A 144179-nucleotide genomic window follows, 5' to 3' on the forward strand; every position below is an offset into this window, starting at 1 on the left:
TTTTTTTGAAGTGGTTATTGGCCGCACCAGAAGGGGTGGGGCCTTTAAATAGCAGAAGATGAAAGGGTTTGTGACTCCACTGTGGTCCCAGGCATCACGTTAGGGATGAGAGCTTTAAGCCCTTTCAATTCCTGCTATTTAGAAGGGCTCGCTGCTCCCAGACTCACTGCCAGGGATGCTAGAGTGTTTCGTCTAAGATTTTCCATCCTTGGGTGGATTGAAATTTCTTATTTACAACACCAATATTGAGGTAGTGTGTAGAAGTGCACCCACTAGTACAAAAAAAACCCTAGATATATATTTTAAGCAGTCCATAGTTGTGGAAGAAAATATATTAAAACAAGGGATAATTAACAAGGAACAGTGCTTATGATTATTTAATATGAAATCAAATAAAAAGAAAATTAACACTAACTGTGGCTGAAGAAGTGGACTGTGCCCAGGAAAGCTCATGATATTATTTATATATTTTTGTTAGTCTCTATGGTGCTACAGGACCATTGTTGTTTTTAAAGTTTTTTTAGTTACAGACTAACAGGGCTACCCCTCTGACACCTTGCAGTGTATGTTTCATAATTCTTTCTAATAGACAGATGCATGTTCCAAAGAGCTTGCAAATAAGGTTTCATCACACAAAACAGCATCAGTTGCTACTTCATAAGAGCCAAAAATCGACCATATAGCAAAGATCTGGCCTTAATGCAATACAATTTACCATGTATTAATTAGTAACACAGGATTTTTTTAAAAAATCATTAAGATCAGAGTTTTAAGATAACTGCAATAGTAAAATAATTCTGTTAAAAGAATCTTTTTTTTCTTATCTTAAGCTATTAACACCTCTTTAAACTTTTCTTGAACTGTCATCATGCAAATGTGACACACATACCACATAGCAGGAGAGTGTAACACAGGGGATCCCAGCCCACCCAATTCCCCAACAGGAGGACAAGGGAAGAAGCAGGAAGCGGGGGCGTGGGGTGGAGGACTGCTACATTGTTAGCAGTTCACAGGGCAGGGGAGAGTTTGGGCAAGCAGAGAGAAGTTGAGCCCATCTGGCAGTGCTTGTAACTTACCCAGCTTTTCCCACATGACCAGTAGCAAGCAATGAAGCAAAGTTCCCTCCTCCCCTTCAGCTGAAGCTTCCATGCCTGCCAGGGGAGCTCTGAACCTTTCTACAGGCTCAGAAAAGGGCTGGGCAGCCACGCCAGGGCATAGCTTATAGCAGTGGTTCCCAAACTTTTCAGCATCATGCCCCCTTTTTGATTTTTGAAAAACTTTCACACACCCCCAACAGCAAAACTTGTTGAGCAAAAAAAAAGGAACGGACTAGGGCAGCAAAACTTGATGGGGGCACGGGGGAGCGGGGCAGGGTTGCCTTGCGTCCCCCCCTCGAATTTCTTCACACCCCCCAGTTTGGAAACCCATGGCTTATAGGAAATCTTGCGCTAGAGCCCTTTCAACTGCTTCTATTTAAAGTGCTCACGCCTTCCCGTGGCTTTTGCCTGACAGGTGTGGGAAAGGTGCAAGCCCTTTAAATAAAATTAATTAAAAGGCCTTGTGAAGCTCCGGCTCCTAGGCAATGCGCTAGGGGATGGAGCCTGAAACAGCTGCATGGGCCAGATCAAAGCCCAATGTGGGCTGGATCTGGCCCATTGAGAGGCTTTTGCCCACTCCTGATTTAGCGCCATAATATTCTTCATTGAATGTAGCTCATCTAGGGTCCCCACGAGCTACACTGTCAACTGACATCAGATTCTGGAACCAACTCAGCTTTTACTGACAACAACAACAAAAGTTTGTAGCCTTCATGGTGCAGCAAAAAGCTTGAAAATATGAAGCCTGAAAGTTCAAAAGCCAGAAGGTAAATTGAAAAAAAAGTATTTCTTTTTAAATTTCATTATATTTAAGCTGAATGTTTGAAAGTGGCAATATACAACTAGAGTAATTGCGCTGCAATCAGTGAAGTGACACTGTTGCATAATGTATAAATGATCGTCCAAATTAGGCTCTGTATGTTTACAGCACTCTAGCCTGAAGTTGGCTTGTAAATAGCACTTATAAAATAGCAAGGAATAGTTAAACCCTCATAATGAATGACTTGTTATTCATGAGAGGCAAGGTCGATGAGGTAATGTCTTTTATTGGACCAACTTGTGTTGGTGAAAGAGACAAGTGTACCTAGAGCTCTTCTGTTGCTGAAGCAACAAGCTTTTGAGTTTACACAGAAGTTGGTCCAATAAAAGATGTTACCTCTCTCGCTCACTTTGTGTCTCGAACATTCTGGGACCAACATGACTATAACAATAATGCAAAGAAAAGTTATTTCATTTTTTCCCCTTAGTCCTCAGAGTCTATGTAAATTTCAAATTGTTTTCCTTTCCCCAATCCCAAAAAACAGGCACCATTGGTTGTCTGCATGGTGTGAGAAGAGGGAGCTAGAATGACCATGGGTTACATTTTTTTAAAATGGTTTCTAATGTCTCTTGGCAAAGGAAAAATCAATCCCTCTTCATCTGCTCAAAGACATCATGCAGCCTTTCCCTCTCATGCAGAAAGGCTCATCATAGATCTCACCATGACCAGTAATGAGGAGCCCAACAAGCAACTCAGAATTAGGAGCAATGCAAGGGACATCCTTTGTTTCCCCAGAGAGCTGAGCACACTGCATCTCCAGAGATCACAAACACGGAAGGCCAAGGAGATGGCAATCAAAGTCCTGATCCTCCGACTGAATCTCTGATTAAGCTTGTATTTTGTATAGAATATGTAAAGGAAAATCTTGAAAATTTACATATTTACCAAATGATTTGAGAAAAGTACATTGGTCCTCATAAAGTTAAGTGTCTCTCAATTCTAAATGCATTTTCCCTTACTGTTAATTTATTTTACATTTATTTTATTTTGCCTCAATGCAAATATTATACCCTTAAAGGCCTCATGGGACTTGGAAATATTGCTTACTGTGTCCATTTAGTGGTAAATACAGTAAAGCCCTTATCTCTATCTATTTTGGTTCTTCTTTTCCATTACTATACTGTGATATCTGAGTACCTTTAAGCAGATAAAATGCAAGTCAGTGATATTTAAGCATCTGGGGCTCTGACCTGCCTAATCTACACTGGGAGTTTAGGTTGAACTTAGTTACATTAGGTCGATTTTCTAAACAGTTAGTCCATACCACCAAGCTCATACCAATCACTTTAAGAGCCATTAAAGTTGATCTTAGTACTCCTGCTTTCATGAGAAGTAATGCTAAATTTGACCTCACATGGTCAACTTACTGTAGTGCAGTCCAATGCTGCACTGCTGCTTTGAAATGCAAAAGAGCTCCCGCTGGGGACATTTGTGCAGTTCAAAGCTGGCACCCACGTGCAGCCCGGAGTCAGCAGGACTTTCCACTGGCCCTGGGCTGCATGCGGAGTTCCACATTCCTCCTTTGAAATGTACAAGAGCCCCTAGTCAGTTAACCATTACTTAACATCCATAGCTCCTGCTGTATCGCCCACACCAAAGGTTGAATCCCTTGAGTGGTACTCTGTGATGCACTATGGGTAGGTGGCTAGGCAAAGTATCTTTGGGTATGTCTACACTACCCCGCTAGTTCGAACTAGCGGGGTAATGTAGGCATACCGCACTTGCAAATGAAGCCCGGGATTTGAATTTCCCGGGATTCATTTGCATAAGCCGGCCGGCGCCATTTTTAAATGCCGGCTTGTTCGAACCCCGTGCCGCGCGGCTACACGCGGCATGGGCTAGATAGTTCGAACTAGCAAGCCCGTGCCGCATGTAGCCGCGCGGCACGGGGTTCGAACAAGCCGGCATTTAAAAATGGCGCCAGCCGGCTTATGCAAATGAAGCCCGGGAAATTCAAATCCTGGGCTTCATTTGAATGTGCGATATGCCTACATTACCACCCTAGTTCGAACTAGCGGGGTAGTGTAGACATACCCTATGTTCCACAAAACCCTTCTGTGACGTAGTGGGGGTACTTGCTGGGCTGTGGTGACCTCTGCTGTCTGGAGCAAGACCCAGCAGGGAAAACCTCACTATGCAAAGGTGATGCCAAACTGGTTGAACCAGATACCCCCCCATGGAGAGGAACAAAGGAAGGTGGAGGCTGCCCTGGCTGGGGGGCAGGGCTGGAAGAGAGTGAGCTGAGTTGCGGGCTGGGAGCATGGAGGAGACAGCCTAGGGAAAGGGGCTGGAGTTTAGAGGCCCAGTCTCCCCCATCTCAAGGGGGCCTGAGGCATCCTAGCCCAGCTCTGTGACCAGATTCCATCTGTGCTGTGCTGTATCCTGGAGAGGCAATAAACTTCCTCTATTCCACCGGCTGGTGCAGTCTGTTTGTGCCATTTCGGGGTGCAGGAGACGGGGGACCCCCAACGCGCCGTCACACCTTCATACTCACCCTCTGCTTTGTGGGTGCCTGCTCCTCCAGTGCCAAGTGTATGGCAAATGGGGAAAGAATGGAAAGGAGAACAAGTGGCCAGGAGACATGCAATGATAAGGGGTTTCTGTCTTGTCCATAGATTCACTGTTTATACTAGCTTGTGCACTTCCTTTGTTTTTGGTGTGGTAATGGCAACTGGCCTGACTAATGTACTTTTCTAATGCATGTTTATAACTAACATTTATTGCTATTAATGGATCACAGCATAAAATGGTGTATTTAAATTAAAGTTAAACACATGATTATGGACAATTAGGAATTAATATGCAAACACTATTCTTCAATACAGTTATCTATATCAGTTCATACTTCCATTGCTTCTTTACATCAGTGCATATTGTGAATCATCCCTCTCCCCATTCCAGAAATCATCAGGCCATTCATAAGTATAATGCCTAGTACTCAACCCCCCACTTCCCCCCCCCCCCACACAAACAATGAGTCCTATCTCCATTGCCCCCAAGTATATTCTTTCGTGGGGTCATTCAGTCCATAATGTAGGATCACATAGCATCTCAGACTTCTCTTGCCCAGGTGCATCCAGTTAGGTGCACTTGCTGATTGAGGGTAGCAATTTAGTGGCCCATTTCTGGGAGGTCCAGTCAGGAGAAACAGCTCATCTCTGGGTTCACAAAGATGGTGCAGAGCACAGGAAGCCACAGACAATACTGATATCCAAATTGTGTAGCCTATTTTGAGGTAAAGGTGCAGTGTAGACACTCTTGGGATAATTATGACTCACCAACACTGGTTGGTAATAGATGTTAGTAGTGTGGAGTAGGCAGCATTCTGCTGGTTATAGCAACCCACTTCTGGATGGGTAAGGCTGACCTCTGTTGTGTCTCTTTACAATGGAGGATCAGGGCAAACTACATAAATCTCCAATGTAGTTTTCTTCATGCAAATTTGTAGACTCAAGGTCTGACAAGCACTGGCCTACATAAGGATTATCAGCGGCTGTTCTGAGTGTTCAGCAGCATTGTACAGTTTGAGTTGGCCATGTCTGTGTTCTCCTCCTTCAGCTCCATCCTAAACTGAGTCCTAACCTTTGGAAGGTCAGAACACGCTGCTGCTATCCACCAGCATCATATGGAAGTGCTGTTTCTTTCCTGACATAGGAGTGGAAGTGCAAGCAAAAGAAGTTCTTCAAAAGGTGCCTCCTCCATATTGCTGTCTCTAATAGCTGGGAGTGCACAGACCAGAATGAATGTGGGATGGGATATGTTAATAATTAGTAGGCTGTTGAAGCTGCCCGTCACATGCAGGGTGAACGATCAAAGGGATAGAGTGGTCATGCTTCAGGAGGGAGCTATGATGAAATATAGTGAGTTTTACTCAGGCGTGCATGCTGCCGTGTGGACACCAGAGCCCTAGGTTCAAACTTTTGTTAGAAAATTCCTAATGTAGGGTTAACACTTACCGTAATATAGATGCTCAAGCCCTGGGTTCTTAAATCCGGGGTCAGCTGACTCAAGTCCCACTAACTCTGGGTTTATATTGCAGTCTAGATATGTCCTCAGAATCACCAGTACCTCTGTTCATAGCAGTGATGTACTAACTTTTCACTGGATAAACCAAAGTCAATGTTAAAGTCCAACATTCAGAGGTTTATAAAAAACGAGAAAGCTGCGATACGATTTTTTCATATTTATTTCATATTTGTTTGAGTTGGTAGGATTTTTGCAGCTACTCCCTGAATGGCTTGCTAATCACTGAGACATAAGTGTCTGACTTGTTCTTGCATTCCTAGTAGGAGCCAGCTGCTTTTTACTTCCTGCCCTTAGAGTGGAATGGAATGTGGGGACAGAGCATTTCTAGCTTTAAATTAGCTCACATGACAAGTTAATTCTGTCACTTTACAGAGCTGGCCTTTGGGCCACATGCTCTTTAGGAATCTATAAAGAAAAGGCCCCTCTCACTTAAATGAAAGATGAATTTCATTTTGTTGCAAAGCTAACCTTCACATTGCAAGCCTATCACTGAGGGTTTTTTCTTGGTTCTCAAAATGGTTGTGTATGCCTGACCTTTGGAACAAAGTTTGTGGACTACCCAGGTTTTTGGAAGCTGTTGGACTGACTTGTAGGTGATTGTGTGGGTTAAATAGTCCCACCAATAGCACTAGGGAAGAGATGAGACAGAAACATAAATTTAAAAAAAAATCCACAAAGGAGAAAATTGGGTAGGAAATGGAAGGTAAGAAAAAGAGGCTAAAGACAGAAGAGAAAAAAGAAAATACATACAAAGCTTTCAGGTGAGTGATTTTAATATATTTATACTCCATTGTTATTTCACTGACAGCTCTCACTTCCAATGTAAGGTCTTGGAAAAATAGATAGAATGGGCTAGCAGCCCCTATGTCATCATCTGTTTCAAAAGTATCCCTTAATAAAACAAGTTGATAACAGTAGACAATCTGGCAGCAGTCTAAAGCACCCTCATGTTTATTTAAAATGAGCCTTTCATCTGGGAATCTAAAAAATAGTTTGGAAGGCTTTTAAAAATGTTAAAATCAGTATTACTGCTTAGAAGTTCCATTGCCAATTTCCAGTTGCTCATACTCAAGTTTTTCTAGCATCAGGTCTCTGCTCCTGGTCCTAGCAACTTCTGAATGAATTTATGAATAATGCTTCTCTTTTTAATGTATATTGTTATCTTCAGGTATATATAGCCTCTGATCCATGTCCCCTTTTGAGTTTCCTTTTCTTGACTATTAAAATTTATCTCCTGCTGTTGGTCATCACACATATTATATCTCAATCCTCATTATATTTGCTGGCCACCATAAACTTTCCTTATTTTTTCCAATAGCTTTCCTAAAATGTAGCAATTAGAGCACAAAGTATTGTATTGTACCCAGCAATATATTCTCCTTTTCTTGCATCTCCGAATCAATCTGATCCTGGTTGAATGTTCATATTTTTATATACTTAATATTAAATGTATTTTGGTTTTTTAAATGGATCCATCCATAGTTTGTTGGTTCAGGTATCTGTACCTATCTCTTTTGACCCTTCTTGCATTTTCAAATGTTATCAAGTATAGCTGTGAACTCCTCACCGATTCACAGTATTTCCTTACCACTCCCTGATCCTCTCCTTCAGGGAATGGAAAGTAAATAGGCTTTACAGTGAGATAGCAGATTCAGAGTCAAGGTTCCTCTGATGAAATTGCTCTACCAGTAACCCCCTCATGTTTAAACTCGAGGATTGTTAAATCAGCAACCACAGCTGATTTCATCTGGGAAGTCATTACAAAAGGAAAAAGATCATATTTCAGATAACTGAGCCAAAACCATCACTTGGATTTATATGTAGAAATTAGAGGATGACTGGTGCATATCAGATGTAATGTGACCGGTGCAGAAAATATTGGTTAGAACAGGAGTGGGCAATAATTGTTGCAGGTGGGCCATTTCAATGTTGGTAGTGATTGTGGGCTGTCCCTGGAAGAGGCAGGGCCTCGAGTGGACGGGGAGGTTCTCTGTAGGCACTGCATGCAGGGGAAGAGGAGACTTTATGTGCTCACCTGTGGGATGTGGAAGCACGGGAGCTCTACTCTTAGCCCTCACCCTGCCTTGCAGCGGCACACAGCACCCAGGGAACTGCCAACTGTTTTGAACAGCTGGGTTTTCTCTTGTGCTCTGTGCCCCTGTCAGGGGGAGGGTGCTTCCCACACCCCCAGGTCTCAATTGGCCTGGGGTGGGGGAGCAGCAGGGTAAACACAGGCTGGATCAAATGGCTTGGTGGGCTGAATCCGGCCTCCGTGGCCATATCTTGCCCACCCCTCGGTTAGAAAGTAGGTTTTTATATACACTACCTGAAGTTTCCAAATGACATTCTGGTGCACTGTGTACCAAGAGTTCATTATATTGCACTGTAAGAAGGCAATGTTGAAGCTGAATAAGTATTTGTAGCAAACAAGGTGGTTTTTTTTAAAATAAACGTGTTTGACAGCTTTCTTCTAAGTAGTCACATAGGCCCAGATATCCAAAGACATTTAGGGTATGTCTACACTACAGCGTTATTTCGAAATATCTTATTTCAAAATAGTTATTTTGAAATAGCTCATTTCGAAATAACGCATCTACACACAAAATTCATTTCAAAATAGCTTTTTGCTATTTCGACATAGTGCATCCACACTGAGTGGATGTTGAATCACATTTAAGGCCAGCTGGAACCAGGTCTGGCAGGGCATCAGGTCAGAAGTTACTTTGTGTGGCTGCTGCCTGAGGCTATCTGAAGCCTGTGCTTAAAGAGACCCCCCCCCCCCACCCCGGACAGCCAATTCTCAGGTTTCCCTGCTTCCTTGCCTACCTTGATGAGGGACAGCAAAGCATTTTGTCTCTATGTGCTCTGGTTGCCCTCACTCAGGACACCACAGCACTCTACAACATGGAGCCAGAGCTGCCCCTGGGCACTCTGGTGCTTCTCTTGGACGTGTTGCGGCGAGCCTGGCTGCACTTTCCTCAGGCTGCCATCTGGGAGGTCCATCGGGGGGGAGGGGGTTGTCAGTATCCAGGAGGCCCTGTGGGAAAGCTTCCACCCTGAGGAGCACTAAGAGCCTCCCCGGTCTGCCCCACTGGGGGCTTGTGCCTCATTCCTCCCTCACGTCCTTCCACTTACCCCTCCCTAGCCCTCCTTCCTGATGTCAAATAAAATACATGTATTTTCATGAACACAAACGCTCTTTATTTAACAAAACTGGGGAGGGGGATGAAACTCTGGTGAGACTAGGGAAAGGAGGCGGGAGAGGGGAGAAGAGAGGATGGGAAAGGGGAGGGGGGAACCTGGGACGAGGGAGCTGGAAGGGGGAAGCAAGGTGAAGAAGGGAGAGGGGACGCTCAGGGTTGGGGGGTCTCGCCGGACCGACTTGATTTTCATGTAAACCTGCTCCTAGGTTCGCATGTGGCCTTTGATGGCCAGGCTGGCAGCTATCCTGCCATAGATGGCTGCGTTCCTCCATCTAGTGCGGAGATCATGGACATTGGGGGCATCCCCCCCCAAACCTGAATAAGGTCCATGATCTCCACCCTGGACCAGGAAGACGCCTGCCTTCTCCGGGCCCTAGCAGGGTCCTGCGAGCTGGCAGACTGTTACTGGCGAGTGGTGGAGGGCTGGCTGCCAGTGGCTTGCTGGCTCATGTTTTGAGGCCACTGGATCAAGGGCAGTGACTGCTGGCTCTGGGCTGGCAGGCTTGGAGTTGGCACAGGCACTGGGGCCAGAGTCAACCCCTTTAAGGGCTTCAGGGAGAGGGGAGAGAGAGGAGTGTTCTTGGTTGAGGCTGGAGTGGCCACCAGAGCACCCTTGGAAGGCTGGAGGCTCCCTATTTCGATATAAATGTCTACATAGCACTTATTTCAAAATAGCTCTTTCGAATTTGGTGTTATTCCTCGTGGAATGAAGTTTACCAAATTCGAAATAAGCACTCCGCTATTTCAAATTAATTTCGAAATAGCAGTTTGGCTGTGTAGACACTAGTAAAGTTATTTTGAAATAACAGCTGTTATTTCGAAATAACTGCTGTGTAGACATCCCCTTAGATGCCTAGCTACCTAGCAATTGCTTATCGGATAGTCGACTAATCATTCACATCCATACTCCATACCCCATCAATTTTCATGTATCTTCATTTAATTTAAAGTGGTCAGCCAAATGGGTTTCTGGAGCACACAATTCAAATAGACAAAACAAAGTACATATTTATTATCTAGATATGACTTAGATTGCAAATAGACACTGTAACTAAAGCCATAACAGAATAATGTGTCATGTTAGTATAGGATTGTAAACTCCCTCCCCGCCCCCCCCCCATTTTATTAGACGTTAGCTTCATTCTGTATAAATTCAAGAAAATGATAGCAGATTTTAGTTTTGAGAATCAGAAGGGTAACTATTTGGTCATATTTGTATTTTTTTTAAACTGCGTATAAAAATCTGAAAGGCTCATAAATGTCTGTTTTGCTTTAACTGGGCATATTTTTTTACAGTATTTTCAGAATGCCTTTGCAGTTCTTCAATGTGTGAATTTAAAATCTCTTCAAACTCTTTTTCTCTTTTTTCTTCTTCTTGAAAGAACTTATCTGTTGCAGTTGTAGTTAAGGACATCTCTGGGGGAATCTGAGCAAAACAGAGCAGGCACAGATAGTATAGTATTGAAAGTACAGCAATCATTTAATATTATTGAAGAATCAAAATTTATCTTAAGTTTTATGGTAACATTGTATATTTTCTATCTTTTAGCAAAACATAGACTTAGTTCTTAGGTGTGTCACTACATACTTAGATGTACTACAGGACATAATTTGGTTCATCTGCCACCCTCAAGACCCCTGGTCCAGTCACAGGTCACCTCAATCCCTTGTGCAATTTAGGGTAGCCTCTGGGAAAATACTGAAATGGTGGGATATATTGAATAAAAATACTTTTTTCATCTGAAGATGTTAGATACAGGCAGTCCCCGGGTTACGTACAAGATAGGGACTGTAGGTTTGTTCTTAAGTTGAATCTGTATGTAAGTCGGAACTGGCGTCCAGTTTCAGCCTCTGCTGAAACTGATCAGTTTCAACAGTGGCTGAATCTGGACGCCAGTTCTGACTTACATACAGATTCAACTTAAGAACCCCAGGCATCCCCAAGTCAGCTGCTGCTGAAACTGATCAGCGGCTGATTCCAGGAAGCCCGGGGCAGGGGCTTCCTGTAGTCAGCCACTGGTCATTTTCAGCAGCTGCTGACTAGGGGACACCTGGGGCAGAGCAGCTGGGGTGCTGCTGGGTTGGTCCAGTGGCACCCAGAGCGGCGCTACGGGACCAACCGGCAGCGCCCCAGCTGCTGTACCACAGGCGTCCGGAGCAAAGCCGCGGAGCACGGGGGCAGCGGGACAGCCCAGACGCGCCGTGGCTATCCTGCTGCCCTTGGGCTCCGTGGCTTTGCTCTGCTTTGCTCCCCGTCCCCCTGGTCTGCAGACCAGGGGGACGGGGAGCAAAGCGGCGGAACACGCGGGCAGCGGAACAGCCCAGACGCGCCGTGGCTATCCTGCTGCCCTCGGGCTCCGCGGCTTTGCTCTGCTCTGCTCCCCGTCCCCCAGGTCTGCAGACCAGGGGGAGGGGGAGCAGAGTAGAGCAGAGCGGTGGAACGCGCGGCCAGCTGACAGCCCAGACGTGTCTGGGCTGTCAGCTGGCCGCGTGCTCCGCTCTGCTTCCCCCCCCCCCATGGTTTGCAGACCAGGGGAGGGGGAGCAGAGCGGAGCAGAGCAGAGCGGCAGAACGCGCGGCCAGCTGACAGCCCAGACGCATCTGGGCTGTCAGCTGGCCGCGTGCTCCGCTCTGCTCCCCCCCCCTGCAGATCAGGGGGAGGGGGAGCAGAGCGGAGCACAGCAGAGCGGCGGAACGCGCGGCCAGCTGACAGCCCAGACGCATCTGGGCTGTCAGCTGGCCGCGCGCTCCGCTCTGCCCCCCCCGCCCCCCGTCTGCAGACCAGGGGGAGGGGGAGCAGAGCGGAGCAGAGCAGAGCTGGCCGCGCGTTCTGCCGCTCTGCTCTGCTCCGCTCCGCTCTGCTCTGCTCTGCTCCCCCTCCCCCTGGTCTGCAGACGGGGGGGCGGGGGGGTAGCAGAGCGGAGCGCGCGGCCAGCTGACAGCCCAGATGCGTCTGGGCTGTCAGCTGGCCGCGCGTTCCGCCGCCGCTTTGCTTCCTCTCCCTGGTCTGCTCGAGACCAGGGACAGGAAGTGCCCCGTTCGTAACTGCGGATCCGACATAAGTCGGATCCGCGTAACTCGGGGACTGCCTGTACAATGTTAGATAAAAGATTAGATGTAATGTTAGAGACAAGGTTAGATACAAGGTCCTCTAAAAGAATGTTAATTCAGTAATACTAGCATCCAAGAAATTCAAACAAATCATTAGTATTAGCCTCAACATCGTGTAGATTACTTGTAGCAGTGAACTTTTATTTTCGGATCTCCATGTCAGATAGTCTTCACAGAGGGATGTTGCCCATATCCATGGCAACTGGAGCAGACCAGATCTTTGGTCTGAATCTGGACTTAGGGCTGCCTCTCAGGAAGAACTCCCCTGAAGAAACAGTTACAGGCTGGACCTCCCTGGTTCAGCACTCTTGGGACCTGACTGGTCCTGGATGAGGGACTTTGCTGGATCAGGGAAGGTCATTTCTGGCCTCCCTCCCAAAACTGGTCCCCCCAGCCAAGGCCTGTCTAACAGCCTCCCAGCCAGCCCCCTTCTGCCACCAGCCCCTCCACACACAGGACTTCTAGTCCCACTGTGGCAGCCCTCCTGCTGGGGGTCCAGCTGTGCTGCCAGATGGCAGCTCTGCTTGAACTTCAGCCTGGCTGGGCAACCCCACTGCCTCCCGGCCTCACCAGGCAGCTCTGCTGAGTGATAGTGGGGCTGTCGGGCTCTTTGCTGTGCCACCGGGCAGCCCAACTTCCATGTTCCTGACCCCACCACCAGGCAGCCCTCCAGTCAGGCTCCCAGCCCTATGGGGTAGTCCTGCTGCCTCCCAGTTCTGCCACACAGCTGGGAGCCCTGCATCCGTATATAGCAAATCAGTCAGGTGAAGCAACATTCCTGAAAAAGCTGCTAGGGAAGCCTAGTTTAAAGTAAATTTTATGTTTGTTTTTTTGTGCACACACACAGTGACCTCCCAGGTAAGCATAAACATCCCACATTAAGAGACTGCAGCCCATACTATCAATCCTGAGGCAGCAGTACCCAAGATTTGTTTGATTTTATTTTCCTGTCTGTATATTTGGCAGGAATGCTCCCTCAGTTAGTATAACTATGTCCTTTAATAAGGATGCAGCAGGTTTAATATGAGGCAGAATACTGCAATGAAGAAGTTGTAGTCCTTAGGTACGAGTAGGTCTCAAAAGAGAATTCTCACTCCACCTTAATCACACCTTTATAAGCCATCTGAGGAAGAATCACAAGCCTCTTCATTAACTTTCCAACTTTTATTTATCTATTTATTTAATTTTTTAATGTATTTAATTTTTTTAAAAAATAAGCACTTATGAAATTAAATTCCATTTGTGCTTAATTCTGGAAAACTTAAGTTGGGAGTCTGATGTACCTTGCTCAGAGCCTAAGTTTTAGAGATTTGTCTTCTTTATAAGATCTAAATGAGAGACTCTCTCTCAGTAGAGGATTTAAGATTTTATGCTGACCTTGTAAATGCTAAGATCCATCTCCAGTCCTTGGGCCAAAAATCTCTGAGAAAAGGAGGGAGGAATCCTGTGAAGGGAAGAGTGCTATTCCAGGGTAATTGTGAAGAAAGTCTACAAGCACGTATCCTGCATTTCTCCTTAAGGAAAATAATGACCATTTTCTGACCTCCTATAGAACTCTTGGAAGCTGGAAGGAGAGAGGAGGAAAACTAATCTACCAGGGTAGTGGATCTGAATCACTTCACTCCATGCTCCTGGCTGCTGGATGTGTGCTGACTTGGGACTGGCTGCATAAAATGAGGAATGAGCTGCAGCCATTGGAGACAAATTACTCCTTGGTATAAGAAAGGTCACAGGAACTGGCATAGAACTATAAGATTAGACAGGATCACAAGTGTCATTTAATCAAACTGTTCGAGGCAGTTGAGGCCTTACAGGTAAAATTGATTGTAGGAAGAGGGAATGTTTTGTGATCTTCTCAAGCACCTTGGAATAGATCTTTCTTATAGGTAGGCTGGGAGCAGAAATTATTTCTCCTGGTTACTGTGGGAACAACTTACCCTCCTACAAGATTTAGGAGGCTCCTTTCCTTCTATGACTGGGTGAGGATGGAAAGTGGAGCTGGGGTGGATTTGAAAAATTTACTTTAGGATCCATGCCACAGATACTGGCCTGATCTCAATGAAGGCAGCTTCCAAGCAGTCTGCTCAATTGTCACAACATGGACCTAGTGCTTACTGGAAGCTGGTTTTCCTTTAGACTGCTGTCTATGTCTGCTGTTTACTGGGAGAGGGGAAACAGGGAGGAGAGGTGCTGTACTTCAAACCCATTTCAGAGAGCCAAAAGAAGATATATTTTTTTCTGTTTTAACAATGTTGAGGACAAAAGCTAAAGCCAGTGAAAAAACCAACATGCGTGCATGTAGATGTGTGCGGCGCGCACACACAGTTAAAAATTCTGCCAAAGTTCTGCTACAAAGGGAACCCTGAATGTGCAGTTTGGAGACAGGGAATTCTGGGCAGTTCTTCTTGATTGGCAGTCCTAAAGCCAGGCTTGCAGCAAAGAAGTGGTCTGCCCCCAGTTGCTATGGAGATGGGTAACACCCCACTGTGAAAAGTGTCAAGGAGAGGACTGAGAATGCTATAATTTTATTCTTTTCCTTTAAGAAAAATAGAAATTACAACATTCAGGTTTTTCTCTTTCATGTTTGGATACAATAGTTTACACCTAGAATAATAGGTACACACATTCATTAAATTTTATCCATAAATCTACTTTTAAATAATTTTTTCTAACAGCACGTTAGGATACTTATTAGCATAGTTATGAGAGTTTTAAACTGTGAGAGTGTTAAAGCAGGACGCCCCAGCTGAAAGCCATATTAGCAACTTGCTAAAAGCCTGATGGTCACACCTTATTTTCATAACAACAGTCGACAGCCCCCATCTTCATTAACACTGAAGTATGGCCTAACATCAAATAAATCATAAAAGCAAGTGTAAACTATATTGTAGGAATCCATGAATCACATTTAACCTGTAGACTGAACTTCATTCACCTCTGTGTTGAAAGTAAAATAACTACTCACCACTGGGTTGACTTCAGCCACACTGTACACATGGCTCAGTAAAACATCACACCTGTGCTTTTCAGGAAATGGGCTCTTGTAGTGTGAAGGATGTAACATTGGTGGTGATGCAGATTTGCCATGCAGTTTCTGGTCATGATCTCTGCTAAGTCTCTGAGACGGTAAACTGTTGTCACTTTTAGTACCAATGATATCACCTTGACCATGTAGAGTAAGATTTTGGTTTCTGTAGTATTCAAAGATAGTGGGTTGCATCAATTTCATTTGCCATTCAATTTCATTTTGGAAAGTTCTAAAATAATAAAAAATAATGTTTTCAAAATATGAAGGCCAGTTAAAATTATGAAATAAGTCATGTGTTCTATTAATATAATTTTGTCCTTTTTGCTTCTTTATGTATGAGTCCCATCATGGATAATTTTAATCAATTTTAAACAGTAGTGAGTGTGGCACTTCCAGATTTTTCACTCTAATCTCTGAAATTTATTCCCCACCTTGATCTGACAGTCGAATGTAGCTGACCTGCGGGCCTGCTAACACATCTATTTCCTTATGCTTTCCTGAGCTACAATATGAGCCAGAAGGGGATACCTTATTTTTGATTAATTAGATTAAATCATTAGCATGTGGACTCCCTGATTCTGCACCATTAAACTCAATAGGAGCTTTGCCTTTGACTTCAATGAATGCAGGGTCAGAACAAGAATGAGAAAATTAGAAACATTAATTATGTATTTCAACAGAATAGGGCTATTTCTTTCTCTAACAATAACTGAAGAACTTCAGGCTGATTCAAGAATCTTTAAAGTACAATAATATGGTGCGCCATAATCTTTGGGCCCTATTGACAGTGTGAAATCATTTTTTTTATCCACCTGAAGCTCAGTCAAGTAAGAGCTCTTGTAATTAACTATTGAATGTGAAAAGAAATAAAATGCTTCCTAGTTCTCATAACTACTGTTCTTCAAGATGCATTGCTCATGTCCTTTCCAATAGGTGAGTGATGATGTTGTATGCACAATCTGTGGAAAGCTTTTCCTTAGCTGTACCCATTGGGTTGGCTGCGGGGCCCTTTACAGTGGTGCCTTCATGGCAGAGTATATAGAACACTGCTACCCTGCTGCCCCTTCAGTTCCTTCTTGTTGCAGTACTCTTGACAGACAGTAGGTGGATGGAATTAGGAAAGGACAAGAGCAACACGGAAGTCAGATACCGGGAAGAAACACAAGGAGGAATGAGCAACAAAGGAGATCCCCTGGTTCAAATGGAAAAGGTGGGGCCATCAACTGGTTATATAAGGTGTTTGTACACAAATGCAAGAAGCCTGGGAAACAAACAGGAAGAATTAGAAGCTCTGGCTCAGTCAAAGAATTATGATTTGATTGGAATAACGGAGACTTGGTGGGATGACTCACATGACTGGAGCACTGTTATGGAAGGGTATAAACTGTTCAGGAAGAACAGGCAGGGGAAAAAAGGAGAAGAAGTTGCACTTTATGTAAGAGAGCAGTATGATTGCTCAGAGCTCCAGTATATAGTGGGAGAAAAGCCTGTTGAGAGTCTATGGGTTAAGTTTAGAGGTGGAATCAACAGGGGTGATGTTGTGGTTGGGGTCTGCTACAGACCACCAGATCAGGTGGATGAGGTAGACAAGGCTTTCTTCAGACAACTGAGAGAAGTTTCCAGATCACAGGCCCTGGTTCTCATGGGGGACTTTAATCACCCTGACATCTGTTGGGAGACCAATACAGCAGTACACAGACAATCCAGGAAGTTTTTGGAGAATGTTGGGGATAACTTTTTGGTACAAGTACTGAAGGAACTGACCAGGGGCCTTCCGCACCTTGACCTGCTGCTTGACAGCAGTTGCAGCACCGGGGTGCCCAGGCCCGGTTCCGGCTGAGTCGCCAGCAATCGCGGCACCGGGGTGCCCAGGCCTGATGCCGGTTGAGATGCCAGCAGTTGCGGTACTGGGGTGCTGAGCCCCGGTGCCGGTTGAGTTGTCGCCAGCACTTGTGGCACTGGGGCACCGAGGCCCGGTGCTGGTTGAGATGCCAGCAGTTGTGGCACCGAGGTGCTTAGGCTCGGTGCTGGTTGAGTTGCTGCCATTGGCTGCGGCACCGGGTGCTCAGGCCCGGTGCCGGAAGAGACCACTACGTCGATGCCAGTACAGATGAAGGCACGGAGACGGACGCCGGCTCTTGGGTGTCCGCCATGGAGGAGAGAGGTGTCTGAGTGGACGTCACATGGCTACGGAGATACGGCACCGGTACTGCCAGGCGGGGGGCTGGCAAGGAGCTCAGCTGCAGCGAAGTTCGAGCACGGCTCGAAGCTACCTGAGACTGATGACTCGGCGTCGATAAGGGTGCCGTAGTAGCGATCAGTACTGACCCCACATGGGGTGGTCCCGACACATAAGCCACCTTAGCATGCCAACCTGGGCCATGCGGGGGCAAAGTCGTAGCCAGCTGAGCCTCCGACGAGGGTGACCTCGACCCTTCTGAGTCAACCGACGATGGAGGGGAGGTTGTGAGGCTAATAAGGTCCTGCACCACTTGAAACGTATCCGGCGTGGACAGGTGGTGTGAAGGCAAGCAACCAGAACTATCGAGGCCTCCTCGGCGCCAACGGTGCGCCGGAGGAGATACATGCACTGGTGAGCCCGCGCCGCGGTGCCCAACCGAAGTTGACTTCTTTGAAGGGGACCTTCCGCGGGACTTCTTCACCCTCTTGGATGGAGGAGAGTAAGACCGGTGCCGAGACCTCGACGCCAACGCACGGTGCCGGTGTGGAGCCTCCCGCGTGGAAGCCGGTGCGCTGCGCACCGCAGGTTGCTCCGGCGGCACTGGTTGAAGTGCTGTCTCCATGAGGAGAAGCTTCAGGCAGGAAACCCTTTCTTTTCTCGTACGGGGCTTGAAGGACTTACAGATCTTATAGGCAATTGCCAGATGGGCCTCACCCAAACAATTAAGGCAACTGTCGTGTGGGTCGCCCCTGGGCATAAACTTCCCGCAGTCAGCGCACGTCTTGAAGCCTTGTGGCCCTGGCATTCCTTACCCCCAAGGGGGAAGGAACAAAACAAAGAACCTAACTATCTAACTACAAGAACTATTTATAGACAAATGTGAGAACGGGAACCATTAACTAACTAAGAGACTAAGAGAAATAGAGACGCTCCAATGACCGTCACGGTGGTAAGAAGGAACTGAGGTGGGGCAGCGCCGTCAGGGGTACTTATGCACTCCAGGGGGTGCCCTGCCGGTGCTACGGGTACCGCTAGGGAAAACGCTCCGGAAGACGCGGTGCACGCAGTGCGCACACCTACTTCGAATGGACATGAGCAACCACTAGAAGAAGAAAAGCCTGTTGAGAGTCTATGGGTTAAGTTTAGAGGTGGAATCAACAGGGGTGATGTTGTGGTCGGAGTCTGCTATATCAGGTAGATGAGGTAGACGAGGCTTTCTTCAGACAACTGAGAGAAGCTTCCAGATCACAGGCCCTGGTTCTCATGGGGGACTTTAATCACCCTGACGTCTGTTGGGAGACCAATACAGCAGTACACAGACAATCCAGGAAGTTTTTGGAGAATGTTGAGGATAACTTTTTGGTACAAGTACTGAAGGAACTGACCAGGGGCCTTCCGTACCTTGACCTGCTGCTTACAAACAGGGAGGAACTAGTAGGGGAAATAGAGGTGGGTGACAACCTGGGAAGCAGTGATCATGAGATGGTAGATGATGGGCAGGATTCCCTGGGACGCTAACATGAAGGGGAAAGGAGTCCAGGTGAGCTGGCAGTATTTTAAAGAAGCCTTATTAAAGGCACAGGAAGAAACCATCCCGATATGCAGTAAGAAAAGCAAATATGGTAGGTGACCAGATTGGCTTACTGGGGAAATCCTTGATGAGCTTAAACAAAAAAAGGAAGCTTACAAGAAGTGGAAAGTTGGACAGATGACTAGGGAGGAGTATAAATATATTGCTCGAGAATTCAGGGGAGTTATCAGGAAGGTGAAAGCACAATTGGAATTGCAGCTAGTAAGAGATATGAAGGGTAACAAGAAAGGTTTCTACAGGCATGTTAGCAATAAGAGGGTGATCAGAGACAGTGTGGAGCCCTTACTGGATGAGGGATGTAACCTAGTGACAGATGATGTGTGAAAAGCTGAATTACTCAGTGCTTTCTTTGCCTTTGTCTTCACAGACAAAGTCAGCTCCCAGACTACTGCACTAGGCAACACACTATGGGAAAGAGGTGGGTGGAAAAAGATCAGGTTAGGAACTATTTTCAAAAGCTAGACATACACAAATCCATGGGTCCGGATTTAATGCAACCGAGGGTACTGAGGGAGTTGGCAAATGTCATTGCAGAGCCTTTGGCCATTATCTTTGAAAACTTGTGGAGATCGGGAGAGATCCTGGATGATTGGAAAAAGGCAAATACATTGCCCATCTTTAAAAAAGGGAAGAAGGACAATCCAGGGAACTACAGACCAGTCAGCCTTACCTCAGTCCCCAGAAAAATCATGGAGGGGATCCTCAAGGAATCCATTTTGAAGCTCTTGGAAGAGGGGAAAGTGATCAGGAATAATCAACATGGATTCACCAATGGCAAGTCGTGCCTGACCAATCTGATTAGCTTCCATAATAAGGTAACTGGCTTGAGGGACATGGGAAAGTCAGTGGATGTGATATATGTTGACTTTAGCAAAGCTTTTGATATGGTCTCCAACAATATTCTTGCCAGCAAGTTAAGGAACTATGGATTGGATAAATGGATTGTACAATGGATAGAAAGCTGGCTAGACTGTCAGGCCCAACGGGTAGCGATTAATGGCTCGATGTCAGGTTGGCAGTCGGTTTCTAGCGGAGTGTACCAAGAATCTGTTCTTGGACCGATTTTGTTCAACATCTTTATTAATGACCTGGATGAGGGGATGGATTGCACTCTCAGCAAGTTTGCAGATGACACTAAGCTAGGGGGAGAGGTAGATATGCTAGAGGGCAGGGATAGGGTCCAGAGTTACCTAGACAGATTAGAGGATTGGGCCAAAAGAAATCTGATGAGATTCAACAAGGACAAGTGTAGAGTCCTGCACTTGGGACGGAAGAATCCCAAGCATTGTTACAAGCTGGGGACTGAATGGCTAAGTAGCAGTTCTGCAGAATAGGACCTGTGGATTACAGTGGATGAGAAGGTGGATATGAGTCAACAGTGTGCCCTTGTAGCCAAGAAGGCGAATGGCATATTAGATTGCATTAGGAGGAGCATTGCCAGCAGATCTAGAGAAGTGATTATTCCCCTTTATTGGGCTCTGGTGAGGCCACATCTGGAGTATTGTGTCCAGTTCTGGGCCCCTCACTATAGAAAGGATGTGGACACATTGGAGAGGGTCCAGCGGAGGGCAACCAAAACGATTAGGGGGCTGGAGCACATTACCCATGAGGAGAGACTGAGGGATTTGGTTTTGTTTAGTCTGCAGAAGAGAAGAGTGAGGGGGGATTTGATAGCAGCCTTCAACTTCCTGAAGGGAGGTTCCAAAGGGGATAGAGAAAGGCTGTTCTCAGTAGGGACGGATGGCAGAACAAGTTGCAATGGGCCCAAGTTACAGTGGGGGAGGTCTAGGTTGGATATTAGGAAAAACTATTTTAGTAGGAGGGTGGTAAAGTACTGGAATGGGTTACCTAGGGAGGTGGTGGAATCTCCATCCCTAGAGGTTTTTAAGTCTCAGCTTGACAAAGCTCTGACTCGGTTGATTTAGTTGGGATTGGTCCTGCCTTGGGCAAGGGGCTGGACTTGATGACCTCCTGAGGTCTGTTCCAACTGTATGATTCTATAATACATCTTGAAGAAAACACTTATGTGAGTTAGATCACAGTCTTTTCTTCTTCGAGTTCATGTGCATTCCAATAGGTGAGTCACCAGCAGTTTCCTTAGAGGAGAGTTGGAGTTCACCTGGTTGCTGACTGCAGAACTGACCTATAGGATGCTGCATTGTCTGTGGCCTTCTGAGTTATGGTATAGTGAGATGTGAAGGTGTGAACTGATGATCATGTTGCACCCCTATATATGTGCTGCATAGAAACTTGCACAAGGAATGCTGCTGAGGAAGCCTGTGTTCTCATGGAGTGGGCCATCAAAGCCAGGGCTGGAATCTTGGCCAGGTCATAACATATCCTGATGCGGGATGTGATCCACAGTGACAGGCACTGGGCCAACATAGGGAGGCCCTTATTCTCTCCGTTATTGCAATAAAAAGCTGTGTTGATTGGTGAAATGGCTTTGTGCATTCAGTACAGAAAGCTAGGGTGTGCCTGATATCCAGGGAGTGGAGTACCCACTCCTTATTGTTGACATGAGGTTTTGGGAAGAAAACTGGCAAAAAGATATTTATATGGAAATGAGAGACCACCTTAGGATGGAATACAGGATGAAAGCGTAGTTGCACCGTGTCCCTATAGAAAATTGTGTTCAGAGGTGAGGGCTCAAAGCATGGAGACCAGTCCAGCCGAGATTATGGCTTCCAGGAAGGCTACCTTCCAGGAGAGGTGGGATAAGAAGCAAGTCACTAGGAGCTCAAATGCAAATCCCAAGAGCTTAAAGAAGGTCAGGTTCAAATTGCACTGAGGGACCTAGTCTTTCACCCGAGGGTATAGTCTGTCCAAGCCTTTAAGAAACACCCCACAATGAAGTTTCCAAATATGGACCTAACTCCCTTTCCCTTTGTGGAAGACTGAGATGGCTGCTAGGTGGAATCTGGTGGATGAAATGGCAAGACCTTGCTGTTTTACGTAAAGGAGATAGTTGAGGACAGTGAAAATGGGGGATTGCTGTGGGGGAATACCTTTTTGGTGGGACCAAAACAAAAAGTGCTTCCACTTCACCAGATATGTTGCTTGAGTGGAGGGTTTTAGGCTACTCAAAAGGACTTCCCAGATTGAGTCCAGGCACTATAGTTCAAGCTGAATTATTCACAGAGTTTCCACACCATGAAGTGGAAGGACTCCAGATTAGGGTGTTGCAACTGGCCATGAACATGAGCAAGGTTTCCTCTAAGCTGCATGGTAGCATGGCCCTGCAGCTACTTAATGAGCCCCGCCTAGCCAGGGGCTCAGAGCTCCACACACGGAGCTGCCTGGCTTGGGGAGAGGCACATGGGCAATCACCCGAAGAAAAACTACTTGCTACACATTAGTAACAAATTCTCCTCCTTGTAGCTGTATCAGCAAATGCTAAAACCATATTGAGAAATAGCATGCATTTCTGATTTCTTTTTACTTATACACACATGCTTTCTTAATTAGAAAAAATTCCAGTTTTCTATAAATTTCCATAAAATTCCATTCTTATTTCTAAAATGTACCAAAGTATGAAAAAGAGAAAAATCTGATAAACTCATTTTTTCTTATATAACAATTTTTCTGTTAGAATACTTTTTGTGGTGGTAAAAGTTTCCATTATATTAAAGTCTGACCTTATTACAAAGCAGGATTCTGCTTTTGTAGGTAAACTCAATACCTATTTTAAATAAAGACTTTATCAATCTTTAATTTGTATACCAACTTAAAGCCCAAAGGATCCCAAAGCATTTTACTAATATAATATACAAGTATAGAACATTTGACAATGATTATGTTATCTGTCACTGAAATACAAACACATTTTGTGGTAAAATCTGACAAGTGTTCAAAATATCTCAACAGTTTCCAGTACAAGGGAAATTGTCTTTAAAAATAATATGTAGGCATGGAGTGAAAGTGCCAGTTCCCATAACTATGTGCAGAAAGGAAAGAATTGAGACAGTTAAAAACCACATAGTCCTTGAATAATCTAATTTTTGTACTATGAAGGGATGTCTACACAGTAATACTAGACACTTTTAAAACAGAAGTTGACTGGTGCTGGAATAGAGAGGGTGGGGAGGATCCAATAAGTGGGAATATGTAGAGGTCACCTCAAAGAGGTAAAGATGAATATTTTCTTTAATTAAATGAAGCAGGGATTAAAATAAGCATAACATTATACTCAAGTCTAGAGCACCTGGGATGCTGTAATGTTATCCATTCCATGATGGGACATATTTGCAGAGCCATTTCATATTTACTCTTTCTTTAGCAGATTTTTCCACTTTACTCCATACCTCACATTGAATAGATACAATTTGCTCTTTTGGACACAGAATAAATCTTCCCCATCCCACCATTTTTAAACCCATTTAGTCCACTGTTAGATTAAGGCCACAGTGAAGAAGCTGCCATGGTAAACAGAGCTGGCATGAATAATAACAATATGGAATTGCTCATTTTGTGTTTTGACCTTTTTAAAAGTAATTTCCACTAAAAGCTCTCAGCAAAGGTCTCTTTGATATGTTTTTTTTCAAACCTGATTATTTATGTATTTAATAATAGTTATTACTGATTTATATTGAAATTGACTTCACAAAGGCCAACATTTTCAAACCTGCATGTCTGCAGTTATGATATTTTTAGAGAGTAAAAACAAAAAAACATTTATATACCTAAATATAGATGGCTAATTTGTCCAAAGATGCTTTGCAAACCCAGTCTCTACTGAAGTCAATCGACCTGTGCTGCTCATTATCTTTGAGAAACAGACCACCTAAATTTTTTAGGATTTTGTAGCTTAACTTTAGATTGGGGTCTCAAACTTCATTGCACTGTGACCCCCTTTGGACCACCATAATTACTACATGACCTTATGAGGAAGGACTAAAGTGTAAGACCACCCAACCCCAGCTGCTCTGAGGGAGGACAGGGTGAGTAAAGTCCAAGAGCTTCATACTCAGGCAGGAACCTGTAAGCTGAGCCTTGCCATGTATGAGTATAGCTCTCAAGCATTGGCCTTGGCTCCAGATAGTGGGGCTCGAGCTTTGGCTTCAGCCTCAGAGTTGGGACTCGGGCTTCATCTTCAGCCCAGACCCCAGAAAATCTAAGGCTATGTCTATACTGCCTGAAAAAATGAGGAAGAACAGCTCTTGCGCAAGAGGGGGTTTTTGTGCAAAAAGGACCTGTCTACACAACTCCTTTTTGTGCAAAAGCCTCTTGCGCAAAAACGGCCCCTAATTAATTATGTAAATAAAGCATGTCAATATGCTAATCTGTGCTTCATTTGCATAGGCTTTTGCGCAAGAAGGAAGCAGTATAGACATAGCCTAAGAGAGCCCTGGTGACCTCATTACAACAGGCTCATGATCCACTTGGGATCCTGACCCACAGTTTGAGAACCATTGCTTTACATATTCATGTTTGATCATTTTGAAGTTAAATTTCTGCCAAGTCAATCTATCATAAGATGTAAAAACAGAGTTATAATTTTAATACAAGATTAAATATATGAAAACATATGAAAATGTGTGAAAACATGACCATTTGTTTATATAGGCTAGTCAAATTCTCAAAAGATGCAGGTTAACCATGTATTAAATTGTTGCATTTTACTTTGTATTTTTATTACCATTTGGCCTAGGTTAGAATCATTAATATATAAACACTAGAAGATTTACCCAGCATTCCTTGGGTTCTTAAGTCAAGTAATTTTTGGCTTTTGGAAAATAAAATGAAAATGTACGAGCTTTATTTAAATCATTGCTCTGTAGTGGGGCTGAGAATGAGAGTTTCAGTGTGCAGGCTTCCCCAGGGAGAGAGAACTACCCCAAACCTCTCTCACTGCAGCAGCTTGTGAGAAGTGCCCCTCCATAACTGCTGTAGCTCCTACAGGCTCAGCTGAGGAAGAGGTATATGTCTCACAGCTGGGGAAGGTCTGCCCCTTACCTTCCCCAGCCAGAGTGAGGAAGGTAGCAAACTGTGCACTTTCCCCTCGTTTCCTCATGAAAGGGAACAGCCAGCAATGTTCTAGTATAAATTTTGGGGGTAGGAGGAGTAGAAGCTTCAGCCTGCCCTCCTCTCCTCCCCAGCTTCTTAAAGGGTGCCTAAGGAGTGGGAGGCTCAAGGTTGGGGCAGTCGCAAATAGGGAGAAGGGGTTGCCTGCCTGGTGATTCTGTATGGCTGTGTCTACATTGGCAAGATTTTGCGCAAAAGCGGCCGCTTTTGTGCAAAAACTTCTTGCCTGTCTATACTGGCCGCGAGTTCTTGTGCAAGAACACTGACGTTCTAATATATGAAATCAGTGCTTCTTGCGCAAATACTCTGACGTTCCCGCTCAGGAAGAAGCCGTCTTGCACAACTGTTCTTGCGCAAAAGGCCAGTGTAGACAGGCAGCCAAGACATTTTGCGCAAAAGCAGTCTAAACGGAAAAAAGACCTTGTGGCCACTTGGACGCTCCATACCTGCAGGCAGCTCCGGACTTCCTGGTAACCCAAGCCCCCTTAAAGGCAGACGCAACCTGCAGAGGCCACGAGGCAGAAGCAGCTTTACCACCTCTGCCTAGACCTCTGCCACGCGGCTCTGCTCCCTGCAACAGCCACCAGACCACCGAGGATGGCTGCTCCAGGGAGGGACAACCCGCACCCCCAGCGCAGGAGGCCCCAAGGGGCACAAAGCACTGTGCCCCTTCCTGGTCCGCAGGGGAGTTCGAGGCTCTTCTGGACCTCTGGGCCAAGGAAGAGGCCCTCCACGACCCATAGTCCCATTGGCGCAACGCAGACATTTTCTGCCGCATGGCCCAGGCACTCCCTGACCAGGGTCATCCAGCCCGGACCCTGGAACAGGTCAGGGCTAAGGTCAAAGAGCTGTGCCTGGGCTATGTCTGGGCCAGTGAGGGCCAGGGGGCAGGAGCCGACACCTGACCCCACTACCAACAGCTCCACGCCATCCTGGGCCAGGCGCCACCACCCCACGGACCCTCAGTGCTGGTGGACACCTGCAGGCGCCCCCTGTTACCAGGCCCAGTGAGGTGGAGGAGGAAGCACAGCTGCCTAGTGGGTCAGAGGACGAGGCGGAGCAGGAGAGCAGCGGAACACTCCAGCGGAACCCACCACTGATTAGCCCAAAGCCTCACAGCCTCCACTAGCAGGGAGTTCCACAGGTTAACACAACATGTGCCCTCCCACCCCCAAAGGGGCCAGGACACAGACTGGTGGTTACAATACATGGAGGAGATTCCTACTCCAGAGGCGTTCCTGTAAGCAAACATACAACACGGGAGAAGGGGGGTAACCGAGTGGGCCCAAGCCACACTACTGTGGTATCACTTGGGCTCAGGGGTGGAGGGCATGGGGTGTGGGGACAGTGGCCGGGCTGCCTGACTGATCCATCCTTTCTTCTGTTCCTTGCAGCAGGACCAAGCAGGAGCGGGGGACCAATTGATTCGGCGGCACGTGCAGGCCATTGAGCACGTGGAGGCAGCCATCACGTGCCGGGTGGAGGCGGAGCTGCAGAGGCGCCAGCAGGCCTGGGGCCCCTTCCAGGCCCATTGTGTGCTCATGGCAGATGCCATCTCTGCCCTCTCCGCACACATTGGCCATGCCATTCATTATGGCTTAGCATTGCCCCATGCACCTGCCATCCCTCCCATAGCAATGCCCGTGCCCCCTCCTGCTCCTATCCCTCCTGCTCCCGCAATGCCCACTCCTGCTCCTGTACCTCCTGCTCCCGCAATGCCCCCTCTTGCTCCTGCTCCTCCTGTCCACCTCCCCGTGCTGCCTGCCCCGACGCGGCCTGACCCCCATGTGCAGGTCCGCCCCCGCAGAAGCAGTTGCTGGGGCCACCCCTCTCAGCAGTAGCTCCCCCCTCCCAATTAAGAGCCTCCTCCCCCTCCCACCCTACATCTCCCCCATCCAAAATTGTAAATAAAAAGTTCCAAATGTAATGTTGTGTTCCCAAAAAAACTGTTGGTTGTTTATTGGGAAGAAAGGGGAGGGGAGGGTAGGGGAGGGTAGGGGAGGGGAGGGAGATGTAAAGGGAGACAGAGGTGACCCTACTGTGGGGCCTGGGAGACCATCTCTGTCAGGGCCTCCCGGATGCGCACACCATTACGGTGAGCCTGGCGGACGGCAGCTGTGCAGGGCTGTTGAAAGGCCTGGCCCTCGCCTGCCATCCATGCCGGGAGGAAGGCCTCCCCGCTCCGCTCCACGATGTTGTGGAGCACACAGCACGCGGCCACTACCTCGGGGACATTCCGCTCACCCATCTGTAGACGGGTGAGCAAACACTGAAACCGGGCTTTCAGATGGCTGAAAGCGCACTCGACTTGGTTGCGGGCCCGGTTGAGGCAGTTGTTGAACCGTGCCCGGTTGTGGTCTGTCAGTCCCGTGTAGGGCCACATTAACCAGGGCAGCAGGGGGTAGGCTGCGTCCCCCACAACACATGTGGGCATGGGCATGTCACCAACAGTAAATTCCCAAACAGGCTGGAGTTGCGTAGGATGTGGGAGTCATGTGCCCTGCCAGACCAACCCGCATAAATGTCCAGGAAGCGGCCACAGTGGTCCATGAGGGCCTGGAGTACGATTGAGAAATACCCCTTTCTGTTTATAAAATGGGCCGCTCGATGTTCCGGGGCACGGACAGGGATATGGGTTGCATCCAGGGCTCCCCCGCAGTTGGGGAACCCCAGGGCAGTGAAGCCGGCCACCATAGCCTCCACGTCCCACAGGCGGATGACTCGCTGGAGCAGGACGTTGTTGATGGCATGGACAACCTGCAGAAGGGTGCACAGAAACACAGGAGAACGCATCACATAAGGCAGGGTGAGTGCATGCTCCATGGAGGCTTCCCACCCCCCCGTGATGCCCTCTGCCCTCACACTCACACACACCCAGGGCCCCCTTCCCCCCACGGTTTCCCCTCCACTAGCAGGCCTGTGCAAGGGAGGGATGGCCCAAATCCCTGGGTGACAGGGCATTCCCCATTGGCCCAACCTGGAGTCTTGCCTGCCCCTGGGCATAGAGTGCAGCACCCGCCTCTGCCCCCCCCCCCCCCCCCGCCCCCTCCCAGGACTTACCTGCATGACGACGGCACCAACGGTCGATCTGCCAACCCCGAACTGGTGTGCCACGGATCGGTAGCTGTCCAGGGTGGCCAGCTTCCATACTGCAATGGTGACCCTCTTGTTGACAGGGATGGGTGCCCGCAGCCGGGTGATGGTTCTATGGAGCGCAGGGGCGAGCCAGGCACATAGCTCCAGAAACGTCTGCTTTCGCATCCGAAAGTTTCGGAGCCATTGCTGGTCGTCCCATTGCCCCAGGACCAGCCGGTCCCACCAGTCGGTACTGGTGTCCAGTCTCCACAAGGGCCTCTTTATGGTGGGGTGTGGATGCCACAGGTATGCCATGGCCTCCCTGGTGAGGGAGTCCAGAGTGACCTGTGCCTCGATGTCCAGGAGGAGGAGTGCAGCAGCCTGGAGCAGCAGCTGCAGGCACTCCAAAATGACCGGAAGGGTCCAGAGCAGTCACAAAGCTACCCCTGGCTCCGTGGCACAAAAAGAGAGCTGAGGTCCAAAAATCAGCTAATGGCACTAAGGCACAAGGCAGTGGTGTCCAACAAGGCAGAGGGCAACCACAAGTAGAACTGCTACGGCTGTCAGTCCGTGCAAGAGGTCCTAAAGCTTATAGCAGGAGAGAAACGGCTGTCCGGGGAGATCCCTTTAAGCACGTGTCTCAAAGGAGCTCCAGCCCCTATCTCTGGAAAGGGATGGTGCCCTTTTGCCCTCTTCAAAATGGTTCTGGACTTCTGCTTTTGTGCCAAAGCGTCCTGTCAATGTAGATGCGCTTTTGCGCAAAAGCGCATCGTTCTTACGATGAGTCCCGGACCAATATAGACGCTCTCTTACGCAAATACTCTAATGCAAAAACACTTGTGTTAAAGAGTATTTGCACAAAATCATGCCAATGTAGATTTAGCCTATGGGTTTTTTTTAGAAGCAATCCCATTCCACGCACACCCCATTTTCCTGGCACAAGCAAACCCTTACCTTGCTTTAAGTTATGATAAGAGGAAGCTGTATACAGAATTTAGTGACCCTAGCTCTTACTGTCTAGGAGAAGTTCTTGAACAAACATATAAACAAACAGACAGACACAAATACAGACAAACTATCTCAAATAAATAATAGATACAGCACAGGAATAATTTAATTATCATGGTGGACACAAAGTAACCCACATCCAACTGAAACTGCAAGGGAAATTTACACAAACAAAATGTAATAATTCAAACTGTAATTTGTAGCTTGATCCATTCCCACTAAAAGCAATTGCAAGATTCCTAGTAACTTCAATAATACAGGATCAAGCAGAGTTCTTCCATCCATTGGATGGCTTAGGGTGGTCATCCTGAGGCCCACACTTTGCGATACAGATGGCATGGGCCTTAGGGCACTGCAACTGGCTCCGCTTCCCCCACTTCACGGGCTCCTGGCATCAATCAGGAGAAGAGGAGTTTGGGGTTTTAGGGAAGGTGCAGAATGGGAACATGAAGAAATGGGGCAGAACAAGGGCCAGAGCTTGGAGGAAAGGGGGGAGAGAGGGTGGGTTGGGGATTGGGGTGGTGGTGGATTGGCTCAGGCTCCTCACCCCCTTAGGGATATCCCTGAGATCAAGCCCCTCCACAGTTTGTCAGGATTAATGTGTTGGGTACGTATACACTCCGCCACATACAGGAAATACATTTGCTCTTCTGCTTTTTTTTGCAGAAGTGCAAACACGCTCTTTTGGAAGCCCTGTCTTCCTCATTCCAGAAGGAAGCAGGGATCTTCTGAAAGAGGGAGATTTTCTGAAATTTGGCCCTGTGTAGATGGGCCAAATTTTGGAAAAGCCTCTTCCAAAAAAAATTGGAAAAAGGTACGCAAAATGCAGAACACATTTTGTGTAGCTTCCCCCTCTCTGCAAAAAGCTGTAGTGTAGACCTAGCAGACACTAAAGAAACAGAACTAAGGGATCTTTAATTCCCACAAATGGTCATACTTTGTTTTTATGTCTCAGTTGAAAGACAGTAGCATAATGCCCTTCACATTCCGAGACTAGTTAAAAGTTCACAGAGAAGAATGCCACTCCTAATTCATTAATATTACCTCTGTAATATCCTGGATTTCTTTGAGGGTTTCCCATTTAGCTACTGACCAAGCTCTTTCCTGGGGTTCTGGTGGAAATATAGAATATGGTGGAAAGTTTTAAAGAACACACTTGATTGAAGGCTCTTTTTTCCATTATGCAAACATTTCCAGAATATGAATGCAAATACTAAAAACAAACAAACCTCCCAAACCAAACCAAAAATACACAGCATGGCATCTGGAAATTACTACTTAAAAATAAGAATCTCACTAACAGGACCGCATGTTTCTATTTTTATTATATAAAAAATATCTTTTTGCCCTTTCCCCAATGCCATAATTACCATGGAAACAGAACAGCAAATTAAAAGAAAAATAACACAGTCATATGCACAATAAAATAAAACATGTCCTACCATCAAAATAAACCAGCAACAATTGTCTGATTTATCTGCATACATCTTAGACTGAAAATTTAACTGTAGATACCTGTGAAAATGTTGATGTAGTTCCTTCTTTGGGAATACAGAATTAGACGCATACAATGGACCTGATTTTCAAAAAGTCTGGTATGTTAATGTGCATACAAAATACATATGGTATTTGCATATTTGATCTGCATGGACAATTTGTAAACACAAATACGCAGATTTTACATGCATTTATGGCAACTGATTATGTAAATTAGACTTTAATCTGGAATATGTAGCTCCTTTACTTCTTGAAAACCAGATAAAATATTTATCAGATAAAAGCCTGCATATCCGAGTAGCTTCATGATCTAATCAGAAAATGTTCATCTGTCACAGAAGCCTGGCAGCTCTCAGCTCATGCAAATATGTTCTCTACTTTCATGTTCAACTACAAATTCCTGGCTCCTTTAACCTTGACAATGCACTGCTCCAACACAGAGGTATAAACAGGAGCTAATTCAGGATTCCCTCCTCCCCCTTTCTTGGAGTGCTACCTGAAGTGACCTCAGTTACAAACTTATCAGGCGGAAGTTGCTCATGTCACCCATTGGCCATTTCCTTTGCATTTTGAAATTCTAGTGAAAGTGAGGCACAAAGAATGATTCTGTTCTAAAACTATTCTATAATGTCAAAATTGATTATCCTTCTAAGTACTTAACATTGTTAATTAGAATTAGTTCTGTTTTATTCAGCACTATTTGTTCAGATTTCTGTTCTGAGATGGTAGGAGTATAAAAACCACAGGTCTATATGCCCACTGTGTTCTTCCATTGCTTCTAACACTTCTAAAGTGTCTAAAAGCCATATTTCAAAGGTGTGTTTGGCTCCTAAAGATGCAGATGTTTAGTGAGATTTTTAGAAGTGCTTAATGCCTCACTCCCATTGGGTGCCTAGGTATTAAAATATTATGAGTATGTCTACATTGCACGGCTATTTTGGGATACTGGAAGTATCCCGAAATAGCTACCCCACATCTACATAAGTCAAAGTTTAAGGGTTGGCTCGAAATATCACGTTATTGCAAAATTTGGTGCTGTGTAAACATGCCAAATTTCAAAATAAGCTATTTTAAAATAGATTCAAAATAAGATACGCAATTTGCATAGCACAAATTCCGTATCTTATTTTGAGTTTAGGGTGCTTTGAAGATGCACCCTATGTGACTATATACATTTATGGTGTGTGCACACCTTGAATACTCTGTGCAGGTCTTCTCATCTCAAAAAGAACATAGTGGAACTCGAAAGAGTTCAGAGAAGGGACACAAAATGATCAGGGCAATGGAATGGTTTCCATAAAAGGACAGACTAAAAAGATTAGTGCCGTTCAGCATAGAAAAGAGTTGATTGAGGGGAGCAAAGTCAATAAAATCATGAATTGTGTGTAAAAAGTGAATAGAAAAGTACTATTAATCCTTTCCCATTATAAGTGCTAGATTTAGAGGTATTAGAGGTGCCACCCACGCTCCCTGGCTTCAAATGGTTTCCATCATATATAAGGTTTAGTTGGTTCAGTGGCTCTTAGCACCTCTCTGTACAAATTACTCCAGTGCACCTGTTTCTCACAATACAAAAAAATCGGGTCTTCTGATGAAATTAAAAGACAGCAGGTTTAATACAAACAAGAGGAAATACTTTTTCATGCAATATCTGTGGGATTCTCTGCCAAAAGTGATGGCCAAAAAAGACTTAGATTCATTCATGGGGGATAGTTCCAGTATAAGTTCCTGTGCTGAAATAGAGACATTACCAGCTGGCACAGCAAAGATTAAAGAAAACTTTGGGTTCAGCTAGCCCTGCCACAGTAGCCCTGCTGCTGAGGGGAATTCCTATTCTTCAGAGCCAGTCCAGCAAGATCAGATTCTGTCCCAACTTGATAAGGGACCCAGGCAGACAACACAATAAGCTGAACATATACACCGAGGTGGGGACAATGAACAGGGTGTCTGTCGAACCCCATCATTTTGAGATTCAGGGTGACCATCTCAATTGCATAGACAGAGCCTGAGAAACTGAGACAGTTTGGAATCAGCTGTTGGTGCCCTGATTTTACTGGAAGGTAGGTATGTGAATGACTCACGATACCCTTTGCTGTGCACTTTGAAAGGGCTCTCGCCTGGATTCTGGCCTGGTATTTTTGGCTTGAGGGTCTACAAAGACATGGTGGATTTCTATGCTTTATGCCTGAAGTGTCAGCTCACTGTATCTTGAATGAGAAAGCCTTCTTTATTCACCTCTTGCTTATGGGTGTACCATTTGTGTGGACTGGAATCAACATAGTCAGCCATTGAAGAAGAGCACTACAGGATACTAGTTTATTTTAGTTGTGGTAGACTATGCAACCTGGTGCCTGGAATCAGTATTATTACACTCCATGAACACCAAAACAGTTGCCATAACATAACTTTTGAAAATCTTCACTTGAGTTGGGATGCTTCAGGAGATCTTAACAGATCAAGGGACAAACTTTGTCGCAGAAAATGAAGCAACTTTACTGTTTACTGAAAATCATGATCCTAAGGGTGTCCGTATACTATCTCCAAACAGACAGTTTGGTGGCGTGCTTTAGCAAAACACTAAAAGATACTTCAAAGGTTCATCCTTATAGATGTCTGAGATAGGAACCATTTACTTTCTCCTCTTTTGTTTGTAGTGTGAGAAGCTACCTAGCTTTCCTCTGGCTTCCCACCATTTGAGTTGTTATATGGATGGCAACCCTGAGGGGTTTTAGACCTCATTTGGTCAGAAGAACAGTCAGCTTGAGCTAACAATATAGTCCAATATATCTTGAAACTACAGAAGAAACTTGAAGCTCATTTGCCAGGGAGAATCTCCTATGTGCCAAAGGAACTAAGGAGAGTGTAATAAATAGGCTCATCTCGGGAAGTTTCAATCCAGTGATCAGGTACTTTTATTATTACCCAGCTTTGACTCTGCTCCTAGCCCTCTGGCAGGAGCTATATGAAGTGATCTGACACACAGGACAGGTGAACTAAAAAATCAGACAACCCAACAAGCAGAAGGTACAACAAATCTACTATGTGGACCTTTTAAAACCATGGAAAAGCCAGGAAAATCTACTAATAAATCCTTTCCCATCAGAACTCAAATTAGGCCTGCAGGCTGCCAAGGTCTGAGAGCTGGAAGTTGGTCAAGATTGAGAACAGTCTTATATCAGAATAGAGAATCCATGCTCAGAAATTGATTACTGCCTTCTCCTCAAAATTTGCTGCCCAACCAGAGAGAGCCCACCTGATAACCTTCAATATTCAGATTGAATCATGATGTAAAATCAAGGAAAATCCTCACACCTGTTCCCAGAAGTTAAGCGAAATGATGAAGTAAGAACTCAAATCAATGCTAGATTGGGAAGTGATAGAAGAATCATTTTTAACCAGAAAAGCCCTGCAGTGCTGGTCCCTATGTCTGATGATGCTGGTCCTTAAGCCTATTTTGCATCAGTTTCCAAAAAGTCAACACAGTATCAAAATCTGATGTGTACCTGATGCCGCATGTTGATGAACTGCTTGACTAGCTTAGGAAGGCAGAGTACATCACCATTCTGGATTTAACAAAAGAGTGTTGGCCAATCTCCCTCAAGCCTGACTTCAGATAAAAGACAGCTTTTTTTTTTATCACATTTGGGCTCTTCAGTTGCAGATAATGGCCTTCAGATTGTATGAGGCCCCAGCAACATTCCAAAGGCTAATGGAGGGAAGCCTCCAACTCTGTAGTCAGTATGCTGCCACATTGTAATGTGACAGTCAGGTCAGCCAGAGGGAATTAGAAGGCCCATATGCTAGTTGTAGAATGCTAAAGATCCATGAGAAGGAATTACGGCAGGTCAATTAGGATCAGCTGAATCCAATTAAGGTCTGAAACCTTCTTAAAGCAATTCCCTGTCGAGATAAGATTGAAGGGTGGGGGGTGGGGGAGAGGAGACAAGCTGCTACTAGACTAGTGGCAGCACAGGAATATGCATCTCTGGAAGGAGAGGCTGTGCTTCTTCCCAATAGGAGAAACAAAACAAGCCGGAGTGCATGTTAGAGGAAAAGCTTCAGAGGGGTAGCCGAGTTAGTCTGTAACAGGAAAAACTTAAAAAACAACAAATAGTCTAGAAGCACCTTAAAGACTAACAAAACATGTAGATGGTATCATGAGCTTTTGTGGACACAATTCACTTCTTCAGATGACCGGAGTGTAGGAAGTCCAGGTCCAAGAATAAATAAGGGAAGGGGGGAGAGGAGGCGGAGAAGGAAAAAAGTGTTCTCCAACAGGTTATTGTGTGTTGCCTTTTCCGATATCTGATTTGTGTCTATTAATTCTTTCCTATAGAGATTGTTCAGTTTGGCCAATATACATTCCAGTGGGGCATTGCTGGCATTTGATGGCATAGATCACACGGCTCCTACCTGTTGGAGAATACTTTAATCTTCCTGGACACTCATTAATGGATCTCCAAGTCACTGATTTGTTTCAGACCAATTCCACAAGCCAAACATACAGAGAAGGATTGAAACTTAACTTCGTTCACAAATTTAATTCTCATGCAAATGGTATGAATCATGATATCATATGGCTCGCACATTATCAACCAACCAAACAATGAAGATGGTAATGGTTCTTGATCTCTGTGTAGAATCTAGTATTGGTCATCTTCCTTTCCAAGTGCAATCTAACGGTTCTTATCAGCCTCTTGTAACTATTTAGTCTTTAAGGCGCTACTGGACTATTTGTTGTTTTTAAGTATTTCCTATTACAGACTAACTCGGCTATCCCTCTGAGGCTTATCTACACACTGTCTCCTTTTTCTTCCTCTCCTCCATTTTTTTTCCTTTCCCCTCCCCCCCCTTATTTATTCTTGGATCTGGACTTCCTACACTCCAGTCATCTGAAGAAGTGGGTTGTGCTCACGAAAGCTCATGATAGTATCTACATGTTTTTTTAGTCTTTAAGGTGCTACTATACTATTTGTTGTGGTTTAAGTTTTTCCTGTTAGAGAAAAGACTGACTGCCCAGTGTGGCAGATAGAAGTTGATTTCCCCAAGGCCTATCTTGCCAAAGGGTAAAGCACTCAAGCTAGTGAGGCAAAGAAGGAGCCTAGTCATGATAAACAACATTGTGATCTATAGTCAAGACTGGCAGACCATCTAAAACACATGACAACTGTGTTACTATCTGTCAAGCAGGTCAGTCTGAGGCTGAACACAGCTAAATGCCACCTCGGCAAAGATGAGATCACCTAGCTCAGGTTTACTTTGCAAAAAAGCACAGTATGACCTGAATTTTAGGACCCGTTGGAGGCTTGTCAAATCCCCAAAGCCCAGTTCTGCCAAGAACCTGTCTTTAACAGCCCTGACTTTTCCAAGGACTTCTTACTAGATGCCAATGCTTTAGTTATGGGCAGAGGAGCTGTTTTATCCTAAATAGTAGGTGTCAAATACCGCATTCTGTACATTATCTGGAAGCTGTTCCCAAGGGGCAAGACTTAATTTGTAATTGAAAAAGGTATTAGCAGTAAAGTGGACTATGAACTATCATCTTCTGGGTGCTCACTTCACTTTAGTCACTGTCCATGCGCCTCTCCAATGGCCATGAGGATATGATCCCCCAAATCATGAGGTAGTACTTCTCTCTCCAGCCCTTATCTTTCCACCTTAAACACTGGACTAGAAGAGCCCATCTGAATGTCAACTTCTTGTTGTGGGACGAAGGAGAGTATTGGAGTGGCCTGTAGGAATTATCCCAGGACAGCAGGTTCTGACTCTCACCAGAAGAGATATCAACTCCCTGACCCCACTTCAGGGGCTGATATACACAAGGCCCTAAGCTAGGAGAGGGAGGGAATGGATCCACCGATTCACCCTTAAGGATTAAGACTACTCAGCCCAACAGGGTGCTGAGAGCCTGGCAGTCTAACAACTAGGAAAACGGGCCACCCAAGCCCTGCTTGGACTGGAGTCCAGGTTCTAAGACCCTACCATCTTCCTCTGCTATTTTGAATTAATTTTGAAATAGTTTGGTTGTGTAGACGCTAGTAAAGTTATTTCAAAATAACGGCTGTTATTTTAAAATAACTTTGCTGTGTAGTCGTACCATTTGATTCTTATCTGCTTCATTTTAACTACCCAATCTTCAGATACTTACTGATTCCCTCTAGCTCACTGTCTCCTTCCCCCCCACATTTCCCCCTGCCCCTTCTCTCCTATTTATTTGGGTCTGCGCATCCTAAACTCAAAACTCTGGTCATCTGAAGAAGTTGGCTGTGCCCACAAAAGCTCATGATACCATCTACATGTTTTGTTAGTCTATAAAGTGCTACCAGACCATTTGTTGTTTTTTCTGTACAGACTAACTTGGCTACCCCCTGAAGCTGATATAGCAAATGTTATGCTTAAAAATAGCCACAACAATACATTCACTTTGCAAAGGAAATTTTCGGCTGAAGAATATCAGAAGATAATTAAATATGTTTATTATTAGATTGCACCAGAATAACTTTTAGAAAGGAGACATGGTAAAGGATTCAATATACAGGTTCTGAAAATCTAAACCTTATATAATATGTGGCTGCAAATTATTCAGATCTTTGCTTCATGGAATTTTGCTGTTGTACATGTTCTTCAAATTGGTGATCACAATTTTTATCTTTCCATTCATTTTTACTTTGATACAGTACATAAAATATGCTAATAAATAGCTTATTTATCTTTTAATTAAGTTAATGTTCTTTTAGTTTTTAATTTAATATTATACTTTTTATGTTCTTCACTGGCTAAAATGAGTTGAGAACTATACCTGTATCTACAATATGCTTTTTTCTGAGTCTGAATTCACAATATCCTTGCATTTCTCATTATTTTCCCTGAGCAAAGAGTTTAACTTGATAATAATTTATTCAGGTAATCTGAAATGCTCTTTCTTTTAAAATCAGGTCACTGAAGAGCACCTAAATCAGACACGTCATTAAAGTGCATTTAATGAAACTTACAATAAATGAAACTGGCAGGACACAAGGCTCTGCAGCAGGAGTTGTAGTTCTAACTGCTTATTAAGATAATCTCCTGTAGAGCAGTTTACCTCTCCTGTTGGTTAGTATATCACCACACTGTATTATCAGGCAATATTAATAAAACCTGTATTATTTTGAAAAATGAATAGCAAAATAATACAGCAGAATACCAAACAAGGTTTTAAAATAACCATTAAAATATGTTATATTCAACTTTTTCTGTAAATAATACAAAACACTATTAGGAAGTTTCTAGGACATTATTTCTTATCAAATTTTTCCAGTAATCAAGAAAGAGGTAACAATTTGACTCAGACGTATTGAATGGGGTAACTGATATTGAGAAATGAAAAAAGGTAAGATAAAAGGTAATTTCTGTGGATTTAATGGGAAACTATTAATATGACAATAAAGAAACTTATCCATGCATAACTAGAGTTTAATTCCATAACTGACATTGTGTAATGAAGGAAGTTATGCAGCAAAAAATTTCTGAGGCCTTTTGAGCTCTGCAGGCTGCAAAAGGCTATGGGTACTTCTGGTGATGTAACAGTAATAAAACCTGACATCCCACAAGAGTTATTATGTATGTGAAGGGAGCCAGATAGCTCATATAAATGTGCCTCTGGCTCAGGAACCCTCTGGTGCCCACTGATAAAGGGCACAGGGTTGCATAGGCTTACAGGGATTCCCTGGGTCTGGTTTCTAAATAAGAGTTTGTCAAAAGGTGTCATGTAATGTCTATATTGAAAGTCTGTGTCACACCTTGAAAAATCTATGTACGGATTATATGTAAGGAGTTATAGTATGTTTATACTGAAAATTATATTCTTAAAGTGATAAATATCCTTTAGGCAGGGAATATATAAACTGAGTATGAAGGAGTTAATCACTCTGTGCAGTAATGATGGTTTTTTGAGATGTGTGTCCCTGTGGGCGCTCCACTCAGTTGTCAGTACTTCCTTGCACCGGCGACGGGAGATTTTTAGCCTAGTAATGCCTTCCCGTGCCATGCATGCACAGCAGCCATCTCATGCTGTTTTTGTCCATTAGCTGCACGTGCAGCATGAATGTCCCTCTGTTCCTTTTCTACCAGAAATCCTGTAATGGACTCCAAAGTAGAGGGAACATAGTGGAGCACCCCCAGAGACACACATCTTGAAAAATCATCATTACTGCACAGGGCGAGTAACTTCTTTTCTCCTTTGAGTGATGTCCCTGTGGGTGCTCCACTCAGGTGAGTAAAAAGCAGGAACCACTGTTGTGGAGGTGGGACTTTGGAGTCTTACTCTGTGGGGCAGAGGCAAGGACTGTGTCACCCACGGAGAAGGTAGGTATTGGTCCTCACAGTAATGCATAATGTTGTACAAAAGTATGTGTGGAGGACCATGTAGCCACCCTGCAGATGTCAGCTAGCAGGGCATTATGTAGAAAGGTGGTAAATGCAGCCATCATTTGGGTGGAGTGTGCGGCAACCACTTGTGGTAGTTTCTTGTTTCTGAATCTAAAGCAAGTATTTATGCAACTTGCTATCCACCTGGATATGTGCTGTGCAGAATTGGCTGTTCCCTTGGCAGTACTGGACATGTTCTTCTTCCATTGAATGTATGCTGTGCTGCCTCCTTAGGGAGGCATGTGGCTTAAGGTAGTAGGTGGGCAGATAAATGGGCTAATTCAGGTGAAAATTGGAAATAATCTTTGGGAAAATCTTTGAATGGAATCTGAGAATAATGTTATCTGTAGAGAAGAGCATATATGGTGGGTCGGCCATCAGGGCAGTGATTTTGCTTATTCTTATTGCTGATGTGATTGCGACAAGGAAGGGAGATGGGTCAGAAATAGGAGGGAGCGTAGGCTATAATGGCAGAGAGAAAGGAGGGTCAGGGCAAAACTGGGAGGCAAGGTCAAATCAGTATCTTAGATGCCTATCTACAAATGCGAGAAGTATGGGTAATAAGCAGGAAGAACTGGAAATGCTAATAAATAACTACAATTATGACACTGTTAGCATCACAAAAACTTAGTGGGATAATACATGATTCGAATGTTTGTAAAGAAGGGTACAGCTTGCTCAGGAAGGATAGACAAGGAAAAAGGGAGGAGGTGTTGCCTTATACATTAAAAATGAATACACTTGGAGTGAGGTGGAGATGGACATAGGAGACGGAAGTGTTGAGAGTCTCTGGGTTGGGCTAAAAGGGGTTAAAAACAAGGGTGATGTCATGCTTGGAGTCTATTACAGGTCACCTACGCAGGTGGAAGAAGTGGATGAGGCTTTTTTTAAACAACTAACAATATCATCCAAAGCCCAAGATTTGGTTGTGATGGGGGACTTCAACTATCCAGATATATGTTGGGAAAATAACGCAGCGGGGCACAGACTATCCAATAAGTTCTTGGACTACATTGGAGAAAACTTTTTATTTCAGAAGGTTGAAAAAGCTACCATGGGGGAAGCTGTTCTAGATTTGATCCTAACAAATAGGGAGGAACTGGTTGAGAATTTGAAAGTGGAAGGCAGCTTGGGTGAAAGCGATCATGAAATCATAGAGTTCACAATTCTAAGGAAGGATAGAAGGGAGAACAGCAAAATAGACACAATGGATTTCAGGAAGGTGGATTTTGGTAAGCTCAGAGAGCTGATAGGTAAGGTCCCATGGGAATCAAGACTGAGGGGAAAAACAACTGAGGAGAGTTGGCAGTTTTTCAAAGGGACATTATTAAGGGCCCAAAAACAAGCTATTCCACTGCGTCAGAAAGATAGAAAATATGGCAAAAGACCGCCTTGGCTTAGGCACGAGATCTTACATGATCTAAAAATAAAAAAGGAGTCATATAAAAAATGGAAAGTAGGACAAATTACAAAGGATGAATATAGGCAAACAACACAGGAATGCAGGGACAAGATTAGAAAGGCAAAGGCACAAAATAAGCTCGTAGAGGGGGCGGGGGAGTGCCGACTCCTCGCAGAACCCCTACTTTCACTTTGCGGAACCCCAGGGTTCTGAGGAGCACCAATTGGGAAACACTCATCTACAGCCTCTCTTTCATGACCAGCTTCCCAGCCATGATGAGCAGACCAGACCCTCCCGAATCTACATGCCATGGCTCCTTCTGCAACCCATATGCCTGTGTAAGTGCCTGAGGGCAGGAATGAATGTGTGTGAATGAGTGAATGAATGGAGGGGTGTGTGTTCTTCTTTGTGTGTGTGTGAGAGAGATAGCTGGTTCCCTCTTTAGTTTAAACCTTTGGTGGCAGCTCTATTTTTGTTGTGCATACAGTGGAGTGCTAATTCCTCAAACAATAAACCCATACTAGTGTAACCCTGGGTGGTCTCCAGTGGGAATTTTTGGGGGTAACAGTTATTTTGAAATAATGTCAGTTATTCCAAAATAACAGTGCTGTGTAGAAATACCACAGTAACCTCCAAGTAACCCCTAAGTAGACACTCCACCACCATATGCATGGGTTTGGAGGTTTTGTTGTTGTTGTTGTTGTTGTGTTTGTTTTTGTCGTTTTTGTTGGGCAAACTGTTTGGTATAAAAGGTATGGGTCCCAAGTAGCCTGAACTCAATAATATTCAGGATATTCTGAAAAGCTTTTTTCACAGAAATTCAAAATTTGGGGGAAGAAATGTCACAGTGAGGAATTGTTAGAGGGAGATTTAAGCTTTTGAATTCCTTCATTTGCTAGTGGTGGGCCATACTAAATCATACTGTTGCACTTTAGCAATGTTTCAGTATTTTATATATATTTATAGATAGGTTAGAAGATTTACAGTGTTGCTTGGGTCCTTCAGGACAGAGGTCTGGGAATGTGGGGAGTACAGCAGCCAGGGCAGAGGCTTGGGGATGTGGGGCCTCAGAGCAGGGGGCTGGAGGTCTAGGGGATGTAGGAGTCAGGGTGAAGGGTGAGTAGGGACTCAGGGCAGAGGGTGGGGTGCAGGAGTTAGAGCAGGGGGTGGGGAATTCTGAGAAGATATGTGGGGGGTGTAGGAGTCACGGTAAGAGGTTGGGTGTGGGGACTCAGAAGAGGGTGAGGATGTGGGGGTACAGAAGTCAGGGATGGGGTTTGGGAGATATGGGGGGCTCAGGGCAGGGTGTGAGTGTGCAGGAATCAGGGCACAGAGTGTGGGGGGGTTCTGGGCAGGAGGTGGAAGTGACCAGGGTTGCTCCTGGGGTTGGTCATGGTGGTGGGGGCTGTGTGCCCAGCTGGTGGCTGCTCCCCAGGGCTGACGGGGGGTGGCAGAAGTCATACTGCCCAGCTGGCGGCTGCTCCCTGGGTCTGGGGTGCTTGCTGCCCTATGTATCTGGGGCATAACTGCCCCCTGAACTTGCTGCCCCCTTTGGTCATTCTGGAGTATAACTAGCCCTGGTATCAGACCCCCTCCCTTTCTGGATGATGAGGAACAATCGGATTCCAGGCACATCCCATGGTTTTGGCACAACCAAACCCTTATCTTGCTTTAAGTTATGATAAGAGGAAGCTGCATACTAGTTTTACTGTTTAGGACAGGGGTGGCCAACCCGTGACTTGCGAGCCACATGCGGCTTTTCTCCCCCAAAAGTGCGGCTTGTGAAGCCGCTCCTGCGCTCTCCCCAAATCACCCCCGCCCTCAGGATCCCTCGTGCTCACCAGGGCGGCGATTCAAAACAGTACCCAAGATGGCAGCTGTCAACAGGAGCCTTATAAGGCCAAAAAGCCTAAGCTTGTCTCTTAAAGGGGCAACGTCCTTTTTTTTTTTCTCCTCGACAATTCTCTTTGCATTTTTTCTGCCGCTGTTTCGGTTCTCTTTGTTAAATGGGTTGGCCACCCCTGGTTTAGGAGTTCTTGACTAAACGGACTCACAGACAGACAGACACACAAGCTTTCTAAAATACATAGTGGAAGATATAAATTTCAGTTATGATCGGGGTCCTCATAACAAATGGATAGTTGTTTAGTGTATATACATATCTAAACACATATATAACTAATGAAACCATAATTTCCCTCATATTTGAACAACCTAAGATGTACAGGTTATGCATCCCCTGGAGTCATAAAAATGTGTTCCTGACTAACCTATCTCTGTGACTTCAGGATGACAAAAAAGCTGATGAAATGCCAACTTTTATTGCTTAGAACAAACAAAATAGTTTCTACTATTATATTATCAAAGAAGATTGAAGTACAAACACAAGTTATGGTTGTGTAAATTTTGATAATAAAGTTCATATAAATGTCTAAGAAAATTAAGTTTAGTACTTAATTGGCTTGTAAATTGCCTCTGTTCTCTTCAGTTAGGTACCCTAGAACAGAATGAAGTTCCTGTGGACAAACAAAAATGACATTTTTTTGTATAAGAGCAGATATCCCAACCCTAACATTATAATTATAGTCCTGATTTATTGCTAAACTTATTGTACCAGATTTTTAATCTACTATATATTTGAGAGCATCTGCCAGTCTATCCTTCCATCTGTCTGTGAGTCTCTGTTCAAGAACTCCTAAACAGTAAGAGCTAGGGCCACCAAAGTTGGTATGCAGCTTCCTCTTATCATAATTTAAAGCAACATAATGATTTGTCAGGACAGGTGCAGGGACAATGGGATTTTCCTGGAATTCAATTGTTTCTCATAAAATGGAAAAGGAGGGCTCTGCTAAAAGGCACATTTATATTGCATAATAATCATAAGGGGGCAGCAAGGAGGCAGAGATAGGGACTGAGGCAGCTATAGCCCCATTGAGGCAGCAGAGGGTAGAGGACGGGGGTAACTATCTACTATATATTTGAGAGAGTTTGTCTGTGTGTTTGTCTGTCCTCCCAACCAGGGGACATGCACCCTCCCCCACCAGTGCCCATTGCAGCTGCAGCAGCCATGGACATGTGCTTCTCACATGGCCCCCAGGATGCTGCGGTGACAGAGGGTTGGGGTTGTCCTTTCTCCCCAGGGAAGCTTGCATACTGAACTCCTCAACCACAGCCACACCCCAGAGTAATGATTTAAATGAAGAAAAACAAAAATTACGTTAGTTAAGGACCTCAGCAACACCGGGCAAATACTCTACTGTTGTTATATTGTAATATTGGCTTCAAGTCATAAATGAGGGTTTATACCTGGGTACAATTCTGCAATATTAAATAGTTGCAGATTTCCATTGGCTTTCATGGCTTTCAGGTGCTAGTGTACTTTGTTTTCTTCAAAATTTTTACTGAATTGAGATAAAACAGCACAAAAATAATCTATAAATAATACACAGATATTTTAATCATTTAAATTCGGGCCTAATTATGCAGCCTTCCTTGCTTTCTAATTGGCTAAATATCTAATGAGGTAGTGGGAGTTTAAAATGAAAAATAATTGAGTAAGGACTTCAGGATTTGATTCTTTGAGAAGACTTACAAAATGCATATGGAAATAATAATGTATCTTTGTAGCTTATATTTTACCTGTCTTCTTTTTCTTGCATTTCTAATTGGGTTTCCTTAGTGTGCCTTTTTTCTTCATATGTACCCAGAGCATCCAGTATTGATGTTTCTGAATCACTCTGCAATTTATCAAGATCATTTTGTAACCTTTCATCCTCACACTCCAATTCATGAACAGAAGCTATGTAACACTCATGTTCTGTGTCCGATAAAGCTGTGGTCTGTGGAAGAAAATAAAATCACCATTGAATGGGCATTTTGTCCACTGTAACTAGAATTAATATTTTTAACATGAAACACAAGTCAACATTGTTTGCTAGATACTTAGTTACTGCATGTCAAAGGGTTCTCAAATGTCATTGCACTATGACCCTGCTTCTGACAACAAAAATTACTTCATGGTCCCAGAAGAGGGGACTGAAGTCTGAACCCAACCAAGCCCCACCTCTTCAGGTGCAGGAGAGCAAAGTCAAAGACTTCAGTGCCATGTGGGGAGCCTGTAACCTGAGCCCCCCAGGACTGATATAAGTTCTGGGTAAGGCTGTCAATTAGTGGGCGTTAATGCCTGTGATTAACGCAGAGCAGAATTAACGCGTTAAAAATATTAACGCACAAAAATCACAGAGGGCAGCAAAACAGCATTAGCTGCTCTCTCTGGTAAGGCGCAGTAATGCAAACTGCCACCAGAGGGTGCATGAAAAAAAGAAGCTGCCAGAAAGAAAAACAGCAACTATGAAGTCCCAACTCCAACAGAGAAATAAACAAGAAGCAAAGACCCGGACACCCTTCCCTCTCCCCTCCCAGGTGACCATATTTTTAAAAATAAAACAGGCGCCCAAGCCGACCTCCTTCCCCCGCAGGGCTCAATCTCCCTTCCCAAACTCTGCACTGCCCATGGCAGTGTCTACCCCCTCCTGCCCTGTGCCACCCGCAACTGAGGCTTAGCTAAAAAAGGACTCTTTTGAATGGGACGCAAATACATTGATTATACAGAAGAATTTAAGTTCAGCTTTCATGATAGAATTTGCACTACAATACTTAGTGAGGTGAACTGAAGTTTTTTTTACAATGTAAATGTTTTGTAATAAAAAATAAATATAAAGTGAGCACTATATACTTTGTATTCTGTGATATAATTGAAATCAATATATTAGAAGATGTAGAAAACATCCAAAATATTTAAATAGATAGTATTCTAATTATTGTTTTACGGTGTGATTAATTATGTGATTAATCATTATTATTATTTTTTAATCACTTGACAGCCCTAGTTCTGGGCTTTGGCTGGCTTAGACTTTGGTTTCTGCCCAGAATGGTGGGGTATGGGCTTGGGCTTTGGCACCAGAAAGCTAGCTTTGGGGAACCTATTAAAATAAGGTCATGACACATTTTGGGGTCCTGAGTCACAGTTAGAGAACTGCTGCCATATGTAATCACACAGCATTCATAGTTAAGGCTAGGATTGTGTCATGGAAGCCCTGATCTGCCCCTGAATTTTACTAAAAATATCTGGGACAAAATGGGGATCTGCGAGTCCCCACACTGCCTGCAATGGGGCAGCTGCGCAGGGGCTAGGATCTACCTGCAGCAGCTGGGGTCTGTGGGTTACCTCTGCTATCTGCAGATCTGGCAGTTCTCCAGCTGCCCATGGGGGACAGAAGCAGTTGGGTGCCCCCACCTCCTCTGTCAGCCAGGAGCTGTGAGATACTCCTGCCACCAAAACCTCCAGCAACCTACAGACACTGAGAGCTTAGGGGTTCCCCTAAGTCCACGGCATCAGAAGCTGTGGGAAATCTCTGTTATCTGCAGGGGTTGGGAGCTGCAAGGTAACCTTGCTTTCATAGCCGCAGAGGCCCATCTGGGACATTGGGGGTTCCCCCGCAACAGCCGGGAGTTTAGGGATTACCCAGCTGCCCGTGGCAGCTGCAGGTTTGGGGTTTACCATGCTGCCCTGGGCCTTTAGGAGCTTTAGGTGTCCTTTTTTATAGTTTTGAATATTTTCAACCTCCATTAACTTCCACAGACATTGAGGAAGCTCAGAATCCTACCAAAGGTGTTTAGTTCATCGAAGAATTGGACTCTTATTTAACACAAATGAAAATCCATGATGGAAACATTTCAAAATAAGCATCTTTTTATGCATAATTCATCATAATCATGGTAATTAAAGTTGCAAATAATGTTTGTTTTCTGCTAATGAATAAATTCATCTAGTTCTTAAAGGGGGTAAGGCCTATAAATACCACGGATAAATGTATAAAATAAGTGTGTGCATGAGAAACAAATTTATTACTAGAAGATTTACCTGGCATTGCTTGGGTTCTTAACTCAAATATTTTTTGTTTTTCCACATTTAAATCATTGCTCTGGGGTAGAGCTGTGGATGAGGGGTTCAGTATGCAGGCTACTCCGGAGAGAGATGACAACCCCACTGCAGCACCGCAGGCGCTTCGTGCCAAGTGAGGAGCAACTGTCCATGGCAGCTGCAGCTGGCACAGCCAAGAGAGGGTGCCTGTCCCCTGGCTGGGAGACAGACAAACACACAGACAGACAAAAACAGGCGCACACTCTCTAGTTCTTTTTTGAATCCTGTACTTGGCTTTCACATGATTCTCTGTCAAGGAGTCCTACAGGTTGACTATGCATTGTGTGAAGAATCACTTCCTTTTGTTTGTATTAAATTGCCTATTAATTTAATTTTGTGACCCCTTGATCTTGTGTTATGAGAAAGTGGGAATCACAGAATACTAGAACTGGAAGAGACCTCGAGAGATCAAGTCCAGTCCCCTGCCCACATGGCAAGACCAACCACCGTCTAGATCATCCCTGATAGATATCTATCCAAACTGCTCTTAAATATCTCCAGTGATGGAGATTCCACAACCTCCCTAGGCAACTTATTCCAATATTTAACCACCCTGACAATCAGGAAGATTTTCCTAATGTCCAGACTAAACCTCCCTTGCTGCAGTTTAAGCCCATATATTCTTGTTCTATCATTAGAGGCCAAGAACAATTTTTCCTCCCTCCTCCTTGTGACACCCTGAAAACTGCTATCATCAGGGCTCACCGAACCGCGGCGAGCCCCGCTCGCCAGCCGTGCTGTCCGGCGATCTGCGCATGTGCAGATAGTTCTGTGCATGTGCAGATTGCCTGAACCCGGCTCTTTCGGGTTGCAATCTACTCGCCCCGGGCGAGTAGATTGCATTATTTGTCAGGCCCTGACTATCATGTCCCCTCTCAGTCTTCTCTTTTCTAAACCAAACAAGCCCTATTTTTTTCAGCCTTCCCTCATAGCTCATGTTTTCTAGGGCTTCAATCATATCTGTTGCTCTTCTCTGGACCTTCTCCAATTTATCTACATCTTTCTTCAAATATGGTGCTCAGAACTGGACACAATACTCCAATTGAGGCCTAATCAGTACAGAGTAGAGTAGAAGAATGACTTCTCATGTCTTGCTCACCACACTCCTGTTAATGTATCCCAGAATCATGTTTGCTTCTTTTGCAATAGTGTCACACTGTTGATGCGTATTTAACTTGTCCACTCTGACCCCTAAATCCTTTTCAGCAGTACTCCTTCCTAGACAATCACTTCTCATTCTGTATGCGTGAAACTGACAGTTTCTTCGTAAGTGGAGTACTTTGCATTTGTCCTTATTAAACTTCATTCTGTTTACCTCAGACCATTTTTCTCGTTTGTCCAGACCTTTTTGAATTTTGATCCTATCCTCCAAAGCACTTGCAACCCATTCCATATTGGTATCACCTGCAAACTTAATAATCATACTCTCTATGCCATCATCTAAATCACTGATGAAGATATTGAATAGAACCGGCCCAAAGCAGATGCCTGCAGAACCCCACTTGTTCTGCCTTCTAGCAAGATTGTGAACTACTCTTTGAGAACAATTATCTAGCCATTTATGCACCCACCTTATAGTAGCCCCATCTAGATTATACTTCCCTAATTTATTGATAAGGTCAAGCGAGACCATATCAAATACTTTATTAAAGTCTAGGTATCCTATGTCCAGTACTTCTCCCTTATCCATAAGACTTGTTACTCTATCAAAGAAAGCTATCAGATTGGTTTGACATGATTTGTTCTTTACAAATCCATGCTGGCTATTACATATCGCCTTATTATCTTACAGCTGTTTACAGATGAATTCCTTAATTATTTGCTCCATTATCTTCCCTGGCACAAAAGTTAAACTGACTGGTTTGTAGTTTCCTGGGTTGTTCTTATTTCCCTTTTTATAGATGGGCACTATATTTGCTTTTTTCCAGACTTCTGGAATCTCTCCCAACTTCCATGACTTATCAAACATGATAGCTAAAGGCTCAGATACCTCCTCTATCAGCTCCTTGAGTATTCTAGGATGCATTTCATCAGGCCCTGGTGACGTGAAGACATCTAACTTTTCTAAGTAATTTTTAACTTGTTCTTTTTTTATGTTATCTTCTAAACCTACCCCATTTCCACTAGCATTCACTATGCTAGGCATCTCATCATCATCAATCTTCTTTGACCAAAAATCAAAACAAAGAAGTTGTACCTCTGCCATTTCCAAGTTTTCTGTTATTGTTTCTCTGACTTCATTGAGCAATGGGCCAACTCTGTTGTTGGTCTTCCTCTTGCTTCTAATATATTTGTAGAAAGTCTTCTTGTTACCGTTTATGTCTCAAGCTAGATTGAACTCGTTCTGTGCCTTCGTCTTTCTAATCTTGCCTCTGTATACTTGCATTATTTGTTTATATTCATCCTTTGTAATTTTACCTAGTTTCCATGTTTTAAACAACTCCTTTTTGATTTCTAGATCATGTAAGATCTCCTGGTTAAGCCAAAATTGTCTCTTGCCATAGCACTTCCCTATCTACTTTCTTTACATCAATCATGATTTTACAGAACTCAATCATATTTAGTTGTCTCTTTTCCAAGATGAAAAGTCCCAGTCTAATTAGTCTCTCCTCAAACAGAAGATGTTCCCCTAATCATTTTTTTTCCTATTTCTGAAAATTTTCCAATTCCAATATATCTTTTTTTCAGATGGAGCAACCACAGCTGCACACAGTATTCAATGTATGGGCATACGATGCATTTATATAGAGGCAATATGATATTTTCTGTTTTATAATCTATCCCTTTCTCAATGATTCACAACATTCTGTTCATTTTTTTGACTGTCACTGCACACTTAAGTTTATGTTTTCAGAGAACTATCCAAAAGGACTCCAAGACGTTTTTCTTAGGTGGTAACAGCAGTTTAACCACCATCATTTTATATGTATATTTGGGATTATTTTTTCCAATATGCATTACTTTGCATTTATCAAGATTAAATTTCATCTTCCATTTTGTTGCCCTGTCAGCCAGTTGTCTGAGATTCTTTTGTAGCTCTTTGTCGTTGGCCTTGGAATTAACTCCTGAATAGTTTTGTATCAACTGCAAATTTTTGCCACCTCACTGTTTACCCCTTTTGCTATATCATTTATAAATATGTTGAATAAGACTCTTCCCCAGACAGAATCCCAGGGGATTCTCCATTCTGAAAACTGACCTTCTATACCTACCCTTTGTTTCCTATATGTTAACAAATTTCCAGTCCATGAAAGGACTTCCCCCTTATCTCAAGACAACTTATTTTGGATAAGAGCTTTTGTGAGGGAGCTTGTCAAAGGCTTTCTGAAAATCTAAGGATCCTATATCCACTGAATCCGCCTAGTCCACATGCTTAATGACCTTTTTTTTTAATGAATTCTAGTAGATTAGTGAGGCATGATTTCCCTTTACAAAAACCATATTCACTCTTCCCCCTACAAATCACGTTCATCTATATGTTTAACAATATTGTTCTCTATGGTAGTTTCAACTGGTTTGCCTGGCACTGGAGTCATACTAACCAGCCTGCAATTGCTGGTATCACCTCTGGAGTGTTTTTTAAAATTGGCGTCACATTAGCTATCTTCCAGTCATTTGGTATAGAAGCTGATTTAAAGTGCAGGTTACAAACTAGGGTTGGGAGTTCTGCAATTTCATAACTGAGTTCCTTCAGAACTCTTGGATAAATACCATATGGTTCTGGTGACTTATTGCTGTTTAGTTTACCAATATGTTCCAAAAAACCTCATCTTATCACACCTCACAGTTGCTCAGATTTGTCACCTAAAAAGAATGGCTCAGGTTTGGAAATCTCCCTCACATTTTCAGCTAATGCAAAGAATTAATTTCATTTCTCTGCAGTGACTTTATCATCTTTGAGTGTTCCTTGAGCATCTTGATTGTCCAGTGGCCCAACTGTTTGTTTAGCAGGCTTTGTGCTTCTGATGTTCTTTAAAAAATTGCTATTACTTTGAGTTTTTGGCAATCTGTTCTTCAAATTCTTTTTATGGTCCTTGTAATTATATTTTTATACTCCATTTGTCAGAGTTTATGCTTCTTTCTATTTTCCTTACTAGGATTTAACTTTCACTTTTAAAAAGATGCCTTTTTGTCTCTAGTGGCTTCTTTTACTTTGTTGTTGAGCCACAGTGCCACTTTTTTGTTCTCTTTTTATGTTTTTAAATTTGGATTACACAGTTTAGTTGAGCCTCGAGTATGGTGTCTTTAAAAAGTTTCTATGAAGCTTGCAAATATTTCACTTTTGGCACAGTGCCTTTTAATTTCTGTTTAAATAACTTCCTAACTTTTGTATAGTTTCCTTTCCCAAATTAAATTTTACTGTGTTACCAGTGTCAAAATAAAAAATCTTTGTTATGCATTTTCTGAAAAATGCTTACAGTCTAAAATTAATAATAACTTGACATATTCTGGAGGATATGTTTTAATTGCTAAAAAGAGGGATTAACTGCTTGCTGTAAAGTCAAGAACCTTACTACTAACTACTGTCTCTTTATTCCTAAATTGATAATGGAAACAATCAAAATAGTGTCTTTCAAGTGCATAAAGATTTATAAAATTACCTGTGGCTCAAACCTTTGTAACTTCTAATCAGACAAGGTCCTAATCTATATTCATAACTGTAAAAATATATTTATGTAAGATGGGGTATGTCTACACTACAAAGTTAATTCGAACTAATAGCCGTTAGTTTGAATTAACTTTCATAGGCGCTACACATACAAACCGCTAGTTCAAACTTAATTTGAACTAGCGGAGCACTTAATTCGAACTAGGTAAACCTCATTCTAGGAGGACTAACGCCTAGTTCGAATTAAGTAGTTTGAATTAAGAGCTGAGTAGCCACTTAATTCGATCTAGTGGAAGGCTAGCTCTTCCCAGCTTGCCCTGGTGGCCACTCTGGGCCAATCCAGGGAAACTCTTCTGCCCCCCTCCCGGTCCCAGAGTCCTTAAAGGACCACGGTCTGGCTACGGTGCCCATGCCAGGTGCAAGCCTGCCAGCATCCAGCCAGCAGACCCTGAACCTGGCACGGCATGAGCCAGCCACCTGCTGCCACCCAGCCCTGTGCCTCTTCCCAGGACCAGGCTGACGGCTCCCAGGAGCTTGCCCAGGGCCATAAGAGGCGGGTGCCCGCCTGGTCTAGTGTGGAGATCGTGGACTTCATCCTGGTTTGTGGGGGAAGCCTCCAATATCCACAATCTCCGCACTAGGCACAGGAAAGTGGCCGTTTAGGGCAGGATAGCTGCCAGCCCGGCCACCAAAGGCCAACCCAGGAGCAGGATTGCATGAAAATCAAGTTGGTCCAGTGAGACCCCCGACCCTGAGCCCTGAGCTAGGAACATAAGAATATAAGAATGGCCGTACTGGGTCAGACCAAAGGTCCATCTAGCCCAGTAGCCTGTCTGCCGACAGCGGCCAACACCAGCTACCCTGGAGGGGATGGACTGAAGACAATGACCAAGCCATTTGTCTCGTGCCATCCATCTCCAGCCTTCCACAAACAGAGGCCAGGGACACCATTCCTACCCCCAGGCTAATAGCACTCCATGGACCCAACCTCCATAACTTTATCTAACTTCTTTTTAAACTCTGTTATAGTTCTAGCCTTCACAGCCTCATGTGGCTAGGAGTTCCACAGGTTGACTATTTGCTTTGTGAAGAAGAACTTTCGCTTATTAGTTTGAAGCCTGCTACCCATTGATTTCATTTAGTGTCCTCTAGTCCTTCTATTATGGGAACTAATGAAGAACTTTTCTGTATGTACCCTCTCCACACCACTCATGCTTTTATATACCTCTATCATGTCGCCCCTCAGTCTCCTCTTTTCTAAGCTGAAAAGTCCCAGTCTCTTTAGCCTCTCTTCATATGGGACCTGTTCCAAAGCCCTCATCATTTTAGTTGCCCTTTTCTGAACCCTTTCCAAGGCCAAAACAAAACATCTTTTTTGAGGTGAGGAGACCACATCTGTACACTGTACTGAAGATATGGCGTACCATAGTTTTATACTTCCCCTCCTCCTCCTTCCCCTGGCTTCCCCCTTCCAGCTCCCTCCTCCCAGTTTCCCCCTCCCCTCTCCCACACTTTCTCTTCCCCTCTCCCACCACCTTTTCCCAGTCACCCCAGACGTTAATGCCCCCCACCCCCAGTTTTGTTAAATAAAGAGAGTTTCTATTTTTGAACACACGTGTCCTTTATTTTTTACATCAGGAAGGGGGGCTAGGGAGAGGTAAATGGAAGGAGGTGAGGGAGAAATGGGGCATGAGCCCCCGATGGAGAGAACTGGGGTGGCTCCTCAGGGTGGAAGCTCTCCTGCAGGGCCTCCTGGATCCTGACAGCCCCCCCGACTGTTCCCCGCCCCCAGATGGCAGCCTGTGGCAAGTGCAGCCAGGCTGATGGCCGAGTGCTGTGATGTGCCGAGTGTGGGTACTCAGGGCACTCCGGGTATGTCCACACTACAAAGTTAATTCGAACTAACAGACGTTAGTTCGAAATAACTTTGGGTATGTCTACACTACAAAGTTAGTTTGAACTAACGGATGTTAGTTCGAACTAACTTTCATAGGCGCAACACTAGCGCTCCGTTAGTTTGAATTTAATTCGAACTAACGGAGCTCTTAGTTCGAACTAGGTAATCCTCATTCCACGAGGATTAAGCCTAGTTCGAACTAGCTAGTTTGAATTAAGGGGTGTGTAGCCCCTTAATTCGAACTAGTGGGAGGCTAGCCCTCCCCAGGTTTCCCTGGTGGCCACTCTGGCCAACACCAGGGAAATTCTTCTGCCCCCCTCCCGGCCCCGGACCCCTTAAAGGGGCATGGGCTGGCTACGGTGCCCGTGCCAGGTGCAAGCCTGCCAGCACCCAGCCAGCAGACCCTGCACCTGGCACGGATCGAGCCACCCACCCGATGCCCCCCAGCCCTCCTCTTCTTCCCGGGACCAGGCTAGCGACTCCCAGGAGCTTGCCCAGGACCGCAAGAGGCGGGCACCCGCCTGGGCTAGTGCGGACATCGTGGACCTCGTCCACGATCTCCGCACTAGGCACAGGAAAGTGGCTGGCTTGGGCAGGATAGCTGCCAGCCTGGCCACCCTGGGGCAGGTGTGCAAGAGAATCAAGGGGGTCCACTGAGACCTCTGACCCTGAAGCCTGAGCTTACAATGGCCGTCCTGGGTCAGACCAAAGGTCCATCTAGCCCAGTAGCCTGTCTGCCGACAGCGGCCAACCCTAGGTACCCTGGAGGGGATGGACCGAAGACAGTGAACAAGCCATTTGTCTCGTGCCATCCCTCTCCAGCCTTCCACAAACCTTGGGCAGGGACACCACTCCTACCCCCTGGCTAATACCACTCCATGGACCCAACCTCCATGACTTGATCTCACTTCCCTTTAAACTCTGTTCCAGTTCTAGCCTTCACAGCCTCCTGCAGCAAGGAGTTCCACAGGTTGACTCTTTGCTTTGTGAAGAACAACTTTCTGTTACTAGTTTGAAGCCTGCTACCCATTCCTTTCCTTTGGTGTCCTCTAGTCCTTCTTTATGGGAACTAATGAAGAACTTTTCTGTATGCACCGTCTCCACCCAACTCCTGCTTTTAGAGACCTCTATCCTGTCCCCCCTCCGTCTCCTCTTTTCTAAGCTGAAAAGTCCCAGTCTCTTTAGCCTCTCTTCATATGGGACCTGTTCCCAACCCCGGATCATTTTAGTTGCCCTCCCCTCTCCCAGCTAGGGAGGACTAGGGAAGGAGGTAGGGAAGGGTAAGTGGAAGGAGGTGAGAGAGGAATGGGGCACGAGCCGGCGATGGGGAGGACTGGGCTGGCTCTGCGGGCTTCTGGGGGTGGAAGCTCTCCTGCAGCCTCCCCAATTGCCCCCTCTCCCCAGATGGCAGCCTGCAGCAAGTGCAGCCGGGCTGATGGCCGAGTGCTGTGATGTGCCCAGTGTGGGTAGTCCGGGCACTCCAAGCCAGGACTGCTTTGCAAGCGGGGCACCCTGAGAACTGTCTGTCCGGGGTGGGGGTCGGGACCCTTTAAGCACAGCCCTCGGCTAGCCTGAGACAGCAGCTCCACGCTCTAAGTCCTCCTCTGATGCCCTGCCGGCACTGCTTCCGGCCATCCTTAACCCCGCTTCAGGGTCCACTCAGTGTGGACGCGCTAGTTCGAATTAGCAAAATGCTAATTTGAACTAGTTTTTAGTTCTAGATGCGTTAGTCCGAATTAGCTTAGTTCGAATGAACTAATTCGGACTAAGTTAGTTCGAATTAGCGCTGTAGTGTAGACGTACCCTTTGATAGGCGCTACACTAGCAAACTGCTAGTTCGAACTTAATTCGAACTAATGGAGCACTTAATTCGAACTAGGTAAACCTCATTCCACGAGGACTAACGCCTAGTTCGAATTAACTAGTTCGAATTAACGGCTGTGTAGCCATTTAATTCGAACTAGTGGGAGGCTAGCCCTCCCCAGCTTTCCCTGGTGGCCACTCTGGGCACCACCAAGGAAACTCATCTGCCCCCCTCCCAGCCCCGGAACCCCTAAAGGGGCACGGGCTGGCTACGGTGCCCGTGCCAGGTGCAAGCCTGCCAGCACCCAGCCAGCAGACCCTGCAACTGGCACGGCTCGAGCCAGCCACCCGCTGCCACCCAGCCCTCCGCCTCTTCCCGGGACCAGGCTGGTGGCTCCCGTGAGCCTGCCCGGATCCACAAGAGGCGGGCGCCCGCCTGCCTAATGCGGACATCGTGGCCCACAGGAAAGTGGCCATCTAGGGCAGGATAGCTGCCAGCCTGGCCACCCAGGAGCTGGTGTGCATGAAAATCAAGTTGGTCCAGTGAGATCCCCGACCCTGAGCCCTGAGCTTAGAATAGCCGTACTGGGTCAGACCAAAGGTCCATCTAGCCCAGTAGCCTGTCTGCCGACAGCGGTCAACACCAGCTACCCTGGAGGGGATGGACCGAAGACAATGACCAAGCCACTTGTCTCGTGCCATCCATCTCCAGCCTTCCACAAACAGAGGCCAGGGACACCATTCCTACCCCCTGGCTAATAGCACTCCATGGACCCAACCTCCATGACTTTATCTAACTTCTCTTTAAACTCTGTTATAGTTCTAGCCTTCACAGCCTCCTGCGGCAAGGAGTTCCACAGGTTGACTATTTGCTTTGTGAAGAAGAACTTTCGCTTATTAGTTTGAAGTCTGCTACCCATTCATTTCATTTGGTGTCCTCTAGTCCTTCTATTATTGGAACTAATGAAGAACTTTTCTTTATGCACCCTCTCCACACCACTCATGATTCTATAGATCTCTATCATATCCCCCCTCAGTCTCCTCTTTTCTAAGCTGAAAAGTCCCAGTCTCTTTAGCCTCCCTTTATATGGGACCTGTTCCAAACCCCTGATCATGTTAGTTGCCCTCCCCTTTCCCACCCTCTCTCTTCCCCTCTTCCACCTTCTTTTCCCAGTCTCCCCGAGTTTTGTTCAATAAAGAGAGTTTCTATTTTTGAACACACGTGTCCTTTATTTTGTACATCAGGAAGGGGGGCAAGGAAGGGGTAAGTGGAAGGAGGTGAGGGAGGAATGGGGTATGAGCCCCCAATGGGGAGGACTGGGGTGGTTCTGCGGGCTCCTCACGGTGGAAGCTGTCCTGCAGTCCTCCTATTGATACCCCCACCCCAGATGGCAGCCTGCGGCAAGTACAGCCAGGCTGATGGCCGAGTGCTGTGATGTGCAGAGTGTGGGCATTCAGGGCACTCCAAGCCAGGACTGCTTTGCTGTCCCTCATCGAATTAGACAAGTGAGTGGGGAACCCCTGAGAACTGTCTGTCCGGGGTGGGGGTCGGGTCCCTTTAAGCACAGCCCTCGGCTAGCCTGAGACAGCAGCTCCACACTCTAAGTCCTAATCTGATGCCCTGCCTGCACTGCTTCCGGCCAGCCTTAATCCCGGTTCAGGGTCCACTCAATGTGGACATGCTAGTTCGAATTAGCAAAATGCTAATTTGAATTAGTTTTTAGGTCTAGATGCACTAGTTCGAATTAGCTTAGTTTGAATTAACTAATTCGAATTAAGTTAGTTCGAATTAGTGCTGTAGTGTAGACATACCCATGTTTTTTGGAGATATTTCCTCATAATAGACTGTTCTGTGATAGACAGGGTAATTTTCAAGGTCAACAAGGTTGTAATTTCAATGAACCTCTGGAAAGACATGCTACTGAAGATCCATGAGGGCCATTTAGGAATTGAGAAATGCAAATGAGCACAAGAAATGCTGTTTTGGCTGTGGATAAATCACAACATTGGTAATGTAATAGGAAACTTCTTTTATGCTTGAAATATAGGTTGAACCTCTTTAGTCTGGCTCCCTTAGGACCTGACCGATGCCAAACCAGAGAATTTTCCAAACCACAGGAGGCCAATATTGTCTAGCAGCATTACTAGCACTTCCATTGCTTACTGAGCTCTTAGAATAGATTTAGGGGGTAAATTAGAGCTAAATAACAGTAAAGAACACCGAGAGCCAGGACTGTTGACTATAAACAAACTTTATGGGATCATGGGTAACTTTGCCAAATCCATGATAAGTGGACACCTGGCTAACGAAAATCATGGCGGCTCCTGGATGTTGCTGGACCAGAGAGTGCCGGACTAGAGAGGTTCAACTTATACAAGTCATGCCAACAGACAGAGCCACTCATCCAGTTCCACAAAGGCCTTATAAGATAAGTACTGACTTATTTACCTGGCAATCAGAGGATTATTTAGTAATTTTAGATTATTATTCCCTGTATCCATAAATTTGCACCCTCTACAGTACTAACTTAATGATAGCTGGCACAAAGATAATCTTTTCCAGATATGTAATGCCAGATGAAGTCTTTAGCAATAATGGCCTGCGATTTTCCAATGTAGATTTTAGGCAATTTGCCATAAATTGGGATTTTCATCATAAAATATCAAATCCAAATAACCCCCAATCAAATGGACTTGTGGAAAGGTCTATATGAACAGTAAATAATCGTATTAAAAAGACTTCTGACAATACAATGATTTGTATAAAGAGTTACTGGTTTACTGAACAACATCCCTGGAGAATGGCTTTGCTCCAGCTCAGCTGTTAAGAGGAAGAAGGATCAGCTATAATTTACCAATTACTGATAATCTGTTGAAATTTTATAACAATGAACTATATAGAAAATGAAAGAAAATCAGAAATAGAAGCAGATATATTTTTTACAGAAGTGCCCATCATCTTCCATCACTTAATCCGGGTGATAGAGTGTGTCTGAGGATCAACACTTCTAATATTTGGGGCTAAATGGATACTATTAAAGAACAGCAGGATCCAAGGTCTTGTGTAGCCCAGCAAGATCAAGAGGACAAGTTTTGATATAATCAAAAGGATCTATGAGTAATCACATTGACAACTGAGGTAGGCTATGGCATTTCTCATCTGGGTGATCCTTTACCATTAATGTACAAAGGAGAAACTGTTAAGGAACAAATGAACAGTTCAACAAATGAAGGTTGGGTGGTGTCTCAGGATAACATTGTCCTTGTTGAAGACAGTGTACAGAGGCGATGCCATCAGTGCAGAGATCTCGCTTTCTCGGCACGCCGATATGATGGCGATCGGGAAAACCAGCTTCTGGGTGAGGGTCTGGAGAGGTATGGTAGCCAGAGGTTCGAATGGTCGTGTAGTCAAGGTGGAGAGTACCAAGTCCAAATTCCACAACGGCATGGAGGAATGTACAGCAGGGTTGAGATTCATTAAACCTTTAAGAAATCGCTTTGTTAGAGGGTGAGCGAAGAGCGAGGTTCCCCCTATTGGCTGTCTAAATGCAGTTGGTGCCACGAGATGGACCCTTAAAGATGCTAAAGCCAGTCCGTTTTCTTGTAGATGCATCATATAGTCCCAGATGAGAGGGATTGGGACAATTTGAGGATCAAGGTTGCGGTCAGAACACCACGAAGTGAAGCAATGCCATTTTGACAGGTAAGTGACTCGTGTGTTTTGTTTTCTGCTACGTATAAGAACATTCTGAACACTATCAGAGCAGAGGGCTTCTGAAGCATTCAGACAGCTAGGTACCAGGCTGACAGATGCAGCGTGTGTGGTTGAGGATGAAGGAGGGAACCTCGCGTCTGTGTTAGGAGGTTGTCCATTAGTGGTAGCCGATATGGTTGATGTTGTGCCAGGTGCAACAGAATCGGGTACCAATGCTGGCGAGGCCATTAGGATGCTATGAGGATGACCGAGGCTTTGTCGGACTTGATCTTCTGAAGGACTCTGAAGATAAGTGAGATATGGGAAAAGCGTACATGAGGGGACCATTCCAGTCCAGTAGAAAGGCATCCCCTAGTGAGTGGTGCCCTAGGCCTGCCCTGGAACAGAAGCGGTGACACTTCCTGTTGGCGGCCATGGCGAAAAGGTCTATTTGAGGAAATTCCCAGTGGTGAAATACAGAGTGAAGTACACGGCGGTCGATCTCCCACTCATGTTGTGTAGCAAAATTCCTGCTGAGGGAATCGGCCATCGTGTTGTTGGCGCCAGGTAAGTAGGAGGCCATGAGTGTGATGCCTTTGGCAATGCACCAATTCCATAGTCGGGTTGCTTCCGCACAAAGAGAACGGGATCGCACACCCCCTTGGCGGTTGATACAGAACATGGTGGCTACATTGTCCATGAAAACGGCCATGGTGGAATTGCGGAAGTTTGTATGGAAGTGTCTGCAAGCATTGGCAACGGCCCTCAGATCAAGAAGGTTTATGTGTAAAAGCGATTCCTGAGGAGACCAGCGACCTTGCACGGCTAGGTTGCCCATGTGAGCACCCCAGCTGATGAGAGAGGCATCAGTGGTGATATGGACACGCGGTGACGGGTACCGGAAAGGTGTGCCAGAGAGTAGAATGTCATCTACGGTCCACCACTGGAGGGAAGACTTGATGGTGGTAGGAACGGATACCCATTTGCCCACATTGTGTGTTATAGGATCGTATATTGTGGTTAGCCAATGCTGTAGAGCACAAAAGTGGAGCCTGGCGTGAGGAACGACGTAAGTAGTGAAGGCCATGTAACCCATTAACTTGAGAACTGTTGCTACTTGCACTGAGCGACTGTAGAGAAGCTGATCCAGTAAGTTCTGCAGTGTTTGAATGCTGGGTAGAGGTAAGTATGCCCTTGCTGTGACTGAATCAAGGAGCGCACCTATGAACTCGACTCTCTGGGTAGGTACTACAGTGGATTTGTCCTTGTTGAAAAGAAGATCCAACAAGAGGAAAGTGTCAATCGTGATCCGTACCATGTGCGAGGCCTCCAAAGAGGAGCGTCCTTTTATCAGGCAATCGTTGAGGTAAGGATAGATGATGACCGACATGTGTCACAGTTAAGAGGCCACAACTATGAATGTTTTAATAAAAACTCATGGTGCGGTGACGAGACTGAATGGGAGTACTCGATATTGGTAGTGGTCCTCCCCTATTGTGAAACAAATAAATTTCCTGTGAGCAGGATGGATTGTCACGTGGAAATAGGTGTCCTTGAGGTCGAGAGCAGCAAACCAATCTCCGTGCTCTAGCGCAGGCAGAATCATGGTTAAAGTCACCATCTTGAAGCGTAGTTTCTGAATGTGTTTGTTTAACTGACGAAGATCCAATATGGGCCTCCATCCACCGGTCTTTTTCTCAACAAGGAAATAACGGGAATATAATCATTTCCCTTGAAACTGAGGTGGCACTTCCTCTATTGCTCCTGTGTGGAAGAGATGAGAGATTTCAACCCAAAGCAGATCCTTGTGAGAAGGGTTTCTGAAAAGGAACAGGGATGGGAGGGTTGTGGGGTGGGGAGAGTCTGGAATGGAATGACATAACCGGAGCAGATAATTTCCAAGACCCACGCGTCTGTGGTGATCTTTGCCCATTGGTTGTAAAGATCCAGCAGGAGGAGATTGCTGACTCTCGAACAACGCGACAAACATGTTGCTTATTGGTGGATTGAGCTTGCGCCCGGTTACTTTGGTTTTGGCGCCTTATGGGTCTCTGTCTCTGAAATTGGCGTGGTTGGTCAAACTGACTGTGTTGTGGTTGCCAGTGTTGTCTGGGATGGTAGTAGTTGTTACGCCTCTGAAAGGGGGAGTAACGTTTCCTCCTATAGGGAGGGATGTACATCCCCAGTGATCTCAGGGTTGTTCTCGTGTCCTTGTTGGAATGTAGGACTGAGTCCATTTTGTCGCCAAAGAGAGAATCTTTCTCAAATGGTAAGTCCTCTACTTTGGACTGAAGCTCTTTAGGTACTCCTGCGGACTGGAGGAGCGAGGCCCTGAGCATAACAACTGTGATGGCTGTGGTATGCGCTGCAGTATCTGCCATGTCCATAGCGATCTGGAGGCTAGTACGAGTGGCAGCATAGCCCTTCTGGACTATTGACTTAAGAAGGGGTCTCTTAGCCTCTGGGAGTACCTCCATAAGATCTGTAAGTTTCGCGTAATTATCAAAATTATGGTTTGACAAGTGCGCCAGATAATTTGAGATCCAGAAGAGTAAAGTTGAAGAGGTGTATACTTTCCTCCCAAATAAATCGAGCCTCTTTGAATCCTTGTCAGCGGTGGCAGACTTATATTGAGGTGTCTTTGTGTGCTGCTGGGCTGCATGGAGCACCAGATAATTTGAGTGTGAATGAGAAAACAAGAATTCAGAACTTTTTGGGGGCACAAAGTATTTCTTATCAGCCCACTTGTTAGTGGGGGTAACAGAGGCAGGAGTCTGCCAGAGCTCACTAGTCACCTCCAAGATCGCCTCATCCAGAGGTATGGCTAATTTAGTAGAGTGAGCAGACTGTAAATTCTTTAAGAGATGATGTTGTTTGTCCTTAACTTCTGTTAGTTGGATCTCCTGAGAGACTGCTACTCTCTTGAAAAGGTCTTGAAACTGCCTCAAGTTGTCTGGTGGTGAGGTGTCTCCAGGGATAACAGCATCGTCGGGAGAAGAGGATTGGTCTGTGGGAGAAACCTCGGGAGGTTGGGACTGAGTGGAAGGTTGTTCTTGGAGAAGAGGAGACAGACGAGTGGATGGCAAGGCTTGGCCGGCAGATGGAATAGAAGGAGAATATCTGGAAGGAGAGCAAACCGTTATCAAACATGGAGGCAATCCAGGTGAGTAATGACTCGTGCGGTAGTGAGGCGATGGATCTCTGTGATAACGGGAATGGTGGTTATGGTCCCGGTAGTAATGGGAGGAGTGGGATGGGGAGCGAGTATAACAACGATGAGCCATGTAGTCATAGTGCGAAGAAGACCTTCTCGATTGAATAGCTGGAGAAGCGGAGTATGATCTGTGCTGTAATGGTGAAGGCGAGGCTGAAAAATAATGGAAGGAACCTCGATGATGTCTAGGAGGCGTCAAAAAGGAAGGTGACAGTCTGTCTGGTGAGGAGAACCTCGTAGATCACCATGGTGATCTCCTGCTCGATGGAGAAGGAGGAGATGGAGATGGTGCAGGCAAGAATACAGGTACTGGAGAGGCCGGAGGGGGGCTACGGATGTGATGCGTCTTAGTACGTGCTTTGGTAGCTGTGCGTTCCAGTGCCGAGGCCGGTGCCGTATGCGTCGGTGCCGAGGCTGGTGCCGAGCGATGTTTCTTGGCACGGGAATCACATGCCGGGTGCGTGGAAAGTGGCGCCGATTGGATTTGAGTCGGTGCCGGCGTGTCCCGAGGCGATGCTATAGGTTGTCGGTCCTGAGAATGTGGGACCGGTGCCGGAGTCTAATCTCGAGCTCATGAAGGTAGAGAATGGTCCCCCACGGAGCTCAGTGCCGGTTGCTCCTGCACCGGAGTTATCAAGTCCCCTGAAGAGGACGATGAAGTAGATGTGGCGCGTAACGGTACCGAGGGTGGCCTCGGTGACAGTGAAATAGCCAGAGTCGACGGATTCGGTGCCGGGAGAGCTTTTCATGCCGGAAAAGTGTCAGTGGCATGACGGGGTGCTGAGGATACCGTTTCAGGACGAGCGCTTGAAACTGCCATATAAGACTTAGATCTCTGAGTAGCTCTGCCCTGAGACGTTAGAGGGAGAGATCTACTTGGCGACGGTCGGGGCCTCTTAGAGGGAGCCCTTGATGGAGAGGAGGTGCTTCGTTTCTGAGGCTGGTGCGTGTCCCAAGTTGGGGAGGCTGGCGCAGGTGGTTGAAGGGCCTTATCAAATAAAATCATACGGAGCTTCATTTCACGGTCTCAGCAGTCCCTTGCCGTGAGCTTGGAGCAATGTGCGCATTTTTGCGGAACTTGACTCTCGCTGAGACATCATATACACACCGCATGGCCGTCAGAGACAGGCATGGGGTCTTTGCACGAGGAGCGTTTTTTGAATCCGGGAGAGCCCGGCATCTTGAGGGTTCTAATACCCGCGGCTACGAAGTTTATGCCACTGGTCCGTGCTTTCTTATTTTGTTCTTTTATTTATCTCTTTCTTTTCTTTTCTCTCTTTTTTTTAAACTATGTACTTGGTAAAAGGAGAAGGGAGAACTTGGAGCTAACAACGAACAGTTTTTTTGGTTTTTTTTAGTAGTAACAAAGAACTTAATAAGGAACTTCGTATAACACTAAAAACTGAAAGTAAAGCTGAAATTTTTTTCTCACAAAGGTTGGACAAGAAGGAGAGATGATTCTTCCATCTGCAGCCTGAGGCAGTTGAAGAGGAAGTGCTTGAGACCGGATCGCGCAGTGCGGAAGAGCACGAATGCCGCGAGACGCCCCTCCCCGTGCATGCGCGTTCTAGCTGACTACGGCTTTAAAGATCTCCATCTTCCAGCGCCAGGGCAAGTCCAGCACCTAATGTGGAGCACCCACACGGACATCACTAGAAGAAGAACCTCTCTTCATTAGGTAGTTGAACATTGGATTTATGGAAATTTACTAATTGGGTAGAGAATGTATATGTATTATTAGAAGCTTCTGGGGGCAGCTGAGTTAGTCTATACAAGATAAACTTAAAAAACAAAAACTGGTCTGATAGCACTTTATAGACTAACAAAACACGTAGATGGTATCATGAGCTTTCGTGGGCACAGCCCACTTCTTCAGATGACTGGAGTTTTGAGTTTAGGATATGCGGACCGAAAATAAATAGGGGAGAAGGGAGTAGGGGGAAGAAAAAAAAAGAGGAGGGGCAGGAAACAAGTTTTTCCCTTTGATTTTTTCATAACATCTGCTCATTTCCCACCTCCCTTCCTTTTTTTTCCTTCCCTCCTCTCCCCTATTTATTTTGGGTCTGCACATCCAAAATTCAAAACTCAACCAGTTTTTGTTTTTTAAGTTTATGTATTATTAGATAGTTGCTAAATGTTTATATATAAAAGAGTTGATTAAAAAAAAGATATAGAAATATATGTATGAAAGATTGATTGTGATTTGGAGATATTACCACATAAGGGATAATGTTGTGAGTATAGGAATTTAGAGATATGTCTCAAAGGCCAGGATTGGAAACATTTCATGGCTGTGTGCAGCACCTCACTATAGAAGCTCTCCAGTTTCTTTTATTAATGTTTTATTTCTTTCTCATTCACTGGTTTGTTATTTAATGAACCCTGAGATCATTACAACAACCAAATATCAATAACTATTTAGATATTTCACAGCTACAAAAATTACCATGTATCTTCCAGACTCGAAATTTTCCATCATCTTCTTCAAATGCATGTTTTCTGATAAGATAGCTTCATATCTTATCTCTGACAACTGGGGAATTGGAGAAAAACTAAATTACTTGTTGAACTTAACAATATTAGCTACAAAATACTGAGTATAATTCTTTATAAGTTTAATTTATGCTTTACTGAAAACATTCATAAAGAACCATGACACTAGTATAATGGACATTTTTCTTTAACACAAGAAACTAATTTTTTCAATGTACAGGCAGTCCCCGACTTACACGGAGCTGACTTACGTCGGATCCGCAGTTACGAACGGGGCTTTTCTCGCCCCTGAGGACACGGACTGCGGGACCTCGCGGTCCCGCCGCCCGTGTACTCCGGGGCGAGAAAAGCTGCTCCGCGTCTCCCTGGTCTGCAGACCAGGAAGACACGGAGCAAAGCCGCGGAGGGGCTCGGGCAGCGGGGCAGCCCAGGCGCTCCCGGGCTGTCCCGCTGCCGGCTTCCCCCGATGCTTTGCAAAGCCTCGGGGGAAGCCAGCAGCGGGACAGCCCGGGTGCGCCTGGGCTGCCCCGCTGCCCGAGCCCCTCCGCGGCTTTGCAAAGTCTTGGGGGAAGCCGGCAGCGCGACAGCTCAGGCGCGCCTGGGCTGTCCCACTGTGGGCGTGCTCCAAGGCTTTGCTCCCCGTCTCCCTGCAGACCAGGGAGACGGGGAGCAAAGCCGCGGAACACGTCCGCAGGGGGACAGCTCAAGCGCGCCTGGGCTGTCCCGCTGCGGGCGTGCTACAAGGGTTTGCTCCCCGTTTCCCTGGTCTGACTTGTAGATCAGGGAGACGGGGAGCAAAGCCTCGGAGCACGCCAGCAGTGGGACAGCCGCGGCGTGCCTGGACTGTCCCGCTGCCCGCGTGCTCTGCGGCTTTGCTCCGCGTCTCCCAGGTCAGCAGACCAGGGAGACGGAGTAAAGCCGTGGAGGACTTGGGCGGTCCCGCCACCGCCGTCTCCCTGGTCTGCGGGGGGGAGGGGTGCAGCTAGTGCCCCTCCCCCAGCAGACCAGGCTTTTCTTGCCTACCCCTGGGGTAGAGCAGCTGGGGGCTGCCGGGTTGGTCCCGCAGCGCCACTCCGGACCAACCCGGCAGCACTCCAGCTGCTCCGCCCCAGGCGTCCTGATTCAGCCGCTGCTGGTCAGTTTCAGCAGCGGCTGAATCAGGATGCCTGGGGCAGAGCAGCTGGGGTGCTGCTGGGTTGCTCCAGTAGCTCTGGAGCCGCGCTACTGAAGCAACCCAGCAGCACCCCAGCTGCTCTGCCCCAGGCGTCCCCAAGTCAGCCGCTGCTGAAACTGACCAGCGGCTGACTACAGAAAGCCCCAGGCAGAGTTGCTCTGCCCCAGGCTTCCTGGAATCAGCCGCTGATCAGTTTCAGCAGCAGCTGACTTGGGAACGCCTGGGTTTCTTAAGTTGAATCTGTATGTAAGTCAGAACTGGCGTCCAGATTCAGCCGCGGTTGAAACTGATCAGTTTCAGCAGCGGCTGACGCCAGTTCCGACTTACATACAGATTCAATTTAAGAACAAACCTACAGTCCCTATCTTGTACGTAACCCGGGGACTGCCTGTATACAGAAAGGAGCATCTCTAAATTTCAAGGGTTTTGGTAAATTCTGTTTCCGCTCTCCAGACATTTTCAAATATATAAGGAAGGGATGGAGCTTTTTTGTTTTTAAAACTGAAGTTTACAATTATTTACAATTCTGCAAGATTAACAATCCATCTTTACAACTGACTGACTTCTTGACTTCTCCAAGCAGTTTCATAAAAGGTTAAAAGAAGCTGTCAAAATTAGATAAAGTTTCTAGATATAATGAATAATTTTAATTATGTAATAGGTATAATAAGATAACTCCTCACTTAACATTGTCCTGGTTAATGCTGTTTCATTGATACATCCCTGGTCTATTTGAATATGTTTACACTATGGGACAAAGTCAAACTAAAATATGGAACTTCAGCTACGTTAATTGCATAGTTGAAGTCAAAGTAGTTTAACTTGGCTTTTGGTGATGTCTACACTGCAGGAAGTCCAAAGAACAGCATTCTTCCTTCAAATTCCCCTACTCATTGTGAAAGCAGGGATACCAGCACTGACCGGAATGCCCCTCTCACTTCGAATCTTCGCTAGACCCGCTACTTCGAACCCTGGAAGATTGACAGCGGCAGCTTCAATCTTCCTCTGTTGTGTAGACATACCCTTAGAGAACATATTTGTTTAAAGCTTCACAACGTTTGCTTATAACATTGCTTGGCCTCCTGTTAGCATGTGGAGGCTTGAAACCAGGGTGGGCCAGTGGTCTCATCATCTCCTCACCCACAGCAATCAACTGTTTGGCAAGTGTTCAGGAAACTCTGGGGGAAGAGAGGGAGGAAGTGGCACACAGCCTCCTCCTCCCTCTCCAGAATGCCCTAAAAGAGCTGATTTCTGCAGATGGGAGGCATGGAAAGGAGGGATGTCTGAAAGCCTCATCCTTGTTACTCTCCCCTGCCTTCCCTGACTGCTGCAGGAGGGAAGCATGCAGCTTCTCTTTTATCTTTCAGCTCCTCCTACCCACAGCAATCAGCTGTTTTATCACATTCAGTCAGCTAAGAAGAGGGGAGGTACTGGATACTCTGGAGTGGAGGAGTGGGAGCAGGCCTGGGGCAGAGCTGGGGGTTTGAGTACCCACAGCACTTTAGCAAGTCAGCAACCATGTAGAAAGGCATGCCCTAGGAAATATCCCACTTGAAATAAACACCAATCCTCTGATTAGAAGTTGTTTTATACACATATACATATACATATACACAGGGCTCGACAAATTAGTCAATCTACTCACCCGGGGCAAGTAGATTTTAAGCTGGCACGGTGCCGCAGTGTGATCAGCGCATGAGCAGCACAGTCTGTGAATGCACAGTGTGCCAAACCGTGTGGCTGGCGAGCAAGGCTCACTGCCGCTTGTCAAGCCTTGCATATACATGTCAAGGGTTTTGGTAAACTGTGTTTCTGCTCTGTATACACACAGTATAATTTTTAATGTCTTTTGTCTGGTGAAAAAAATTCTCTTCAATTTAACATTATTTACATGAATTCTTTTGGGAAATTGCATTTGCTTAACATTAATACGCTTAAAGGAAATTTTTTCAAGAACATAACTACAACATGAACTGAGGAATTACTGTAAAAATAACCTTGAATTTTTATATGCTTAAATGAAACTACAGTACTGATGATCAGAATGGACTGTACGTTAAAGTTGGATGTTGCACAATTTACATTTACTGGTTCTTTATTGTTCTGATACAAAACTAAAGGCAAAATAAATGGTATTATTATTTCATTAAATATAATAGCAAGCTGATTACAAACAAAAGCACAAGATGCAATCCTTTTTTATTTTTAATCAGAGAATGTATGTCATTATCAGTATTGATCTAGAGAATGAGCTTGTCTTTTATTTCTTTTTTATTCATTTTTTTTGCTTGCATACCTGTTGTTTTGCTAACAATTTTTCTTTTATCTCCAACTCCATTTTTAACTTTCTTTCCAGAAGAGTAGCTTTCTCCATGATAGTTGCTATAGTGATCTCCTTCTGATGAAGCTCTTCTGTCAGGTCAGAGATTTCTGTCCTCATTCTTTCCTGCTCAGAGCTATGGGACTGCTCCTCGTGATAAAGATGATCCCTTATCTATAGCAAATGTGTTCCAAAAAGACAATGTTTATGAAGTATATTAGATCACATCACTTATCACCTACTAGTGGCTTTTCTCTCCCCTGTTCCATCCTACCAAACCTTCTAACCATATTAGTAATTTTAATGCAATTTTAAAATAAAATGTCTTTATGATTCAACACAATTAGCTTTTTTCTTTATTTAGTATTTTTCACAAATTATTATTCTTTAGTTAATTTTCTATTTAACTGGTGTCAAAGGAGGTAATAATATTTAGATTCACAACAACAAACCAACAATAAGAACAAGTTTTGTAATTATTAATTTTAATAATTATAACAAGACAAAATATATCTATTGAAAGGTGTTATTTACTAAGATGTATTTACCTTACCTCTAAATTAGTTTAGGCTGTCTTAAAAGCATTCATTTCACTTAAAATGAATTCACAGAAGCTCTTTGTTTGTGACTGTTTCTCATTAAAGAGCGTATACAGCATTATGGAACAAAGCTTTATTAGTACTAAGTATTACAGAATACAAAATATGCCATTAAATCACTTTATGACAGTAACTGCTGCTATAATACATAACATTTAAGGGCATATTTTCTGCAAAATCTTCCTTTCTCTGGTACTCCAGAAGTCTCACAATGCCAGTAACAAATAATGTAGCACCAGAGATCATCATATTACTTAAAAGCAAGAACAAAAGCCAGCCAAACTATGTCTGAATTTATTTTAATAAGTTTCCCATAAAAATGCACATGGTGGACAGCTAATGATATTTTCATTTTATTAGAAACTAGCAGATTAACCTGGCATTGGTTGAGTCTTTAACTCAGGTAAGAGGGGTTTTTTTTAAATAAAAGGAAAATATACATGATAGTATTTTTCAAAAACACAGTATTATTTTTATGAAGTTATTTTTTATTTCAGATTTCTTTAAAAAAGGGATTATTAACATTTTCCAATACATTTTTAGTCATTTTTAAAAAATGGGAATTCCATCAAGTGTATTTGTTTTACTTCAGCACTACAAACTCTTATAGTTTGCTATATTTTAACAAAGGGCTATAGTTAATGTGATTTGCAATAACATTTTCTTATAGTTTTCAAACTTAAAGCATGTATCTGAGCCAAAATAGGGCACTATTCCAAATTTCGTTTTTATCTCTTTTCTGTGAGGTTAACTGAGAAGCAATCCTATTTTGGGTCCATCCTATTTTTCTGGTTTATTGTGGTTCAGTCATTTGCTCAGTTATGTCAGTTTTGAAGACTGTACTTGATTTGGTGAGTGTGTCTCTTTTCTGTTGGGTTTTAAGAAAAGCAATCCTATTCCAGACATATCGTCTGTGTCTAGACTGCATCCCTTGTCCGTAAAAGGGATGCAAATTAGACACATCGCAATTGCAAATGAAGCGGGGATTTAAATCCCCCCGCTTCATTTGCATAAACATGGCTGCCGCTTTTTTCCGGTTTGGGGCTTTGCCGGAAAAAAGCACCAGTCTAGACAGGGATCTTTCGGAAAATAAAGCCTTTTCCGAAAGATCCCTTAGTCCTCTTAAAAAAAGGAATAAGGGATCTTTCGGAAAAGGGTTTATTTTCCAAAAGATCCCTGTCTAGACTGGCGCTTTTTTCCGGTAAAGCTCCAAGCCGGAAAAAAGCGGCAGCCATGTTTATGCAAATGAAGCGGGGGGGATTTAAATCCCTGCTTCATTTGCAATTGCGATGTGTCTAATTTGCATCCCTTTTACGGAAAAGGGATGCAGTCTAGACACAGCCATCCTGTTTGCCTTGCACAACCAAACCCTTACATTGCTTTAATTAATGATAAGAGGAAGCTGTGTACCAAATTTGGTGGTCCTAGTTATCATTTATGAGCAGTTTTCAGTCCATAAGCATTCATTTAGCAGTGCCAAAACAGAGCGCTATTCCAAATTTCTCTTTTATCTCTTTTCTGTAAGGTTTACTGAGAAGCAATCCTATTCCACATTCATCCTCTTTTTCTGGCTCATATTGTTTCAGTTCAAGAGTGAAAATAGTTTTCATTCCTTACACTGGGATGGAGGTTTTTTGGGGAGTGGGGACAGTTGTGATAAAACAGTACCTGTACGAAATTTAAGCATGAGATGGAGTGAAGGGGGCTCAAGGCAGGGGACTGGAGAGTGTTAGTCAGGCATGAGGGTGAGAGAGGGTTGTGGGGGATGCAGAAGTCAGGGCAGGGGCTTGGAGATAAGGAGGATGGTGGTGTGGGTGATGTAGGAGTAAGGTTCGGGGGGTGAAGATGGGCGCAGAACAGGAGGCTGGGGGTGTGCAGGAGTCAGGTTTAGGAATGAGGAGGGGCTCAGGGCAGGGGGCTGAAGGTAGGGGATGCAGAAGTCAGGGTTGGGGGATGAGAGGAGGTTCAGGGTATGGTGTGTGGGGGTACCAGAGTAAGAAATGGGGGTGAAGAGAAACTCAGGCTAGGGGATTGGTGTCGGGGGGGCATGCAGGATTCAGGGAGAGAAGGTGAGAAAGAGCTCAGGGCACAGGATTGGGGGGTGAGGTGCAGAGGTCAAGGTTGGGGGTGAGGAAAGGTTCAAGAGGTATAAGGGGTGCAGAAGTCAGGGTTGGGGGGATGAGTAGGGGTTTAGGGCAGGGTGCATGGGGATGCCAGAGTAAGGGTTGGAGGGCAGGGCATGTGGATGATGTGTATGTGTGTGTGGGGGGGTAGAAGTGTATGTTGGAAGGCGAGTGACTCAGGGCAGAGAACTGGGGGGAGGGGCTGCGTCTAGACTGGCGCTCTCTTGCTCAAATACTTTTAAAGCAAGAGTTCTTGCTTTAAAGTATTTGAGCAAGAGAGCAGCTATACTGGCCAATGTAGACACAGCCGGGGTGTGTTGGGTGCAGGAGTCAGAGTTGGGGGATGAGAAAGGGCTCAGAGCAGGCGGGTGGAGGATGTAGGAGTCAGGGTTGGGAGTGAGAAGCTTAGGGCAAGTGAGTAAGTGTGTGTATAGGAGGTAGGAGGGGGGTAAAGCCCCCTCCCCCTGAGATTTGTGCTAAGGTTGTTTGCTCTTCCCCTTCCTGTCCCTGTCAGGGAGCAAGAACAAAGTGCACAGCCCAACCAGAGTGAAGAATGCAGCAAACTGTGCACTTTCCCCTCGCTCCCTGACAAAGGGGAACAGCCAGTGGGACTCCCTGTACCAACTTGAGGAGAAACAGCTTCAGTCTCTCCACCCTCATTAAAGGGTGTCTGGAGGGTAGGAGGCTTGGGGTTGTGGCAATGCTGGTCAGCAGGGGAAGGGGGAGACAGGAGGATGATTCTGCCTGCCTAGTGATTCTGTTTCCTTTCTATATGATTTTATGAGAAGCAATCCCATTCCGGGCACATCCCATTTTTCTGGCACAACCAAACCCTTATGTTGCTTTAAGTAATGATTAGAAGAAGCTGTACACTGAATTTGGTGGTCCTACCTTTTACCATTTAGGAATAATCCTTGAACAGAGAAACAGATAGACAAAGAGACAAATATATACTGCATCTCAAATATATAGGAGATATAAACTAGGGCTGTCAAGCAATTAAAAAAAATTTAATCACACAATTCAACATGTAAACTGCCCCCTTTGAAATGCTGTGGCAGCGTTTCAAAGGGGCAACACTGTAGAAGCCTGGGATCAGCTGATCCCCAGCTCCTAATGCACTGCCCCTTTGAAGCTCCAGACTGGCACTTCAAAAGGGCAGTGTAACACGGAGCTGGGCACTCCAGCTGATCCCTGGCTCCACATTACACTGCCCCTTTGAAGCGTTGGACCGGCACTTAAAAGGGGAAGTTCTGCATGGAGCCCAGGGTCAGCTGGGGACTCTAGCTGATCCCAGCTTTCTAATGCGCTGCCCCATTGAAGCACCGGAGCGGTGCTTAAAAGGGGCAGTGCAGCGTAAACGCTTGCTATTAACATGTTTATAAAATTGTGTTAATCTTTCCCTGTGTTAATCACAGGCATTAACATCAATTGACACATAAACATTTGAAAGCAATTAAATTTAGATATAACCATTTAAGGGACAGGCCATGACCTCATGACAAAGTTAAATCTGCTTCAGCAACCTTTTAGGCTTCTCCCAGTTGCACATGATGCTGTTCACATGCCTGGTCAATAGTATAAGGTTTGTGTGTGGAGAAAGAGCTGGGCAGAACCTACACACCAAAAATAACATGGCCATATTTGATACCAAGTTATAGGTCACCTCATTCCACTGCTATATTGCCTTCACCAGGGGCCTATATGAGCAGTATGGCACACAGGTAACCCGAAGAACTTCCGCACTGAGCCATGCATTATATTCCAAGGTGCCCAGGATAACCTGTTCCAGTTGTTCATCCATCACAGGTTATGTCTTGTGTGTGTGTGTGTGTGTGTGTGTGTCAAGGGGGGGAGGTATTTTCATGACTATGCCCCTCGGCCTCTAGTTGCATGTTTCACCCAATTCTGTTTGCCCAGTTCACTTTAGTATTGAGTGTACAACTATCCTATTCTTTCTGGGAACACAGTATACAGATAAGCCTCCTTCCAACATGTAAAAATGCAGCTACTCTCTTATGTGCGTTTTTGCAGTTCTGTAAGTAAGGTCACGTTTTGCCTTAATTCCTTTTTCTTTAAAAAAAAATCTCTATTACAATTAAGATTTCAAAATATTTATAAATGTGAAATACCTTGTTTAGCTCTTTTTGCTGACTTTCCTGGTGTTGTTCCAACTTTAATAGTTCAGCATTTTTATTTTCGAGTTCCTCAACACATTGTGCATATGCTGATTGAAGCCTTTAAGTAAAAAATTATTAATAATAATAATAATTTCTGAGGATCAAATTGTTCCCTGCATGAGTAAAAAACAAACATGAATTGGGCAGAGAATGCCGTGAGCCACAGTTTATAGAATTTTCACCTCACCATTCAGTCAGGGAATTTTGCCTCACCATTCCACTTAGGAAGGAACAATCAGCTTCACACATACAGAATGGGAAACGACTGTCTAGGAAGGAGTACGGCAGAAAGGGATCTAGGGGTTATAGTGGCCACAAGCTGAATATGAGTCAGCAGTGTGATGCTGTTGCAAAAAAAGCAAACATGATTCTGGGATGCATTAACAGGTGTGTTGTGAGAAAGACATGAGAAGTCATTCTTCCGCTGGTTAGGCCTCAGTTGGAGTATTGTGTCCAGTACTGGGCACCGCATTTCAAGAAAGATGTGGAGAAATGGGCGAGGGTCCAGAGAAGAGCAACAAGAATGATTAAAGGTCTAGAGAACATGACCTATGAAAGAAGGCTGAAAGAATTGAGTTTGTTTAGTTTAGAAAAGAGAAGATTGAGAGGGGACATGATAGCAGTTTTCAGGTATCTAAAGGGTGTCATAAGGAGAAGGGAGAAAACTTGTTCATCTTGGCCTCTGAGGATAGAACAAGAAGCAATGGGCTTACACTGCAGCAAGGGAGGTTTAGGTTGGACATTAGGAAAAAGTTCCTAACTGTCAGGGTGGTGAAACACTGGAATAAGTTGCCTAGGGAGGTTCATCTCTGGAGATATTTAAGAGTAGGTTAGATAATATCAGGGATGGTCTAGACAGTATTTGGTCCTGCCATGAGCGCAGGGGACTGGACTTGATGACCTCTCGAGGTCCCTTCCAGTCCTAGTATTCTATGATTCTATGATTCATTCTTATGGAAAAGGTAGGAGCTTTGGTAACCTAAACCAAGGTGGAATTTGATTGATCTATGGATCATCTGTCTACATTAAGAATCCTGAGATCACTTGTGAAACCTTATGCCATATAACATCACATGGCTACAGCAAAACACATTTTACCAACGTAACTGTAAAAATTATACAACTTGTTGTCATGGGGTGTAGTGGTGTTAGAGCGGAGGTGTGCCATGGAGAACAGAGTTCAAAATGGCTGCCCTTAAAGGGGCAGGCGACTTTTTTTTTTCCTCAATAACTTTCCCCCCCGACCCTTTTTAGTTTTGGTCATTAACTTTTCCCCACCCCCTCCTCTTTTTTTTTTGCTCAACAAAAAATCCCTGGTGTTCCTCAAAAAAAATTTATTGTTTGGTGTTCCTTGGTTTAAAAAGTTTAATAAACACTGTGTTAGAGGCTTGTTTTTTAACCAGTGTATTTTTAAAATGTGTTAGAATACCTAGACCAAAGGAAAGGCATTCTTTTTATCAAATAAGCACGTAAAGTCAAATAAAATAAAATATTTTAAAAGAATTGGGCTTCATGAAAACTGTTTCATAGAATGTGTATCTAATGATTATAATCTTATAATATAAAATTACTAAAATATTAATTCAAACATGAATTTGATTTTTCTAAACTATATTATCTATTAAAAACAAACAATATAAACCAAAAGAAAAAGAAAAGTTATTCAGCTTGCAATTTTTTTACAATGTAAACGATGTCTTTCAAATACATACTTCATTTGATTTTCTTGGATGCTTTTACATTCTGCAGTTTTCAAGAATTCTTTACGCAGCTGCTGGAATTCAACTTCCATCCCTCTCCAGAGGGCATTATGTGACTGCAGTTCATTTTTCATCCCTGAAAGTTCTGCCTCCATGCTCTAAATAAATGAATAAATTAATTAAATAAAATGACTCAATAGTGCCTTAAATTCCATGGTTTTGTAGCATATATATTGTCATATCCTTTATTTTACATATTTAATATGAATTTAAGAGGCAATTTGTATTGTAAAAAATGCTTTTATTCTGAGGCCAGTTGCTACTTTGGAAAAGGTATTGCTTTTGTAAGGTTTTCTATAGTTAGTCTCTCCCAGGGTATGTCTACACTACAAAGTTAGTTTGAACTAACGGACGTTAGTTCGAACTAACTTTAATAGGCGCTACACTAGCGCTCCGCTAGTTTGAATTTGAATCGAACTAGCGGAGCGCTTAGTTCGAACTAGGGTAAACCTCATTTTACGAGGTTTAAGCCTAGTTCGAACTAGCTAGTTCGAACTAAGGGGTGTGTAGCCCCTTAATTCGAACTAGTGGGAGGCTAGCCCTCCCCAGGTTTCCCTGGTGGCCACTCTGGCCAACACCAGGGAAACTCTATGCCCCCTTCCCGGCCCCGGACCCTTTAAAGGGGCACGGGCTGGCTACGGTACCCGTGCCAGGTGCAAGCCTGCCAGCACCCAGCCAGCAGACCCTGCACCTGGCACGGCACAGAGCCACCCATCCGATGTCCCCCAGCCCTCCCCCTCTTCCCGGGACCAGGCTGGCGGCTCCCGGGAGCTTGCCCTGGACCGCAAGAGGCGGGCACCTTCCTGGGCTAGTGCGGACATCGTGGACCTCGTCCACGATCTCCGCACTAGGCACAGGAAAGTGGCCGTCTAGGGCAGGAGAGCTGCCAGGCTGGCCACCCAGGAGCAGGTGTGCATGAAAATCAAGGGGGTCCACTGAGACTCCCGACCCTGAGCCCTGAGCTTACAATGGCCGTCCTGGGTCAGACCAAAGGTCCATCTAGCCCAGTAGCCTGTCTGCCAACAGCGGCCAACCCTAGGGACCCTGGAGGGGATGGACCGACAACAGTGACCAAGTCATTGGTCTCGTGCCATCCCTCTCCAGCCTTCCACAAACTTTGGGCAGGGACACCACTCCTACCCCCTGGCTAATACCACACCATGGACCCAATCTCCATGACTTGATCTCACTTCCCTTTAAACTCTGTTCTAGTTGTAGCCTTCACAGCCTCCTGCAGCAAGGAGTTCTGCAGGTTAACTATTTGCTTTCTGAAGAACAACTGTCTCTTACTAGTTTGAAGCCTGCTACCCATTCCTTTCCTTTGGTGTCCTCTAGTCCTTCTTTATGGGAACTCAGGAAGAACTTTTATGAATGCACCCTCTTCACCCAACCCCTGCTTTTAGAGACCTCTATCCTGTCCCCCCTCCGTCTCCTCTTTTCTAAGTTGAACAGTCCCAGTTTCTGTAGTCTTTCTTCATCTGGGACCTGTTCCCAACCCCTGATCATGTTAGTTGCCCTCCCCTCTCCCAGCCTTTCTCTTCCCCTCTCCCACCTCCTTTTCCCAGTCTCCCCCAGTTTTGTTCAATAAAGACAGAGTCAATGTTGGAAGAAACGTTATCTTTATTTTGTACATCAATAAGAAGGGGGGCTAGGGAAGGATAAGTGGAAGGAGGTGAGGGAGGAATGGGGTACGAGCACCCGATGGGGAGGACTTGGCTGACTCTGCGGGCTTCTGGGGATGGAAGCTCTCCTGCAGCCCCCCGATTACCCTCTCTCCACAGATGGCAGCCTGCGGCAAGTGCAGCCGGGCTGATGGCCGAGTGGTGTGATGTGCCCAGTGTGGGTACTCCGGGCACTCCAAGCCAGAACTTCTTTGCAAGCGGGGCACCCCTTAGAACTGTCTGTCCGGGGTGGGGGTCAGGACCCTTTAAGCGCAGCCCTCGGCTAGCCTGAGACAGCATCTCCACGCTCTAAGTCCTCCTCTGATGCCCTGCCGGCACTGCTTCCGGCCATCCTTAAGCCCTGTTCAGAGTCCACTCCATGTGGACTTGCTAGTTCGAATTAGCAAAACGCTAATTCGAACTAGTTTTTAGTTCTAGACGCGTTAGTTCGAATTAGCTTAGTTCGAATTAACTAATTCGAACTAAGTTAGTTCGAATTAACGTTGTAGTGTAGACGTACCCCCTGTCTCTAGAAATGTTACTCAACTATAAGAGTACATCTATACTGCTACACTATTTCAGGATACCGGAGTATCCTGAAATAGCTAACACGCATCTTCACAGCAAGCCCATTAAATCAGGCTTGCTATTCCGATGTCCCTGTTTCTATGAGGAGTAAGGGACATTTTGGAATAGTGCTTTATTTAAAAAAATTGGCATTGTGTGGACACCGCCAAATGACAATATAAGCTATTTCAAACTAGGGGGGCAAAATCAAATCAGTTTCTTAGATGCCTATATACACATGCAAGAAGTATGGGGAATAAGCAAGAAGAACTTTAAGTGCTAGTAAATAAACACAACTATGACATAATTAGTATCAGAGACTTGGTGTGATAAAACACACAATGGGTATGTCTAGACTATATGCCTCTGCCGACAGAGGCATGTAAACTAGGCTACCCGACATAGTCAAAGAAGCCAGGATTTAAATATCCTCAGCTTCATTAAAATAAATATGGCTGCCGCGCTCTACTGGCTCATCTGATCATCGGCACAGTGTGCGAGTCAAGACGCGGATTGGTCGACAGGGAAGCCTTTGTCGACCGCTCCTGTAAACCTTGTTTCATAAGGCATAAGGGAGTGGTCGACAAAGGCGTCCCCTGTTGACCGATCTGCATCTTGACTCATGTGCTATGCCGATGATCAGCTGAACCGGCACAGCATGGCGGCCATGTTTATTTTAATGAAGCTGGGGATATTTAAATCCCGGCTTCTCTGACTATGTTGGGTAGCCTAGTTTACATGCCTCTGTCGGCAGAGGCATGTAGTCTAGACATACCCAACTGAAATACTGAATGTATAGAACAGTGTTTCTTAAACTATGTTCTGTGGAACACTGGTGTATTGTGAACAACTCGCAGGTGTGCCGCGACCTCTTCTTTGTTTTTGTTACTTCTTTGTTTTTGTCTTTTTTTGTCTGACGACAATTTTTGTTTTTGTTAAGAAAATTTTCATAGGTGTTCCACATCAAAAAATATTATTGTTTGGTGTACTGTGGTCTCAAAAAGTTTAAGAAACACTGGTATAGAAGGTGTGCCTATTGGAGTCCAGGAGGTGGGCAGGCATTAGCCTGTCCACACCTAAAGGAGCTCCCCCCAGCCTATGGGGAGGGTCCACTGAGCCTAGAAAACCAAGTAATTACTTAGGAAAAATAAAGATAAAACAGGGACGGGTGTGAGGGTCAAAGGGCTAAAACTAGGGAATCGGATGGGGACACCGAGCAGAGAACCCCGGACAGCATCCATTGCCCCTTGAAGGTCTTGAGAGAGAGCCAGTGGATGCCGCCAAGTGGAACTCTGCCCGGATGCATGAGCAGATGCAAGAACGGAAATAGGCCCCACAGTCGCAGGCCCCTCCCTCGGCCAATCTCTGCTCCCTGATCTTATAAATAGCTTGGCGATAGCTAGGAGGAGGTTGATCAGGAGGTCCGCAAATTTGTGGGGCCACGGATGGGGTGTGCATAGATTAGTAGGTGAGGGGAGAAGTGCAGCCAGAGCCTCCACAAGAGGTTCTGGAGGAGCTGAAAGCGGGGCTGTAACCTGGTGCACTTGTAGACGTGCACCAGGGTCTCCCTCTCGTCACTGAAAGGACAAGTGTCAGGAATGGGGGTGAACTGCACCAAGTACATGCTCGTGCTCACAGCTCTGTGCAGGATTCTCCAGCTAATGTCCCTGGTGGGCCGTGGAATCAAGGTGGAATAGAGACTGGCCCACCGGGGCTCCTCACCCTCTACTGGTGGTAGGTGGTCCCGCCGCTTGGTATCTGGGTGTGACACAAGGGTGGGGAAATGGAATGTGTGAAGCATGAGCGTGTACAGATGGCTCTTTGGCATGGTTCAGAAGGGGAGCAGCTACAATGTATGCAGCCAGTTCGGGAGACAAGGGAGAGGTGGTCGGGAAGGTATGTGAACCTTGGGGCTGATGGATAGATCAGGCATGCCAGGGGTGAAGGGTGGGCGGGGTGCACCCTCTCACAGGACCTTGTTAAGATAAACTTGAGCAGTAGGCAGCAAAGCGTCCTTCACCTCCTGAAGTATGTGCCGCAGAGTACATAGGGTGGAGAGTCCCATGCACTGGGCAAGAGCCCGAGGATCCGCCCAGTCTCCCTAGTCATAGTCCAGGAGGTCTCTGATCCTTGTGACTTCTACCAGGACCAGTCTTTGGCACACTGAGGGGGACTCTGCCACCTGCACACATAGATGGGGATTGTGTAGCAGGGGCTCTGTGAGGAGGTCTACCCCCACGGTGGCTCCTAAGGACCCGGTCACTGCAAGTAGCTTCCAGGCCCAGAGGAGGTCCCGGTAGAAGGCCAGCAGCTCGAAGAGGTCTTGCGGAAGACCTCTCAAAGGAGCTGCCGATCATATCGGAACCCTCAGAAACAGTGAAGGAAAGTGTGCGCCAGCATGCTCGACACCAGACTACCTGAATCATATAGGAGCCTCTGCAGGGCCTGGAGGCGGAGGACATGGACCTGTGTGCACAAACACGTCAGACCCTGCCCTCCCTCCTCAAGGGGAAGATGGAGAACCCCTGCAGAGACCAAATGCAGTCCTGGCTAGAAGAGCCACAGCATCAGCTGCTGGATCTGATCCAGAAAACCCAGGATTGGGACCAGGGTGCTGAGACGGTGCCAGAGCATGGACAGGACCAGTTGGTTAAGCACCAGTGCCCTCCCACGCAGGGAAAGGCACTGGAGCAGTCGCGTACATCTCCACAACCGCTCAGCCACCCTGGACTCTAAACCTTGCCAGTTTTCCAGTGGAGAGGTATGCGTGGCAGAGAGAAAAATGCCAAGATAGAGCAGTGGACCTGTGCTCCACCTAATGGCCTGAAGCACGGTTGGGAAGGAGCTCGCCTACCACCCGGCCCTACCACCAGGCCAGAGCTTTTTACCCAGTTGACCTGGGTTGAGGAGGCCACCAAGTAGACAGTTTGGCAGGCCTCCACCTGCACCAGGTCATCCGGGTCCTGGACCATGAGAAGCATGTCATCGGCGTACGCTGATGGGACCAGCTGCAACTCCGGCTCACAGAGCACTAACACCGTCAACCTCTTGAGAGGGAGATGGAGGAAGGGCTCAATGGCCAGAGTATACAACTGGCCCGACAGCAGGCAGCCTTGACGTACTTCCCGCCCGAAACTGACAGGTGCAGTCAGGGTCCAGCTGAGCTTGACCATACACTCTGAGGAAGCGTACAGCACCTGGAAAAACCCCACAAAGTGGGGCCCAAAGCCGAAGGTCTGCAGAGTGCCCAGGAGGTACCTGGTGTGAATAACACACCAACCCTATCCCCTAGCTCTAGGAGATCCTGGACCAAATAAAGGTTGTCGAAGATGGTATGGCCTGGGACAGTGTAGGTCTGGCCTGGATGGACCACATCCGCCAGCACAGACTTCAGTCTCAGGGAGATAGCTTTGGCGATGATTTTATAGTCCATGCTGAGGAGCGAGATGGGATGCCAATTCCTCAGATCACGGAGGTCTTCCTTCTTGGGCAGCAAGGTGAGCACAGTTCGCCTGCACAATAAAGGGAGGACCCCGCTCTCCAAGGACTCAGCCCAGACACTGGCAAGGTCTGGGCTGAGGACATCCCAGAACACATGGTAGAACTCCACGGTCAGCCCGTCCATGTCCGGGGACTTGTTGGTGGGCATGATATGGAGGGGTTCCAAGAACTTGGCCAGAGAGAGATGCAGCTCTAGCCGGTTCCAGTTGCCCGTGCTGACCGTCCATTCCAGAGAACTCTGCGGGCATCGGTCAGATCCAGCAAGAAAAGGGAGGCATAGAAGGCACAAGCCCTCTCGCGCATCTCCACCAGATCCGTGAGGGGGGTGCCATCCTCTGCCAGAAAGCAGACAATGTGCTTTTTAGCTCCCTTCTTTTTTTCCAGGATGTAGAAGACGCGGGAGCCATGATCCATCTCCCTGAGGAGGTGGATGCGAGAACAAACAAAGGTACCCCGGGCCCGAAGGTTGTTGAGGGCCCAGAGTTCCTCCCACTTCTCCCGGTATGTTCTGTAGAGGGGTGGATCTCTGAGGCCAGTGGCCAGCCGCCTCTCTAGCTCTAAAACCTCCCGTTCCAGCTGCTCTATCACTGCATCCCTCCGCCAGCTGGCCACCCGGGTGTAGTCGCGGCAGAAGAGCCACATGCGCATCTTCCCTACATCCCACCACCGCCGCACCAAGGGAAAGGCACACTGCCACCTGCACCAGGCTAGCCAGAACTCCTGGAAGGATGCTACAGAGCCCACTTTCTCCATCAAGCTATTGTTGAAATGCCAGGAGGTCGGCCCTGGCCTCTCCAAGGAGAGAGAGGCTGTCACAGCCACCAAGTGGTGATCTGAGAACAGAGCCGGACAAATGTTGGAGGAGTGGGCTCAAAAGAGATGATGACATGAGAGAGAAATGCAGTTCAATCGGGAGTGAAATGACGGTTGACCCTCCACCTGAACAAAGGTAAACGCTGCATCCTCGCCCGGGTGGAGGTCACACCAGACGTCCACCAGGGAGTGTTGGTCTATTATCTCCCTGAGGATGTCCGCGGCGGCTGGGCATCACTTGGTCCCCGTGTGGTCTCATTCCTCGAGGGTGCAGTTGAAATCCCTGCCCAGGACCAGGCATTCGTGACGATCCAAAGGGCCAAGGAAGGCAGACGCCTGCTGGTAGAAGTGAAGCCTCTCTGAGCCGGACATCGAGGCATAGATGTTAATAAGATTTAATGTCAGCCCCTCCACCCGGACCCTGAGATGCAGAAGGCAGCCCTGCACAACCTCGGCAGTCTCCAGCACCTCAGGCTGCAGGTTCAGGGAGAATAGGGTCGCCACCCTGGCTTGATTTGCCAAAAGGTGGCTGAACTACACCCTGTCCCCCCACTCCAGCTGCCAGCTAGCTTCCGTGGCCAGAGCAGTGTAGGTCTCCCACAGGAAGATGACAAAGTACCCCTTCTCCTGGAGGAAGGCGAGTACCTAACACCTACAAAGACCCAGCCTGCAGCCCCGGTGTTCAGAGTGGCAACGACAAATGGCAGCATTGAGAGGGCTGGGGAAGATCCTCGCTGGCAGGTGTGCTGGAAGTCCTCATTTGGCCCTGCAGAAAACTGAGACTGTACCCAAATATAAGCAAGGCATCATGGAAGCTGCAGGCCCACCAGTAGGCCACAGCCTCCTGCCACCCAGTCCCTTTACCCTCCCCCCAAAATGGCCCTTATGGTCTGGAGAATGAGATGGAAATCCCACCAGCGCTGAAGGGCGAGAGCCACTTGGTTCCTGGAGCCACAAATGTCCTCCAAGAAGTCATGCATCTCGCCCCTCAGCGTGTCGAGTGTCGGGGCTTCGGGCCAGACCCCTCCGTGTGCCCTGCGACCGATTGATGTGGGAAAGCAGAGACTCTGAAGTCCTTGCTGGGATGACAGCAGGGGTAGTGGCAGAAGAAGAACAGCCCCAGATGTGCTGGGAGCGGGAGAAACAAAAACCGCCTCCCAGGGCTTAACTTCTGAACTGAACGTGGCAGCCCCAGGGGCGGCAGTAACAGTATAAGGGGAGGAAAAGATGTCAGGGAAGGGATCAGGGAAAGGAGGAAAAGGAGGAAGAGGAGTAGGGGGAGGAAAGGATGGGGGATTAGGAAAAAGATAAGGAGGAGGGGGAGCAGAAAGAGGAGTGGGAAATTCAGTTGGGAGAGGGGCTGAACAAGGAACAGGAGTGGGGCAGAGGACAGGAGTAGAAGCAGGGTCAGAAGCCTCAGCGGAACAGGCACCAGGATGCGGTGTCTCCTCCGAGGGCTGGGGATCGGTGGCAGTGGTGGGGGAAGTTAATATCTCCCTATAGCCAGCCTCCAGCACTGCCGAGAGTGCAGCAACAGAGGCCCCAGCACCAAGGGGGATGGGGAATGATGGGAACTCCCGCCTGCTAAGATTCCCCCAGGGGTTTGGTGGCCAAAGTGTTGCTGATGGCTGGGCAGTTGGTCGCACCCTGGGGCTCCCCGCTTATGCAAATGAAGCCCGGGAAATTCAAATCCCGGGCTTCATTTGCAAGTGTGGTATGCCTACATTACCCTCCTAGTTCGAACTAGGAGGGTAGTGTAGACATACCCATAGTGACTATGAAATGCCAAGGGAGATTAGAGAGGCTATCAAAATAAAGAACTCAGTAATAGTGGGGGATTTCAACTATCCCCATATTGATTGGGTACATGTCACCTCAGGACAAGATGCAGACACAAAATTTCTTGATACCTTAAACAACTGCTTCTTGGAGCAGCTGGTACAGGAACCCACAAGGGGAAAGGAAATTCTTGATTTAGTCCTGAGTGGCGTGCAGGATCTGGTCCAAGAGGTAACTGTAACAGGACCGCTTGGAAATAGTGACCATAATATAATAACATTTAACATTCCTGTGGTGGGAAGAACACCTCAGCAGCCCAACACTGTGGCATGTAATTTCAAAAAGGGGAACTATGCAAAAATAAGGAGGTTAGTTAAACAGAAATTAAAAGGTATAGTAAAAGTATATATATAGGAAATAGTGACCATAATATAATAACATTTAACTTGCATTTCATTTGAAAGACGGCACATGTGTCAGCACATTATGGTTTGGTAAAGGATGTATTTTACATAAGTCATCCGCAAAAGCATTCCAAAGGAATTTTGAAAATGTATTCCTAAATAATTAATGCTTCAACATTTACTCCTTTAGCTTTATTCCAAATAACTACAGAGAAGAAATACTGTTACTAGTCATTACCTGGCATTGTTTTTGGTACACTTTTAGTTCCTGTTGGAGTTTTAGATTTTCCTCTTGTAACTTATTCCTGTTTGTTGCTATTTCATTCACAGTTGACTTTAGTTTTTCAATAATGTACTCATCCCTCTCAGTGCTGGATTGGCTGGAAGTAGCTGCAGCTTCCTGTTTCTGGTTCTTACTGCTGATTTGGAATTGATAATTCTGTGTCTGTTTCTATAGAACAAGGAAATCTTCAATAAAATTCAAGAACTATATTTCATCCTCTTGGATTAAATTCTCTACCATTACAATCAGTCGTGGTCTTTTCATTAACTACAATGGAATATGGACAGAGCACCACAGAGACGCTGGTGCACGCTTGATGATTTCCTTGCTGTTTCTCCAAAGGATATTTTACTTATTGGGCCTCAGATCCCTTGTCCTCAATAGAAAAATGTGGCAGAAACTCTGACAATTTAAGTTTGCAGAATTTCTCAATAAGTTTTCCCTTCTTGTGCCTATTTTCCTAGATATATGCTATAATGTGAGTAAACATGAACATGAATGTAATGACATATTTGGCCCACATAGCTATAAAAAATAGTTAATGGAGGGAAATTTCATCCTCCAATACAATGACCTCGATAAGAGCTGTGTAAATGCATTTCAGGGCAGAAATTTGCCCTTGAATTTTAAGCTAACACCACACAATCCATATATTAAAAAAAAAACCAAAACAGTTACATAATAACTGTACTTCTTTGAGATGATTGCTTACATGGATCCACTTGACTACGGGATAACTGCTAGAAAACACTATTATACAGGGATCTGAGTCAAGGGTATAAAAGGATTGGCCTCCAACCATCTTGTAGTTCCTTTTACTAATTAAGAAATCCTTGAACTGATTGTTGGTGAAGGTGGACAATATTTATTGGATCCATAGTCACCTTGGAAAATCAGTTACTACAGCAACCACTTTTACTGTTTCCAGAATTGCCCATGTGGATCCCCACTCCTGTGATATTAACAAGCAGCAGTCATTATCCAAAAGATGGTTCTAAATTAGCTGAAAAATGACAGCAGGACTGCTCTTTCAAATTAGACAGCAGGTCTAGAGCTCACTGGAAGGAGTAATGCTGCATTAAAAAGTATTCAAAGCTACAAGTAGCATATTTCATTGATGGATATAGTGAGAAGGCATGCTATGGATTATCTTAGGCTCTATTTTTAGAGCCCTGCAAATTTGCAGATATATGTTTTATATCCTCAGGTATCTGCATCCGTTGATATGGATGCAGGTATCTGGAAATCATTTTTGCAGACACAGGTGCAGATACCAATTTTATATTCACGCAGGGCTCTACCTATTTTGTATGTTTTCATATTTTTTGGTGGCTCAACATTGATCTAAGATGAGATAAACTGATCCATGGTTTTATCCCCATATTACACAAAGTGCTAGATCAACAAAAGTATTTAGGTACCTCATTGCCTGTTTTTATATGCCCTGAACAGCATGCCCACTTATAGAATTGATTGGTGCAGCACTGACTCTGCCTCTGTTTCTCTCAGGGTCTTCAGCTGATGTATCCAGCTTCCAATACCTTTCAGGTCATTTAACCCTCCAGTTAGGTCACATGACAGTTCCACCCCTTTGAACTCAAAGTTCAAAATAAACACAAAGAAATGTAAACTATTCCCTTCTCTTAGGGAGGCCCTGACAGCGAACAGTCCACTCTAGATCCTGGTCCCAGCAAGGCTTTTCCCCAGGACTTACAGAATGAAGCCTATCTCTAGGATGGCATAGAATCTCTCTTTAGGCAAGAAGCCTTTTACAGTTGGATAGGCTATCAAGGCTCCAAGAAATCTACCTTTTGTGCTGGGATTAAAGTGGATTAAAAACTAATAACTGATTGACCAAATAACTAACCAGGAACTCCCAACGCCAGTTAGGAGAATACAGAGGACAATGTTCACAGTCTTTGGTGGTCAAGGGGACCGGACAGTGTGTCAAACCACTTGAACTGTTATAATTCCAGAAATCAGTGCAACAGGAGAAGGATGAGTGGACACATCAGACATTACTTTCTAAAGGATTTTTGAGCTTTCATTCTGGGGGTGCACTGTTCTCATGAATGGGGCTCAATATAAACAATTATTGAATGAACACTAATAGTTTGCACAATTTACTTTGCAATTTTTCTTGCATTATGGATTATCCTAATGAATTATCATTAATAAATAAGGGTATGTCTACACTACAGCGCTAGTTCGAACTAACTTAGTTCGAATTAGTTAATTCAAACTAAGCTAATTCGAACTAACGCGTCTAGAACTAAAAACTAGTTCGAATTAGCGTTTTGCTAATTCGAACTAGCAAGTCCACATTGAGTGGACTCTGAACAGGGCTTAAGGATGGCCGGAAGCAGTGCCGGCAGAGTATCAGAGGAGGACTTAGAGCGTGGAGATGCTGTCTCAGGCTAGCCGAGGGCTGCGCTTAAAGGGTCCCAACCCCCACCCCGGACAGACAGTTCTAAGGGGTGCCCCGCTTGAAAACCAGTCCTGGCTTGGATTGCCCGGAGTACCCACACTGGGCACATCACACCACTCGGCCATCAGCCCGGCTGCACTTGCCGCAGGCTGCCATCTGGGAAGAGGGGGCAATCGGGGGGCTGCAGGAGAGCTTCCACCCCCAGAAGCCCGCAGAGCCAGCCCAGTCATCTCCATCGGGGGCTCGTACCCCATTCCTCCCTCACCTCCTTCCACTTATCCTTCCCTAGCCCCCCTTCTTATTGATGTACAAAATAAAGATAACGTTTCTTCCAACATTGACTCTGTCTTTATTGAACAAAACTGGGGGAGACTGGGAAAAGGAGGTGGGAGAGGGGAAGAGAAAGGCTGGGAGAGGGGAGGGCAACTAACATGATCAGGGGTTGGGAACAGGTCCCAGATGAAGAGAGGCTACAGAGACTGGGACTGTTCAGCTTAGAAAAGAGGAGACGGAGGGGGGACAGGATAGAGGTCTCTAAAAGCAGGGGTTGGGTGGAGAGGGTGCATTCATAAAAGTTCTTCCTGAGTTCCCATAAAGAAGGACTAGAGGACACCAAAGGAAAGGAATGGGTAGCAGGCTTCAAACTAGTAAGAGACAGGTGTTCTTCAGAAAGCAAATAGTTAACCTGTGGAACTCCTTGCTGCAGGAGGCTGTGAAGGCTAGAACTGGAACAAAGTTTAAAGAGAAGTGAGATCAAGCCATGGAGGTTGGGTCCATGGAGTAGTCTTAGCCAGGGGGTAGGAGTGGTGTCCCTGCCCAAAGTTTGTGGAAGGCTGGAGAGGGATGGCACGAGACAAATGGCCCAAGAGTCACTGTTTTTGGTCCATCCCCTCCAGGGTCCCTAGGGTTGGCCGCTGTCTGCAGACAGGCTACTGGGCTAGATGGACCTTTGGTCTGACCCAGGACGGCCATTGTAAGCTCAGGGCTCAGGGTCAGGGGTCTCAGTGGACCCCCTTGATTTTCATGCACACCTGCTCCTGGGTGGCCAGGCTGGCAGCTCTCCTGCCCTAGACAGCCACTTTCCTGTGCCTAGTGCAGAGATCGTGGACGAGGTCCACGATGTCCGCACTAGCCCAGGAAGGTGCCCACCTCTTGCGGTCCAGGGCAAGCTCCCGGGAGCCGCCAGCCTGGTCCTGGGAAGAGGGGGTGGGCTGGGGGACATCGGGTGGGTGGCTCTGTGCCGTGCCAGGTGCAGGGTCTGCTGGCTGAGTGCTGGCAGGCTTGCACCTGGCACGGGCACCGTAGCCAGCCCGTGCCCCTTTAAGGGGTCCGGGGCCGGGAGGGGGGCATAGAGTTTCCCTGGTGTTGGCCAGAGTGGCCACCAGGGAAACCTGGGAAGGGCTAGCCTCCCACTAGTTCGAATTAAGGGGCTACACACCCCTTAATTCGAACTAGCTAGTTCGAACTAGGCTTAAGCCTCGTAAAATGAGGTTTTCCTAGTTCGAACTAAGCGCTCCGCTAGTTCGATTCAAATTAGAACTAGCGGAGCGCTAGTGTAGCGGCTATGAATGTTAGTTCGAACTAACGTCCGTTAGTTCGAACTAACATTGTAGTGTAGACATACCCTGCCATAGAAGAGCTACTAGCTAAACTAGAACCTAAAGAATGCTCTATATGCATCACGGTTTTTTTCAAAGCTTTTATACTTATTGATACTATATGGGTACGTCTATACTACATGCCTCCGTCGATGGAGGCATGTAGATTAGACAGATCAGCAGAGGGAAATGAAGCCGCGATTAAAATAATCGCGGCTTCATTTAAATTTAAATGGCTGCCCCGCTCTGCTGATCAGCTGTTTGTCAGCAGATCGGGGCAGTCTGGACGCGCCGCGTCGATAATGAAGCCTTTCTTGATCGGCACAGGTATGCCTCGTGAAACCAGGTTTACCTGTGCCGATCAAGAAAGACTTCTTTGTCGACGCGGCACGTCCAGACTGCCCCGATCTGCCGACAAACAGCTGATCGGCAGAGCGGGGCAGCCATTTAAATTTAAATGAAGCCGCGATTATTTTAATCGCGGCTTCATTTCCCTCTGCCGATCTGTCTAATCTACATGCCTCCGTCGACGGAGGCATGTAGTTTAGACGTTCCCTATAGGAAAAACTTAAAATCCACTCCAAGTATCAAGTATTAGTTGTTTTAGAGAGGATTCTTCTCATGGATTAACAGAAATATGTGCATATTAATTCTTCTTTAGAGTTACTATAAATTTAGCAATGTTTTAGAGAAATAAGATGGGGAGGTAATATCTTTAATTGGACCAATTTCTGTTGGAGATGCAAACAAGCTTTTGAGCTTCCACTAAGTAAAGAGCTCTGAGAAGAGTTCACAGCTACATAGAAAGTGGTACAGATTGTTTAGTATAAAGAGTTCACCTTGAATTGTCTCTTACATGTTAAGAGGGCAATTAATATCTCTGCAGTCATTGAACAAAGGAGGTTAGTGGGTTATAGACTGTTGTAATGAGCCATATGGCCAATGTCTTTATTGAGTCTATGATATTTATGTCTAACAAAGTTATGAATTTAAGCTCTCAGGCTCATCTTTTTAAGATGATGAGGATTCTGCTGAGGACTTGCAAAGTATGGATTGATCATTTTCTGAAAAGTGGTCACCCAAGGGCAATATGATGCTTTTTTCTTTTAAAATTTTTTCTGTGTAAATTCGTTTGAGAGTATAGTCTTATTTCACCCACATAGTTTTATTAGTGCACTGGGATGACAGATACTGCATGTTGTGATAGGCATATGTAGGAACTTTTGACAAACAGAAATTAGTCCTATAAAAGATAACACATTACCTAGAGTGTCTCTGCAACACTCTGCGTATGTCTACACTACAGAGTTTTGTCGTAAAAACGGCCATTTTTCTTACAAAACTTGAGGAACATCCACACTGCAATTGTGTTCTTCTGAAAGAAAATTGAAAGAACAGAGGGTTTTTTCTGGCACTGGTAATCCTCATTCTACGAGGAAGAAGCTTTTTTGTAAAACAGCTCTTTCGCAAAAAGGTGTGTGTAGATGGGGGAGAGGGAGTTCTTTCGGAAGAAGAGGAAAGAAGAAAAAGCACAGGTGCCCTGGAGGCCATTCTGTCCATAGGAATCACAGCTTACATGAAAGAGAGGTCCATTCAGTCTGGATGCTCTCTTTCAAAAAAGCAGATCATTTTTTCAATGCACTTTTGTAGTGTGGATGTTCTCTTTTGGAAGAAGTTTTTTCAGAAGATCTTTTCCGAAAAAAGTTTATTCCGAAAGAAGTCTGTAGTCTAGATGTAGCCAACATGGTTACAACACCACTGCAAACAACAGGGTTTTAGAAACATTTTAGCATTAGTTAAACCAACTCTTTAGTTGAGCTTGTGCTTTATTTTTTTCTGAAACAGGAAGGTAGGAAATATACCTGAAACAAATTATACTTCTCAGATAGTAATTTTTGTTGAGCATCTAAAGAAACAAGATGGTTTTGGTATAGTATCTCCTTCTCATCCCATTCTCTTGATTTTTGTTCAAATTCCTGGGGGGGGGGGGGAGAAAGGAACACAAGGTCACTAAGACTTGAAATAGTTTTTCTCCACTTAGAACTAGTACACTCATAATAATGAATGCTTATTTGTTTATGTTTCTAAGAAAAATCATACGTGTAATTAATTATATTCATTATTAATAACAAGGGACAACCAAATCCGTGGAAAGAAAAGAATCAGCAAATATAAAACCAGATTTTTCATTTTTTCCAACAAAAGAAAATTCTTTCTTTTGGAAAAAGCTATTCTTCTGAGCAAGCTGAATAATGTGGACAATAACTGAAGTAAAATGTTTGAAATATTTTTAAAGTTTCATACTTCTTCAGTTGTAGATCTTAGTGGCCTGATTCACCACTGTGTTATTCTAGTTGTATACAGTGTAACTCTTTTGATTTCAATGAAGTTACACAGTTATAGTGCTGGAATTATATTTTTTCTTAAGAATGTGAGAGAGCAGCTACGCTGCATCTATGTCCTATGATTGATCATTTTTCTACATTTTTACTACTGTCTGTTTTTAAATTCTAAGCAAATATAAACTTTTATTTTCTTCTTTGCCACATCAGATAGACTGCTTATTCATCTGACTACCAAGTGAAGACTACAGATTCAAGGCCCTAGTAAAGTATTGCTGAACTTTAACAGATTTTCAATACAGTAGTTATTTTCTTAAAACTAAACTATGCTGAACACATTCCAAACATTCATTTTTCATATTGCATAATTTACCAACTGGTAGCACTGTGTTACATTATATTCATGTTCAAACCTTGGATAAGATTGTGTACAGATTAGCAGGTTCTGAGATTGTCCCGGAAAAGATATATTTAGCCCTAGGTGAATGCATAAATCATACATTACTGTAATAGTAACAATTGTTAGCTACTCTGGTGGGCTCCAAGGCTTGACGAATTTTATAACATTGTGGGCTTTTCCATGTGGAAGAGATAACCGCACGTCTACTGGAGAGTAGGTGTTTTGCCCTATCAAGCTGGAACAATCCTCTGTAGGTGGGAAGAGTTAATTCTATGCACTGTTATGCAAAAAGTCAAACGAGAGAATGAGAATGGTCCCATCTAGTCTTGAAATCCATTAAAACAAATTAATAGTGATCATGATATGAAAATCCTAGAACTTTCTCCTATATGCAAAAATTCTCCTAAATCACTGGCTTATTGAACAATGTGTCCCTCAGTGATTAGGATCAGAGTAATTGTCTCTTTCAAATTTAAATTTATGAACTGGCTGATCTGTATTAACAGATCTAAACAGCATTAATACAATTAATGCCTCTGAAGAACAGAAAACATTGTCAATACTCAGTTCTTTCTGTATTGTACTCAGAACACTGTACATGCTTATGGGATTTAAAGCCTGAAACTGTAAACCAGGTATGAATCCTGAAGATGTGCTAGGTGTACTATAATAGTAAAATATACTTACTTCCAATTTCTGGTTTAAATTGCTCAGTTCAAATGGAGCTTCCAGCTTTTCTGCACATATTTCTTTACTGTAAACCTTATCTTGTTTAATCTGGTATAATTGTAGTTTTTCATAACTATGTGTCAGTTTACAAAACTGGAAATGAAAGGAGATAGAATGTTAAGAATGTGTGATACTTTTCTATGTCAGGTAATTATTTATTTGAGTCATAATTGGCAAATGCATTGAAGCTTAAACATTTTAATTAGCATATCTCTGTAACAAATTACTAGTTACTAAAACTAAATTATTAAAGATGAACAGGACCAAGATTTCATATAACCCTGAGTGTTGCCCAGTTAAAAACAGATTTACTTTATGGTTGTTGGTTTTTTTCTGTTGAAAATTTGTATGGCACTTGAGTTTTTAACCATGTAAAGTAAATTTTTGTACCGTGTTTATATGAAATGTTTTACATTTGTTTAGTGCCATCTTGTGTTGACAATATTTAAAAGTACTTCAATAACAAGAATAACAGATTAACAGATGGAAACAGGTAAACCAGACTAACACGGCTACATTTCTATCACTAAGCAGTAGAAGGCATTGGTGACAGGGTAGAGGGAGGGAATCAGGCAATCGGAGGAGGATTCTTGGAGGTATTGAAGTGGAATGAACTGGACCATACTTAAAATGGCCATTGTCACCACATTTATCAACATTTCACAATTTTTACCAAGGACAATTCTCCAAATAATCTGGGAGTGTAGTATCTGCTAGTTCCTCTGACACTGTTTACATTCCAGTGAATTTTAGCCTTGAGTTACTGGTAATCTTAATTGGCAGGACCTCAAGACTAATACCTTATGGCCTGGTCTACACTAAAGGGGAAAGTCGACTTAATATATGCAACTTCAACTATGTTAATTATGTAGTTGGAGTCAAAGTACCTTAAATCTGGTGTCATCCAGACAGGAGGGGTTGATGGGAGCACATTCTCTTGTTGACTTCCCTTACTTCTCATAGGAGCAGGACAACCAGTGCTAATGGGTTTCAGTTTCAGGCTTCACTAGACTCACTAATTTGAACTACAGAAGATTGACGGCACCAGCTTCGATCTTCTTTGTAGTGTAAAAAAGCCCTATATTATTATATGTTATTTTTCAGTGCTCAAAAGTATGCTAGACCCCATGCAGAATAAAAATCATGTTTCAAACCTGAAGAATACACAGTATAGTTTAGGTATGAAACATAAGTGAGGGTAATAAACAAAGGAGAGAAGGGGAACAGATGAGGTAGGACAAAGATTACACTAATCAGACCATATGGTTTGGGCATGTGTAGAAAATGATACATCTGGGTAGAGAGTCTTTATACTCATCTACTTCAGACAGAACTGTGCTTTTAGGAGGGATCTGAATGAGCCAAGAGTGAGCAGAAACTTAGTCAAATAAGAATTTGAAGGATGTTCCATAGAAAAAGATGCACGAAAAAAGCAAAGAAGCAGAACGAGAATGTAATGAAGGGGGCATCAAAGCAGGCATGTATGGTAGAACAAAAGAGGTTTCAGGAAGCAAAAAGGGCAGGTGGCAAGTGAAGCCAGGAAAGAGTGATGCACAGCTTTACAAAACAGAACACAAAATTTGCACTCCATACATATAGAGCAGTAAGAAATCAACGAGGAGATTCAAAAAGGGGTTGAAATGGTCTGAGTACCAGGTAGCAAAGAGAATTTTGGCAAGGTGGGTCCCTAGACCAGACAGACTGAAATTATGGTATTCAGTGTGGAAGATGTGCAGAATGTAGACAAATGATGTAACTGTTAAGATGGATAGGTATGGTCAGATTTAAAAATATATATATATAATGAATGGAAAAGATATGATTTGCTCATGGCCTGGATATGCAGAAGAAAGAAAAACACTCACGAGCACTATTGTCATGAAAGATTGCATATCTTATTCTTATTTTCTTCTATGGCCTATTTTATATAGGAGGTCACACTAGATAATCACAACAGTCCCTTCTGGCCTTAGAATCTATGCATCTATGAACACCAAGTTGTGAGTTTCAGTAACAGTGAGGATGGTGAAGTTGTTAGCAGCAACAGAAAATGAAGGCAGCAGAGAATTTTGGAGAAAAAATTAGATCATGTTTAACTTGAGAAGACAGCAAGCCAGAATGATAACAGCAAATGTGAGAACGTAAGGCAGGATTTAGATCTGATTAAATGTATGAACTATTTAATTGTACAAAAATCCACCCCAAAACTAGGTTAAAACCATTTACTTACTGGTACAGTAACTATTGTTCTTCAAGATGTATTGTTCACATATATATTCTGTTGTAGATGTAAGTGCACCGAATGCAGTTGAGCCAAAGACTTTTGGCAGCACTCTCACCAGGAAGCATAACAGGCAGCATTTGCTCTTGTGCTCAGAACAATGGCATAAAAAGGGTATGATCACAGCTTCCTTTTCTGTTCCTTTACAGCATGGCCTATCTAATATATGAAAGAGTGGAGCAAGCAGGAGGGTTGTAGAATGTATATGTACACAAAACATCTTGAAGAACTACAGTTGCTGTACAAGTAAGTAACTTTTCTTCCTTCTGTGTGATTGTACACATATGCAATCCATTGTAGGTAGTAGCCATGTGGGGCAAATTTCAGGAAATGGGGTGTCTTTCAGAGATCATGGCCAAGGACTATTCTTTGTATTCTTCATCCAATTTTGTCCCCCAATTTAGAAACTATTCACCAATTAATAAACACATATTGTAACAATAGCACCTCTAGCACCTGATAATTCAACACCTTCCTTTGATAGGCTGATTGATAGTGCTGGAAAGGCACTCTGCTCTAGATCAAGTCTTTTAACCTCATCTTTTGGAGCAGCCTTAGGATGAGACTGTTTCAAACCCGCTCATTGGCTACCATAACCGCAAGGTTTTCTGGGACAGGATGGGTGAAGACATAATCAAATTCCTGCTAGGGAATCTAATATCACCTGTCCACAAGTTTAGGAATGAGGGGGACACAGGCCAACATCTGCCAGAGATTCTTCACAGGTTCCAGAAAGGTTTCATTAATGGGTTGGGTAACCCTTCTTGTGGCAGGTATTTGTAAGATATCAAAAAAATTGTGTGGGCCGTCTTGCACAAGCTCTATCTGCAATCCTAGAGGTGTGGCCATGAGGTCCTGAAACAGTTTAAAGCCTTTCACTGGGGATGGGGTAAGGAGGAAGGTGATGGCCTTATGCAGGGAAGGAGTTGAAATATGATGGTGACATCAAGGTGTTCTTCTCTTGCCTCTTCTTCTGTGGACTCCAGCAAAAGAGGGGACTACAAATGGTAGGGGGATCCTCCTTTGAAGTCTCCAGAAAGGGAGAAAGCAACTTTCTCCTGCACTGAGAATCCATAAGTGGTCTAGACACTCTTGGGGTAGCCTAAGATGCACAAGAAAGCCAAGGGGACTTCTACTCTTTTAACTGCCCATGAGGATGATGGGCATAATACAAAAGCTTCCTTGTAAGAATTCTAATCTTGCCCCTTGATTCTGGCATCACTGAAGTGTGACTTAAGAGAAGATGTGAAAGACTGTGGAAGAAATAAAGGCCGATCATGGCGCAAGTGTGAAGAAGAGGTATAACTCTCCTTATTGAATGAATGAGCATTCCAGTTGGCATTTGAGGGGTTTTTGATATCAGCAAAACTTGGTGCTGTCCTAAAAGTACTGACAGAAGTATCGAACAGAGCTGATAGAAGCAGGTAAAATGATCAGAAGACAAAAGAACCAATCAGTGCTAGGGATACTGACAGTGCCATCATTCAGAGTTGTGACGAAGAAACCAGTGGGAATGAGGAATCTCAGACTGTAAGGGTAAGTTTACACTGTACACTTATTTCAGAATAATCTATTCAGAAGAAATACTCCAAAATAGCTTAGGGTATGTCTACACTACCCCGCTAGTTCGAACTAGCGGGGTAATGTATGCATACCGCACTTGCTAATGAAGCCCGGGATTTGAATTTCCCGGGCTTCATTAGCATAAGCGGGGAGCCGCCATTTTTAAATCCCCGCTGCTTCGAACCCCGTGTAGCGCGGCTACACGGGGCTCGAACTAGGTAGTTCGGACTAGGGTCCTATTCCGAACTACCGTTACTCCTCGTGAAACGAGGTGTACCGGTAGTTCGGAATAGGCACCCTAGTCCGAACTACCTAGTTCGAGCCCCGTGTAGCCGCGCTACACGGGGTTCGAAGCAGCGGGGATTTAAAAATGGCGGCTCCCCGCTTATGCTAATGAAGCCCGGGAAATTCAAATCCCGGGCTTCATTAGCAAGTGCGGTATGCATACATTACCCCGCTAGTTCGAACTAGCGGGGTAGTGTAGACATACCCTTATTTCAAAATAGCATGTCTACATTACAGGGAAGCTTTGAAATTAGTCCGAGGCAGGCTCCCCTAATGTGGATATGCTACTGTGATTTAGAGCCCCGGGAAGCATTAGGGTGTAATTACTTTGAATGGCCCTGGGGAGGAGCTATTTCTAAATAGCAGCAGTGGAACATCCACATTACAGTTATTTTGAAATAGCAATTTCGGAACAGGCATTGCTTGTGGACTGAGGTTTACAGAAGTCGGAATAAGCTTTGCTGTGTAGATGCTTGCATTGTTATTTCAGAATAACAGCCGTTATTCTGAAATAATGTTTCTGTGTAGATACACCCTTAATGATGCTGGTGGCACTGACTTGCTGGAGACTGCTATTGGCGCACAACAGTAAAATTTCTGGATACCTTAAATCACAGCTTCTTGGGACAGCTAGTGCTGGAACCCACAAAAAGAGAAGCAATGCTTGATTTATTCCTAAGTGTAATACAAGATATGGTCCAAGAGGTGAATATAGCTTTGTAATTGTGACCATTATATAACTAAATTTAACATCCCTTTGCCAGGGAAAACCCCACAGCAGCTCAAAACCCCAGCTCCCACCCAGTCGTCCACTGTGCCTCTTTCTTCCCTGCTGAGATGATGCTGGGTGGAAACCGGCTTTTAATCTGGCTCCCCCCCAGCACCAGTTCCTGCTGCCCTCCACCCTTGCTGCCTCTCTCTGAAAGAGGCAGCAAGTGAGGGAGTGGGGAAGCAACTAGTTGACTAGTCACTTCCATCCCTAATACCTACTTACACTTACAGGCAGTCCCCGACTTACGCGGATCCGACTTACGTCGGATCCGCACTTACGAACGGGGCTTTCTCGCCCCGGAGGTCGAGGTAGCGGATTGCTACCTGCGAGCTCCGGGGCGAGAAAGCCCCGTTCGTAAGCTGCTCCGGTGCCCCTGGTCTGCTGGAGACCGTCTCCAGCAGACCAGGGGCACCGGGCAGGTTCCCGCGCTTCTGAGAAGCGCGGGAACCCGCCGCTGCTGCCGCTTCAGTCGGGGTGCCTGTGGCCTGCTGGGGACGGTCCCCAGCAGACCACAGGCACCGGGACTGAAGCCGCAGCCGCGGGGGGTCCCGCGCCTCTGAGGCTTTGCCAGAGCAAAGCCTCAGAGGCGCGGCACCCCGCTGCCGCTGCGGCTCTGCTCCCGTATTCCTGGTCTGCTGGGGGGGGGTGGCGCGGCTAGTGTGCCCCCCCCCCCCAGCAGACCAGGCTTTTGTTTTGGACCCTGGAGCAGAGCAGCTGGGGCGCTGCCGATTGGTCCTGCAGCGCCTTCTGGGCACTACTGGACCAACCTGGCAGCACCCCAGCTGCTCTGCCCCAGGTCCTGATTCAGCCGCTGCTGGTCAGTTTCAGCAGTGGCTGAATCAGGACGCCTGGGGCAGAGCAGCTGGGGTGCTGCTGGGTTGGTCCAGTAGCGCCAAGGAGCGGTGCTACTGGAGCAACCCAGCAGCACCCCAGCTGCTCTGCCCCAGGCGTCCCCAAGTCAGCCGCTGCTGAAACTGACCAGCGCTGACTACAGGAAGCCCGAGGCAGAGTTGCTCTGCCCCAGGCTTCCTGGAATCAGCTGCTGATCAGTTTCAGCAGCAGCTGACTTGGGGAAGCTTGGGGTTCTTAAATTGAATCTGTATGTAAGTCAGAACTGGCGGTCAGTTTCAGCAGCGGCTGAATCTGGACGCCAGTTCCGACTTACATACAGATTCAACTTAAGAACAAACCTACAGTCCCTATCTTGTACGTAACCCGGGGACTGCCTGTACATATCGCGGAATATATGTGTACAGAATCACTCAAAGGAAAACTAGAATTATTTATTCACTGTCAAATGCTTAACTTCTCAATTACAACAAGATGTCAATCTTCTAGCTATATTAGGGAAACACTGCAAGTTACAAAAACAGCTTCTATTTCATAATTGTTTTCTTAAATGAAAATGGTAAAGGGAGTAAGGGAAATGAAAGTTTAAAAAAGTTCATTTTATGAACTGGTGAGGAATGTTGTCACCAAAATTATAATTCTTTACTTAACCAGGCCAAATCTGAGGTCCAGATGAGGTATGACTAGAATTCTGATTTGGTGAAGAAGTCTGGTTGTTGGACAAACTATGTCTACATTACAGATCGTATATAGGCATAGATGAAGATGCATCTTGCACTGACAGTTTTTCTGCTGGTGTAGGAATACTACGTCCTCAAATTACATTATCTGTACTATCAGATAAACAAGAAAAGATTAAATCCAGGACTGTCCAGACTACTTTGTTAAAATCTGAGAAACATTATGGACTGAAGTTCAGAAAACCTGATACCCATTAGTTTTGTAGCTTGGAGTGGAAAACAGAGAAAAACTAAGAAAAAGGACAGACACAGAGCACAAACAAACAAACAAAAAACAGGTTGAACCTCTCTAATCTGGCACTTTCTGGTCTGGCAACATCCGTGGTCCAGTATGATTTTAGTTAGCTGGATGTCCACTTATCACTGGTGTGGCCAACTTTCCCACAGTCCCAAAAAAATTGTTTACACTCCCTGTCCTGGCTCTCAGTGCTCTATGCTGCTATTTAGCTCTAATTTACCCCTAAATGTCTTCTAAGAGCCCAGTAAGCAGCTGAAGTGGTAGACAATATTGACCTCTTGTGGTTTGGCAAACTCTATGGTTAGCACCGGTCAGGTACCGAGAGTGCTGGATTAGAGAGGTTCAACCTAGGGGTGTGAAAGTGTAAATGTTTACATGGTTAATCAATGAGCCTGGGTTCATCAGTTAACAGGCAGGGTTACACACAGGACTCCCCCCACTTCCTTCATGCTGTTGCCTCCATGCAGAATGCAGTGGGGTAGGAAGCAGCTTTATGGAAAATTTTCAATGGTTACAAATTTCCTACAGTTACACATTTACTTGAATAAACACATTTTAACAAATTCAGACTTCAACCTGTAGTCACAAAGCAAAAAATGAATCCAATCTGATGCCTCCTCCTTCCAGGTTCCTCTTGTTTTTATACCTCCTGTCTCATGGAAAATCATCAACCTATTCAGAGCTGGAACTATGAACGTAAAAACTATGAGACTGTTTCCAGAACTTTCCAGTAGTCTTCATAACACAAATAATCTTAACTTAAAAACAAGACAACCTTGAGCCATCTAAAACATGTCAACAGAAAGACAGTTCTTAAATCAATATTTCCTGTGTGCATCAGCTTCTAATTATCATGACTCTGATTAAGTGATTTTAGCCATTTATTGTACAATAAAACCTGTGTTATCCAGCCCGCTCAGGGATTAGGGTGTTCCGGTTATCTAAAAATTCTGGTTATCTGAGGGTCCCATCAACCTAGGAAAAACCAGAAAGGACAAGCACAGTGGTGCACAACCTTTTTGGATCTGCGACCCCTGTGCTGCAGGGGCTGCCAGCTGCCCGGCCCAGCCTCACGCAAGCTGGATCAAAGCATCACGCCGCATGGCCGTGCCCAGCCTCACACCAACAGGATCAAAGCGCCATGCAGCTGCACACAGCCCCTGGCTGGCTGGATCAAAAGCGCTGCGCTGCACTGCACGGCCATGCCCAGCCCCCGGCCGGCCGGCCGGCCAGATCAAAGTGCCGCGACATGTAGTCTCACCAAGCCCCTACGAAATTTGCCGGTTTCTAAAGTTTTCCGGATAGTTAAGTGCCAGATAGCGCGGGTTATACTGTACCTAGTCCATAACCCACAAGTCTGACAGAGGCTCTCTCCATGTCCTTTGGTCGCATTTTGTCACAATAAGTCCAATGCGGAGAAGTAGATTCAGAGTTCTCCTTATAGAAATAATAACTACACCCATGAAAGCAGATATAGTTACCAAAGTTTAAAAGTGTGACATAAATTACCATTCATAAATCCATAAAGACACATCTATTAAATTATACATTAGAAACATTTTTAGAAAATAGCTATGGAAAGATAAAATGATAAAGTAAGTTTGGAAAACAGTTCAAAATCTACTAAACTAACCTGAAAATACTGAACCAGTGTAAAATACGGAATCTGACTTTGTCCTTACTTGAGACTTCAGTGCTTGAAGTTGAGCTTCAAAATCCTGAGCCATCTCATATTTAGTCTTCTGCAAGGTGTCTAATTTCTGTCGAAGTATCCCTACCTACATTTAGAATAAATATTCATTTTTACAACAAATAGTCCTGTGGCATCTTAGAGACTAACAAAAATGTATAAGATCATGAGGATACGTCTATACTGCAACCTTTTTCCATAAAAGCTTACGCAAATGATGCGCGGAGTAGAATATCACCACACTTCATTTGCATAATTAATTAGGGGCCATTTTTGCACAAGAAGCTTTTGCGCAAAAAGGAGCTGTGTAGACGGTTCCTTTTTGCTCAAAAAACCCCCTCTTGCACAAGAACCATTCTTCCTCATTTTTTCAGCTGTGTAGATGCCTCATCAGCATCTACACAGCTCCTTTTTTGCGCAAAAGCCTCTTGCACAAAAATGGCTGCTAATTAATTATGCAAATGAAGCATGGTGATATTCTACTCCGCGCTTCATTTGCATAAGCTTTTGCGGAAAAAGGCTGCAGTCTAGACATAGCGGATGCAGAGGGATGCAGATTAGGCAGGTCGACATTGCAAATGAAGCGGGGATTTAAATATCCCATGCTTAATTTGCATAAAAAGGGCCGCCGTTTTTGCTGACTCAGCACTTTGTTGGCAAAAAGCGGCAGTCTAGAGGGGGATCTGTTAAGAAAGAAAGCCTTTTTCCACAGATCCCTTATGCCTCCTGCAAGGAGGTTTATAGGATCTGTGGAAAAAGGCTTTCTTTCTCAACAGATCCCCCTCTAGATTGCCACTTTTTGCTGACAAAGTGCTGAGTCGGCAAAAACAGCAGCCATTTTTATGCAAATTAAGCACAGGATATTTAAATCCCTGCTTCATTTGCAATGTCGACCTGCCTAATCTGCATCCCTCTGCCGACAGAGGGATGCACTCTAGACATACACTAAGTGTCCTATTCATAGCTTTTGATGTAAAAATGCAAATGTCAAAGACGGAGAAAATCGGCTTTGTATCCACCTTTATTCAAAGGTGATAGTGTCAAATTTGTAAATGAATTCTAGTTGAGCAGTCTCTCTCTGTAGTTGGGTAGTAAAATTCCTTTGTAGAATGGCTACTCTTAAATCCATGATTGAGTGTCCAAATAGGTAAAAATGTTCCCCTACAGATTTATGTGTATTACCATTCTTAATGTCTGATTTGTGCCCATTTGCTTGGCTGTAGACAATGAATTCTGTGATGTTCCCTGGATGGCAGCTAGAGGCATGTAGGTAAGAATAGTGGTCAGTTATTTTCTGGTATAGGGTGGTGTTTATCTGACTGTAGTGTCAAGGAAGTGGATCTCTTTTGTTGACTGGTCCGGGCTGAGATTGATAGTGGGGTGAAAATTGTTGCTGAGGTAGGTTGGTGTTATGTGACTGTAGAGTCAAGAAAGTGTATCTCTTGTGTGGATTGATTTATTTTTACTGTTTTCAATTAATTTCTACGTCCCTCTTACGTGCTTCCAGGTAAGGAAGGCAACCATTGTTATATTTCATGTTAATATTTTAGAAAGACAAAATTGTAAATAGGACTGTTGCAACTTAAGATATGTTTTATTGTAATTATTTTAACTAAGGTTGTGAATTAACTCACGTGATTAACTAAAAAAAAGAAACGTTATTAATCATAGTTTTAATCACACTGTTAAAATATATATAAAATTTTTTTTAAAGGACAATCTTTCTAAAAGCGCACCAAAAGAGTAAAAATAAAGTTTTCAGCTACCAATTTAGGAGAAAGATTAGATAGCTAACAGTTAGCAACTACCTTGAATCATACTTAGCCATCTAATCTTTCTCCTAAATTGGCAGCTGAAAACTTTATTTTTACTCTTTTGGTGCGCTTTTAGAAAGATGGTCTTTTAAAAACATTTTTATATATATATTTTTTTCTTTTTGGTCTTTCTCCTCCATACACACTGTGGGATTATTGGCTCCCCTCCCATACACACATACTCTGGGGATGCTGCCCTTCCCCCAACTCTGGGGCTTTTGCCCTCTTGGCTCTGGGGCTGCTGCCCCCCCTTGGTATTGGACTTCTGCCGGTGGGCTGGAAGCCGGAGCCGTCGGGTATGGCCCACCTTGTTGGCGGCCTGCCAGGGGGGCCGGGAGCCGAAGCTGCCAGCACAAAGGCACTTAGGCCGCCTGGAGGAGCTGGTGGGGGTGGCCTGGTGGGGGATCAGGGAGCCGGAGCTGTCGGGGGCAGCCTGCCGAGGGAGCTGGAGCTGGTGGGGACAGCCTGCCAGGGGGGTAGGGATGTGGAGCTGGTGGGGGCAACTTGCTGCGTCATCCACAGCTGAGCCAGGTGACAGAGCATGCCTGCGAGAGCTTGTGCGGGCAGCTGGTGTGTGCGAGGAGGGATAAATTGAAAATCCCATGACAGACAGACAAGAACGGTGATGGCTTAATAGAAAGATTGTCTAAAAAGATTGTCTAATAAAAATATAATATACAGGCAGTCCCCGGGTTACATGGATCCGACTTACATCGGATCCCTACTTACAAACGGGTTGAGGCAGCCCCGCACTAGCTGATTTCCCCCAGTAGACCACGGAGACGCGAAGCTAGCGCGCCCCCCAGCAGACCAGGGAGACGCGGAGCGGCTTTTCTCAGCAGACACCTCAGCTTGAGAATAAAGGACTGAGGGAAGTGAGGTGTGGGAGAATAAAACTGAGCTCTGGAGAAATGTTTGGCTAGAGTTTCCCCTACAAGATGTACCAGTTCCGACTTACATACAAATTCAACTTAAGAACAAACCTACAGTCCCTATCTTGTACGTAACCCGGGGACTGCCTGTACTTCGAAATTTATTAAATATTTTGGATGTTCTTCTAAATTTCCACATATATTGATTTAAATTATAACACAGAATACAAACTTTATAGTGTTCTGTGGCCAGGTCTCTGGCGGCTGAGTAGCCTCGTGACTAGGTTATTAAATAAGCAAGTGGAAGAGGGGGTGGATGCTGGCCCTCTGCACCCTATGATCCTGGCTTAGGAACACTGAGTCACTCCCTGTTCAAGTCCTTAAGTTTGGGGCATGGCACCAAGAGTCCAGATTCCTCTTAGTTGGGGCTTTTTAGTAGTTTCCCCCCTTTTCCCAGAAAGTAGGGTGGGGTCTTACTTGCTCCCATGGCTGCTGAGTGGACAGGCTCTGGTTCATGTCCTTAGACCACTGAACTGGGTTTCTGCCTTCTTGTTAGTTAGCTTCAAACTGAGTCAAGCTCCTCCCTTTTCTCCACCTATCCATGCCTGGCATTGGTTGCAGGTAAAGCAGGGTGAAAGTAGCTGAGCCCAGAGGCTTTCTTTAATCCTTTGGACACTAGGCCCTCCTTTCTCTGCTCTCCTACATGCTCACTTTATATTATTTTTATTACAAATATTTGCACTGTAAAATGATAAAACAAATAGTATGTTTCAATTCACTTCATACAAGCACTGTATTGCGATCTCTTTATCATGAAAGTGAAACTTAGAAATGCAGACTTCTTTACATAACTGCACTCAAAACAAAACAATATAAAACTTTAGCATCTACAAGTCCACTCAGTCCTACTTTTTGTAAGTTTGATTACATTTATGGGAAAGAATGCTTCTTGCTTCTTATTTACATTGTCACCTGAAAGTGAAAACAAATGTTCACAAGGCACGTTTGTAGCTGGCATTGCAAGGCATTTACATGCCAGATATGCTAAATATTCGTATGCCCCTTCATGCTTTAGCCATCATTCCAGAGGATATACTTCAATGCTGATGACACTCGTTAAAAGAAAAATTGCATTAATTAAATCTATGACTGAACTCCTTGGGGGAGAATTGTATGTCTCCTGCTTTTTTACCCACATCATCATCATCATCATTATCATCAACAACCATGGGCTCAATGCCTGTTGGGGTCCGATACCTCCCTCACTATTTCCTTTCATCTTTCCCTGTCCAGTGCACAGTAGCTTAGTTTCTGTAGACTAGCTCCGCACCAATCTACTATATCATCTACCCATTCTCTGTGGGGTCTGCCTCTCCTATTCGGACCATCCATTATGCCGAATACCTTTTCGCTCGTCATTCATTCTGCAGATATGCCTGAATAGCTGTAACTTCCATTGTATAACCTTCTGCAGTAGGTTCTCTTTCAGATGTTTCTTCCTATATAATTCCTCGTTGGTGACCTTCTGCATCCATCCTATTCTCAGGTTATTTCTATAACAACTCCTCTTGAATGCCAATATCCTTCTCTTTGAATTTTTTGTTATCACCCATGTCTCACATCCATGCAACATGCTGCTAAATACACACGTTTTCAAGATGCTCAGCTTCGTTCCTAGCTAATTGCTTTACTTACCCATCGCCTTCAAACTCACTCTTGCTTTCACTATTCTAGTCACTATTTCCTTCTTACAGTCTAGATCATATGTCATGCTGCTCCCCAAATACGTGAACTTCTCTATGTTCTCTGCATGCTGCCATATATTTCATGTTATAGCAGTTTTGGATAATGACCCCATTACGTTTGTTTAAAGAACACTTTCACTGCACATTTGACAAAACACAAAGAAGATGCCATTGTAAAATTTTTAAAGATAGCTCTAGCACTCAACTCAAGGTTTAAGAATCTGACATTACTTCCAAAATTGTAGAGAGATAAGTTCTCTCAGAAGGTTTAAAAGAGCAACACTCTAATGCAGAAATTACAGAACCTGGACCACCAGAAAAGAAAATCAGACTTCTGCTGGTGGCATCTGAATCAGATGATGAAAATGAACATGTGTTGATCTACACTGCTTTGGACCATTATCAAGTAGAACTCATCATCAAAATGGATGCATGTCTTCTGAAATGGCAATTGAAGCACTAAGGCACATATGAATCCTGACTGCGTCTGATACATAAATATGACAATGGCTACAACAATGCAATGTAAACACATGCTTTAACTTCCATGTGACATTATAAACAAAGGACAGACAGCATTATCTCCTACAAATGTAAACAAACTTGTTTGTCTGAGCAATTGGCTGAACAGGAAGTGTAGGACTGAGTAGTCTTGTAGGCTCAAAAGTTGCATATTGTGTTGTTTTTGAATGAAGTCATTTTTGTGTACATATTCTACATTTGTAGGTTGAACTTTCATGATAAAGAGATTGCACTACAGTACCTGAAATGAAGGAACTGAAAAATACTAAAAGCAAAGCAAAACAAAAGCAAACAAACAAAAATTCCAGTAAAATTAAACTCATAAACATTGTGGCAACAAAATGTAAGTAAGTAAGTATCCCACCCTGGGCCTGTCTAAATGACAGGCGGCATTTTAATTGTGGATAGTGAAAAAGGTAAAATTGCACCTTACTGCACAAATCATCTTTCATGTATGTATAGAAAAATCACATCTTTTCATTAGTGACAAAAATAATTTTTTGTTAATTTTTACTCCTATTAATTCTGCAGAGCTAACATAGCCAAGAGTTTGCGGGTTTGTATTCTGATGTGATAAACTGAACATTTGTAAAGCATGCTATTAACTAACTCATACCGTTAAATGCTTTCTTATAGGAGATGGTGTTATTACCTCTTGACCTTTCAGATCCAACTTGCTTTGGGCATTTGCTAATTCTTTATCCCGGATATCCATTCTTGCCTCTAAAGATTGCACCTTCCTTTCCCATTCAAGTTTCTTGTTGTTTACCATGATGTCAATTTGATGAATTAATTCCTGAAGCTCAGCTTCACATGGAGAAGCTCTAATAATATAAGCATACATATTTTTCAAATACAGATTTAGAGAGAAAAATATTTTTATTCCAATTACTGTAACTTGTTATTTAGTATCCTATAAAACATCAGGTCTTTAGGGTTAGGGGCAGGAGAGGAAGAGCCTTAAAGCTAAAGGGTTACTTCAAACAGACAGAAACCCAGTTTATGATTCTTGCCTTAGCTTCAAGTTAGAGTTGGAAGCCACAGTATTTTTTTTAAAAGCCCTAATGCATGGCAGTTCCAACATTTATTTTGGACCTCATTCCAAGTCCACCATCAATTTGGCATGTTATTTGAACATAGACATATGTTATTTGGACTACTGTCAAAAAATCAGTGCAACAATACTAGCCACACAATAGCTCTGCCGTATGAAAAAAATAGTTAAATTAAAATTGCAATTTTGTCAGTGTGATTAAAATTATTTTTGTCAGAGTGATATTTTACCCTGCATATCTGATAGTAGGTCAAAAAATAATATACTTTGGTAAATAGTAAACTTTCATTTCCACCGAATTCCAGCTCTCAAAATCCCAAATGTGGAGACTGCCAAACTAGATCCTATCAGTCCAGGCTTTGATTATACAACCATGATAGCGGTTTTCAAATATCTAAAAGGGTGTCACAAGGAGGAAGGAGAAAATTTGTTCCTCTTGGTTACTGAGGACAGGACAAGGAGTAATGGGCTTAAAGTGCAGCAGGGGAGGTTTAGATTGGACATTAGGAAAACGTTCCTAACTGTCAGGGTGGTCAAATATTGGAATAAATTGCCAAGGGAGGTGGTGGAATCTCCCTCTCTGGAGATATTTAAGAAGAGGTTAGATAGACATCTGTCAGGGATGGTGTAGACGGAGCTTGGTCCTGCCTTGAGGGCGGGGGGCTGGACTCGATGACCTCTCAAGGTCCCTTCCAGTCCTATTATTCTATTATTATTATTCTATTATTAACCTATAGCTAATATAATGGTTCCCAACCTTTATTTGCTGGAGCTCTGAGGACTCTGAGGGTATGTCTACACTACCCTCCTAATTCGAACTAGGAGGGTAATGTAGGCATACCGCACTTGCAAATGAAGCCCGGGATTTGAATTTTACAATCAATCTTACAATTTGAAATCCCTTCTCGTTCGAACCCTGTGCCGCGCTACACGCGGCACGGACTAGGTAGTTCGGACTAGGCTTCCTAGTCCGAACTACCGTTACTCCTCATTCCACGAGCCTAGTCCGAACTTCTGAACTACCGTTACTCCTCATTCCATGAGAAGTAATGGTAGTTCGGACTAGGAAGCCTAGTCCGAACTACCTAGTCCGTGCCACGTGTAGCCGCGCAGCACGGGGTTCAAACAAGCAGGGATTTAAAAATGGCGGCACCCAATTTATGCAAATGAAGCCCGGGAAATTCAAATCCCGGGCTTCATTTGCAAGTGCGGTATGCCTACATTACCCTCCTAGTTCGAATTAGGAGGGTAGTGTAGACATACCCTCAGATAGTGCTCCCTGCTGCTCCCATTGGCTGGCATTCCAGTCCTCCCCACCACTATCCCACCCTGGGGCTGGAGCACACAAAATCTACTAGCCTGGGGCCCCCAAAGCTTTGGTGTGCAAGGAGAATGTGGGGAGTGGCTTTGTCTTTCTCAGTCAGGGGCCACATCAGGGAGGGTTTGGTTTTTCTTTTTTGTTTCTCTCTTGTACACGGCTCCTAACTGATTTTTATGTGGGTCAGCGGCCCCAATCCAAAAAAAGGCCCCCATCCCTGTTCCAGAAGTTTGCAAATGGGGCCCTTAATTATTTGCTCCACTATCTTGCCAGGTACAGAGGTTAAGCTGACTGGTCTGTATTTTCCTGAGTTGTCCTTATTTCCCTTTTTTTAATAGATGGGCACTATATTTGCCCTTTTCCAGTCTTCTGGAATCTCTCCCTTCTCACTCATTGCGCTACAATTTCCCAGAAATTGAAAATCTAAATTGATTGTAAAATGCTTAAAACACATAAGTTTGTATAATCATGAAAATGTAAATAGATACAAATGAAATGTTTTAAAATAAACAACAGCATTATCTGTCAAACTATAAAAATCATGAATTCTCAAAAACCTAATTACATTAGTCAGAGCTCAGTTATTTAACAGTTACACTCCTTCCATTATCAATATACATATGTGAATAGGTGATTTGTGTATTTTGAGTGATTGTAGCAGTGAAATAATCTTCATTATTTTGCTAACTCTTATATAATTTGTCTTGCTAATGTTGAGGGAATATTTTTCCCTAAGATATTAATGGCTAAATGTATGCAGTGCTAGTCACAGTAACTATACATATTAAAATCTTTAAGAAAGAGTAGTATCTATTTATTAAACCAGCAATATTTTGGCTGACTGATTTTTTTTATTGCCAAAGGAATTAGTCTATCATATGGCTAAAAATTTACAAACTTCCAACTTTTAAATCAAAACTGCTTTTGATGCAATGTGAATAACTGCAAACATGTCTGAAATCTCATTCAAAGCTGTTAAACCACCAGTTGATAAAATAAAGTAAAAAATTACGGATATGAATGAGAACAAATTTGACCCTTAAAATATCCTTTCAATTAATTTTAAAATACAGTCTAAAACAATATATTTGATTTAAAAAAAGTTGAGGTTGTTGTGTGACATCACTATACTTGCCTATCAGATCATTTACAAAATCTAAGCATATATAAGCAAAGAACAATAATTCAAGATATATGGAACCACATATGTAACTTAACGGATTTTAAATATATTCTATAAAAACATAAATGTTATTCTTTTCAACCATAAACAATCACTTATTTCAATACAACAAAGCAATGTTTATTCTTATCTATGTCATTTTTAATGTGTAATATTTGTATATTTTTTTACATTTAAAATACTATCAATTATATTTGTAGATAGAATATTTTTATAAAATACCTATACATATTTGAGATTAACAATGCTATATATGTTGCTTTATGGGTAATCATATAGCTTTTTTATTTATAAATTATCAGCCAGATCATTAGTTTGTTCTCTAACCCATAATAAAGGAAAGTCAAAATCTCTTTCTTGGTTTTCCTGTTGCTTTGGAAGGGAGTAAACTATACCAGGTCTCTATATTTGTCATAATGTATTTTTCCTGATGCATCAACAATACTACTCCATGTTTGGAAACAAGTTTATATGCACTTTGAGGACAGGGACAGAGTAGTTTTGTGAAGCCTGCTTCCCTTGCATACAGAAAGCAGAGATAAATGGCACTGTAGAAAAGAGAGCAAGGATGCCTTACAACCCCTCTGCTCTCTTCTAGCAGTGAGCAGGATGAGGCATAATCTGACTGTATGTATGTAGATTTGTATTTGAATGTGATGAATATCTCATTAATGTGTACATATTCAAAGCCAGATTTTGCCAACCTTATGTTAAGTAGTACAGTGCTTTGCAACAAATCTTATTGTTTTAAATGGTACTATTTGTGTCAGTAACTAAGGGGCTCACGATCTAACACATTTATATTTCTTCTTTAGAAAGGTTGTGTACTGAGATTAGAGATGAAAGAATGCTATTTATTTTGTGTCAGAGGTAAGACTGTTCTATGTGATGAAAAGTGCATTTCTTAATACTTGATAAAAATGTGTTTATATTTATTAAGAGTTTGGATTTTGTGAGCAATTAATTGGATATCTATACTTTAAAAAGCAACTTTAACTGCTCTTTTAAAAACAAATTTCAGAAAATTTGTAGGTCTTCAAAAAAATAGCTCACACATCTCTCTTTTGTCCATATAAATTAAAACAGTTTTAAAAATCGAAATAAATGACAGACAGGAAGTAGATTATTAAATTACCATGGAGTGATCTGTGCTGCCCTACCTAATAGTGACTACTAAACCATAACAGACATCGAAAAAAAAAAAAAGAAAGGCACAGGAAAATAATCATCTTAAAACTTTACCACTGTAAGTTCTACATTCTTAAAAAAAAAAACCAATTCCAGTCAGTGCTTACCGAACCACAGATTGTTCCTGCAACACTTGCAATTTCTGTTCCATTTTTCCCTCTGTATTATTTTTTTTAATCTGCCAAAAACAAACATGAAATACAATAATTTAGGCTTGTATGTGTATAATTATACAGCCATTCACTTCATGTGGAGTCCTTCAACTTCTTTTAGATTTTGTAACTTTTAAGTTACAAATATCCCATGCACACTGAATTGTGGAGTAGCTCTGTGGAATAGCTCATATTGAACATGGCATTGGAATTTGAAGTAACACAAATTCAGTTGACAGCAGCTGTGGGAGTTGATGAAATATTGGGATTTAGAGGAGCACTGGCTCTGTTGGGTCAGGTGAGGAAACTGTAGGGATAGAGCAGTCACCTCTCTATGGAAGAGAGGGCATGTCAGTTGGGGTTGAAAGCTACTCAATCATGTGGTGGCAATAAGTGGAGAAAGTGTGAAATAGGGGCTTGGAGGAGTCCTAACTCTGTACTAATCAGTTGGAGAAATCCTGTCAATAGGGGTCAAAGCATCCATGGATTCACAGGACACCCAGGTTCACAGAGGTTCTGGATTGATGGTGAGGACATTAATGGGGGGACAGGCACCAGTCAGGGCGGGATGGCACTGCCATGGGAGGAAGCCCCAGGTCTATGGTGGCAAGGCCGAATAAAGGTGATGGAGGCACTGCCTGGCAAGCGGCCCTGGCTCTGTGGGAGCAGGGGCTCGTGGAGGGGAGTCTGGCGTGCACACAGGGGCAGCCTGGCTCTGTTGGGGCCAGGGCCGGTGGAGGTGAGGCTGGCACCGACGTGGGGGCGGATACCTGGACTGTGGCAGTATCGGGCGGGACATTCACGCCGGGCGGTTGAGTCACCTCCAGCCCCGCAGCCTTCCTGCGCTGCTTCCGACCCAGCGCGGACCAGCTCTCCGCTCTGCCTGATGCGCTCTGCTCCCGCGGGCGGGTAGGCGCCGGCCTCAGCCCAGCCCCAAAGCCCGGCGCTCCCCACCCACCCGCGCCGTCCCGCCCCGGCTCCCGCCACCCCGCACCCCGCGGCGGTTACAGGACAGGCCCGGCGGCTTCTCCCGTTACCAGGGAGACGCGGAAGGCGGCAAGAGGCGCGTGAGCGGGAAGGGGAGGGGGGGGCGGTCCAAAGGGGCGGGCGGCACTGGGCTGAGGAAAGAAGCTGCGACGGGATGGGGAGAGGGTCGGGCTCAAGGTCAGAGAGGCGGGGCCGGGGCCGGAGCCGGTTCAAAGAGTGAGGGCACCGGGCGGTGACAGACCGAGCACGCTGGGGATGAGACAGGCCCAGAGCATCCGTACCCGGCGTGGGGAGCAGCCGGCTTCATCAATGAACATCTAGGGGGCCACTTGACTCATTTAGAGGTGCACGTGCCCCCCTCATGCCACCCCTCCAACATGCCTCACCAATGAGCAGGGCTGTGAGAGGACGGGGAAGGGATGGGCTGAGTGTGAGGGGACGGGGCAGGCAATGGCAGGGTTGGGATGGGGAAGGGATGGGCTGAGTGTGAGGGGACGGGGCAGGCAATGGCAGGGTTGGGATGGGGAAGGGATGGGCTGAGTGTGAGGGGACGGGGCAGGCAATGGCAGGGTTGGGATGGGGAAGGGATGGGCTGAGTGTGATGGGACGGGGCAGGCAATGGCAGGGTTGGGATGGGGAAGGGATGGGCTGGGTGTGAGGGGACGGGGCAGGCAATGGCAGGGTTTGGATGGGGAAGGGATGGGCTGAGTGTGAGGGGACGGGGCAGGCAATGGCAGGGTTGGGATGGGGAAGGGATGGGCTGAGTGTGAGGGGACGGGGCAGGCAATGGCAGGGTTGGGATGGGGAAGGGATGGGCTGAGTGTGAGGGGACAGGGCAGGTAATGGCAGGGTTGGGATGGGGAAGGGATGGGCTGAGTGTGATGGGACGGGGCAGGCAATGGCAGGTTTGGGATGGGGAAGGGATGGGCTGAGTGTGAGGGGACGGGGCAGGCAATGGCAGGGTTGGGATGGGGAAGGGATGGGCTGAGTGTGACGGGACGGGGCAGGCAATGGCAGGGTTGGGATGGGGAAGGGATGGGCTGAGTGTGACGGGACGGGGCAGGCAATAGCAGGGTTGGGATGGGAAAGGGATGGGCTGAGTGTGAGGGGACGGGGCAGGTAATGGCAGGGTTGGGATGGGGAAGGGATGGGCTGAGTGTGACGGGACGGGGCAGGCAATGGCAGGGTTGGGATGGGGAAGGGATGGGCTGAGTGTGACGGGACGGGGCAGGCAATGGCAGGGTTGGGATGGGAAAGGGATGGGCTGAGTGTGAGGGGACGGGGCAGGCAATGGCAGGGTTGGGATGGGGAAGGGATGGGCTGAGTGTGACGGGACGGGGCAGGCAATGGCAGGGTTGGGATGGGGAGGGGAAGGGATGGGCTGAGTGTGACGGGACGGGGCAGGCAATGGCAGGGTTGGGATGGGGAAGGGATGGGCTGAGTGTGAGGGGACGGGGCAGGCAATGGCAGGGTTGGGATGGGGAAGGGATTGGCTGAGTGTGACGGGACGGGGCAGGCAATGGCAGGGTTGGGATGGGGAAGGGATGGGCTGAGTGTGAGGGGACGGGGCAGGCAATGGCAGGGTTGGGATGGGGAAGGGATGGGCTGAGTGTGAGGGGACGGGGCAGGCAATGGCAGGGTTGGGATGGGGAAGGGATGGGCTGAGTGTGATGGGACGGGGCAGGCAATGGCAGGGTTGGAATGGGGAAGGGATGGGCTTAGTGTGACGGGACGGGGCAGGCAATGGCAGGGTTGGGATGGGGAAGGGATGGGCTGAGTGTGAGGGGACGGGGCAGGCAATGGCAGGGTTGGGATGGGGAAGGGATGGGCTGAGTGTGAGGGGACGGGGCAGGTAATGGCAGGGTTGGGATGGGGAAGGGATGGGCTGAGTGTGAGGGGACGGGGCAGGCAATGGCAGGGTTGGGATGGGGAAGGGATGGGCTGAGTGTGAGGGGACGGGGCAGGCAATGGCAGGGTTGGGATGGGGAAGGGATGGGCTGAGTGTGAGGGGACGGGGCAGGCAATGGCAGGGTTGGGATGGGGAAGGGATGGGATGAGTGTGAGGGGACGGGGCAGGCAATGGCAGGGTTGGGATGGGGAAGGGATGGGCTGAGTGTGAGGGGACGGGGCAGGTAATGGCAGGGTTGGGATGGGGAAGAGATGGGCTGAGTGTGATGGGACGGGGCAGGCAATGGCAGGGTTGGGATGGGGAAGGGATGGGCTGAGTGTGAGGGGACGGGGCAGGCAATGGCAGGGTTGGGATGGGGAAGGGATGGGCTGAGTGTGATGGGACGGGGCAGGCAATGGCAGGGTTGGGATGGGGAAGGGATGGGCTGAGTGTGACGGGACGGGGCAGGCAATGGCAGGGTTGGGATGGGGAAGGGATGGGCTGAGTGTGAGGGGACGGGGCAGGCAATGGCAGGGTTGGGATGGGGAAGGGATGGGCTGAGTGTGAGGGGACGGGGCAGGCAATGGCAGGGTTGGGATGGGGAAGGGATGGGCTGAGTGTGAGGGGACGGGGCAGGCAATGGCAGGGTTGGGATGGGGAAGGGATGGGCTGAGTGTGAGGGGACGGGGCAGGCAATGGCAGGGTTGGGATGGGGAAGGGATGGGCTGAGTGTGATGGGACGGGGCAGGCAATGGCAGGGTTGGGATGGGGAAGGGATGGGCTGGGTGTGAGGGGACGGGGCAGGCAATGGCAGGGTTTGGATGGGGAAGGGATGGGCTGAGTGTGAGGGGACGGGGCAGGCAATGGCAGGGTTGGGATGGGGAAGGGATGGGCTGAGTGTGAGGGGACGGGGCAGGCAATGGCAGGGTTGGGATGGGGAAGGGATGGGCTGAGTGTGAGGGGACAGGGCAGGTAATGGCAGGGTTGGGATGGGGAAGGGATGGGCTGAGTGTGATGGGACGGGGCAGGCAATGGCAGGTTTGGGATGGGGAAGGGATGGGCTGAGTGTGAGGGGACGGGGCAGGCAATGGCAGGGTTGGGATGGGGAAGGGATGGGCTGAGTGTGACGGGACGGGGCAGGCAATGGCAGGGTTGGGATGGGGAAGGGATGGGCTGAGTGTGACGGGACGGGGCAGGCAATGGCAGGGTTGGGATGGGAAAGGGATGGGCTGAGTGTGAGGGGACGGGGCAGGTAATGGCAGGGTTGGGATGGGGAAGGGATGGGCTGAGTGTGACGGGACGGGGCAGGCAATGGCAGGGTTGGGATGGGGAAGGGATGGGCTGAGTGTGACGGGACGGGGCAGGCAATGGCAGGGTTGGGATGGGAAAGGGATGGGCTGAGTGTGAGGGGACGGGGCAGGCAATGGCAGGGTTGGGATGGGGAAGGGATGGGCTGAGTGTGACGGGACGGGGCAGGCAATGGCAGGGTTGGGATGGGGAGGGGAAGGGATGGGCTGAGTGTGACGGGACGGGGCAGGCAATGGCAGGGTTGGGATGGGGAAGGGATGGGCTGAGTGTGAGGGGACGGGGCAGGCAATGGCAGGGTTGGGATGGGGAAGGGATTGGCTGAGTGTGACGGGACGGGGCAGGCAATGGCAGGGTTGGGATGGGGAAGGGATGGGCTGAGTGTGAGGGGACGGGGCAGGCAATGGCAGGGTTGGGATGGGGAAGGGATGGGCTGAGTGTGAGGGGACGGGGCAGGCAATGGCAGGGTTGGGATGGGGAAGGGATGGGCTGAGTGTGATGGGACGGGGCAGGCAATGGCAGGGTTGGAATGGGGAAGGGATGGGCTTAGTGTGACGGGACGGGGCAGGCAATGGCAGGGTTGGGATGGGGAAGGGATGGGCTGAGTGTGAGGGGACGGGGCAGGCAATGGCAGGGTTGGGATGGGGAAGGGATGGGCTGAGTGTGAGGGGACGGGGCAGGTAATGGCAGGGTTGGGATGGGGAAGGGATGGGCTGAGTGTGAGGGGACGGGGCAGGCAATGGCAGGGTTGGGATGGGGAAGGGATGGGCTGAGTGTGAGGGGACGGGGCAGGCAATGGCAGGGTTGGGATGGGGAAGGGATGGGCTGAGTGTGAGGTGACGGGGCAGGCAATGGCAGGGTTGGGATGGGGAAGGGATGGGATGAGTGTGAGGGGACGGGGCAGGCAATGGCAGGGTTGGGATGGGGAAGGGATGGGCTGAGTGTGAGGGGACGGGGCAGGTAATGGCAGGGTTGGGATGGGGAAGAGATGGGCTGAGTGTGATGGGACGGGGCAGGCAATGGCAGGGTTGGGATGGGGAAGGGATGGGCTGAGTGTGAGGGGACGGGGCAGGCAATGGCAGGGTTGGGATGGGGAAGGGATGGGCTGAGTGTGATGGGACGGGGCAGGCAATGGCAGGGTTGGGATGGGGAAGGGATGGGCTGAGTGTGACGGGACGGGGCAGGCAATGGCAGGGTTGGGATGGGAAAGGGATGGGCTGAGTGTGAGGGGACGGGGCAGGTAATGGCAGGGTTGGGATGGGGAAGGGATGGGCTGAGTGTGAGGGGACGGGGCAGGTAATGGCAGGGTTGGGATGGGGAAGGGATCGGCTGAGTGTGACGGGACGGGGCAGGCAATGGCAGGGTTGGGATGGGGAAGGGATGGGCTGAGTGTGACGGGACAGGGCAGGCAATGGCAGGGTTGGGATGGGGAAGGGATGGGCAGAGTGTGACGGGATGGGGCAGGCAATGGCAGGGTTGGGATGGGGAAGGTTAATGGAGGGATGATAGGAGTTACTATAGAGAACTTTCTGGGTGTCTGGCTGGTGAGTCTTGCCCACATGCTCAGGGTTTAGCTGATCGCCATATTTGGGTTCGGGAAGGAATTTTCCTCCAGGGTAGATTGTCAGAGACCCTGGAGGTTTTTCGCCTTCGTCTGTAGTATGGGGTACAGATCACAGCTGGAGGATTCTCTGCATCTTGGGGCCTTCAAAGTATTTGAAGGCTTCAATATCTGAGGCATAGGTGAGAGGATTATTCTAAGAGGGGTGGGTGAGATTCTGTGGCCTGCACTGTGCAGGGGGTCAGACTAGATGATCATAATGGTCCCTTCTGACCTTAAAGTCTATGAGTCTATGAGTCTAAGAGATGGGCTGACTGTGAGGGGACAGGGCACGCAATGACAGGGTTGGGATGGGGAAGAAAGCGGCTGTGTGCGGGGACGGCAACAGGATTCCTGGTCTCCTGGGTAATATTGGGGGAGGCTGATACCCTGTTCCCAGAAGAAGTGGGATCTTGATCTGAAGGGGCGGAGCTGGGGCAGCCAGCCTCTAGTGCCTCCTGGACAATGTGACACCTCATCCCCATACTTACTCTCAGAACTGGCAAGATGGCATGGCATGGGGTTTTGCTGCACACTACGTGGTGCTGCAGCGGCAATTCTAAAGGGGCTACTGCTCCAGCCACCATCTCTGCCACCCCAGGCCATTTAGAAATGTTTGGGCCCAGGGCCATTTCCCCCTTGACATCCACACGGCAGGCCTGTCTGAATGTGAGGTGATAAAGCAGGCAATGACAGAGTTGTGATGAGGAGAAGAAGGGGTTGAGTGTGAAGAGACAGAGCAGAGTTGGGATGGGGAGGAAAAGGGACTGAGTCTGAGGGGATGGGAAGGATTCTGACAAGGTTGGAAAGGGGAAGAGAGGGCTTGAGTGTGAGGATACATGAAGGCAATGACAAGATTGGGATGAGAAAGGAAGGGGCCGAGTGTGAGGGAACGGGATTGGCAATGAAAGATTTGGGATCGGAAAGAAAGGGGCTGAGCATGGGGGTCGGGGCAGGCAATGGCAGGGTTGTAATGGGGAAAGAAGGGACTGAGTGTATGGGGAGTGGGAAGGAAATGTCAGGATTAGAAAGGGACCGAGTTGTGATGTGACAGGGAAGTGAATGACAGGGTTGGAATGGGGAAGGGAGGAACTGAGTATGAGGGGATGGGACAGGCAGTTACAAGGTTGGGGTGGGGAAGGAAGGGCCTGAATGTGAAGGGATGGGAAAGGCAATGACAGGGTTGGGATAGGGAGAGAAAAGGGCTGAGGGTGTGGGAATGTGGAGGGCAATGATAAGATTGGAATGGGGAAGGGAAGGGTTAAGTGTGAAGTGAAGTGGCAAACCATGGTAGGGTTAGAATGGAAAGGTGAGGGGGCTGAGTGTGAGGGCACAGGGCAGGCAATGCCAGGCTTAGGATGCGGGAGGGCGGGGGGCTGTGTGAGTGTTTGGGGAAGACAGTGAGAAAACTGGGATGGGGAAGGGAGCAGCAGAGTGAAGTGATGGGGTAAACCATGATGAGTTTGGGATGGGGAGGTGAGATGGCTGAGTAGAACGGTTTGAGGAAAGCTTCATTGCCTGCCCTGTCCCCTCACCATACCGATTCTGTCATTGCCTGCCCTGTGCCCTCACATCACAGGGTTCAGATGGTGAAGGAATAGTTTTGAGTGGGGACAGGGCATGGTAGGCTTTGGGCTGAGAGGTCAGGGAATGTCAGGGCTGAGAACCTCAGTCTTTGGCATTTCAACCTCATATTTGTCCTCTGTAATGCAGCCTGTTACACAGAATTAGTAGCCTGACCCTTCACACCCTGCACAGTTGGTACTGGGTTGGGATGGGGCATGAAAGGCAGGGGCAATTTCAGTTCAGCAATGACTAGCCCATAGTTAAGATGAGTTTTTCTCTCTGTGCCTGTGCTGTGGAGAATTTCATTTTGTTATAATATGTAAAATCCTCCCTCTCTCAATTAAAATATGTTTACTTTCAGCTTCAATGTGCGTAATGAAAAGGGAAAGTAAAAAGACAAAGAATGCTGTTATTAGTGGATATTTTCTTTCTCCATGAGTAACTATGCTACTGAAAAATAACCGGAATTATTTTTCAGCTAATTATGCAAATAATTCATTGTTGGATGTTACTTATTTTTACATTTTTATGGAATTCAATTGGATGTAATAGCATGTCTTTTTAGTTTGAAAAACACTTTCAGAATCATGTTTCAGTTTTTTAAAATATATGATTTTCACTTTCAGATTTAGTTTTTATGTCCTTCCAAATTCCAAGGAGCCTTACTACAAGTGAATGTCCAGTTTACACTATATTTCTAGCAAAATTTTTGGTAATGTTGGCAAAGTGATCTGTAAAATAAATGCACCCAGCTTTTGTTTTGCTTTGTTTAATCTAAGTTTATCTAGCTGTCTTTCACATTTTCTGTCAGTTCAAGGGATGTTCTGTTTGGTTTATTTTCTACCAGTTTTGTAGAGGCTGGTAGTCCTTCAGGTCCTTAATCAAATCACTTCCTTCCTAACCATGTTTTTTATGAAAAAGTCAATTTTTAAAGACTGGCTAATATTAAAATAGATGCAAAACTTCCAAAATATTTGCTTCACCCCTCCATCCCAATCTTTAGCTCAATGTTCACTAACAATGTCTCATGGGACCATTAATTTTCTTTTGAAGCTTCCACAATGGTCACTAAAAATTATATTTCCACTTCAAAAATTAGAGTTCACTTAGTTTTTCTATTTTAAAAATGTATTTTCATCAATATTCTTTTTAAATAATGTCTTAGAAATGCCTCATGCTACTATCATGTACCACTTTTGACATATTTACATAGTGCAACAAAATTAGTTTCAACTGACCAAATCAAGCTGCTTTTTTTACTGCATAATTGAAGTGTTTGAAATATTACTAGTCATGGCTCAAACTCTGGCTTTTTACATTCGTCTTGTTTAAACACCTTTAGAACACCTTTAAAAACACTTACATTCAGAAAGATTTCAATTGATGCCTGGAAATAATTTCACAAATTTAAATGCCAGCAAACGTTAATTATTTAATTATCGCTTGTTTTTGTTATTTATTTTAATGCTCAGTTTTCAACCCACACATATGAATTTCTTTCCAAAGTAACCAATCATTCCAAAATTTCATTATCGCACTTTCTATTTGGATATAATTTTTCAGGGAATTTTGAGGGGCAAACAGAAAAATAGTGTTAAAATTATAAGATGAGATTTTTCAAAGCTGCCTAGGGAGCTAACAAGAAGCACTATTATCATTGAAATCAATCAGAGTTGTACTTCTAAATCTCCTACATGCCTTTGAAAAACTCAGTCATGTTGTCTAAAAATGTCCTCATTGGTTTTTGTTCATTTTTGTTCATCTCTCCAAAATAGCTTGGCTAAAAAACCAAAATTTGTTTTGTATTATTGGCCTTACTAAGAGGAGATGCCTTGGTCTTTGAAGTGATGGGGTCTGGAGGAGGAATTGCAAAGATAGGGTATGTCTACACTACAAAGTTAATTCGAACTAACAGATGTTAGTTTGAATTAACTTTGATAGGTGCTACACTAGCGCTCCACTAGTTCGAACTTAATTCGAACTAGCGGAGCGCTTAATTCGAACTAGGTAAACCTCATTTTACGAGGACTAACACCTAGTTCGAATTAGCTAGTTTGAATTAAGGGCTGTGTAGCCACTTAATTCGAACTAGTGGGAGGCTAGCCCTTCCCAGCTTTCCCTGGTGGCCACTCTGGGCACCACCAGGGAAACTCGTCTGCCCCCCTCCCGGCTCCGGATCCCTTAAAGGGGCACGGGCTGGCTACGGTGCCCGTGCCAGGTGCAAGCCTGTCAGCACCAAGCCAGCAGACCCTGCACCTGGCACGGCTCGAGCCAGCCACCCGCTGCCACCCAGCCCTCCGCCTCTTCCTGGGACCAGGCTGGCGGCTCCCGGGAGCCTGCCCGGGTCCGCAAGAGGCGGGCGCCCGCCTGGTCTAGTGCAGAGATAGTGGACCTCATCCATGACCTCCGCACTAGGCACAGTAAAGTGTCCATCTAGGGCAGGATAGCTGCCAGCCTGGCCACCCAGGAGCAGGTGTGCATGAAAATCAAGGGGGTCCACTGAGACCCCCGACCCTGAGCCCTGAGCTTACAATGGTCGTACTGGGTCAGACCAAAGGTCCATCTAGCCCAGTAGCCTATCTGTAAACAGCGGCCAACACTAGGGACCCTGGAGGGGATGGACCGAAGACAATGACCAAGCCATTTGTCTCGTGCCATCCCTCTCCAGCCTTCCACAAACTTTGGGCAGGGACACCATTTGTACCCCCTGGCTAATGCCACTCCATGGACCCAACCTCCATGACTTTATCTAACTTCTCTTTAAACTCTGTTATAGTTGTAGCCTTCACAGCCTGCTGCAGCAAGGAGTTCCACAGGTTGACTCTTTGCTTTGTGAAGAAGAACTTTCGCTTATTAGTTTGAAGCCTGCTACCCATTCATTTCATTTGGTGTCCTCTAGTCCTTCTATTATGGGAACTAATGAATAACTTTTCTTTATGTACCCTCTCCACACCACTCATGCTTTTATAGACCTCTATCATATCCCCCCTCAGTCTCCTCTTTTCTAAGCTGAAAAGTCCCAGTCTCTTTAGCCTCTCTTCATATGGGACCTGTTCCAAACCCCTGATCATTTTAGTTGCCCTCCCCTCTCCCACCCTCTCTCTTCCCCTCTCCCACCTCCTTTTCCCAGTCTCCCCCAGTTTTGTTCAATAAAGAGAGTTTCTATTTTTGAACACACGTGACCTTTATTTTGTACATCAGGAAGGGGGGTTAGGGAGGGTTAAGTGGAAGGAGGTGAGGGAGGAATGGGGTATGAGCCCGCGATGGGGAGGACTGGGCTGGCTCTGCGGGCTTCTCGGGGTGGAAGCTCTCCTGAAGCCCCTTGATTGACCCCCCTCCCCTCCCGGATGGCAGCCTGCGGCAAGTGCGGCCGGGCTGATGGCCGAGTGCTGTGATGTGCCGAGTGTGGGCACTCAGGGCACTCCAAGCCAGGACTGCTTTGCAAGCGGGGAACCCCTGAGAACTGTCTGTCCGGGGTGGGGGTCGGGACCCTTTAAGTGCAGCCCTCGGCTAGCCTGAGAAAGCATCTCCATGCTCTAAGTCCTCCTCTGATGCCCTGCCGGCACTGCTTCCGGCCATCCTTAAGTGTATGTGTGGAAGACAAATTATTCTCTTAAAGTTTCCTGCATGTATGAATTACAAGAGACTCATGATGGCGTTTAGCACTTCTTTTATTACAGTGTAGCTATTTACATTGTTGTTGCTAGTAAAGCACAAAACAACTCCACTGGTTTACAATAAAAGTGTCTTCTGAGGATGATTCTCAGCTTAGCAGTGTTACAGTGTTTCCAGTGCTACATAAACAGCAATGTGCTTTGGGTAACATGTTTTGCTGATCAGAAAATGACAAATTCTTCTAGGTATTTGTCAATGATTAATGAGAGAGAAAAGAGTCAGAGAAATATGACTGTGTCAGATCTCATATGCTATCTTACTGTTCCCACTGACTAGTACCATATTGTGCTAAATGACTTCACAATACAGGAACACAACAAAAATTCAGTTGAGGATATATTAGATTAGAAACTATTCCTATTAAATCAGGCAAATTCTTAAAGTAATTTTGTCTTCTCTTCAACATAAATTTGAATGTAAGGAATACATACAATGTCAACTATATATTTTATGTTAATCTTAAATTCAATTTATTTTATGCCATCTTCACCCCTTCAGTTTTTAATGTCATAGGTTTTTATACACTTCAGAAGTTGTTTTTGATAGGAGAGCTTGGAGCCTTGGCAGCTGGGTAGGAGACAGCTGAAACTTTTGTAACCTTCAAAGATATGTGAAGCAGTTTGGAATTGTGAGATAAGCTCATTAGATGCATAAAAAACGAGAAGTCCTATAGCACCATACAGACTAACAAATATATTAGAATATGAGCTTTAGATGCACGTTTCTGCTAAAATTATGTGTAGTAAAATAATTAACAAATTTGTGTTTTTGATTGCTGAATATTAGGAAGACAGCACTATATTGGTTAAATTAAATTAAAACTTTGTTACTACCCTTGTATAGATTATGTCCCCTTCCATATTTAATATGCTTTTATCTTTGTTTTCTCCCTTAGATGCCCTCATCTGAATGCCCACTGCAGAATCAATGGCAATTACACTACAATTTCATCTTTTTATACAGTGTAGACCCCCTGGTTATCCACTTACAAACTCTAAATCAAGTTCATTTTATGCAAGTACTGACACTGTACAGAATCAGCATTGCATTCTCACAAGATGAATCATATGGAAAAGATCAGAGACTTCTGTTTTCTCTGTCTCATAACACAAGAACAAGGGATATTCAATGAGTTTAAAAAATGAAAACATTCAAAACTGACTCAAAAAAAGGAAAATACTTTTTCACACAACAAATAATTGGACTAGGAACTCATTGTCACAGGATGTAACAGGCCAAGAATTTAGCAGAATTTAAAAAGGAACTGGACACTTACATGGCTATCAAGAAAATCCAGAATTATCATAATTAATTATAAAACTTTAAGAGGGATGTAACTTCAGGGCTTAACAATCTCTAATAATTAGATATCGCAGTGAGACATAATGTGGGGTTTAGATTATCCTACATCTGCTTATTGCAGAGTTCTTACACTCTCCTCTAAAGCATGCAATACTTTTTTACTGTCAGAGATAGGATACTGGACTAGATGGTTCTCATCTCTGATCTGATAAGGCAATTTTTATGTTCCTACACACATCTATAGTTTATCTGCAAATTTTAACACGGTAGATATAGAGTTTTCAAAAGTGATTTATGGTTTTGGGAGCTTTTGGTTTTAGGTGACTAACTTCATACACTTTACACAGGCCTGATTATTTCAGGAGCTGAAGATCTGTGATATACTTAACTTTTTTGAGCAAGAAGCTATACTTGAATATTGCTTGGTTTAGGAGCCAGTCAGGATGCTCATTTATGAATTTATGGAGTAAAATAACAAGGAAACCCCAATGCCTAGATGGAGTGCTAGCTAGAGGCTGACAAAATTGTAGCGCAACTTACTGCCAGATGTAATGGATTTTAGCCAGAAAGTAACTGCGACTTGCACCCTTTGGCATCTTTGTACCAATAAAATGTGTTAATCTTTTAGCTTGTACACAGATATTATAATCTGAATTTACAGTTAGGCTGTGTCTAGACTGGCAAGCTTTTCCGCAAAAGCAGCTGCTTTTGTGGAAAAACTTGCCAGCTGTCTATACTGGCCGCTTGAATTTCTGCAAGAACACTGACTTCCTACTGTCTGAAATCAGTGCTTCTTGTGGAAATACTGTGCTGCTCCCGTTCGGGCAAAAGTCCCTTTTGCACAAAGCTTTTGCGCAAAAGGGCCAGTATAGACAGCTCGGATTTGTTTTGGGGAAAAAAGCCACGATCGCGAAAATGGTGATCGGGGCTTTTTTGCAGAAAAGCGCGTCTAGATTGGCATGGATGCTTTTCTGCAAAAAGTGCTTTTTGGAAAACTTTTCTGTTAAAAGCATTTGCGGAAAATCATGCCAGTCTAGACACAGCCTTATTGTATAAAGAAAGTAGTAGATATCTCCAGGTTGGTGCTACTTGTTAGGAATAAGTGGGAAAATAAATAACTTTTGGCCATTACAGTTCATATTATTACCTGTTGCATTTATTTGATCTTGTAATAGTGTCTGTTCTTCTGCAGACATTTCTAGTTCCATGCCATGGTAGATTGTTCTTCATAATGAGGGACCTAATGAAGATTCATAGATTCATAAATTTTGAGGCCAGGAGAGAACATTACATCAAGAATCTGACCTCACATATATTATAGGCATGACATTTTACCCAGTTATCCCTATATTGAACCCAATAATTTGTGTTTGACCAAAGCATAAGTTGGGTTTAGCTAAAGCACATTTTCCTGAAAACTGTCTAGTATTGATTTGAAGAGTCTGAGGGTACGTCTAGACTGGTGTGTGGTATCCCAGAAAAACTCCACTGTGTCTAGAGAATGTGTTTGCTCTTCCACCTTTTTTGCAGAAGAGCAAATGCGCTCTTTTTGGGGAGCCCTGTATACCTCATTCTACAAGAAATAAAGGCTCCTCCGAAAGAGGAGGCTTTTCCGCCTCTTCGCCCCGTCTAGACAGGGCCAAATGGCAGAAAAACCTCTTCCAGAAAAGCAATCAGAAAAAGTTAACGCAAATTGCAGAGTGCAATTTGTGTAGCTTTTTCTGACAAAGGACTGTAGTCTAGACCTACAATAAGAGATGGAGAATCTACCATTTTTCTTGGTAGGTAATTCCAATGGGAATCACCATCACTGTTAAAGAATTGTGCCTAATTTCTAATTTAAATTTGTCAGCCAATTGGTGGGTCAGGAAGCCTTCCCAGCATTTAAAACACATTCAATATAGTTTGGGAACTATAAGAAGAATCAGAAAGATGTTTTGGCATCCATCAGGTAGGTGACAAAGGGATAGCCCCAGGACTGGATTTAGGGTCAGGCAACAATTGGAGGTGCTGGGCTTGGAGGGCTCCAGATTCAGGATGCTGTTTTTGTTATTAGCAACGAAAGGAAAGCTATAATGATGGAAGTAAAAAGTCTCAATTATTCTGTATGTGGATTTATTTTTCATTAACCTCTTAGGGTATGTCTACACTACAGCGTTTTTTCAAAATAGCTTCTTTCAAAATAGTTATTTCGAAATAGTTTATTTCAAAATAACATGTCTACACACAAAATGCTTATCAAAATAGCTTTTTGCTATTTCGAAATAGCGTATCCACACTGAGTGGACGCTGAATCGCATTTAAGGCTTGACAGAGTCAGGTCTGGCAGAGCATCAGGTCAAGAGTTACTTTGTGTGGCTGCTGACTGAGGCTATTGGAGGCCTGTGATTAAAGGGACCCCCCCTGGACAGCCGGTTCTCAGATTTCCCTACTTTTTTGCCTACCTCAATGAGGGACAGCAAAGCATTTTGTCTCCTTGTGCTCTGGTTGCCCTCACTCGGAACACCACAGCACTCTGCAACATGGAGCCAGAGCTGACCCTGGGCACTCTGCTGCTTCTCGTGGCCGCGTTGCTGTTAGCCTAGCTGCACTTGCTGCAGGCTGCCATCTGGGAGGTCCATCGGGGGGCTGTCAGTATCCAGGAGGCCCTGCGGGAGAGCTGCCACCCTGAGGAGCACTAAGAGCCTCCCTTGTCTGTCCACTGTGGGTTTGTGCCTCATTCCTCCCTCACGTCCTTCCACTTACCCCTCCCTAGCCCCCCTTCCTGATGTCAAATAAAATACATGTATTTTCATGAACACAAACTCTCTTTATTTAACAAAACTGTGGGGAGGGGGGATGAAACTCTGGTGAGACTGGGGAAAGGTGACAGGAGAGGGGACGAGAGAGGGTGGGAGAGGGGAGGGGGAAACCTGGGAGGAGGGAGCTGGAAGGGGGAAGCAAAGGGAAGAAGAGGGAGGAGAAGCTCAGGACTCAGGGTTGGGGGGTCTCCCTGGACCAACTTGATTTTCATGCAAACCTGCTCCTAGGTTCACATGTGGCCTTTGGTGGCCAGGATGGCAGCTATCCTGCCATACACAGCCACGTTCCTCTGTCTAGTGTGGAGATCATGGACATTGGAGGCATCCCCCCCCAAACCTGAATAAGGTCCATGATCTCCACCCTGGGCCAGGAAGGCGCCCGCCTTCTCTGGGCCCTGGAAGGCTCCTGGGAGCTGGCAGACTGCTCCTGGGGAGTGGTGGAGGGCTTGCTGCCAGTGGCTTGGTGGCTCATGTTTTGGGGCCACTGGGCCAGGGGCAGTGACTGCTGGCTCAGGGCTGGCAGGCTTGGAGCTGGCACAGGTACTGTGGCCAGTCAACCCCTTTAAGGGCTCTGGGGAGGGGAGAGGGAGAGGAGTGTTCTTGGTTGAGCCTGGAGTGGCCACTAGGGCACCCTGGGAAGGCTGGAGGCCCCCTATTTTGAAACAGCCCTTATTTTGAAATAGCTATTTTGAATTTGGTGTTATTCCTCGTGGAATGAGGTTTACCAAATTCAAAATAAGCGCTCCGCTATTTCAATTTAATTTCGAAATAGCAGTTTGGCTGTGTAGACTCTAGTAAAGTTATTTCGAAATAATGGCTTTTATTTCAAAATAACTTTGCTGTGTAAACATACCTACCCTTAGAATGTTCTGGACCTTTGTAGAATTTCATGGAACTTTCCAGAATTTCTGAGAATTACATTTTCCTTGAACTTCCTAGGAAGATACAAGCCATGCTCCTCCAAGTATATAAAAGATGTCTCTAATCTGTGAGATGAAAGAATGAAGTGAACCAAGAGCCCAACTGCAATATTGTGAACCTTGTTTTACTGCGTAATTATAAAGTGTACTTGTATTTTTGGATTTCAAGTGGAGACTAATACAGGACATGTTTAATGAGATGCCAGAAATATCTATTGACCCCCAATATACACAAGAATATAAGAAATATTATTGCTTATTTTGCCATACTTAGTACATAATATTTGATGACTTCCTAGGGGCTCATCTAGACTATGCTAGAGTGTTGAAAGAGGATATGATGATATCTTCTTTCAATCTCACTTTCAAAAGCAGAGCTTTTGAAAGTGAAAGTAGTTTAGACCTGACTTTTTCAACGAATCCCCCCCTCCCCCCTTTGTCAAAAAGCTGCTCTTCCTCAAAAATGAGATTTACATGGCTTTTCAACAAAGGGAGGGTTTGCCAAAAAAGTTGCATCTAAACTACTTTCACTTTGGAAAGCTCTGCTTTCAAAAGTGAGATCTGAAGCTATGCATATTCTGCAGGACACTCTTTCAACACTCTAGCGTAGTCTAGATGAGCCCTAAGAATGCAGAACATAGAATTTTGCTCCCCCTAAAACTGTCTTCCCCCATATAAAAGATGTCACCGAAGAAGCCTTTAGCAGCTAAATGATGGAATCTAAACGCTTAACTACAATCTAGTTTGCAGCAAGGAGCAAATTTAATACGAAAATCTTTGGAACAAAACACCACAGACCAGATTTTAGGCAGTAGCTATTATACTGGTGCAGAAGAAATTGAGGAATGAAGCTTACATGATGGAATTAGCAGATTTACCTGAAAATATGGAATGGAAATGTGAGGAAAGTAATGGGGAATCATCCAGTTATCCTAGCAGTGTAAAGGAGAATCATGATAAAGAAAAATGTGTGGTTCACATGAAAAGGAGAGTAAAAATAAAGAAAAATCTGGATTACATACATGAAAAGGAGAGAAATGATAAAAAACAAAAACCTGACAAAAATTGCACACCAAATTGATGCATCAAATCCTGTTTTATGGCTGGCAAGCTGAAACTTTGCCTATATTGATCATACAATTTTGAATGGGCTGGGTAAAACCAAGTATATGATGTTTTTAGTAAATGAGCAGAAACAACACTTCTCAAAGGGTATGTCTACACTACCACCCTAGTTCGAACTAGGGTGGTTAATGTAGTCATACGAACTTGCAAATAAAGCCCGGGATTTGAATTTCCCGGGCTTCATTTGCATGTTGCCAGGCGCCGCTATTTTTAAATGTCTACTAGTGCGGACTCCGTGCCCGCGGCTACACGCGGCACGAACTAGATAGTTCGGATTAGGCTTCGTGGAACGAGGCGTACAGATAGTTCGGAATAGGAAGCCTAATCCAAACTATCTAGTTCGTGCCGCGTGTAGCCGCGGGCACGGAGTCCGCACTAGCGGACATTTAAAAATGGCGGGGCCCGGCAACATGCAAATGAAGCCCGGGAAATTCAAATCCCGGGCTTCATTTGCAAGTTCGTATAACTACATTAACCACCCTAGTTCGAACTAGGGTGGTAGTGTAGACATACCCAAAGGCACCTGGTGACAGTACTCGAATGGTGAAAAATTGAATGCTCTTGGCTACTTCACTTGAAATTAATGAGAAAGTGTTCTGTTTTTATTGCAAAATATTTGACAAGAATGCTAAATCATTTCTTGTGCTTTCTAAGTACAGTTACTGGAATAATTTAGCTGATGCTCTGAAGCAACATGAAAAGTCAGCTGGCCATTTTACAGTCTACTACAAAAGGACAGAGGTTGAGTCCAGGCTCAAGTTGAATAAATGAAAAGACTAAGAAAACCATCAAATTATTAATATAGGAACCCAGCATTGGAGGAACATGCTTAAGCATCTGATCTCAGCTACCCTCTTCCTTTCAGAAAATAATTTGGCTTTCCAGGGCTCATTGGATAAATTGTTCACTGAACATAATGGTAATTTCTTTGGATTGATAGAGCTCCTTGGGAAATAAGACATCATGTGTTAGCACCTACTTCAAGCACTTCATAAAGTAGCTGTAGACTATTACTGCAGCAAAACAATTCAAAATGAATTGATTGGAAGATGCTTAATAAAATATTGATTCAGCTCAGCAAAGTGAATTACTGGACCATAAAAAAGGACTGTACTCCTGACATTAGTCAAGTGAAAAGTTGTCAGTTACTATAAAAATTGTAGACAACAAGGATGGCTGTATCCAAGTAAAGGAGCACTTTATCTATTTCCAGTCTGTGGACAACTGTATTGGAAAAGACCTAACGGAATTGTTTATGAACATTTTGAATTAGAATAAAATAAAGCTTCAGGACTGCTGCTGCCAAGGCTACAGCTTCAGTGTGAACATGAAGGGAAGAAATAGTGGCATCTAGACAAGGATCCTTGTGCTGAATCCAAGATCTTTCTTCATTCCTTCATTCTTTGTGGCTCTAATTCCCTCATCTTGATTCTGTCAGAGGCAAAGGATTTACATCCTGTTTTCAGCATCAGCTATCAGATGGAAAATCCTCATGGACAATGCTACAAATCTGACTGTGAAACTGCTAAGTGACACTCATTGAGAGCTGCATTGACAGTGTAAGGACAGTGAGGTACTAAGGGTATGTCTACACTACAAAGTTAGTTTGAACTGACAGACGTTAGTTCGAACTAACTTTCATAGGCGCTACACTAGCGCTCCGTTAGTTCGAACTTAATTCGAACTAACGGAGCGCTTAGTTCGAACTAGTAATCCTCATTCCACGAGGATTAAGCCTAGTTCGAACTTACTAGTTCGAATTAAGGGCCGTGTAGACCCTTAATTCGAACTAGAGGGAGGCTAGCCTTCCCCAGGTTTCCCTGGTGGCCACTCTGGCCAACACCAGGGAAACTCTACTGCCCCCCTCCCGGCCCCGGTCCCCTTAAAGAGGCACGGGCTGGCTACGGTGCCCGTGCCAGGTGCATGCCTGCCAGTACCCAGCCAGCAGACCCTGCACCTGGCACGGATCAAGCCACCCACCCGATGCCCCCCAGCCCTCCCCCTCTTCCCAGGACCAGGCTGGCGGCTCCCGGGAGCTTGCCTGGGACTGCAAGAGGCGGGCACCCGCCTGGGCTAGTGCGGACATCGTGGACCATGTCCACGATCTCCGCACTAGGCACAGGAAAGTGGCCAGCTAGGGCAGGAGAGCTGCCAGCCTGGCCACCCAGGAGCAGGTGTGCATGAAAATCAAGGGGGTCCACTGAGACCCCCGACCCTGAGCCCTGAGCTTACAATGGCCGTCCTGGGTCAGACCAAAGGTCCATCTAGCCCAGTAGCCTGTCTGCCGGCCAACCCTAGGGACTCTGGAGGGGATGGACCGACAACAGTGACCAAGCCATTTGTCTCGTGCCATCCCTCTCCAGCCTTCCACAAACTTTGGGCAGGGACACCACTCATACCCCCTGGCTAATAGCACTCCATGGACCCAACCTCCATGACTTGATCTCACGTCCCTTTAAACTCTGTTCTAGTTCTAGCCTTCACAGCCTCCTGCAGCAAGGAGTTCCACAGGTTGACTCTTTGCTTTGTGAAGAAGAACTTTCTGTTACTAGTCTGAAGCCTGCTACCCATTCCTTTCCTTTGGTGTCCTCTAGTCCTTCTTTATCTGCACTAATGAAGAACTTTTCTGTATGCACCCTCTCCACCCAACTCCTGCTTTTAGAGACCTCTATCCTGTCCCCCCTCCGTCTCCTCTTTTCTAAGCTGAAAAGTCCCAGTCTCTTTAGCTTCTCTTCATATGGGACCTGTTCCCAACCCCTGATCATTGTAGTTGCCATCCCCTCTCCCACCCTCTCTCTTCCCCTCTCCCACCTCCTTTTCCCAGTCTCCCCCAGTTTTGTTCAATAAAGACAGATTCCATTTTTGAACACAATTGTCCTTTATTTTGTACATCAAGAAGAGGGGCTAGGGAAGGGTAAGTGGAAGGAGGTGAGGGAGGAACGGGGTATGAGCCCCCGATGGGGAGGACTGGGCTGGCTCTGTGGGCTTCTGGGTGTGGAAGCTCTCCTGCAGCCCCCCAATTCCCCCTCTCTCCAGATGGCAGCCTGCGGCAAGTGCAGCCGGTCTGATGGCCGAGTGGTGTGATGTGCCCAGTGTGGGTACTCCGGGCACTCCAAGCCAGGACTTCTTTGCAAGCGGGGCACCCCTGAGAACTGTCTGTCCGGGGTGGGGGTCGGGACACTTTAAGTGCAGCCCTCGGCTAGCCTGAGAAAGCATCTCCACGCTCTAAGTCCTCCTCTGATGCCCTGCCGGCATTGCTTCCGGCCATCTTTAAGCCCGGGTCAGGGTCCACTTAATGTGGACATGCTAGTTCGAATTAGCAAAACGCTAATTCGAACTAGTTTTTAGTTCTAGACGCATTAGTTCGAATTAACTAATTCGAACTAAGTTAGTTCGAATTAGCGCTGTAGTGTAGACGTACCCTAAGTGACTGAGGTTTACAGTGCCCTAATGGAACTGGCACAGTTGAGTAAAGCTGAGGCTAGAATCTGATATGAGGCACAAAGCCTGGCAAACCAGATCACTGACTTCAAATTATTGATCTCAGTTGTAGTTGGCATGATATCCTAGTGCAGTGTATTAAACTGGGTAGTGAAGTCCCCAGCTCAACTAACAGTCTGTTTTGTGCCTTGTCTCTCTGTGTCAACCCCCCAATGCATCACAGAGAGTCTACAGTTTATCTTTGCCTTCTGAAAACTATTAATTGCAACTTCCCTTGTTTACACTAGGATTGTAGAACATGTTAATGTGTCAAAACATACCTTTTTCCCCAGCAAAGAGAAGGCCAGAGAGGGACAGTCCTTGTCTTGAAGAGCTTACAAAACTAATTAGATAAAGGGTGGAATAAAAGCACAGATATTAAATGTCCTGTCTTTTCCCCTGTAACTTCTGGCACTTTTTCATCTCTGGCCAAGTGTCTGTATCTCTTGAGGAAAATAGGGAAACATAAGTAATGTAGGTTGTATACACTGCATTTACAGATAGCTAATCTGTATGATCTAGGTTGCAGCCCTGCTGAGATCATAGAGAATAGAAACGTGTGGGAGATGTGCATCTCATCCACACTCCCATTCATAACAGAATATGGGGTATGTTGAGGAACTCATGTTCCATCTTTGCAGGAGAAGGTTTTCAAAATGGGAGTTATGGCAATGAGGAGTGAAGGAGTAAAGCATGCAGCACGTGGTAGAGCGGGGCCTGAAGATAGCACTCATAATTTGAATCTACCCTAGTAGGTTTGTATAGGGGAGAGAATTCCCCAGAAGGAGTGAGGGATAGGAGAGCTCCAGCACCTGTGTAACCTTTGGAGTTAACATGGTATTTTAATTTGACAGCATATCTCCCCTCCTTCCTTGCAGAGTCGGCTCAAGTACTCACGTTCAGTTTGCATTTATACTTCAGTTTAACTTGGACTTAAAGGTAACACAATGTCTAATAACATTTTTCACTGATATTGACAACATTCCTATCACTGTAGCAGAACAACTGATACTGTGGTGGGACCTAGGAGTGGGAAGGGCATACACACAGACAATATGCAAAGAAGGCAATACATAAGCTAACACATTGTAACATTTGCATAATTTCCAAGGAGATAAGTTGTGGTCTGTTCTGTGAAGAAGTACAGGAGTTCAGAGGATAAAAGAGAGCACAGTGAAATGAAAAGCCTGTCAGATGATGGGGTTGACACAAAAGCATACAGTTCTAGGCACTTCAGCACCAGAATGATATAAACATATTACAAAGAAATGAGTAAAACATGTCACTAAGATGCTAAAAGATCCACTTAAGAGTTAAACTTTTTTTAAAAAAACATAATAGGTCCATGTGATGGGGCGGACAGGCCCCGCACTGAAGGGCAGGGGGTAGCCCAGGCCCAGCTGGCTGAGAAGGCCCCACCCCTCCAGCCCTGCTGGGCATGCTCCCAGCAGAGCCTGGGTATAAAAGCAGAGGGAGCCCTGCAGCCTCTTTGGCTGCAGGATGAGGGAGTAGCCCAGGCTTGGCCGGTGTTTCTGCAGCAGCTGAGACTGGAGTCACTGCCTGTGCCTGACCCGGAGGCGGAGCCAGCAGCCGCCAACCCCAGGGAGGCAGGAGCCCCTGCAACCTGCAACAGCAGTCCTGGCAAGCACTGATTGGGAGGCAAAGAGGCCCCAGGGGAACTAGGGTGCGGTAGGAAGCAGCCCAGGGCAAAGGACTAAAAGCGCGGCTCGGCGTGTAGCGGCCGGATTCCCCGCTAAGCAGGCAGGAGCCATAGTCTCTGCCTAAAGGGCCCTGGGCTGGGACCCGGTGGAGAGGGAGGGCCCGGGTCCCCCTGCCACCCATTTTCCCTACCCTGGATAATCGACCCCTGGTCCAGGAGAGGCTTCTCTGGGTGGCTAGGCCTCCAAAACTGTATTTACCCTGACTTTCTAGTGAGACGGCTAATGTCGTATTTCCCCTGATGGAGGGTCATGGTCTTTATATTGGGATTGTTAATGCCGTGTATGCCTGGATCTAGGGACCTGAGCGGGCAACGAGACCTTAAGAGGGGGGGCGTACCCCACGCCAGGGGTGTACCCTGTGACAGTCCAGTTCTCCATTCCTGTGCACCTTGTGTTGTCATTTTGTCCTGTGCAAAATGAGTACAAAGATACGATGCAGTAAAATTTAAAAACAACTTTGCACAGGTATAAAAGGAAAGGAAAAATTAGTCTTGTTGTTTGTAACTGGCTAAGTGGGTAAAAAATGTTGAGGACTTGGGCTGTGGGGATAAGATATCTGTCTACTGCTATTTGAGGGGTTTAATCAACTAAGAAAAAAAGAAATTGTTCAGAATTGACTAAGGGAGCAAAACTACGAGTAACAGGCAGAAACTGAGCAAAGAAAAGATTAGACTTATTGTCAGGGAAAATCTTAACAGTGATATCTGCTACACTGGAAGATTGTCCAAAGGGTAATGGTATCAGCCTTAAGGCTTGAGTAAGTTAGATATAGAATAGACACAGCACTCAAGAATGTCCTACTAAGCTTTTTCCCTCTCTGATTTTTATGCTATAACAGGTCAATTATAATAATGCCTTGTAGTAATATTTCAATGACCAAATATATCAATGAAATTGTTCAAGAGAGCAAGAAGACCTTGAAATAAGCTACATCTAAACTTGGCAAAAAATAGGCTTTAGAAAGCCAATAGACTGATTCACTGTGATGTCAACAAAGGACACTGAGACTGAAAAAACAATGGTCCTGCAGCACCATAGGGTATGTCTACACTACAAAGTTAGTTCGAATTAATGGACGTTAGTTCGAACTAACTTTCATAGGCGCTACACTAGTGCTCCATTAGTTCGAACTTAATTCGAACTAACGGAGCGCTTAGTTCGAACTAGGTAATCCTCATTCCACGAGGATTAAGCCTAGTTCGAACTTACTAGTTCGAATTAAGGGCTGTGTAGACCCTTAATTCGAACTAGTGGGAGGCTAGCCCTCCCCAGGTTTCCCTGGTGGCCACTCTGGCCAACACCAGGGAGAAACTCGTCTGCCCCCCCTCCCGGCCCTGGACCCCTTAAAGGGGCACGGGCTGGCTACGGTGCCCGTGCCAGGTGCAAGCCTGCCAGCACCCAGCCAGCAGACCCTGCACCTGGCACGGATCGAGCCACCCACCCAATGCCCCCCAGCCCTCCCCCTCTTCCCAGGACCAGGCTGGCAGCTCCGGGGACCTTGCCCGGGACCGCAAGAGGCGGGCACCCGCCTGGGCTAGTGCCGACATCGTGGCCCTCGTCCACGATCTCCGCACTAGGCACAGAAAAGTGGCCAGCTAGGGCAGGAGAGCTGCCAGCCTGACCACCCAGGAGCAGGTGTGCATGAAAATCAAGGGGGTCCACTGAGACCCCCGACCCTGAGCCCTGAGCTTACAATGGCCGTCCTGGGTCAGACCAAAGGTCCATCTAGCCCAGTAGCCTGTCTGCCGACAGCGGCCAACCCTAGGGACCCTGGAGGGGATGGACCGAAGACAGTGACCAAGCCATTTGTCTCGTGCCATCCCTCTCCAGCCTTCCACAAACCTTGGGCAGGGACACCACTCCTACCCCCTGGCTAATAGCACTCCATGGACCCAACCTCCATGGCTTGATCTCACGTCCCTTTAAACTCTGTTCTAGTTCTAGCCTTCACAGCCTCTTGCAGCAAGGAGTTCCACAGGTTGACACTTTGCTTTGTGAAGAAGAACTTTCTGTTACTAGTTTGAAGCCTGCTACCCATTCCTTTCCTTTGGTGTCCTCTAGTCCTTCTTTATGGGAACTCATGAAGAACTTTTCTGAATGCACCCTCTCTACCCAACCCCTGCTTTTAGAGACCTCTATCCTGTCCTCCGCTCCATCTCCTCTTTTCTAAGCTGAACAGTCCCAGTCTCTGTAGCCTCTCTTCATCTGGGACCTGTTCCCAACCCCTCATCATTTTAGTTGCCCTCCCCTCTCCCACCCTCTCTCTTCCCCTCTCCCACCTCCTTTTCCCAGTCTCCCCCAGTTTTGTTCAATAAAGACAGATTCCATTTTTGAACACAATTGTCCTTTATTTTGTACATCAAGAAAAGGGGCTAGGGAAGAGTAAGTGGAAGGAGGTGAGGGAGGAATGGGGTACACGCCCCCGATTGGGAGGACTGGGCTGGCTCTGCGGGCTTCTGGGGGTGGAAGCTCTCCTGCAGCCCCCCAATTGCTCCCTCTCCCCAGATGGCAGCCTGCGGCAAGTGCAGCCAGGCTGATGGCCGAGTGGTGTGATGTGCCCAGTGTGGGTAGTTCGGGCACTCCAAGCCAGGACCGCTTTGCAAGCGGGGCACCCCTGAGAACTGTCTGTCCGGGGTGGGAGTCGGGACCCTTTAAGCGCAGCCCTCGGCTAGCCAGAGACAGCATCTCCATGCTCTAAGTCCTCCTCTGATGCCCTGCCGGCACTGCTTCCGGCCATCCTTAAGCCTGGTTTAGGTTCCACTTAATGTGGACATGCTAGTTCGAAATAGCAAAACGCTAATTCGAACTAGTTTTTAGTTCTAGATGCGTTAGTTCGAATTAACTAATTCAAACTAAGTTAGTTCGAATTAGCGCTGTAGTGTAGACGTACCCTTAGAGACTAACAAATATATAAATAGTATCATAAGTTTGAGGGCACAACCTGCTTTTTCAGATAACAAATATGGGTTGTGCCCACAAAAGCTCATGATACTATTTATATATTTTTGTTAGTCGCTAAGGATGCATCTACATAGCACCCTTATGCAATTTGTATTACACGAACGGCATAGCTTATTTCGAGGACATTTTGAAATAGCTTATTTCTGCACAGCGGCAAATTTCAAAATAAAGCTCTATTCTGACAAGTCCCTTAACTTTCGTGGAATGAGGGTTATAGAGATGCCAAAATAGCATGCCCATTATTTCAAAATATATTTTGAAATAACGGGTGTGTTTAAAGATGTGGAATTGCTATTTCAGGATACTTCTGGTATCTTTTAGTACAGACTAACATGGCTACCTCTCAGACTGATGTTGCCTAAATTCCTGCCAACTCCTTTGAGATCATTCTGCAAACTGTCTTGAGAGAATCCATTCTGGTATTTCCGAGCACATTGTATGTCTAGACTGAATTTGCAGTATTCCAATTAGTAACAGAGCACATTAATAAAAATATGTGATGTGATCATGTTTGGTATGCAGTCTAACAAAATAGATGAGGAAGCTGAATCTCCAAATCAGTGGTCCCTGGAAAGATTTCTGTTTGTCAGCTTCATTTCTTACTCATTCTGTGGACAAACCTTTTGGATTATTTTCCTGTTCTAATTTTAATTAAGGAATAAAAGAATAGGGCTTCTCATTTTATGAGGCAATTAACTTATCCAAAGACTATTATTCCAGTGAAGTTTCTGCATTATTGCCTTTTCAAGGTGGAGACCTAACCTTTTGTGCCACTATACAAATGTCATTTCTACATGCAGTTTAGAAAGTGAAGTAGATTACAGCTGGCCTTTTTTTATTGCTTGTATTGAGTCTGTCTCTCCCAAGTGATGAATTCTACTCTCAGAGTTCTCCGAGACCATTTATATAATTAGACATTGCTATTATATAATCAGCATGGAACATGTGTGCTATCATTGAATAAAAAGGCAAATGACAATGGGGAAATTGAATAGAAAGAGAAGACTTGCAGGGCCAGATTTTCATCTTATTTACTACATCTCAGTCCCATCAGCGGGATTAGTGCATTTTGACTCCTGTGTAAATAAGATCAGAGTCTGGCAGGAGAAAGGATTGCAATGGAGGGGTTAAAATAAGTGCCCCATTTTAGGATTGCTTCTTGAGCTCGACACTCTGCCACTGTCTTACTGGGTGAGCGGGGTAAATCAGAGTATAATAAGGCCCTAATTGATGCATGCACAGCCTTTTAGTCAACAGAATAATACATGATGTTGCCAAATTCAAGGACTCAAAACTCAAGTGAGGCCCAGAAAAAACATAAGTGACTTAAAAAAAAGCATGAGTTTTTAAAAATAATGAATGTTGGGCTCTTTTTCTTTGCTCCACTGCCCTTTTTTGAGCATTTAGGGTACACTTGGGTGTAGCCAGACAGAGCCCCCCCGCCCCGTCACATCCATCTTGCTTGCCCCTCTGATGTGCCCGGAGCACACAGGACACAGAGAGCAATAAAATCAGCCTTTGATGCCTTGACAGAGGCCTGGATATGCTGGCTCATCTGACCCTGGATAACTGTAAACATAGCTACGAGAGGGTGATCAAGCCAATAAGCTGACCTAGAGGCTGCGAGAACTACCCTTGGCTGGCACCTATGTTGATATGATCACACAGCCATCCCTGGGAGAGGAATCGCCCGCTGAGAAAAGAACGCCAAGTACTCCCAATTTAGTTATCTCTCTTACAAGTGTAAACTAAGTTCACAGCTCCCTTGTAAGAACTGGCATCACAAAGACGAACCAGCACCATTTGGCACCATAGATAAGAAAGAGAATACATGACCCCACAGGTATAAAGATGGGTCCAGGAGCACACTCACTCTGAGCGTCAATCTACCATCTACCTGCTGGTCAGGTTAGGTAGTTGCCTCCCGAGGTCCACATGGGGACGCCCAGCCTCGTATTCGTCTTTCTGAGTTATCTCACCTCGTTCCACGAGAAGTAACGGTAGTTCGGAATAGGAAGCCTAATCCGAACTACCTAGTCCGTGCCGCGTGTAGCCGCGGGCACGGAGTCCGAACTAGCGGACATTTAAAAATGGCGGCGCCCAGCCATATGCAAATGAAGCCCAGGAAATTCAAATCCCGAGCTTCATTTGCAACTCCGGTTGCCTACATTAACCACCCTAGTTCGAACTAGGGTGGTAGTGTAGACATACCCTAACTGTTTAAGCTTTAACCTGACTCCTCCTGTTACTGTAATAGAACCAGACACAATTAAAAGAACTCCAGCCGGTCATAGGGGCAGACATAGGCAGATCTGGCCATTTGGGTTCTGTCGCCTCCATAGGAGAGACCCTTGGGGCACCCCTCAGCCTTCCCTAGGCTGCCCGTTGCGAAGGGACCCCGTGCTAGCAGCTAAAGACTCAGATGTATAACACACACACACCACGCACTGCGCTGACCATCGGCTGACACTTGGGTCATGTTTTCAAGCTTTTTTCCTCAGCTACAGACTAGAAACTTACTTTTATTTTAAATGAAAACTGAAATTTTAATATAATAGCTGTATTTGAAGGTATGTCTACACATTGAGCTGAGGGTGAGCTTCTTGGCTTGAGGAGACATACCTGCACTAGCTCTCATCCACAGTAGTGAGAACTGCAACAGGGACTAGCTGTCCATAGCATATACCTATCCAAGACCGTAGGCCAGGGGTGACCAACCCGTGACTCTCAGGGTAGCTAGCTGCTTTCATTGCTAGGGCTATTTTCTATTTTGATTGTACTACCTGATGATAGCTAGTGTAAATATACCTCCTGAAGCTGGGAATCAACCCCCAAGTTTGAAGTGTAGACATATCTGAAGTAAAACACCAAATATCATGAGCTTCATGATAAAATCATGAGTCATTTTATAGTAATGAAAGTATAATAAGAAATTATATATTTTTATATAGAGGAGGGAGAGATCAGTATAGTAAGATATAAAGAATGTTGTTTGCAGAAACAAATTATTAGTAGCAATCAAAAATGGATAGAACTTCTGAGACAGAATAATTCTCATCGGTCTAATAAAAATGTCATGTTATAGAATATCTGTCAGTTAAAAGTAATCAGGTAATGCCACACTATAGAACTATAACATAAAAGTAATCAAGATTAGTTTTTGAGACGTAATCTTTTTTGAGGCATAGTCTCTTTGCCACTATTAAAAGTCTACTTCAAAACCCATTGAAATAAATGATGGCCTTCAAGAGTGCACCTTGAAATAAGATATAAAATTGCATATCTTATTTCAATTTTATTTTGAAATAGCTTATTTAAAAATTTGGCGCTGTCTACACAGCACTTATTTTGAAATAAATCACTATTCCGAAACATCCCTTATTCCTCATGGAATGAAGTTTATAGGGATGTTAGAATAGCGAGTCTGTTATATTTTTTAAATAACTGGCGTGCTTAAAAGACACAAAATAGCGCTTCAGTATAGACATAGCCCAACAAGCTCTGGATAAGGCCCTAAATAACTAACAAAAGTGAAGATACATTTTCATTTGAAAGCATAAAACTGGTATAGTGACCACATCTCTCCTTTTCCTTGAGGCAGAGGCTATGGACTGGGAACTATGATCCTGCTAAGAAAGAGAAGCAGCTCTTTAAAATTCCTTCAAGAAAAATAATATTAGTGAATTATAAACTCCAGAGTTTTACATTTATTTCATTGTATTGATCAAAACGTGGCTTGATTTACAGCCTATGCAACCTTACTGAAGCCAATGTGATTTCATTGGGTAAATGTCAAGGCAGTATTTAGCTTTAAGTTTTGAGAGAGTAGTTCCCATTTACATATAACTAATTTATAGGAAACGTTATTAATATATTGCAAATTCTTAATGCAAAATTCACAATTTAAGTACCCTCCAGGCTCCAAAACACTTCTGAACAGTAATAATCTTTACAAAATGTATTAAATCTTCAAAAGACCAATAAAGCCACCTGCCAAATATAAGGAAAGTTAACATTTATTACAGAGAAGTTCTCTCAGATGCAATAAAAAGAATTCATAAATTAAGGGCCACATTTTAAAGGTCGAGGTGCATTTTGTTGGATTTTGAAAAGCATCGAACTTTCACTGATGGGTGTTAGTTGCTGAGGCACTTTTGGAAATTTCATTACATGTCTATCTGCAACTTAAGGCATCTAAAGGACATTAAAATCTGGCCCTCAATCACCAAAAAATATCTATGGACCTCTTTCAAATAAACTTTGACCTTCCAGTAAAGAGTTGTATCTAAAAGAGTTGGTCAGGAAAGTGAATTTCACTTCTATGGAAATTTCCAGATTTTGAGGGAAAATGTCATCCCAATTTCAGAAATGCTGGGGGAAGTAGAATTTTGCAGTACTTAGTTTTGGAAACTGAAATAGTCTCATAATAAGCACATTTGGGCTATGTCTATACTACAATGATCTGTCGGAAAAAGGTACACAAAATGAGCTCTGCAACTTACATACCTTTTTCCGATAGTTTTTTCGGAAGAGGCTTTTCTAAAATTTGGCCATTTGGTATTTACACTGGGCCAAATTTCAGAAAAGCCTCCTCTTTTGGAAGAGCCCTTCTTCCTTGTGGTAGGTGGAAGACAGGGCTTGCAAAAGAGTGTGTCTGCTCTTCCACAAAAAAAAGCGGAAGAGCAGATGCATTCCCTGGATGCAGCGGAGTTTTTCTCAGAAAACCCCCATAGTGTAGACATAGCCTCAGAGTTTAAAAAAATGCCAGGTAAGCTGTGGGGTGGCCAAGAGTTTCCAGGTTCCTGGCCACTGAAGAGCTGGGACTCAGCAGCAGCCTACAAGGTGACCTGCCAAGGACTTGAGAGCCTGCAGGCCCTGGAAGCTCCAGCTCAGTGGCAGCCTAGTAGATGGGCTGCTGATGAGCCTGGAGTCCAAGAATTTCTGGCTCCCAAGCTCTCTGCCAGGTAGGCTGCAAAGGAACCGGGGCAGCAGTGGAGTTGCTAGGACACCAGGCAGACTTCCATTCAAAGATTAGTTGATATCATGACCTTATTAGAGAACGTTTCACCTTTGACTAATCTGCATTTCCAATGGTAAAATGTTCCGCCTATAGTATCAAACCATAAACTCCTCGAATCAATGCAAAGCATAATCATCTTGTCTGTACTTACTGATATGGCCTTCAAATAGGCTATAATTTAACTTGCTTGTGTGACTATGCAACACCCCTCTTCTGTTCCACGGGTATGAAATGCTCATACAGTTTTAATCAGACTACTGTTGGGAATACATGGATATTAGTGAGTCACTAGTTTCCAGATGTAATTCCCAGAAGATTTGGTCATTATATTAATAGTTCCAAAGAGGTTCTACATTAGCATGAAATAATGTCTGAAGTTTATGACATTGCTAGATTTCCATCTGTTTCAGGAGCTGTTGGCTGAACACATGTCTATTCATGCACCATTTCATAATGATGTGAAGTCTGGAACTATAAATCATTCTGTTGCCTCACTATGCAGGTGGTGGCAGGTGCAGTATAAAAGATGTAATCTTCAATTTATTAGGATAATGCCATGATTTGTTCATATTATGGCAGTCTGGAGTTAGCAGTCTTTGAAATGATACAACCATATGGTAACTAGCTGCTAGGTGACCATATTTTCTGGACTAATGTATTATAAATTGCAGACTCCAAAATGTATTGGAAGATCTCATTTGGAAAGTGTCTCTAGACACTTGAGTCAGCTCATAAACTGGCTACAACTACATTACAATAGGTAACACTTAAAAAACAACGAATAGTCTTGCAGCACCTTAGAGACTAACAAAAAATTTAGATGGTATCATGAGGTTTCGCGGGCACAACCTGCTTCTTCAGATGAACTTTTGATTACAGTAGATGTCACGTAAGAAGTGGCAGAATGCTTTACAAGTGATGTTTAAATCCCTGATTCAGCAAAATACTTAAACATACACCTAATTTTATGCACATGAGTAGTCCCAGTAACATTAAAGTTGGCCATGTGGTTAAGTACATAGATGAATTGTGGCTTGTACAGGGATGTGTACTAGTGAAGCATAAACTATTTATTTTATTATGCCTCCAAGACATGGGGTGTGTGTGGATGGACATGCTGGCCAGGGAACCCCAGGCCTCAGGTGCACACCTGGATAGCAGGGTCCACAGGCTTGCTCTGTTCTACCCACTTGCCTGGCGCTCCAGCCTAGGAGCAAGTTTTGAGTTCAGATTCTAGCCCTGCTCCTCCCTCTCCCAAGCTAGAGCACCAGATGGGCAAATGGAACAGGAATAGCCCTCCACCTCACTTTCAGGGTATGGCTACATTGTGCGGGGGAGGGGGTTTTCGAAGAAGGTGAGCACAATTTGCATACATTTGCATATCTTCTGATTTTTTTTCCAGAAGAGGATTTTCTGATATTTGGCCTGTCTACATGGGGCCAAATGTTGGGAAAAAACCCCTCTTTCGGAAGCCCCCTGTACACCTCATTTTACAAGGAATAAGGGGGCTTCCAAAAGGTTTTTTTCCGACACTTGTCCCAGTGTAGATGGGCCAAATATCAGAAAATCCTCTTCTGGGGGAAAAAAAACAAACCAGAAGAAGATATGCAAATGTGAGTGCAATTTGCATACCGTCAACCCCCCCCCCCCCCCCAGTGCAGCCATACCCCCAGGCTGGAGCACCTGGTGGAGTGAGGTAAGCCCCCACACTCTGATCCTGATCCTTGGTTGGAGTGCTGGGTGGATGGAGCAGGAAGAGCTCTCATCCTAGCTCCTTTGCTGGAGCACCTGGTGGAGCAGGGTAACTGCCTGAATCCTGATCCTGCTTCCCAACTGCAGCACCAGACAGGCTGGTGAAATGGGGTAAGCATTCGACCCCACTCCTAGCTGGAGCACGGAACAGTCTGGCAGAGTGAAGCAAGCACTGGGGCATGAGAAGAGCCATGTGAGGCTGCAGAGATAGGCCTGGATGCAAAGTAGGTGGGCCACAGCCCACTCAAGCCTACCTGTGGCTACACCACTACTACTGGACTCAAATTATGGTGTCTGGGACTTCACTGTGCTAGGTGTTGCACAAATATTTAAGAAATAGGCAATCGTTCCCTGAGGGGATAACACCTGGAATTAAGCTATATATAGTACCCACCATGCCTCAGTATATTACAGCTGAGGATGCCAAATTCAGGACAAATTGCTGAGAAATACGGCAGACACACCCCAGACTGGTGGTTATTCTATCATCAGATTTACTTAGACAGTAAAAAAGTAAATTTCTGTCTCACTATAGCAGTTAAGAAGTAAAAAACGCAGTATCCTAAGGCATTCCATTATACATTTTATCACCTAGATACTAGACTGTATGATGAATAGTTTTTAAATCCAATTTCATCAAAAGGTCCTTTTAATCCCAAGAGTGTAGCCAAGTAGCCAGCCAATTTAAAGCACATTAACATCATCAGGCGGGTGCATGAAGAATGTAGGAACAGCACAGAATAGTGTAAAAAATAAGTCCCTTGTGTATATAAGAAATGAGAATATGAAAATGATTCTCTGAATCTATTCTTAATGTTTGTGTATAACATGGCACAATACATTTGTCCACAAATTATTTAGGACAGATACTTTTGCAGTCTCATAGGGCACATCTATACAGCAGTATTTCAAAATATCAAAGTGAGCATCTACACAGCAAACCCATTATTTTGGAATAACAAGCTTCTTATTCCATTCTGTAATCCTCATTTTACAAGGAATAATGCCTATTTTGAAATAAGACGTGTGTAGATGGGGAAGTTGTAGTTATATTGAAGTAAGTGGCCTTCAGGGCTTTCTGCAGGTGTCTTGCTCTGGCCACTCTGTCCACACTCATCAGGACTCTATAGTTCTCCTTCCTTGGCAGGCTTTAAAGGTGCAGCCTCAGGGGAAACAGTATGTAGCACACAGCAGGCCCAGCCCACACCGTGCTACAAAGCAGCACCCAGATCTGCCTACTTCGCTACCATGGAACACCATAGCACTGGCTCTGAGCCCTCAATAGCTGCAAGCACAGCTACAGGCAGCTTCCAAGCCCCTGCCCCAGGATGGAGGAGGTGGACCCATCCTAGACAGGTGCAGAGATGCTGATCTCACTGAGATCTGGGGAGACAGGTGAACCTCCAGGGTCTCCGCACCAGGTGCAGGAACGCCGACACCTATGGCCAGATGGCTGAGAGCCTGGACCAGAGGGGACAAATGCGCATCCAGAAGAAGGTGCACAAGAAAGTTAAATAACTCAGGGTATGTCTACACGACCACCCTAGTTCGAACTAGGGCGGTAATGTAGGCAACCAGAGTTGCAAATGAAGCCCGGGATTTGAATTTCCCAGGCTTCATTTGCATATAGCCAGGCACCGCCATTTTTAAATGCCCGCTAGTGCAGACTCCGTGCCACGCGGCTACATGCGGCACGGACTAGGTAGTTCGGACTGGGCTCAGACACAACTCAAGGAGGAGTAACAGTAGTATGGAATAGGAAGCCTAGTCCGAACTACCTAGTCCGTGCCGCGTGTAGCCGCGCGGCACGGAGTCCGCACTAGTGGGCATTTAAAAATGGCGGCGCCCGGCTATATGCAAATGAAGCCCAGGAAATTCAAATCCCGGGCTTCATTTGCAACTCTGGTTGCCTACATTACCACCCTAGTGCGAACTAGGGTGGTCGTGTAGACATACCCTCAGTCAGGCCTACACCAAGGCCAGGGAGCACAGCTCAGGGGCGGCACTGCAGACCTGCCAGTACTTCAACCAGCTCCACCGCATCCTGGGAAGGGAGGTCTATCACTCTCCCCTCCCCGGTTTTGGACTCTGAACAGGAGAGACCCTCCTGGAGGGCAGGCCTGTGGCTAAGGAAGAGGAGGACACAGCCACTACAACCTGGGGGATGTTCCATTCACCGAGGTCCAGGTGAGTGAGGAGATAGTGGAACCTCTCTTTGAGATGACCAAAGGTGCCTTCCACCACCATGAGGGACCTGCTGAGCCTGGCATTAAACTGCTCCTTTGTGGGGTCCAGGTGTCCCATTAGGGCTTCATCAGCCATGGCAGCAGAGGATTGGCAGTATCACCCACAATGTACATGGGCATCTCCATGTCCCCGATGGTGCAGTTGGGGAAAAAAGTGCCAGCGTGCATTTTCTGGAAAAGGCTGGAGTTGCGGAAGATACGAGTGTCGTGTGCCTTTCCTGGCCATCTGATATTAATGTCCGTGAAGTGGCCTTGATGATCCAGAACAGCATGTAGGACCATGTAAAGGTACCCCTTCCAATTTATATAGTCAGATGATTACCCCATTCCCCGGCAGGGATTTGTGAAGGTGGAACTGAAAAATCTCCCCGGAAGGGAGCTTCCACCCCAGCTTTCCCTAGGGAACCCCATTCCAGCAATTCATCACCTTCCCCCTAACATAGTAAGAATACCATGCCTTCATGACCATGGTCTCAACAGTCAATCTCCCCACACTGAACTGGTTCCTAATGGAGCAGTAGCTGCCTGGTGTGGCGAGCTTCCACAGTGCAGTGGCGACCTGTTTCTGGAGGGGTATGGCGGGTTGCACGTGGGTTTCCCATCACCGGAGGGCAGGGGTGAGTCATTCACACAGCTCCATGAAAGTGTCCTTCTTCATGCAGAAGTTCTGGAGCCATTGCTGGTTATCCCACCTCTCCATGACGATTCAGTCCCACCAGTTGGAACTGGTGTCCAGTTGC

At 45.4% G+C, this 144179-nt stretch overlaps 1 protein-coding gene across 2 annotated transcripts; it reads right to left on the reverse strand.

Moving 5' to 3' along the window:
* Positions 1-10348: 10348 nt before the first annotated feature.
* On the reverse strand, positions 10349-110134 carry DEUP1 (deuterosome assembly protein 1). Of its 2 annotated transcripts, none has more exons than XM_025182940.3 (14): positions 109861-110134; positions 109046-109116; positions 104848-105019; positions 99235-99330; positions 90783-90917; positions 89216-89329; positions 83283-83495; positions 74272-74417; positions 72512-72617; positions 67634-67831; positions 64117-64203; positions 44110-44309; positions 15223-15448; positions 10349-10572 (listed from the first exon to the last, which is right to left on the reverse strand). In XM_025182940.3, the coding sequence occupies exons 2-14, from the start codon at positions 109087-109089 to the stop codon at positions 10399-10401; spliced, it is 1911 nt and encodes a 636-aa protein (XP_025038725.2). In that variant the 5' UTR covers positions 109090-109116; positions 109861-110134; the 3' UTR covers positions 10349-10398. The 2 variants fall into 2 exon arrangements, with proteins under 2 accessions (XP_025038725.2, XP_014427331.2); XM_014571845.4 differs by having other exon boundaries at positions 15223-15514; positions 109861-110133.
* Positions 110135-144179: the final 34045 nt, after the last annotated feature.

This window comes from Pelodiscus sinensis, chromosome 1 (genome assembly GCF_052426305.1).
Source record: "Pelodiscus sinensis isolate ZL-2025 chromosome 1, ASM5242630v1, whole genome shotgun sequence".
Classification (NCBI taxonomy): domain Eukaryota; kingdom Metazoa; phylum Chordata; order Testudines; family Trionychidae; genus Pelodiscus; species Pelodiscus sinensis.

Bases quoted from the DNA above. Each gene is read 5' to 3' on its own strand.
- DEUP1 (XM_014571845.4), bottom strand. From the start codon at position 109,089: ATGGAACAGAAATTGCAAGTGTTGCAGGAACAATCTGTGGTTCG. The intron at 44,310-64,116 runs GTAATTTTTGTA...TTTCTTCCACAG, and splicing joins TCGAGTCTGGAAGATACATG to ACCACAGCTTTATCGGACAC. The intron at 15,515-44,109 runs GTAAAATATAAG...TTATTATTTTAG, and splicing joins ATGCAAGAAAAAGAAGACAG to AACTTTCCAAAATGAAATTG.